The sequence below is a fragment of the Coffea eugenioides genome, chromosome 1, assembly GCF_003713205.1.
Source record: "Coffea eugenioides isolate CCC68of chromosome 1, Ceug_1.0, whole genome shotgun sequence".
NCBI lineage: Eukaryota > Viridiplantae > Streptophyta > Magnoliopsida > Gentianales > Rubiaceae > Coffea > Coffea eugenioides.
The window spans coordinates 6,597,442-6,741,620 of record NC_040035.1 but is presented as its reverse complement, the minus strand read 5'-3'; the positions used below and the strand labels follow the sequence as shown (position 1 = coordinate 6,741,620).

General features: G+C 34.9%; 6 protein-coding genes across 16 annotated transcripts; 5 read left to right on the top strand and 1 right to left on the bottom strand.

Annotated features, from left to right (window-relative positions):
* Positions 1–948: 948 nt before the first annotated feature.
* Positions 949–3,250, top strand: LOC113779917 (O-fucosyltransferase 23). The gene is made up of 2 exons (XM_027325742.1): positions 949–1,395; positions 1,554–3,250. Exon 2 carries the CDS (start codon positions 1,702–1,704, stop codon positions 3,037–3,039), a length of 1,338 nt encoding a protein of 445 aa, XP_027181543.1. The 5' UTR covers positions 949–1,395; positions 1,554–1,701; the 3' UTR covers positions 3,040–3,250.
* Positions 3,251–43,374: 40,124 nt separating this feature from the next.
* LOC113749157 (callose synthase 9) lies at positions 43,375–90,133 on the top strand. Of its 2 annotated transcripts, none has more exons than XM_027292837.1 (52): positions 43,375–43,572; positions 44,202–44,403; positions 47,565–47,662; positions 48,301–48,464; positions 49,373–49,496; positions 51,977–52,087; positions 52,167–52,292; positions 55,334–55,423; positions 56,667–56,764; positions 56,892–57,009; positions 57,242–57,367; positions 58,705–58,781; positions 58,855–58,933; positions 60,392–60,514; positions 62,086–62,188; positions 63,000–63,123; positions 63,240–63,429; positions 63,528–63,580; positions 65,821–65,881; positions 65,971–66,052; positions 66,370–66,419; positions 67,469–67,555; positions 67,672–67,757; positions 67,838–67,862; positions 69,928–70,022; positions 70,115–70,196; positions 70,304–70,476; positions 71,378–71,498; positions 72,960–73,057; positions 73,150–73,240; positions 73,315–73,475; positions 73,558–73,667; positions 76,274–76,408; positions 77,324–77,392; positions 77,471–77,648; positions 77,915–78,029; positions 78,938–79,057; positions 80,021–80,136; positions 80,220–80,303; positions 80,408–80,520; positions 81,984–82,036; positions 82,118–82,294; positions 83,619–83,666; positions 83,966–84,124; positions 84,696–84,809; positions 84,891–84,979; positions 85,089–85,247; positions 85,328–85,430; positions 86,532–86,651; positions 88,279–88,329; positions 88,410–88,592; positions 89,656–90,133. In XM_027292837.1, the coding sequence occupies exons 2-52, from the start codon at positions 44,202–44,204 to the stop codon at positions 89,890–89,892; spliced, it is 5,751 nt and encodes a 1,916-aa protein (XP_027148638.1). In that variant the 5' UTR covers positions 43,375–43,572; the 3' UTR covers positions 89,893–90,133. The 2 variants fall into 2 exon arrangements, with proteins under 2 accessions (XP_027148638.1, XP_027148631.1); XM_027292830.1 differs by having other exon boundaries at positions 44,199–44,403.
* Positions 90,134–92,755: 2,622 nt separating this feature from the next.
* LOC113762348 lies at positions 92,756–97,350 on the top strand. Of its 9 annotated transcripts, none has more exons than XM_027305805.1 (6): positions 92,756–93,225; positions 93,355–94,814; positions 95,420–95,484; positions 96,410–96,469; positions 96,541–96,639; positions 96,743–97,350. In XM_027305805.1, the coding sequence occupies exons 1-3, from the start codon at positions 93,112–93,114 to the stop codon at positions 95,457–95,459; spliced, it is 1,614 nt and encodes a 537-aa protein (XP_027161606.1). In that variant the 5' UTR covers positions 92,756–93,111; the 3' UTR covers positions 95,460–95,484; positions 96,410–96,469; positions 96,541–96,639; positions 96,743–97,350. The 9 variants fall into 9 exon arrangements, with proteins under 9 accessions (XP_027161606.1, XP_027161572.1, XP_027161623.1 ...); XM_027305771.1 differs by having other exon boundaries at positions 96,410–96,639; positions 96,743–96,847; positions 97,020–97,350; XM_027305822.1 differs by adding an exon at positions 95,295–95,339 and having other exon boundaries at positions 96,410–96,639.
* Positions 97,351–125,966: 28,616 nt separating this feature from the next.
* Positions 125,967–129,272, bottom strand: LOC113770886 (DEAD-box ATP-dependent RNA helicase 41). Of its 2 annotated transcripts, none has more exons than XM_027315541.1 (4): positions 129,072–129,272; positions 128,913–128,995; positions 126,708–128,325; positions 125,967–126,422 (listed from the first exon to the last, which is right to left on the bottom strand). In XM_027315541.1, the coding sequence occupies exons 2-3, from the start codon at positions 128,950–128,952 to the stop codon at positions 126,773–126,775; spliced, it is 1,593 nt and encodes a 530-aa protein (XP_027171342.1). In that variant the 5' UTR covers positions 128,953–128,995; positions 129,072–129,272; the 3' UTR covers positions 125,967–126,422; positions 126,708–126,772. The 2 variants fall into 2 exon arrangements, with proteins under 2 accessions (XP_027171342.1, XP_027171412.1); XM_027315611.1 differs by having other exon boundaries at positions 129,155–129,272.
* A 2,307-nt stretch (positions 129,273–131,579) lies between these two features.
* Positions 131,580–133,124, top strand: LOC113766635 (probable RNA-dependent RNA polymerase 5). The gene is made up of 4 exons (XM_027310808.1): positions 131,580–131,606; positions 131,970–132,067; positions 132,615–132,807; positions 132,888–133,124. The coding sequence occupies exons 1-4, from the start codon at positions 131,580–131,582 to the stop codon at positions 133,122–133,124; spliced, it is 555 nt and encodes a 184-aa protein (XP_027166609.1).
* A 9,478-nt stretch (positions 133,125–142,602) lies between these two features.
* Positions 142,603–143,238, top strand: LOC113766627. The gene has a single exon (XM_027310800.1). It carries the CDS (start codon positions 142,603–142,605, stop codon positions 143,236–143,238), a length of 636 nt encoding a protein of 211 aa, XP_027166601.1.
* The last annotated feature ends 941 nt before the right edge of the window (positions 143,239–144,179 follow it).

Sequence of the window (144,179 nt, the reverse complement as noted above, 5' to 3'; positions counted from 1 at the left end):
AAACATTTTTATCACTGTTTGTAATTCCACTTATTTTATAATTATTACAAAATGATACTTTAAGAAAAAAAAACCATCTCATACAAGCCCAATATATATATATTTTAAATTAAAGTTTTCTTTTAGTTAATAACTATCCCTATCGAATTTTATATATTTTAAATTGGAAGTTTCTTTTAGTCAATAACTATCCCTATCTAAATTTTTTTATTAAAAAAAGAGTTTACAAGATAGATTACATCATGTAAAAAAAAAAGAAAAAATAAAACATGAATTCATGGTACAGAGTTTGAACTTTGAAAACTCATAGTAGTTTACTACATAGGTTCTTAAAAGTAGTATGGTGCCTAGAATAAGAGGCAAATGTGCTCACCTTTTATATTTAAGAAATTACTACTATATTAAGCATTTTTTACAGAGTATTTTTAAGATATTTTGTACTTTCAAGAAATACTTTTAATTTCGAGTTTGTTTGGATAGGTTATTATTTGAAAAAAATATTAATTGAATCATAATACTTTTTTAATTAATTTTTTATCTTTATAATTATTTTTTATTACATACATCACATTACAAAAAAAAAGTAGCACGGTATTTATTTCAAAATATTATTCAAATAATCTCCTTTCCAAAAATACTTTTCTTCTCCTTTAAACATACTTATCAAGATAAAAGATTTTCTTTAGGGAAAAAATAAAAAATTTTATGAAAGTTCTTTTTTAAATGAAAAGTGGAAAATGTCATTCTTATTTTTAAAACTAAGAAAGGGAAAATTTGCATCCGGTATTTCTCTCTTTCTACTTTAGCTTATCAAAATTACTAATACCAGAATGGAATCTGCTAATTCTACGACTTTCTTGTTTTCTTAGCTGTCATGACCAAATGACCCCTGTGATTGTGTTGAATCGATGATGTAAAGCTTCACTTTCTCTGTTTCTGGATTCTTTCCCCTGCGCAGAAATCTGACAATATTTCCAAGATTCAGATAGATTACTTCCTTCACTCTTTTTATCAGCCAAAGCAGTTGTGGATTCATTCTAATTGTCGTGGGAATCTTCCTTCCTTCTGATAAACTTTCAGTATTTTAAAATCCCAGATCAAAAACTTTCACCCCTTTTCACTTTAACCCTCTGATGATTAAAATCCAGTAACCCTTCTCCTCTTTCCGTCTCTATTCTCTATTGGAATTGCTTGCATGAACTTCTGGAGATCTTTCTCTTTCCTTTTTTCTTTTGGGAAAATGTTTTTGAGGGATAAAGATATTGATGTTTGAGTTTGCTTATTGGGGTTGTGATGTTTGATTAAAGGAAGGATTTTTTTGGATTAGAAGATTGAAAATTGGATCTTTGGATTGGGGATTGCTAGTGAATCACAGCAATATCAGTAGAACAAGAGGTAAAGAACTTATTTTTAATATTCTTATCCTGCTTCTAGTATATTGGTAGTTTTCCTGTTCTGGATCCATTTTCGACTGAATTTCATGCCGAAAATACTTGGGTTGGATTCATTTTGATGTTTTTTTGAGTTTTTTGTTATTCTTTATCCAATCTCAGCATTGGTGATGTGTTGATTTGAACTGTGGTGGCTCTGGAATTATGGATGAATTCCTAGCGTTGGAGTGAAAAGGGATCAGTTCTGATCGGTTAGTTTTCTGTATTGATTCCGATGACGTGATAGTCGGGATTAAAGATTGAATCTCAAATGGACTTATGGCATTGTAAGCGTTTGAGATTTTTTGGACTGCATTTGAATTCTCTGGGATGCAAATGTGTGGCTTTGGTTGTCATTGTTTTGGTTCTTAGAGCTGTCCTAATCTCACCATTCGCTGGTTTTGGAGGGATAGAACAGAGCAAGCTGATATTTTTCCGTAACAATTCTTTGCCACAAAATCTGCAATTACATATTGGAAAGCAAAAGTTTTTGGAGGTTCCTCAAATTATATGGGGTTTAAACAATCAGAAAATTGCTTTTGCTAGAGCTTGTTTGACTGCTAGATTTCTGAATCGTACGCTTTTAATGCCTAGCTTGAGTGCTTCACTCTTCTATAAAGAAATTGATCTTTTGCAACCTATTTCTTTTGATAAGGTCTTTCAATTTGAAAGGTTTAACTGTCTCTGTAAAGGATTTGTCCAATTGAGTCACTTCACTAATGTTTCAAATAGAAGTGATGTTCTTGAACTCCAGAAGGGAAGTGGTAGGAAGTGGACGGTTGAGAAAGACTTGGATCAGTTAACACAGCATAGTAAGCCCCCATATGATGAGTATGAGACAATTCGGATAGTTGGAAAAAATCCATTCCTGTGGCATGATCACTGGCCAGTCAAAGACTATGCCAAGATCTTTGAATGCTTAGCATTAGTTGATGAACTACTTAAAGAAGCAGATAAAGTTGTTTCCAAGATTAGGGAAATAGGACGGCAAGCAAGACACAAATCTGAGCAGCCCCAAAATGGTTTAGAGTCAGAAAGCCGATTGTTGCAATATGTGCCATATGTTGCTGTTCACTTGAGAATTGAAAAGGACTGGATGATCCACTGCAAGAAGTTAGAGCAGCGGTTTAATATAAGTGAAATTTGTAGTAGTAAAGAGCAGATCATTGAGAGGGTGGGAAACATCAAAGGCCTAAATCATCCAACAGTTGTTTACCTTGCAGTTGCTGATAGTCTTCTTGAAGATAACTCTATCTTGGATGGTTGGAAAGAAGGTTTGCTTCCTTTTGAGAAGAAGAAGCTGGGTGTTCTTGAAATTTACCAGAAGCACCCATACCTATTTAAATCAGCTATAGACTATGAAGTTTGTTCAAGGTCTGATGTATTCGTAGGAAACAGTTTTTCCACTTTTTCAAGCCTTGTAGTTCTTGATAGAACCCAAAAAATGATCAACATGGGTGTTTCAAAACAGTGCGGCATGGATGTCAGGTGGCCCTCTTATGCCTACAATTTACCGGGGGGTTTGGATGGCCCTTGTCCATGGGCAACAAATATGTCTGACTCAAGCCTGCAAGCGATCAGTTATGGTTCTAATCACGTCTCTTGTTGAATGCTGTGTATCTACCTCTTTTTGCTGTTTCCTCGGGCAATGAGTGAAGATGACTGAATGTAGCTTCATTTTGAAACTTTGTCGATAACTAGAGAATCTTAGTTGGTACAGTTCCAAATACTTTTCTTACAATACCTGTAGATGAGGTAAGCTAAACAGAATTCCACATACCATGTTAGTGAAAGATCAGTTGCATTTGGTCTTAATTCAAGTTGAGGTTGGCTCTTTGATTTGATTGATGTTCTCTCTCCTTGCTTGCATACACAGAACCATGAGATCTTGATGTGAATACCTATAATCTTTTTTCATAGAATCTGAAATGACCATAAGAAACTCCTGTTTGCCTTTACCTGTGTGTTTTAAGGAAATTGAATTGAATGGAAGTTGCTTTGCTTTCTCTTGTATCCTCTGGACCAAATAACGCACAGAGAAAGGCCATTGTTTCTGTGAGTTTTTGAACATGACTTTCTTTGGCACTATGTGATATAACAGGCTTTAGTTAAAGCAATATCTGCCCTGAATTTGCTAACATGGATAGACTCTCTGTGTGAACTAAGATATCTCCTCGTACGTATACTTGTGTTCTGTCATAGTCTAATTTGTAAGCCATTTACACCTTTGCATGCTACAGCGCACGGAAACTTTCTTTGTTGGCATTTGGGCTAACGGTTCCTACCAATAGCCAAAAAAGAACTTCACTCGGAAAAAAAGATTAATGAGAATGCAGTTTCAATAATTTTTTTTTTTGGGTCGAACAACGAATCCAGTTCGAATATTATTTGACTTTGCTGAAAGCTGATAATTTTTAGTGCAGATAAAATTTTGTTTGGATATGGTATTATTTACAAAATAGAAGTAATTGTATCATGAATAGATTTTTTTAATTTTTATTATTTTTAACTACTTTTTTAATTCTACATATATTCCATCATAAAAATTAAAAAGTACTATTAATTCAATTTTTTTAAAAAATAATCTCTTGTCCAAACATGACTCAAGTGTAACTTTTCACCCTAGGAAAAAGATTGAAGATTCATGACAGTGTTTTGTAATTAGACTCTGTGAAAGTGTTAGTTGTTGTTCTTTTTCCTATTCTTTTTTTTTTTTGGTGTGTGTGCGCGTGCGCGAAGATGTTAGTAGCTACTTGCAAAGCGTGTACCATCTTGACAAGGAGGAATAAATGAACATTTGAACCATGATGGTGTGTTTCCTCGTTTGATTTTTAGGTTAGAACAAAAGATTACCTGTAATTCAATGCTAGAAATTGACCACAAAACAACTTATAACTACCTATTGAATAAATTCAAAAAAAACATTTCCATTTATTTTTATATAAAAAATGTAAACATATCAGGTATGCATAATTCTTTGGCATCTATACAATATATAATAATGTTTTAGCAATGGTGGTTGGTGTAAATATTTTTTGTCATCTTTTAAACTTCTAATTTTACTCATATAAAAAATAATTTTTACCTTAATAACCTAATCACATTTTGTCGATATAACTACTCATAACTACCCTAATTATTGTAACTACCAAATTACTACGATCATATAATAGAAAGTTCTTTCATGAAAATTTTTATATAAATTTTTTATATGTAGCAAACAAAATTCATACAAAATTGATTCATTTTAATTATTTCTAAATTACATACACATTGGATGTGCCCTTAACAATAGTGTTTATCATTAAGTTGATGCAGCGTTAAAAAAAAAGGGAAGAAGAAGTTCATGCGGTGTAGATAAAATAAGTGGGATGAATAAGTATAACAATAGTTTATATGAGTTTCTTCTCGTGTCTTTTGTGTTTTTTTATTTGTAGTACTGAGTTGGAATTGTAATTCAAATTATATGTGAATTGATTTGTTGATTATATCATTATCAAGGGGTTCTATATAACCTTATAAAAATATTAAAAATATAATTATAATGTAATTGATATTTTGGATGCTGAAATTACACTATAGTGTGATTGGATGTTCAGTTATCGAGTCTGTCTACATTTTTAAAAATCAGTTTCAAGAAATTCATTAAGTTTTGCTGTATTGTAACACAAAAAGGATGTAAAAGGGTAATATTTTAAGACGTCTTTAACTACTATTGATCTCCTTCATCAGCATTTATGAATACTATTACCAAATTAGTAGAGACAATTACGTATAAATAAATTGGTAAGGTTTATATATGGAACATCATTTAAACCTTTTACGTAGATTGTATGATATTTCAATGCATGAGGATGTCTCAAATGACTTTATTAACCTTTTAGCAAGTTTTCATAATTACATTATTAACCTTATAGTGACTTTATGGTCTTAAAATTTGTCTAAAGAAGCTGCCTTTATTACAAACTTAATCAATCATTACCTGCTCAAATTACGGAATCAATGGGAGTTAGTGGACTTTGCCTTTACCAGAGTAACCTCCGTCTACTCGAATTCTTGTCATTAATTTAAAATTTCTCAGGATCAAAATTATGCAGCTTATTAAATTAGCATTTTTGCTTGTTCAGCCACTCCTCTTCTCTATTTTGCAATAGTGGTTGTTTTCTTGAGGCAATCCATTTCTTTAGTTATCTGCAATAAATCATTTTATGTTTTCATTTCTTTCAAGCAATTTGTAACCTTAATAGTTGTAAATATTATCATGGTGGTTCAATGTTTGAATTAAGTTGTTCGTGTTAGATTTCTAAAATTGAAAATTAAAGAATTGGAATTGTCAAGTCATCCGTAACTTTTTATTTTATTTTTATGTTAATTTTAGTTGCATTGAGATGTCCATGTTAGATTTCTAAAATCAAAGAATTGATTCTATTTTAGTTTTAGTTGCAGGTTCGATACGGTAATAATCTTATTCATCAGTTGTAATTTTTTTTAAATCAAGATATACGTCAGCTTTATTATAGTCAATAATACCACTTTTTTATGTGGATATTGATTGGAATTGTATTTCTATCTCTTTAATTATGTGGTTTAAATGGAATAAATTAGTGTGCAAAATATGTTCATATGAAATAACTTCATGTATATCAATCTGTTCTTGATTTAAATTTAAATCTTGTTAGATATGTCGAGTTTCTTTATATGGATATTGTTTGGTTTGGCTACTATTATACTTATGGTTTTGTAACAATTTAGAGTTGTTTTTCTGTATAAATTAGAGTGACATAGAAAAGAAATTGTATTCCAATATGTTGCTGTAATGGCAGAACATTACAAATTTGGAATGCTTCTATTATGGAATTCTTTTAACTGCATTTTTTTTCCTTCTGCAAGTAGGTTTAAGTTTCAGTTCATGACATCTTTGCCTTGTAATATGCTACTTAAGGTGTGTAACAGGTCTCTTTATGAGTTTTTAAACAAGGTTGTATTGGAAATGCTCAGAAGCTTTTATTTTTTGTATTCTTTTGTTCTTGGAAAGAAGACAATTCGCTTACTGCTTTTGAAGATCAGAGAATTAATATATATCACTAAATTCTGTGCTATAATTCTCGTGCAACAAGGTATACAAAAGCAAAAACTATAGGTAAGCATCAGATTTGAAAGAAAACAAAAAAGGGATTTTTTTTGTAGGATTGCTATTTTAGGATTTTTTTGTAGGAAAATGTTCTGTAGCGATTTGATGTATATGAGATGAAAAGGTGATTGAAAAATGTGTTCGTGAAAAATGTAAAAATATTTTGGCAGAAAATCACAATCCAAACATTGTGTTGAGTCATGTTGGCTAGTTGAGCATCATTGCCACATGTTTGGTAGTTTTAGCATAGTTTGAAATTTTTCATATCAGTTGTGGTAAAAATGTTAAGATACAGAAGATTAGCTGGAAGAAAATTTGTATTAGCATTGAAGATTTCTCATTTTTCTATTTATAGAAATAAAATTTCTTATTTTTAGAAGTAGTTAGTAATGAAACTTGTTTGATATTTCAAAGTATTAATACCGAAATTTTAAGTTCATATTTTGTGACTTCATAGGACTCTCTACAAGTATACAACCTTTATTTGGTATCTTTTGTCGAAAGTTTTCTTTGAATTTGATTGAATTTTACCTTACTAAAATTGTTATACATGTTGACTTTATATATTTTTTTCCATGCAGATGATATATCATCAATATGAAATTAAAGTCTAAGGTTCTATATCGACAACAATTTTGAAAACATTTCCTTTATTTTGTAAGAGATAACTTTTTGTAAAAAAATCCAAAAAGCAAAATTATATTACAATTAATGTGTTTACATGTATCCACTCTCGTACATTGCACGGGCTTTAACCCTAGTATTATACATAGAAACTCCATTTTATTGTCTACTATTAGTCATCTTTCTTTTTTTCTAGTAGAGGACAAGTGGGATCTTTTACTTCTAATTTTTTTTTTCAGTGGAAGAATGGAAGAATTTAAGAAGTGAGGAAGAGATAGGGGAATTCGAACTCAAAACCTTTACGTTCTGGGGTCTCAACTTTAACCACTAGATCAAGACCTTCTCAATTACTGTTAATCACTTATAACTTGGTATATGTTGTCAAGTAAACCACATTCAACTTTCTTAAGTTTCATAATAATAGAAAGAGCTCATTTGATTTTGTAGATAATTTGAATTCCCTTAAAATAATGAAGTAGATTCACAAAGTAGTTCATATTGTATATTTGACATGGTCTCACTTTCTAGGAAGAACATGCAATTATTTGCATTTAAGCACTCTGGCTAGTGGTAGCCACTTTTCTATTTGCTATGGTCACAACCAATATTATTTTTAACTAATCTGCCTTTTTGTCTTGAAAGATCACATAATATCTCAATCTTTAATTAATCTTAGTGAAAAATTAGTCCATTTTTTCCCTATTTGTGATTAAATTAGAGTTACTAGTGACTCTAGACCTAATAGAATGGTCGCCTTAAATATTTCCAACATAGGTTCTTTCAATTATTTTCATAGTCATTTGCCAGAAGGATTGTCATTTTCATCACATAAGTTTGATGGCTTTAACCTACAACAATTCATGGGAGAAATTTTATCATGATTTGATTTTTTTGACAGACTTTAAAAGTTGTGCCTGAGAAACAATTCTTTTAGTGGTATTCTTCCTGTTTCTCTTTTTAATTTATCAAATGGTGGATTTAACTTGCAGATTCAGATCTAATGCACAATTACTTTGGTGAAAAGATTTTTAAGATTCGTAATCTTTCTAAATTTGAGGATTTGGATAAAAAATCTACAATCTTTAAAAATCCTTACATAGGAGTTTATTGATTTCACAAGGAGCTAATCTTGTAATCTTTGAGCTGACACATGCTACAATCTTCCAAATCTAAAAGAGTTTCATCTATTTTAGAATCAGTTGAATGACCAATTATTATCAAGTTCATCAGTAATCAGAATTTTCAAGCCTCGGAAGTATTATCGTTGGCTATATACCCAAAGAAGTTGGGGACTTCAACATGCTTCAGATGCTATATCTTGGCATTAATATTTTTAAAGGTTACTTTACTTATTCTTTATTCATTGTTATATGTGAATTTTATTGATTAGTACCAAAAAAACACATACACACGCACACATATGTGTGCGTGTGTGTGTGTGTGAAACAATTGAAAATATTACTTAGAAAAGTATTATAATACAACTATTTAAAGGTAAAAAATGACAAGTATTTCTTTCTATTTTTAAGATAATAGCTAGTATATTTTTTGAATTGACTCATTTGCCGTTCTAAATAATAGTTAGTGTGTTTGGGTAGAATATTATTTGAAATATTATTTGGAATAATTAATTTTTGAAGATGTAATGTATGTGAGATAAAAAAGGTGGTTAGGAATATAAAAAGATGAATTGAAAAATGTGCTTATGATGCAAACGAAATATTATTTGGACAGAGTACTAACATAAGTCAATATTAATCAGTCAAGCTTCTACTATGTTGCCGATGTGTGATATAGGCAAGGTGTAAATTAGGGGTGAGCAAATTCGGTTCTTACCGAATTCATAACCGATTTCAAATTCAATTCGGTAATTTGAAATCGGGAATTTGGTAATTTGGTACAAATTCGGTACGTACCAAATTCACCGAATTCTAATATGGTATGAAATAGGTAATGAGATTATGAATTAGGTAATAACCGATTTCGCATTCAAATTCGGTAATTGAAATCGGGTACCACATTACCGCATTCGAATTACCAAATTGGTATATAAAATTATATAATATATAGATAAATGCTATTTAGTATTAGTATATACTACTAATACTTTATTATATTATATAGGTAAATGCTATTAATAATAATTAGTACATGGTATTATCAATTTATCATCATATCATGTACTTATAATAATAATAATATATAATATATTATTGAATATTTGAATGCGTAATCTCTAACTTGCAAGTATTAGTGTACTCTACATATTTAACATAAAAATTCATATTATCTATTCACTAATCTTAATTCTTAGGACTTTAAGTATAGATAAGACAACTAAGTTGTTAGCAGTGTAAGTGAATGCATATAAATTGCAAATCAATGTACTAGTGTATTGACTTTCACAATAATATATGTAAGTAAATAAGTTTTATTTTGATTTGAAATAAATTATGAGTTTGTAAGTAATATAACTTATCATTACTCATTGTAATTTGTAAGTTTGTAACTAATATTACTTATTATTAATCATTGTAAATTATAAATTCATAAATTATGACTAATCATTATACAGTCTAAGGTTTATTCTAGTTTAAACTAATCACTTTTTATGTGTTCCTTAAATCATAGACTAATGATTTTAGGCATAAGTTATCAAATAAGTTAAAATTCATATTATCTATTTACTAATCTTAAGGCTTTAAGTATAGACAAAACAACTAAGCAGTATAAGACTGTAAGTGAATGTATGTGAAGCACCAAATCAATGTATTAGTGTATTTGTAATGTGTGTGTAATAATTTGGATGTTGATTTCCTTTGAATTGGTGTTGTAGGCTTGTAGCCTGTAAGTTTGCAATTAGAATTAGTTTGCAATTAGCCTCATAGCCTGTAAGTTGTACGGAAGCAGCGTTGCAAACTTAAGCTGATAACAGGGAATTTTTATTTTTTTTTTAAATAGATGAATTCGGTTTAACCGAATTCATTACCGTTTTCGAATTTGAATTCGGTTACGGAATGAATTCGGTTATGCCCAATTCGGAATTGAAAACGGTTTAAATTTTTACAGGTAGAATAACCGAATTCACCGAATTCAGTGCACCGAATTACCGAATTTGCACCGAATGCACACCCCTAGTGTAAATACTAAATCAAATAACATAAAAGGTAGAAGTTGTTATATTTGTTATGCAAATAGAACACAGAGGGGGTTCAAAAACTGTAGGCTAAATATAGCAAGATTTTTATAAAAAAGTTAGGTAGCTCCTATTAATGGAAAAACCTCAGAATAAAGGGTAAGATTTTGCTCAAAAGCTCCCACTAGATGTTTGAGAATAGGTAACAAATCCAATTTTGGACTAATAAAAAGTTGGTATACGTATAATTGGTGTAATGGTTTCAATTTCAAAAGAAGATTTGAGAAAGATATCAAGAATTATTAACCACTAATTGGTGATTCCATTATCATTTCTTTGTAAAAGACAACTCATGATAATTCCTTACTTTATAAAGATTATAAAGCCTACTCATTTCAGACTCTAAATCTAATTGATATTTTAAGTTAAACTTTGCATATGATCTAAAGTTAAAAGAAGAGGACATCAATTAAACAAATGTTGACAAAAACCTTAAAATTTAAGGGGCCAAGATGATGAAAATTTGTCATTTAGATCATCTATCATGTTAGAAAATTGGTTTAATTACTTTTAGTCAGATTTTTTATTTTGTATGGACGTAACTAATTTCCTAATTGAGTTTAGTTACTTGAAGTAGTAGTCGAGAAATTTTTTATTTGTATGAGTTTAGGAATTATGAATTATTTCCTATTTCGTATGAGATTAGAAATTAGCAGTTATTTCCTATTATTACTTGGATGTTAGCCAAGTAATGTAGCTTATGAATAGATGGAGTTGACATACTGCAAGATGGCACACAAGGGCGAAATATAGCCTTATACATAAGGTGAGAGAGGGTTCTTGGTAGATGAAAAATAGTATATAAGGGTTGTACTTGGGTTCAAGTTGTATTCTTGTATCGAGTTTTCTTCTCATAATAAAAAACGAATTTTCTCTCCGTAAACGTAGGCTCAATGATAGAGCCAAATCACGTTAAATTTTGTGTGTTATTTATTTTTTATGTTCATGGCTTGTTTGTTATTAAATTATTGTGTGTTTGATGTCTCAATAGTCATTTTTTCCATACTTGAATCCAAACACATCATACTTATTTATCATAAAGTAATAGCCTCAAATCCTGATATTGTTAGGATAACGGTGAAGATGTATGGAATGGGTCAATTAAAATCTCAAAGCAATTGGGATGACATACGACATAATAAATCTTGTTACACTTAAACAAACCTGTAATAAGAGATATTGTAATTACTTTTTAATATTTGAGAAATATCCAATTAACTGGAAATTTTAAAAGAGTGAATAGTTAACAAAGTATTTTTTTTTTCACTTAGGCACTTCTTTTACATAAAAAGATGGTATTGCAAATGAATATTAAACCGTCTTTAGCTAGTCAAATTATTTGGAAAATATTTTCAAAAAATTAAGTTAAATTTAAAATAGATGGATTGTAACTAATAAACCCAAGTTGAATTCAAGTAGGATGGCTCATTTAAGGATAATTAGGTTTTAAAAAATAAGAATATTATGTAAATATAGAAAGACCTGTAGCTTTTAGTTTGAATTACATATATTAATTTTTGGTATGTAACTTACACAAAAATAGGAATGTACAATATGAATTATGGAATCTAGGGCTTGTTTGGCAAATGAGTTTTTTGCCAAATTTTTCTCCAGTAAGTTTTTTAACAATATTAGTTATATTAACTTCAAAATACACATCTTGTCAACATCGGTACTAGCACCTTCATCACTGTCGTATGCCATCTCAAAATACACATCTCAAAATACCCAAAAAAAAAAATTTCCTCCTTTCCTCTCTTTTTCTTCCTTCCCCTACCTGAACTTACCTCCATCATTGCCGACATCGGTACTAGCACCTCCATCACTATCGACACCAACGACTGGCACCAACAGTTTCTTTCTTTTTTTTCTTTTTTCCCTCTCTCCCTCATCTCTCTCTCTCTTCTCTCTCCTCTCCCCTCCTTCTCTATCTTTTCTCTTCATTCTTTCTCCCTTTCCTCCTCCTCCTTCTCTTCCTCCTCTCTCTCTCTCTCTCTACTCCTCTCTTTTCCCATACCTTGCCACCATTCCCTCTCCTTCTTTCCTCTCCTCTCCCTAAACTTGCCACCCTTCTACTCCCCCTCCCTTCTGATCACACGACCAAGGAGAAGGGGAAGGGGAGGGAGGTGGAAGAAGAAAGATGGAGGAGGAGGAGAGGAAGGGAGAGAGAGAGGAAGGAGGAAAAGGAGAGGGAGGGAGGAGAGAGAGAGAAAAAAAAGAAAAGACTGTTAGCGTCAGTTGCCAACCGCTGGTAGTGGGGAGGAAGGGAATAGGCAGAGCAATAGTAGGGTGGGGGAGAACAAGGAAAGGAAAAAGAAAAAAAAAAGGAAAGTTTTGCACAACTCAAAAAAAAATTTCTACAAATTTTACAGTCACTTACAATCACTTACAAATTTTATAGAAATACCCAAAAAAGTCACTTACCAAATAGGGTCCTACTTTGCATGAATGCTTTCGCAGCCTAACAGAGGAACTTATATTCTCTTGAAAATAATAAAAGGCTAAAGAATATTCCCTTTTCTATTTGATTACAATAAACATTGAATTTGTTTTGAACATGTTGTTAGTAGTTCAATAAATTACCTGAATATGACGTAGTCAAATATCAATTGTACAACACTAATCATACTTTTCGTGATTCATTTTTCTTCTTGATTTGGAAAAAAGAGTCTTATAGAAAAAAGATAAGTTATCCGTTATTACATAGTTCCTGTTAAATTTATTTCAATTTCTCATTATTTCTATCCTTTTATGCTTCTATTTTAATAGAATTATTTAAACTTATATCTATATATCATAAAAGAGTATAAAAATGAGAAGTATATGTTATGACTAGTGATATTGGTCCCGAATGGACACTTTAGTAGGTAGAGTTGATAGTTTGAATTAGAATTTTATTGATATGAAAATAGGTGCAGTGGAATGGAATTGTGGAATGTTCGATATACGTGGAGAATTTGAACATATAAGTTTATGTTTTACTTTAGAATAGAATTGTGGAGCAAATAATCTGGATGGCCACTAAACTTTTACAATCGTCGAATTTTGGCCACAAAACTATTAAAAGTCTAGTTTGGCCACTGAAATATCAAAAGTTAAGACTCAAGGCCATTCTATTAGATTTAGTCATTAAATATGTAGATCTGACTGCCCGTGTGATTCTCAAGACAAAACAAACAATTTAGGAAGTTGAAAAGAGTGCATGTACAGCTTCTTCCTCTCTTATGCATCTGGTTCTTCATCTTCCTTTTATTTTTTCTTAAACCCAAACATCAAACCTTAAACATTTGAGAAAAGAAGAAAAATGAAACAACAAAGTGAATGGAAGGATTGAGAGTCAACAGAAGGGGTTGATGAACAAGATTTTCATTTCCTGGAATGAGGGATTGGGTGATTAGACCAAGAGGCTTTGATCCGTACAGAGAGTATGATAAAGTTTTAAAATCCCTGACTTTGAATAATATATGTAAGGCTATTAGTATTAATTAAAAGTTATAGGAAGATGATTATTTTTTAGTTATGGTGGTCCAGAGTAGATTGTCCCTTTCCTGTATGGTTCTACCTTTTACCGCTGTTTTGGCTTTTTGTAATAAAGTATACAACTAGATATAGCATATTGATGAAGGTATTGTCAATGCTAGCTTAAGGGGTTAAGTAATAATTCATTCATTCATTATGGATTTACTAGGGTTAACTGAAATTTTAATTTTTCTAACTAATCACATATCATGCAGTGCCAAATTCTTCTCTTTTCACCATACGGATGTATCATGGGGTAAATTCAATTGGGAAAATTATAGATACATTAATGGGCATATAGATTATGTTGATCTGGGTAATGTTGAAACAATGTTTGTGCATGAAATAAGCTACATGGTGGATAAATTAGGGTATTATGAATGTATGATGTATTACTATCTTGAGCCTGGAAAAGATTTCTGAAGTGAGTTGAAGGAATTATCTACTGATAAAGCCATTAATGTATTTTGCAACTAGGCTTATAAACATACTATCATGGAGATGTTCTGTGACCAAAAGACAAAGAATGAAATCAAGAGGATGGCAATGAAGTCCCTTCCTTCTAATTTGGAATTGCTTAAAGAACCCAGAGTGACCATTGAGGAACTTGATAAAAATGTTATTAGGGAAAGTAGCTTTGAACCTAGTGCCATTGACAAGATTATTTGACAAGAAAGATGCTAGGAACTGTTCGAGAAAGAATGCCTTCAATAATGGGGATGAAAATGATAGAGGAAATGTAGATGGGCAAGTGGAGACCAATACTGATTCGGATGGAGACTGTGATCACTTTAGTAATGACAGGGATTTTTGTAGAGATGAAGAAATGTTGGAAGAATTGATTGTTAAGGGTCTAAAATCTGGTGTAGATCATGAGGCATTCGATTCTTCTAATGCAGAGCAACCTAGATTTTCAAATATAGATAAAGAGCAGTATCCCATTTCTAATGATGATTCACAACAACTGGGATCAGTTGCAGATGAACAATGCTCACAATGGCAACCAACAGGGGTGGATCAATGGTCATAACAGTCAGGAATTTGAACAGCAGCAGCACCTTGAGACAGATGAAGAAGAACCTAAACATTTGGGAACTGGAAACTAGCGGCCTCGGAGGAAGAAGTAAGTTAGAGGGAGAAGAAACACCTCTACAGCACATACTAAAGAGGTAGACCCCCAACGAGCTAATGTCCATGCATTAGAGGAAGATACAGTAGTGACAGAGTTGCATAGTGATGCTAGCTCCTCGGATGAAGAGAACAATGATGATTGGAAGAATAGGTGTGTTGACTTCAATCCGAAAAGAGATGTGAAAGACCCTAATTTTGAGTTTCACATAGCAATGAAGTTTGAGCCAGCTGAGCAGCTAAGATTAGCTATAAGTAGGGGTGTGCAATGAATTCAAATTCAATAATTCGGAAGTTTGAATTCGAAATTTTTCGAAATTTTGGAATAGGAATTACCGACCGATTTCGATTTCGAATCCACCAATTCCAATTTCTATTTCGATTCCGAATTCAATTCGGAATTCGGTAAATTCCGAATTCACCGAATTCGGAAACCTTTTTTCCTTTCTTTTTTCTTTTTTGTTAGATGTATTGTTATATAATATAAATTTTATATTACATATATTATAAAAAATATTATTATATATATAAATATATATTATAAAACAAAATTGAAATAAAAAATAGTATTATATATATAAATGTATATGAATATATATATTATAAAACGAAATTGAAATCGGAAATTTCGATTTCGATTTCCGATTTCAAAAACTCCATTACCGAATTCGAACCAAATTCGCTTAATTCGAAATCGAAAATTCCGATTTCAATACCGAATTTCAAATTACCGATTTTGAAAATTCCGAATTCAATTCGAATTCGGTCGGTAAATCAGAATTTTTCGATTTTGCACACTCCTAGCTGTAAGAACCTATTCCATCATGAAAGGAAAACTAGTGAAGCCATAAACAAATGAAAAAAAAAGGTTTGGAGCAAAATGTAAGACTCCTAGCCAATGGTTTGTTTATGCATCAGTTGAGACTGCTCTTAGGATAGATGATTTGGTTGTTAAGACCATGAATAATGAGCACACAAACTATAACCATACAAGGAAGAACAAGAATAATTCTGCTAAGTCGCTTGCAAACAAGTACATAGAGAGGTTTAGATGCAACAATGTTGATAAGCCTCCAAATTTGTTGAGACAAACAGTTGATGATGACTTCAAAGCTGAAATTTCGAAATGGGTGACATACAATGCAAGGGCAATAGATAGAAAGGAGATTCAAGGGAATGTAGAGCAGCAATATAAGGACATATGGAGATATTGTGCAGAAATTAAGAAGACACACCCAAATACCACAATGGAAGTCATGTTTACCCTTTTAGATAGCCTGGTTGCAACCCAAAATTCATGAGACTGTAATGCTATTTGGGACCACTAAATTAAGGACGGTTATAGGTCCATTATTGGGGTTGATAGATATCACATAAAAGCCTAGTATCATGGTCAACTGTTGACTGCTATTGGAGTAGACCCCAAAAATGGATGGTAGCCTATTACTTGGGCAGTAGTTGAGAGAGAAGCACTTGAATAATGGAGATGGTTTTTTGAGCTGCTAAAGAATGATTTAGAGATTGAAAATGGATACAGCTACACCTTTATTTCTGACCAGTAGAATGTATTAACTCCATTCTTTTCTACATGTACTATATATAATCTAAATCGGTTTACTAAGGGACTTTGTTTTGGTAAATGTATAGGGGCTTGACTGAGCAGTGTCTGAGGTGTTACCTAATAGTGAGCACATGTACTGTGTGCAGCACCTGTATAATAGCTTTAAGAAGAAACATCCTAGATTTGCCTTAAAGACAAAACTATGGAACATTGCAGCAAGCACCACTGAGGAATTACACAAGAAAGCACTTGAGGATCTTGAAAATTTTGACAAGGAAGTATATGAATACGTGAAGAAAGCGCCACGCCACATCCCAGCCATTGGAGTAAAGCTTTTTTTTTTAGAACATATTCGATTTGATATGTTGGTTAACAATCTATGTGAGAGTTTTAATCGTTATATCCTTGGAGCTAGGCAGCAGTTAATTATCTTGTGGCTCTATTTGGATTCAAGAGTTTTTTAAATATTAGTTTTTCAAATATTATAAAAATTTTTTAAAAATATTCTAAAAAGTAGTCTAAATTTTTTTAATGTTTAAAAAAATTTCAAAATATATTCTAAAAACTCTTTTTTTTTTTTAACCCCAGTGGGTCTAACTTTTATTAGAAAAGAAGAAGGTTACAAGAGTAAGAACAGGCCAAAAAATAAAGTAAGTGGAAAAAACGGTAATCAAGCCCTAACGGGCACTATAAAAACTCTTCTATTCTTAAATATTCCAAAATATTTTCTAAAAATATCCCAAAATATACTATAAAAACTCTGTTATAGTAAAATTTTTTAAAAATACCCCCAAAAATAGCTAATCCAAATGGAGCCTGTGGATGATATTTTTGAGTCTATTAGGGTATTTCTGATAGAGAGAATACAGACAAGAAGAACTGCAATGCAGAAGTTTGAATTACCCATTGACCCATTAATTCGAAAGATAATTGATGGTAGAATGATAGAATCAAGGCAGTGAAGGACCATTTGGAATACTATTGATAGATACCAAGTTAGAGGACCAAGAGGGGCCAATTTGCTGTTTATTTAATATGCAAACCGTGAGACCTATCACGTATTCCTTGTTGCCTTGCTATTGTAGCAATTCACAGAAATAATGGTGACCCTGGTAAAGAAGTTTATGACCACTACAACAAAGATCTATTTTTTAAAATTTATAAAAATGTTTTGTATCCAATTAATGAACAAATCATGTGTCCTGAAATTAATGAGGTGGATCTTGACCCACCAGAAAAGATTGTGCAACCCGACAGACCTAAAAAGGCCAAGAGAAGAGATCCAATTGAAACTGAAAAGAGTAGAAATAGGTTGCGGAGAAGGATAGTCATCTATTACAGAAAATGTGGTATTGTAGGCCATAATGCAGTTAGTTGCAAGGTGCACCAGCAAAACAATCTGTAGTAGCAGCAACAAGGTAGCGGGGAGGTAGAAGCTGAGCATCAACAATACCAGCAGCAGACCCAGGAGCAAAATCAGCAGCAGTAGCACAATCACTAGCAACAGCATAAAAATCAGTAGCAGCAGCAGAATCAACAGCAGCAACGGCGGCACCAGTACCGGCACTAGTACCAGCACTAGCAATAGGAGGTTCAGTAGCAGAATGAAGAAATTTTACGAGAGCAACAACAAACAAGTCGAGGGGCTTGTCAACCCAAAAAATATGGGAAGAGAAAATTAACAAATATGAAAAAAGGTTGGATCAATGCAAATTATACATATTTAGGTAAAAAGCCCCCTTTCATAGTGAAAAATTGGAGAGGAAGATGGAGCAAAGAAACATCTACAAGAGGAGGAACTTCAGCTGCATGTGCTAGAGAACAACCAAGAGGCAAAAGAGGATCAAGATTTGGAAATGGAAGAGGAAGTACAGTTAGAGGTGGATTGGGACAAAATTGAACTATATTTTGCTTTCTCTGTCTTATTTGTTTTCGGTTTAAAGAACAATATAAGTAACCTTTCTTTTGATCTGTGGATCTATTAGAAATATGGTCCATATGTACAAACAATTTATTTTGTCTATTTTGTTGAAGATTAGTCTATGTTAATTGACTTGTTTGAGACTGCTCTTATATCCTTATCATTACAAAAATTAGCAGCGTTGGAATGTGTTGTTTGAAGTCTTTTTAACAACAAATTATACTTAATTCCATATGAACAAGTCAAGTTTTATATATCATATAAATAGTTGAAGGTACAAGAGTGGACTTATTAAGCCGTATGCCCTATCAATATGCTACCACTACATCCAATACATCTTCATTCTTCAATGATTTTCAATGACCCCAACAATTTGCAGCATGCCACCAGATTTATCTATTTTTCCAACAAACTTTGCTAAGACAACTATTAGCTAAGGCAACAATGCACATCGAATAAGTCTCTTATTGGCTGATCTATACTTGCAAATTTTAATTTCAAGTGGTTTCATTTTGGCCTCCAATGTTGTAGCTTTTGCTTCCCATTTTCTTGCAGCTTTTCAAATTCAACCATTTTTGTCTCTATTCTATTAATGTTTCTTAGCAGACCTAGTATAATCACGGTAGATTGAGCGCACATTTCATTATCTATCCAATCCTAATAACCATATTCATCCTTCAAAAATAAACAAATTCATTATATTTCTTACATAATAATAAATTAAACATCTAGAAAGATGTTACAAACCTCCCCCAATGCGCATTTGGCAAACCTTTTTCCCGGATTTTGTGTAGTCCATGATGTTATCATTACTGTCTTCATCTCACAAACACAAGTAGGCAGATGAGGCATGAATGTAGGTGGCATGGATCTTGCTAGCACGGCTCTTGGTGGCGTTGAGCTTGCTTTTACTTCGTCTAACCCAAGCTGGACTTATTCCATTTCCTTCTCAGTATCATTGCAGCAGTAGTAGGTTTTTGGTTTCATGGTCACTCTTTCTTTAGGTTTATATAATAAGAATAAGAAAATGCATGTCAGACTTCCTAAATTGCCCATTTATTTTGTCTCAGAAATTGCACAGGCAGTCAGATCTGCATACTTAACGACTAAATCTAATGGAATGGCCTCGAGTCTTAACTTTTGATATTTTAGTGGCCAAAATTAGACTTTTAATAGTTCAATGGTCAAAATTCGACAATTATAAAAGTTTAGTATGTGAGAACCCAAAATTCACATATTGTTTTCTTTAGTTTTCTTTTGAATTTCATACTTTTATTTGGTGAATGAGAAAGAATTGTTGTACTTCATTGTATTTTTTAAAAATTTATTGCATGTTGTTTTTCATGGGGTGATATACTACTTAGTCCAACTAGTAGGGCGTGCGGCATAAATTGAGTGACAAAGAGGATTTGTGTGCAAAAGGGATATTTTGTGACCATAAGAGATATTTTGTACTTAAAGATGTGATGTGGCCAAAGATATTTTGAAAAATATGACGCCCCCAGCTCTTCCTAGGGCGAACCCTAGAGTATCAATGAAACATCTGTCCAACTCTCGTCAGGACCCATGCATTTGTTCAACCTTAATACAGAGCCACAAAACAATCATCGACTTAAATAAAATGTACTTCGAATATACAAGTCATAACTTTAAGGGTTAATAATTATAATTACAATCCACCAACCAAGAGTAACAAAAGTTACACTTTAAGAGTCACCAATTCATACAAAAATATACTAATTTCCACCAAATAGCTAGTCTAGATCCTCCAATCCACCTCCAAAACCTGTTAAGGAAAACAAACTTAAAGGAATGAGCGAACCCTCAGTGAGGCCAAGAAAACAAACACGTAAGCAAGTAATCCAATAAATCAAATAACGTGCTTGAAAGCAACTTTTAAACATGACATTTCATTCAAGTGTACGAGTAGGAAATAAACACTCAAGGAGGATACAGGACCTCTCAAGAGCTATTTCCACATCTCGATCAAGTTGAGCCATCTGGGGTTGATCCTTCGTCAACCCAAGTAGTAACACGACTGTAGTGCTCCACTTACTTCCTCCATCCAACATAATACCCACTCGGATCTAGAACCAAACATGTATGAAGTGGCAATACTATTCGAGTATGTCAAGTAAGATCTTATAAAATCAAGTTATAAAATTTCTCATAGTTCATCAAATTTCTCGACCAAGCCCTTGCCAGGTCGAGTTACGAGATTAGCCAATGGGTTGGGGCGTCCCCACTGTTGCGTTTTAGAGATACTACGCAGCGGAAAAATAAAAATTTTTCCCTAAAACCATCCAGGAATCACCCTAGATTTTACGTATGATGTTCTAAAAGTAGGGTTTTAGGATTACCTTAATCCAAGCGGCGTCTCCCTGCAGCGTTGTTTGAGGATGGTCAGCCCTTGAGCAGTCCAATCGTCCTGCCTCTACTGATATCCACGCTAGAACAACCCTGGATCGTCTCACGAACTATGTATTGAAGAGGAAAAAAAGGTGCTAGCCTTTTTACTCTTTTCAAACGTATATTTTTCCTCTCTCTCGCATGTGACGCTAACACTCTGTATCTGTATATCAGCTAACCCCCAAACACCATTGGAGAAAGAGAGAGATATATGATTAGCTAGAATGATGGGTCTTCTTGTTTGATTCAAAGTCAAAACAATAAGACTTCTCATCACACCAGACTCTATCTATCATTATCTGATAGATAAGAGATAACCATTTACTCTTATCTGCTCAAAAAGGCCTGGGATTAATTTTTCTTTAAAATTAAACCCCGATTATTTACATAGTTTCAATCCAGGATTAAATCTCTATTGCGTGGGATCCAATAGGTCCCGAATGCATTGGTAATAATTACGGTTTAATAATTAGATAAAATAAACAACTTTATTTTATCATAACTTATAATAAATAATTAATCCATAATTATAAATCACGAGCGGTGTCTAGCAACACATCGCGATTACCCAATTATTCGGAATTAGTCAAGGAAATTTGACCTAACCTTTCCGTGAAAAATTACCGTGTAATTATTATCCTTTCACCAAAGATATCCAATTAGTCAGGAATAAGGAATAAGTGCCAATTCCCTGATGACTAATTAAATTTTCTAGTTCCCGAAATTTACCCTTAATTAGGTTAAATTGAAGACATTCTTCAATTTACCTAATAGTCGACTTTAGGGTTAATTTCTCACTAGTGGCCAACCGGATATCAACTCCTTCTATCAGAGTGGTAAATCCTATCTCAATCACCCATTTTCTTTACATGCTTCACACTACATCCAACTTCTACACTTTAAGGCACTCACGAAGAGTAACAAGTAATTAGAGTCAAAATGTAGCGATTCACATTCAAGATATTATGGTGATCTCAAGTCGTAGGATCACTTACACAATTTTTCACTAGAGATACACCATTGGCACTAGATAGATATCCTAACGGGATCTCTAAACGGATCAATCCAATGCATTTGTACTTTCCAAATCATCTACACATTAGCCTAGGTATCATCATACCACAGTTGATGAGAACAACCACTAATTACATTAATTAGAGGCTAACTGTGTACTAGTTTTACCGTACTAAAGATGTCCTATTTCATTAGTACTATAACTAGGGAATTTTAAGAATATTACTATAAAAGCGATTGATATCTCATAGTCATCAACTCTTGTGACTACCATCACATTAGTAAACATTCTAAGGATTTTATCAGTTATATCTAATATTTAACAGATAAATAAGAAGTTATTAAAATACAAAACATATAATTTAGGAATGTATAAAATAAAACCAAATACATTGTTTTAGGGCATACATTCCAACAATCTCCCACTTGCACTAAAACACATTATCCATGTTTTTCATCCCATAAGATAATACATGACTATCATGCTTCTTTTGAGGAAGAACTTTAGTAAAAGGATCAGCTATGTTATCCTCTGTGGAGACTCTCTCTATCTTTACATCATTCCTATCAACAATTTCTCTAATCAAGTGAAATCTCCGAAGCACATGTTTGGATCGCTGATGAGACCTAGGTTCTTTGGCTTGAGCTATGGCTCCATTGTTATCACAGTACAAAGTGACCGGATCAACAATGGTTGGAACCACACCAAGTTCAGTTACGAACTTCTTGATCCAAACTGCTTCCTTAGCTGCTTCCGCGGCCGCAATGTACTCAGCCTCTGTTGTAGAATCTGCTGTGGTGTCTTGTTTGGAACTCTTCCAACAGACAGCACCTCCATTAAGAGTAAAAACGAAGCCTGACTGTGATTTACAATCATCCTTATCTGATTGAAAACTCGCATCAGTATAGCTTTTGAGCTCTAACTCACCCTTTCCATATATTAAGAACAAATCTTTGGTCCTTCTTAAGTACTTAAGAATGTTCTTAACGGCTATCCAATGACCCTCACCTGGATTAGCTTGAAACTGCTTGTGACACTCAGAGCATAGGAGACATCAGGTCTTGTACATAACATAGCATACATAATTGATCCAATTGCTGAAGCATATGGAACATTGTGCATCTTATCAGTCTCAACTTGTGTCTTTGGACACATGTTTTTAGAAAGGCTTATACCATGAGTCATAGGTAAATTACCCCTCTTAGACTGATCCATGCTAAACCTTTTTAGCACTTTCTCTATGTATGTAGATTGTGAAAGACCCAGTAGCCTTTTAGATCTATCCCTATAGATCTTAATGCCTAATATATAGGCCGCTTCTCCTAAATCTTTCATGAAAAAATTCTTCGACAACTAACCCTTTACCGATTGTAACATCGGTATATTGTTTCCCATTATTAATATGTCATCTACATATAAAATAAGGAAAACAATCGAACTCCCACTAACTTTCTTATACACACAAGGTTCATCCGGATTCTTGAGAAATCCAAACTCTTTGATCGTCTCATCGAATCGGATGTTCCAACTCCTAGATGCTTGCTTAAGTCCATAAATAAACTTTTGTAACTTACATATTTGACTAGGATTTGTAGATGTAAAGCCTTCAGGTTGTGTCATATCCACATCCTCATGCAATGTCCCGTTAAGGAACGCGGTCTTTACATCCATCTGCCAAATCTCATGGTCATGATATGCTGCTATGGCAAGCAATATCCGAATGGATTTAAGTATAGCTACTGGTGAGAAAGTTTCATCGTAATCGATTCCCCCTTTCTGCTTGTAGCCTTTGACTACCAGTCTAGCTTTATAGGTAACCACATTACCATCCATGTCAGTCTTCTTCTTGAAGATCCATTTACACCCTACAGGTTTTATCCCTACAGGTGGATCAACTAAGGTCCACACCTTATTGTCATACATGAAATTTATTTCGGAATTCATGGCTTCTAACCATTTAGAGGAGTCTGGATTACTTATTGCCTCTTGGTAGGTAGTAGGTTCGTCATCTTAAATGACTAGAACATCATTGCTATGGCTCACAAGAAATTGGTATCTCTTGAGAGTTGAGCGTGTTCTTACTGACCTACGAAGCCCTTGTGTATTAACAGCTTCAGTATCTGCCCCATCATTATGTGGTTGAAGCTGTTCTTCATTAGATTGTTCAATATTTGTTGGATGATCCTGAATTTCTTCAAGATCTATTCTACTCCCACTGTTTCTTTCTAGAATGTATTCTTTCTCTAAAAAAATAGCATGTTTTGAGACAAACACTTTTTGCTCAATTGGATTGTAGAAATAGTATCCTATAGACTCTCTTGGATACCCTACAAACAAATATTTGTCAGATCTAGGTTCAAGCTTGTCTGACTCTGCCCTCTTCACATAAGTTGGGCAGCCCCAAACCTTCATATAAGACAGATTTGGTTTCTTTCCTTTCCATATCTCATATGGTGTGGAGTCGACAACTTTAGTGGGTATTCTATTAAGAGTATAAGAGGCTGCATCTAATGCAAATCCCCAAAACGATTTTGGGGCACTTGAGTGGCTCATCATAGAACGAACCATATCCAATAAGGTTCGGTTTCTCCTTTCAGATACACCATTTAACTGTGGTGTACCGGGAGGAGTCCATTGTGGAACTATTCCATTATCCTTTAAATAAACTCCAAACTCGTCATTTAAGTATTCTCCACCACGATCAGATCGTAGTATCTTAATACTTTTATTGGTTTGTTTTTCTACTTCATTCTTGAATTCCTTAAACTTTTCAAAGGATTCAGATTTGTATTTCATTAAATACACGTAACCATATCTCGAATGGTCATCTGTGAAGGTGATGAAGTATGAAAAACCTCCTCTAGCAGTGATCGACATTGGGCCGCACACATCAGTATGTACTTGCCCAAGTAAATCACTGACTCGTTCCCCTTTTCCCGTGAAGGGCAATTTGGTCATTTTGCCAAGTAAACAAGCTTCGCACGTATCATATGATTCATAATCAAATGAATCCAAGTATCCATGTTGATATAACTTGGAGATGCGTTTTTCATTTACATGACCAAGCCTACAGTGTTAGAGGTAGATTTTATTTAGTTTATCTGTTCTCATTCTTTTTTCACTCCCATTGAGAATTTGATGATCAAGATCTAGAATATATAAACCGTTATTCCAACTTCCAGAACCATAAAACACACCATTTTTAGAAAAAGAACAACATTTATTCTCCTGGGTTATCCGAAACCCATTTAAATCCAAACAGGAAATAGAAATGATGTTTGTAGTAAGTGCTGGAACACAGTAACAATTTAATAATTCTAAAATCAATCCACTGGGTAAAGTGATATAATAAGTCCCTACAGCTAAAGCAACAACTTTTGCTCCATTGCCCACACGTAGGGTGACTTCTCCTTTTCCCAGCTTTCTACTGTCCCTTAGACCCTGCATAGATGTACAAATGTGAGAACCACATCCAGTATCTAATACCCAAGAGTCTGATTTGGAAGTAGACACATTAATCTCAATCATATATGTACCTGATGATGAAGCTTCAGCAAGCTTCTTTTGCTTCAGGCTCTCCAAGTATGACTTGCAGTTCCTTTTCCAATGTCCAGTTTGATTACAATAGAAGCAGGTTGCTTTGGACTGGTCCGCCTTTGCCTTTTTGGGCTTTTGGGTGGGCTTGTTTTTGGATTTCTTAAATCCCTTTTCTTGTCTCTTCCTCTTCTTAGAGGAAGTAACGACAAGCACACCAGTAGAGCCTTTTCCCTTTTTGATTTCTTTCTCAGCAGTTTTCAGCATATTCAACAATTGAGGCAAAGTGTGCTGTAGATTATTCATCTGATAGTTCATAACAAACTGTGAGAAAGAATCTGGCAGAGATTGGAGTACTAAATCAACATTCAGCTCCTGATCCATCTTAAAGCTTAATTCGACCAGTTTTTCAATTAGCCCAATTATTTTTAAGACATGCGGAGCAACAGGTGTTCCCTCTGCCATCTTGCACCTGAACAATTCTTTAGAGGTATCATATCTAACCGTCCTTGATTGTTGTTCAAACAACTCTCTCAGGTGTTGTACAATATCATACGCCCCCATGTTCATGTGCTGCTGCTGAAGTTGAGGAGTCATGGAAGCTATCATGATACATGAAGCTTCCCTATTGTCATCCTTATGTTTCTTATAAGCATTTCTAGCAGCAGCAGGTGCAGTAGGTTCAGGCTCTTGAGGCATTGGACCATCAAGTACATACTCAATTTTCTCATGAGTGAGAACGATAAGGACATTACGATGCCAATCAAGAAAGTTCGTGTCGTTGAGTTTGCAATCAGTAAGAATAGTACGAAGGCTCAAATTGTTACTCATTCTACAACAAAATGAAAGATAGAATTTGTTATACAAATGTTTTGTTTAATAAAATCATAAAAACTTCAAAAATTATGATTTTATTTCCACTATTTTTTTTCCAAATCAATTACCCTCTAAAATTGAATCGGAAATTTCTAAAATTCCATAGTGGCTAAGATCCTATCTTAATTTATTTCGACCTTGAGTGTGTCCCAACAAATCGAAAATAATTATGAAAGGTAGGTACTTTTACCAATTACAACTTATTGTAATTCCTAGATCAATTGGGTATCAACTCTTGACTTTAAATCTCTATGGATCAACCCAACACTTGCCTCTAAAATTAATGATTTTGAGTGAATCCCAACAAAACATAATTTTAGCTAAATCAAACCCATCATTCTTGAGAACATTTCTCATAGCAAAAACACGCAGTAAGTAAGGCAGCCTTGGGTGAATCCCAACAAGCTAGCACTTAATAACTACTCTTGTTTTATACTATAATAATGGAAGGCATTTTATTGATTTAATATCATAGTTGAGGGATTTGTCTCTTTTTCCAAAAATATTTTATAATTAAAAATTTTTGAAAAAATTGCTCATTTGGTCTCATCAATAAACAAGCATATAACCATATCAAACTTATAAACATGAATTTAAATCGTGGATGGTTGTGGATATTCCTAAACTAATTTCCCCGGCCATTAGGAAAATTAGCATGAGACTAAAAACTTTAATACCGAGACGAACCCCTTCGTTGTAGTATGCCTCCTTTCTTCTTTTCAAAGTTTCAATTTCTATATAAATAATATAAATTCCTATCATCTATTCCTATCTATTGTACATTACAAATAGTATAGAAGAAACCCTGAGTTACATTCGGGGGGAATTTAGATGAGAAAATAAATTACAATTAGAAAATAAGAAAGGCAGGACACGTAGGCCCTATTTTAAAATTAATTACAACCATTCAAACCTAGAATGATTGTAACCTTCCAAAATACCACAATCATATAGCGTGCTATATCCACAACCATCCACCATGCATTTTCACAATTTAAACAACTTTAAATAAAAGAAAAGCATGTAAAATAAGCAATCTCAATTCATGGATTAATTGAATTTAATTCCTAAGGTCCCAAAAAAAATTTTGGGTCCATGCATATGCGAGAATAATTGATAAAATTAAATTTTATCAGGTCAACTTTATCCTCAACTAATTTGAGGAAAGAATGGGAAAATAATTCAAATTAATCAAATTAGTTCTAAATTAATTCCCAACCTAATAATATATGAAATCAATGATTCCATAATACATTTTAACAATTAAAATGGGATTTAATTCAGAAGATTGCCAAAAGTCCAAAACTTCAAGTTTTAGGAAAAAAAAAAATTTTTTCTAAACCATTCTTGCAATCGTTTTCTATCATCACCGGCAACTCCCACTGGACACCACCACTTCAGTCACCACCGCTGAGGTCTCCACTGACCATCAACGGCAGCAACTCCCGGCGGCAGCCACCAGGGAGTTCACTGGAAACAACCACTCGGCTGCAACATCAAGCTGCAAAGTTTTCCCGTGCCTGATTGCTGCTGCTCCTCGTTGTCGCGCCTGTTTGCTGGATAGCGGAGCTACCACCGCAACAGCCACCACCACTGGAGTCTCCACTGACCACCAGTGGCAGCGGCTCCTGGTAGCAGCCACCGCAGGTCATGGGCAGCAACCGTGAGGAGGCTGCTACGCCCTTGCTGATGCCTGCAGCATTTTTGCTGCGTTGTTGTCCCAGAGAGCTCATAGCTCTTTTACCCAGCAACCAGCACCAGGCGTACAACCTCCCACTGCCACCAAGGAAAACCACCATGGCCTCACATGGCAGCAGCAGCTGGCGGCAGCCCTTGCAGCTGCAACATTGCAGCAACCGCAGGTTTGCAAAAACAAACTTGCTATGTCGGTTTTTTTTTTTCTTTTTGGTCCAATGATCATCTTGCAACTTTTGCAGATGATCAACTATGACCATGGGTGACCCAAATCCACGAAAGAAGGGAAAAAGGAAAAAAAAAACAGGTGCTTGTGAAAAACTTGCGGCTGCGGCCGCGGCTTTCAAAAACTTTCAAAAACCAGGTTTTCAAAAGCTTTCATGAAAACCCTTTTTTTTTTCTTGAAAAACGAAAGTTAATTTTTCCATAATTTCGCATATTAATTAAATCCAATCAGTAGTATTAATCCATGAATCCAAAATTGCCTAAAATCATACGTAAAATTCTTAGAGATGGCTCTGATACCACTGTTGCGTTTTAGAGATACTACGCAGCGGAAAAATAAAAATTTTTCCCTAAAACCATCCAGGAATCACCCTAGATTTTACGTATGATGTTCTAAAAGTAGGGTTTTAGGATTACCTTAATCCAAGCGGCGTCTCCCTGCAGCGTTGTTTGAGGATGGTCAGCCCTTGAGCAGTCTAATCGTCCTGCCTCTACTGATATCCACGCTAGAACAACCCTGGATCGTCTCACGAACTATGTATTGAAGAGGAAAAAAAGGTGCTAGCCTTTTTACTCTTTTCAAACGTATATTTTTCCTCTCTCTCGTATGTGACGCTCACACTCTGTATCTGTATATCAGCTAACCCCCAAACACCATTGGAGAAAGAGAGAGATATATGATTAGCTAGAATGATGAGTCTTCTTATTTGATTCAAAGTCAAAACAATAAGACTTCTCATCACACCAAACTCTATCTATCATTATCTGATAGATAAGAGATAACCATTTACTTTTATCTGCTCAAAAAGGCCTGGGATTAATTTTTCTTCAAAATTAAATCCCGATTAATTACATAGTTTCAATCCAGGATTAAATCTCTATTGCGTGTGACCCAATAGGTCCCGAATGCATTGGTACTAATTATGGTTTAATAATTAGATAAAATAAACAACTTTATTTTATCATAACTTATAATAAATAATTAATCCATAATTATAAATCACGAGCGGTGTCTAGCAACACATCGCGATTACCCAATTATTCGGAATTAGTCAAGGAAATTTGACCTAACCTTTCCGTGAAAAATTACCGTGTAATTATTATCCTTTCACCAAAGATATCCAATTAGTTATGAATAAGGAATAAGTGCCAATTCCCTGATGACTAATTAAATTTTCTAGTTCTCGAAATTTACCCTTAATTAGGTTAAATTGAAGACATTCTTCAATTTACCTAATAGTCGACTTTAGGGTTAATTTCTCACTAGTGGCCAACCGGATATCAACTCCTTCTATCAGAGTGGTAAATTCTATCTCAATCACCCATTTTCTTTACATGCTTCACACTACATCCAACTTCTACACTTTAAGGCACTCACGAAGAGTAACAAGTAATTAGAGTCAAAATGTAGCGATTCACATTCAAGATATTATGGTGATCTCAAGTTGTAGGATCACTTACACAATTTTTCACTAGAGATATACCATTGGCACTAGATAGATATCCTAACGGGATCTCTAAATGGATCAATCCAATGCATTTGTACTTTCTAAATCATCTACACATTAGCCTAGGTATCATCATACCACAGTTGATGAGAACAACCACTAATTACATTAATTAGAGGCTAACTGTGTACTAGTTTTACCGTACTAAAGATGTCCTATTTCATTAGTACTATAACTAGGGAATTTTAAGAATATTACTATAAAAGCGATTGATATCTCATAGTCATCAACTCTTGTGACTACCATCACATTAGTAAACATTCTAAGGACTTTATCAGTTATATCTAATATTTAACAGATAAATAAGAAGTTATTAAAATACAAAACATATAATTTAGGAATGTATAAAATAAAACCAAATATATTGTTTTAGGGCATACATTCCAACACCCACAAGTATAAGTGGTCAATAAGACAACGCTCCAATCGACTTAGAATCAATCATAGTACTGAATCGGGATGAGCGGTATCTCCCACCCCAAATAGGGCGTGATACATCTAGCCGCTCAGTACTTACGAGTTAAAACATGTCAAATACAAGTGCAAGTCATATATTCATTTAACAAGCATCATTCAATTACAAGAAAGAGAGGACGAGAGCGATAAAGTACACTCTCGACTCGACAAGTTCACGTATCATATATCACTTGTACAAATATCAATTTAATCACATTAGCATTGAACATGCACTTGACACTCACCATAAGTCAAGAGCAAAATAAGAGCAAAACGAGAAGTCAGACGAGCTCTTCGGCGTCCTCGTGACCACTTGAGACATGCACAATCACAATTATCTAGGTGCTCGACCAAGGTTAATAAGAAAGACATTTCTCGCTACCCACTCTCAAGGTCACAAGTTCGAGTCAAATTAAATAAACTTTTCTCGCCAAATCATAGAAATAATGCTCAAAAAGAGCTCAAAGGTCATTTTTTGATTCAAGTCGTGGTAAATAATTTCAATTCCAAAAGAAATTTCACTTTCACTTTCAGCACGAAAATCGAGAAAAAAGAGTAGATGGTTCCCGTCTCTCAAATTTCAAATATCATGTCCAAACTTTGGAATATAAAGGGCATTTACGTTTTTCAAACTAATGGAGTGAAAACTCTTCCGAAACTCCACCCATTTTCAATGTAAATGTCAAGGTTAAGGGTTCCAAGATTCGAGTATAAAACTAGTAAAATTCTCCAAAAATTATTCTAGTTAAAACGCTCCCTTTTTAGAATTCAAACTCATGAAAATCGAGGGCATAAGGTTAGAGTTTGAAGTCCATTTCTCAAGTATGAAAAGGGATGCCATCAACTAAGAAAGTTAAACAACCAAGAAACGTATCAAGAGAGGTTTAACTCTTTGGAAATCAAGATTCAAAATGAAAATTTAAAATTCAAAAGTGACCTTGTGTCCAACCATGAAATTAAACTTATAATGGATTACAATCTCAAAGGGAGGTTGAAAGTATTTAAAAGAGTACTTTGGTTGAAACCAGAAAATTTTCAATTTGGTACGACACTATTTAGAAAAATTGTATCTTGAGTTCTGGAAGTAAAAAAAAATGGAAAATTTATACTGTTGGAAACTAGACTCAATGGACTAAAACTTTTTAGAAGACACTTTTCTCAGATTCCAATTCAAAATCATTCAAATTTTAGTTCAAAATCACTGTTCCAGACAGGACAAAGCAAAACAGGCTTGCAATTTTAGCAATGTTTGGAAATTCGGCTAAATTCGTAGAAATAGAATCAACCATTGAAATTTATACCACTAATAGAAATCCAAATCTAGTTTCAAATGTAATAAATGGAACTCAATTCGGACCTTGCTACACCAAGATACAATAGTTTTAAGAAAACTAAATTTTGGAACCTGTTGCACGAAATTTCCAGTTTTGAAGGCTTGACAGAGTTTCAAAATCTGGTCATCACAAAAGCTACACAACTCAAAATTTAGCGTGGTTTGTAGCGTTGAAAACTAGATTTAAAATGCTACAAATCACTAGAAGGAACTATCTTAAAATTCATTTTGCAAGATAGGCCAAATTGAGCTACAAACTGCAGTTAGGACTGTTTCTCGGATGAAAGTAGTGAGAAAATTCATTTATCTTTATTGGTTCACTACGGCTGATAGGAAATGAATTAGGAGGTGCATTTTATACCGACGGAAAGCCCTCAGAATCTAGTTTCGGATGCCATAAATAGCACTTGATTTCAATTCCCAGACAAAAAGTTATGACCTAAAACGTGAGCATTGGTCGGGTCTCCTAGTCAGAAAATTTGCTAGATTTCTTCCTCACTTAAACCCTACTTTAACTTAACAAATTGTAAAGCTTTTTGGGGAGATATTTAACACACATAAACACCATCATATAACAACCATTATAGCACCAAAACAACAACAAAATTCGAAATTAACATGAGAGTTTCATCCAGCCAAAATTCGGACAGCAAGCATCCTTCATCTTCTAGTTTTCTTTTCCAACTTTCCAACTAAAACTAAGTCATATTTTCTCAAAATAAGCATCAAACAAGCAAGTAAATATACAAAATCCTCAAGGCCACTACCTATAAAGTCACCTCAAATCCTCTATCTAATATCAAGGTTCTTGTGAACCCATCAACAACCCAACAACTAACTAACTATAACTAACTAACTACTAATAGTTGAGAGGAAAAAGATGAGAACTTGGAGGATTACCTTTACTTTCAAGAATGAAGAGCAACCACTAGTATATAAGTTCTTAAATCACCAAAGGTTTTTTTTTGTTCAAGTCACCTTCCAAGTTTGTATGAAGAACTAAGAAAAGAAGCAAATTTGGAGAGTCTTCTTGGAGGAAAATGGAAGACAAGAGAGCTGAAATTTTGTGGGGAAATGAGGGATAGGGAGTCGGCCAAGGGAGAGAGGAGGAAGAAAGGTATTGGGTAGTGGTTGGGTGATTTGATTGAGTGACAAGAAAAATGACATAAAGGTGTTTTTAGTGCCCAAACGTCAACAATCAATTAGTGAGGAATTAGTGCTCCTAATTGAGTTTAATTTAACTCACTCACCTCTAATCCCTCAGTTAACCTTTTTTAGTCTACTATTGATCATTCTTAATTCTCCAAGATTAATGTACTCTCGGATCGAATTTATCTCGAAAAACGTGCATTCGCTATTTCTCGATAAACGAGTCACAGAAAAATTAAATTCGCCAACGAAACATTTTAAAAATATAAATGAGACATTGTTGTAATCTTGGATCGAATTTATCTCGAAAAACGTGCATTCGCTATTTCTCACTAAACGAGCCGCAGAAAAATTAAATTCGCTAACGAAATGTTTTAAAAATATAAATGAGACATTGTTCCATGCAAATGGATTTAAAATTGATAAAATAAATTATTCGAAGTAAATGGATAAATAAATAATTTAAAAAAGGAAAAAAAATAAAATAAAAATAAGAAAAATAAAAATTCGGGTCCTCACAGAAAATTAGATATGTATCATTTGAATTTGTGCCATTTGTCACATGGGCAACCAAAGCTTTGACCAAAAGTCCAAATGAATTAGCCTTTCTTCTTCTCGGAAAATCGAATCAAATCCATTTTCCTTACTACTTATTCCAGCCGTGAGGGAGAGGAAAGAGTTGAGGAGCCTTCTTGACCTTTCCTATAACTCAACCGAGAGAGAGAGAGAAGAAATGAGTCAAAGCCTTCCCTTGTCTTGCCTCTACTCCAGCCAAGGGAAAATTCAAGAGAAAATCAAGAAATTTCTCTTGTCTTGCCTCCGCACCAGCTGAGAGGAACTAGAAAAAGAAAGTTAAAAGACAACTTGAGTCTTGCTTCTATTTCCAGCTTGCTTGACCTTAACTTCCAGCTTGTTTTAAAGGTAACATGACTTGAAAACTTCATTTCTTTTCATATACTTTGGAGGGGTTTTGATGTACGTTTGGTTGAGATTGGATTGAAGAAGAAACTGGTAGTAGAAACTTGTTTTATAGCTGAAAATTACTCAACTTGGACCAAACTAGAGATAACCTTTCTTTTCTAGATTTTGGCTCTTGTTTTGCTGCAAGTTTGTAGGGAATGAGTTATTCCTTTGATAGATAAAACTTGGCAGACATATGGCATGTATGCAAGGTTTTTGGCTGCTTAAATTTTCAGGAGGAAGGTGAGAGAGTTGAGCTTTCGAATATTTAGCTCTTAGTTGCAGCTTTTGTTGAGTTTTGCTCAAAATACTTGATTAATACCTCACTTTATATTATAAACATGTTATTGTGTGATTTATGAATGAAAGTAAGTAAGAAAGGTGCTGCATTTGGTGTTTTTAAACAAGTGAAAGATTGAAATTTCGGATGACAGTCACCGCTAGATAGGTTTAGTAAAATGATCATAACTTAGTGTATAAAAATCAAAATTGGGTGTCGTCAATTGCATTTGAAACTAGACTCAGAAATCTTTCTAATGGTATAAAATTTGGAATGTGGTTCATTTTATACATATACTAAAAAATCAGTAAAGTTGACTGAAACTTCTGCCTTGCACAAGTAAAAACTAGAATGTTGTAGTAGATTGTAGCTTAATTTAGACCAATTTATGAACTGAATCTCCTTGAGGAGTCTTCTAATGATTGTTAGTGCTTCAAGTCTAGTTTTGAATGGGGTAAGTCTTATAATTTTTTGACATTTGTAACTCAAGTTATGATTTTTTAAACAAGCGATGCTTGCTGAAAATTTTTCCCGCAGGAGACTTTGAGCAGTTTTGGAAAATCTGTTATATCTTAGTGTAGAAAAATTCGAATTGAGTCTTGTTTATTGCATTTGAAACTAGACTCATAGATCTTTTAATCGTGTAAAATTCATGATTTGGTTCACTTTCTATAAATACTAGCAAAAATTTCAAAGTGGGCTAAAAATTCAAGATTGTCCTATTTTTGCACTTAGTTGAGCAGTGAATTGAGGTTGAGATTTGACTCATTTATGGGTTGAATTTTATGAATGTGTCTTCTAGAGAGATGCAATCTTTTGAATCTATTTTCTAATGACATAAGATTTATAATTTTTGGACGTACGAAACTCAAATTATGACTTTTCCAAGAGCGTTACAAAAACTGAAATTTTTCTTATGAAATGACAAAAAAAGCTTGGAAGGGTCTTGGAAACATTTTCTGGTTTTTAACCTAACTTTCTCGATTACTTCCACTCCATTTCATACCTGGACCATGGATTTATTATATATATGAGTTTTCTCTTGACTTGAATAAGAAAACTTGACGTTTTGGATCAAGAACTAGAGGTTTAAATCTTGAAAGTTATTAGTCGTTCTAAATGTGTTTTTAGTGGTGAACTCTCATAGTTCACTCAAGCACTAAATTTGATCTCAAAATTTGGAAGTGATAATTTTGCATTTAAAAAATGAAATGAGGAGTTTTTCTTGAACCTTGTTTGCTGGAAATTTTGGAAGTTTTGGCCGAATCTTGGATTGGAATTTGTTTCGTTTTCTCTAACTTTAAAGTGAAATTTTACTCAACATATCTTGCCAATCAACTGCCCTCGAATGTGCTTTTAAAAAGAGTAACAAGTTTGAATTAAAAAGGGGTGAAAAGTGAAATATTATGCCAAGAGTTTTGTGAAAAAATTTCACTTGCTTGATGTTCAAAACTTGGAGAATTTGTTGGTGTCTTTGCTAAGAAATAAATGGTGATTTTGGTAAAATTTTGATTTCATAAGTTTTAGTAAACTTGACTACTCATTTATATATCAAAACTTGGGCAAAAGATTAGAAGTTAAGGAAGTGAAAGTGATTTTTCCTCCCACGTGTGTTTTGTTAAACTCTTGAGCGGTTTGACTAACTTTTGAATAAAAAATTCTTGCCACATTTTGACTTACAAATGGAGCACTTTTGAATCTTCCCTTGAGTGTTATCTTAGTGGTTATGTGAAGAGCATTTCTCTCTGAATTTGACAAGAAATTGAGCATGCTTGAGTGAAGGGTTAAGGGAAAATTGTTTGGCCTTGGTTAAACTATTATAGATAATTGTTGATTGTGCATGTCTCAAGTATTCAAGAGGAATTCGAGGGAAACCCTGAGGAGAACTTGTGAAATCTTTCTCTTGTCTTGCTTACTTGACTATTGGTGAGTGTCAAGTGCATGTTTCTTGATATCTTGATTTGAATGATACATGTTACGACATGTTATGTGTTTGAATATTAAACTTGATGAGGTGAAGGTGTACTTTATCACACTCATCCTCTTCTTCTTGAATGATCACGTACTTGCTTGAATTTGATTGACTTGTACTTGTACTTGACTTGTAAGTGTTGCACGGCAGCATGTACTACACTCCATCCGAGTGGGAGGTGCCTCTCATCCCGTCTCAATATCATTATCTTGATTAAGTTGATTGGAGAATTATCTCATCGACCCTAGTATTGAGCGGTAGCATGTACCACACTCAATCCAAGTGGAAGGTGCCTCTCATCCCGTCTCAGTACCTTTATCTTGATTAAGTCGATTGAAGAGTTATCTCATCGACCATACTTGTTCTTGCGTGGGTATACTCGAGTATTACCAAAACCCTTGTGGATGTTTGGGCCCAGTAGAGGGTGAAACGGTGGACAGAAATTTGTGTCAAGTGAATTCTACGGACTTGTTACTTGTATGGTTGGCGGAATGTCAACAAAAGAAAATGATACCCAAGATCGTAAATTGGCAAGTTTGTGGATTAACTCCTGAGAACTCTTGTATCCTCTTAATGAACGTAATTTAGTTCTTTTGTGGTTTTACGTGAAACTATTGTTGTTATTCTATATATGTGCTATTTGAGTTGATTTATGGTACTTGTTTTACTTACTTGCTTGCTTTCTTGGCCTCACTGAGTGTACGCTCATCCCTTTAAGTTTATTATTCCTTAACAGAAATTTAAAGTGAAGAATTGGAGGCGCTAGACTAGCTAATTTTTGTTTAGAGCTAGTGTAATTCCCTGAGTGACTTTTGGACATTTGGAAGTGTAGATTCCATTTGTAGTTGAAATATTATGGTTGTAATAGTTAACGCTATTGCCTAAGGATTGTGGATATTGTTATTCAAGTACTTTCTTGGTTTTAAAAAATTGTTTGATTTGAAAATCTTGATTGGGTTCGAGTGAGTACGTCAATTCTGGCGAGAGTTGGGCAGGCACCCCGCTAAATCCTCTGGTTAGCCTTAGGGGGCAGTAGGGAAGTCACATAGTAGCCATCCAGATAATTGGCTCTAGAATTATGGAGTGTTTGACGTATGTAGAGAATCGGCGTATATAGGTGTGCATTTTTTATTTTAGTCCCTTATATACTAGTTTTATCTTCTAACTTATAAATCACATATGCACTTTTTGTCTTCATGTAAGCAATGTGAATGTTAGTGCTTCTAGTGTTTGCTGCCTACTGTTCATTTGAGTATCGTATTTTTTATTACTACTAAAATTGGAACTATAAAAAGCACCATTGCATCCAACTCTCAAGTTTGTATCCTGGGTTATATATATGGAGTAAAAAGTCTTAGTAGCTTTCGAACTTTTATCCATGTAAAGTTTTAGTTCTCAAACAATTACTAAGAAACTTTTGATTCTCGATCTAAGTATAAACCATTGGTTCTTCTGTCAATTTCATCTATTATATGTGATAGGAACACCATGATGTGCGACACATGAGAAAAAAAACAAAGGCAATCTAGTCCTGGTCAAACAAATTTTTTTCTTCTTAATTTTATCACAAATATTTGTTTATTACATTTTTCCTATAAAACTAAGAGGAGCAAAACTTTAATGGGTTGAAGTGTAAAATTGAAATATATCATTTTCTTAACCACTCCTCTAATTTGTAACTGCTTCACAATTATAAAGAACAATACCATCATAGGTTCCGTTTGATAAAATTGAATCTGAATTCTGAAGTTTGAATTCTGAATTCTGAATACTGAAACAATTAATTTGCTGAATTTTAAGCATTGAAAAGAAATATATGAATGTTTAAATTTTAATGCTAAATCTATTTATACTATTTGATAAATATTTATAACTGAATGCTTAATAAGTTAAATTTGATAATTTTGCCCTTATATCTTTTCATCCAAAAAAGAAATAGAACCTATGATTTAATTAACTAAAAATGTTAGGTATGAAAATGAAAATATTTATTTTTAAATCAAATTAATATAAAAGATGAAATATATTATATGAGAAGTATGCAGAATATGTGAAAGTCATTCAAAAGGGAGAAAAGAGAAATAGAAAATCATTAGATAGAGAATATTAGGTTGTTTAATTAGATAAGAATTTTGAACATAATTAACAAACAAGGGTAGATTTGGTAGATAAGATAAGATAATTGAAGCAATTTTATTGATTCTTATTAGAATTAAGCATTCAGTTAGGATTTTTGTACTGAAAAAAATACACACAAGTTCAGCACTATTTAACAAGTTCAGCAAATGAATTTTATTTATCAAACATTCAAAACATCTGAATTTATGAAAAAGTTCAGATTCATCACTTTTTTATACTATCAAACAGACCCATAATCCAAAAAGTCAATAAATATAAGAGAGTGGTATTCTAAGAAAAATCAAAAAATCCAAACAACACTCCTGAATCTAGGTTTAACTTCAGGTAGGATTCAAACAATTCCCACTGATAAAGGAATCAAAATGGGTTTTTTAAAAAAAGCAACTTGATCCTTGATGTTGCCTACTGTTACCAAATACATATCTTCAACGTTGTTGAAAAGATTATTCTGCAAACTACAATCAGACTGTGAAAAAACAAAAAATTAAAAAAACTTAGAAAGGAAAAAGAAGAAAAAAGAAATTAGAAGACTGGAAAGAATTGATGCAAACCTTTCTAGAGATTATAATTGAGATGTCCTCCTTTATTGTGCTTTGCAACCTCATTAAAAACAAACTTTAGGATTAGTCATCACATCCAAAGATTAGGAGTCTCACATAAAATGGATAGCCCAGAAAGATTAGGTACTAAGGGTTTTTATTACCGTTTAGTCAGTAAGTATTTTTAGATGGACTAGATTGCCCTTGATTTTTTTCTCGTGCATTGCAAGTGATGATGTTTTCGTCACACATAATGGCTAAAATTAATAGAAGAACCAATAGTTTGCACTTTCGATAGATCAGGGGGCTAAAAGTATTCTAATAGTTGTTTGACGGTTAAAACTTTTCATGAAAAAAAGTTTGAGTTGTAACGTTTAAACTTAAAAAGGATTAATGTGTTGTTACTTTCTTTATTCTTGCTTTTATTCTCTTCCATTCTTTAATGTTCAATATGATTTTTATAGTCATTGATTTTACAATAATTAGCAATTATTCAATAGAAGCATGATGAGTTTTGAAGGTAAATTCTTGCTTAAATAAGAGATTTTGCTATTACTTGTGCATATTTTGTTTTAATTTCAAGTATTTACTTGAAATTTACGTCATTCAAGACGAAGCAGCTATAGCGTATGACTTGGCAGCCTTAGAGTACAAAGGTCCTAATGCAATAACCAACTTTGATATAAGTAGATATGCTAACAAGGTGAAGACACTTCAAGAAATGCAATCAGAAAATCCTAAATCCTCCACTAAAAAACAAGTGAATAAGCCATTAAGAACAAATACAAGAGGAAAAATTAGTGGTTGAGCTAAACGTTCCAAATATAGCCACTATTGAGTTTGAGTTACAGGATGACTTTGAGCAACATCTACAAGAGGAAAAACTAGTGATTGAATAAAAAGTTTCAATCATAGCTACTACTATGTCAAAACAAATTGTCGTGATGGACCCTACTAATGAGCATGAGAATCCTATTGAGTCAATAATGCATTTGAAATTGACATTGATTTGTTGTAACGGGGGATGAGAAAGAGCCAGAAGCAACCACTTCTCATTTTCAATCACCATCATCATCAATCGCATCTGCTGGTAGCACCATTTAACCCACTTCATTGGTTTAGCAGTTTAAAAATCTAGAGCCATTCTTAATCAATATCAGAGTTGTTATATCATTCTGAAAGTTTCGATTTTATCTTGGGAATAATTGCAGAAACCTCCCCTGAGGTTTTTGACACTTGCACTGACCTCCCCTGTAGTTTGAAAAGTTGCATTGACCTCCTCTGAACTTATCAATCCTTTGCAAATTCAGTTCAAACGATTAAAATATTATTTTAGGGAGTGAAATTAGAATTTTGTACCATATTTGTCCTTTATGCTACATGTCCAATGAATGACAAAGTACTACAAATTAATTAACAATTAATAAACTTTAAGGGGTATAGTTTATGTGCAAATACGCATTACCTATTTAAAGTACCAGCTCTTTATGGGTATTTTATTTTAAAACATTTAATTTATGATAAATATATCAATATTTGTAAGTAAAATTCAAAAAGTGTTACAGTAATATTCTTACAAAAAGAAAATCGATAGGTTATCTATTTAATATAAAGTAAATATTTTTTAAAAAAAGAAATGACTCATAAAGTATTAATTCTTTATGACTTTCATTCATTAGATGAGTAAAGTATTGGTTCTTTATGGGCATTTTATTCTAAATCATTTAATTTATGTTAAATACATAAATGTTTATAACTAAAATTGAAAAAATGTTACATTAATATTTTTACAGAAGGGAAACAGGTAGGTTTTGTATTTAACAAAAATTAAATATTTGAGATTTTGTCATTCATTGGACATGTCCTCCTTAGTTTATGCTTTTCAGATACATAGGCGACAGAATGACAGTTGTTGACTATGTTTTTAACTATGTTTTTAACTTTCTCTAACAATATACGAGGTGTATGGATTAGGTTTATTGGAGTTGTTTTTCAAAATTTTTATTGTAACATTGTGTATGAGAAAATTGTACTGTAATGTTTGTTGGGGTGTTTTTAAAATTTAAAATTTTATTAGTATTTTCTTAAAATAAAATAACCCACCACTGCCACCCCTTCTCCCTTCCTCCATTAACTACCACAATAGCTATATTTTGCAGCTGGAACCATCCAAAAATGAAAATTGAAGAATGAATGAAAGAACACTACATGGACAGAGCTGGCACCACCAATGATGTAGTAGCGGATGAGATTATCGTGGACCCAACTCTTAGTAGCCTTAAGAGATGAGTTCAAGCAACGAAACATAAAATTGGGAATGCTAATAGGTACGTAAATATTAGAGCCCCGCAAGAGCCTGAAGGACATATGGGTCAGTATCAAACAACTTCACCTTAGTGACATTATTGGCCTTCAACAGTTGCACTAGATGGGCAGATGGTAGACGGTGCGATGCCAAGGTGTCCCAAGTAACCTCTTTTTGGTTGCGACTTGCAAGTCGCGACTAGATCTTAGATTTGGTCGTGATTGGAAATAGGGGAGACGAAAGGGTTTTGGTGGGAGGAAGGGAAGGAAGGGAAGAAAGGAGAGGAAGAGAGAGGAGGAAGGGGTGACAGTGGTGTTTGAGGAGGAGAGGGCGATGATATGTAATGGTGTAGGGAAGGGGTTTGGTTGGAGGAAAGGAAGGAAGGGAAAAAAGGAGAGGAAGAGGGAGGAGGAAGGGATGGCAATGGCGTTGGAGGAGGAGGGAGGCAATGGTGTGTGATGGTCTATATTAGTGGTAAGTGGTGAGTAATAGAAGATAGAAGTTGTAGTTTATTTTATTTGTTAGTTGTATTTAAGATATTGTATGGATTAAATTTTTTGAAATTATTTTTGTTTATGTGATATTGTAATATTGCAGTTGAAAAACTTGTTTCTGAAAATAGTCAAATCCAAATAGAGCCATAGGTTCCAAAAAAAAAAAGAATTTGTTTGATTTTGTGCCTCCATAGATCAACTTCATGGTTTCAGCAGTAGAATAGTCGATGTATTCTTTTTGATCATAATAATTGTATTTGGATAGAAGATTATTTAGAAAAATTATTTGGAGCAATACCATTGTATTTTTTGTGATGTGATATATATAAAATAAAAATACAGTTGTAAATTGTGCTTATAATTCAAGCTAAATAATATTTGAAAATATTTTTTTTTGGCAAATCATTCTATATGCCTCTAAAACAAAAATATACCAAGTTAAAAGAGTGGTATCAAGAAAAAAATTGACACCGCACAAGAAACTTGCAAAGAAAAAATTGACATCACATAAAGAGAGAGCCATCAAGCAGTATTGACAACTAGACAAAGGACTAGTAGACTGAGTGAATCCTAGTAATGTAGCATTAGCAAATCACCAATCTTTCCACATATCAATACCATCTACCATGCAAATATAATACACACATCTAAAACTACATAATCTTTTTGCTTGAACATCTATCTTAAGTAGATGCTAACATATCATAGTTAATTGGAACTCCTTATGTCATATTCCCTTACTAATATTGAAGTACTAAAAATATATAGCTCCATTTAATATTTTTTGTAACTACATGGACAACATTATAGTCTATGTTACTAATGTTTGTCTATAAACACCTAGCACACTATTTACACTAATGTCAAATGCACACTCAATATGTGTGTGATGAGCAATCTAGAGTCTTGAGTTGAGAAAACATAGCAAATCAACTATTCAATTTGATGTAATATATAAGGAAGAAAAATGAAAAAAATGAATTAAAAAAAAGAAAGATGTACCTTATTGATAGTGATGGAAATCTACAATCAAACACAAGGTTATTGTATTCAGCAATAATAGCATGAAAATCTTATAGTAAGAGAAGTTTTTTATTGAAATGGAGGGGTTGAATGAGAAAATTCAGTAGTATGTAGTTGTGTAGGAGGAGGAGTTAAGGGAATAAACATGATATATTAGTTACTTATTGGGTAATATTGAGAGTGGAGTTTGTACGATGTACGTGATTGCGTGACATTAAGGGGGAAATTTGTATGATATACGTGATTATTGAACAATTAATTACTGGGGTAAACATGAAATAATATGAGAAGAGTAAACATGGGATGATATATAGTGACATTGAATTGTTTATCCCAAGTGCCGCTCCTTTAGCAATATACATTGTATAGATAATTTGGACTAGGTTATACAATTTCAACCTGCACTAATAAATAATTGGCAACCTCACATAATGTACAAGGTCCTAATCAACTTGTGATTTCTAAAATTATCACACATTGCAACAATGTCAAATAATTAGGAAGCGAATATTTACCTTAGCCTTATAATTGTCATCATTTAAGCCTGTTTTTTCTCATTTATCAAAAGTGAAAATCCTTTTGCCAAAATCTTGTACTATAATAAAAATATTTTGGGTAAAATTTGAAAAGTTCCACATGGTTACTTCATTCATCGTACTTTTCTTTTTTTCAAGCTTCAAAAGATAGCAAAATAAATACATAAGAAAAGAGAAAAAAAATTCAAAGACAGAAGACGTTTTCATTTCCAGCAAAACGAGCTTCCCTTACCGCGTCTACCCAAATCAAAGCTCAAAACACACATAAAAAAAAGGAAAAATTCCAACAGGAGCCAATCAACACTAGCCACGTCATCTTCGGTTGTACCCGGTAAAGCCGGTCAACCATCTTTCCTTCTTCCAATTAAGATATCATAAAATTGAATCCTAGATTCGTGTCCCCAGACCCCTTCACTTTCCCCATTTTCAAACCCCTCCTCCAAAATTTCCCCCAAATTTCCCATCCCAAATCTTCTCATTTCAACTTTATATCAATCTAGGGTTTATCTATACCCTTCCCTAGATTCCAGGTGCATATATATATACACAGCTCGCAATTTTACGTATAATTATCCACACAGCTCCTCTGATTTTCCTGCGAGATCTCCGATTCGGTGAGCTTGCACTTCTTCTGTGTAATTACGCATATTTCTTGTTTTAGAAAATTTTCAGTTTCTTTATTGTTCGAACTGGGTAATTTGTGCGTCGAAATATATGCTTGAAATTTGATAATTTTTTTTTAAAATTTATCTACTGGTTGTCAAGTGGTGTAATTTTGGTCTGGAAATTCAGGAAAAGTGGAACGTTATTTTGATTTTTTCCATTTAATTATTGGTTTTTGTTTTGGTTCTGCTAGAAGCAGAGCTTACCTCAAGTGTATTGTAAGCTTGTTCGAGTTCACTTGTTTTTTCATCTATGTTGTAGTGTTTATAGTTGGAATTACAAAATTCAAGTGAGAATTTCGGTGTTGCTGCTTAAAGAAATATTAAAAATGTACATTTAATATATTTGCCTCCTAAAGTATGATTGTAGTTATTTGGTCGTGTGTTCCTGTTTGTCTATTTCTGCTCGACTAATTTGAAATTCTGAGAATCTTCTTGAGCTTGAATGCTTGAAAAGACTAGTTAATTCTCTTTGATTTTTGAATGTGTTTTTTAGGCTTCTGCTAGTGGTTTCTTAGAATAGTCTAGAATGAATGAGTTATGTGATTTTTGAGTTGCTTATTTTCTGTTTAATTTAGGAGATGTCTCGAGCTGAGGAGTTGTGGGAGCGGTTGGTGCGTGCTGCACTACGGAGACAAAGGAGTGGTGCAGATGCATATGGTCGGGTGGATGGTGGCATTGCTGCAAATGTCCCATCATCTCTTGCAAATAACAGGGACATAGATGACATTTTAAGAGCTGCTGATGAGATTCAAGATCAAGATCCTAATGTTGCAAGAATCTGTGAGTGTTTTCCATCTGTGTGTATGCATGTCAATTTGCATTCCCTTTTAATTCTTAACAGTGAAATTTTGATGGTGATTGATAATTAGCAAACAAAGTGTTGCAGTGGCATTGTTACTGATAGACTGAAGTACAGGCTGATATATGTGTAATTTGATTTCTAAATTATTTTAGGACTCCAACTTTGTAGTTAAAAATTTGAGTGCTAAATGATAGTTCATGATAAATAGTGGATCACTGTTCCTTTTCAAGGATCATAAACCAGATTATTGCTAGCTGGATTACAAAAATGAGTCTAGAATCCAAAAGTTGATCAACTTAAATGAACTTTGACCTGAAAAGCAGAAGTAGAATTGACCTGCTACTGACTGAATGGAGCTAAGCATTGTTTGCTGCCTAAATGTCGAACTTAGGAAGTTGCCTCCCCCCGCCAACCTCTTCTTTTATGTCCTATTTAGTAGAGCAAACATTTACTATGTTCTACTCCATTATCGCATTTTTTTTTCGTTAATAGAAAAACCACCTTGAGATGGTGTAGGCCATCGGGTGGTTTCCCAATTGTTTTATGATATATACAATCAGACATATGAGGCATGTCGAGACATGTTTCTAAATGAAAAAAACCTAGAGTTGCTAAACTGAAATATGAGCAATTTTACTTATGTATTCAAAAATTTGCTGGGTGAACGATGTGGAATGATGATAATTATTAGGCCTCATTTTGTTGGCACAACCATCCATAGTAGGAAGAGCAATTAGCATGCACTGAATCTGAAGAAATGGTAACCTGGTAATCAGCTTGCAGGAAATCTAAAGAAATATTATTATCTCTTAATACTTTTAAGGAGATGTCTGCCTGTGTAAGTACCATGAATAGTAAAATAGAATCGCTTAGGTAAAAGAGTAAAGCTATTGCTAGCCCTTTTCAGATTAAAATAGAAGGCAAAGGCATAGATGCTAAGAAGTTTAATTCTCCATATGGGTTTCATTGACCTTGGCCTTTATGGATATAGTTGCCATTTGATTGAAGAATGAACAGTATTAAAATATTTTGTGTAAATGTTCAAAAAGTCATGATAAATAATAAAAATCTCTTATGCAAAGAGATATAAATGTTATGAAAGTGAAATCATCTAGAATAGTTTTCTTCCTTCCAAGTAACTCACGCAAGCACATCTGCTTTACAGTAAAAGAACTGCAGAACTTGTTACTTAATTGCCGCGTATAACCTTATTGTTCCAAATTCCTTCCGAGTCCAGACTACATATGTAGTTAAGAAATGGAGGATGCATCATGGGATTGACAAAACTTTCTCTGTCCAACCTTAGTTCTTGAGTGAGACAAAGCTCAAAAATACCAAGACTAACACTTGATATCATAGCTACTAACAAAGAAAAGAGGTTATCAATTGTGATCAGGGTATGTTGTAAGTTATGATGGCAGAAGTTTTGGAAAGAGTTACCTTTGGTACTGGGTTCATTTGTTTCAGGTGCAAAATTCTTTTAAGCAATGATTAGTCCAAGACAGCCAAAAGTGGTTTTCTTCCAGAAATTTTAGGGGGTGCTTGGTTCAAGCTTAGGAATCGGGATTGTAATTGGAATCATACAAAAAAAGTTATTATGTTTGGCCAAAGGTATGATTACAAAATTGGGTGCTTGGTAAATATTGGTGAGGAATGAGTATCAAATTTAATAATCAATTTTTTAGCTATAATTTCTTTTTTTTTTCTTTTCATATATTTCTTCTTCCTCATTCGGATCCTGATCCCACATACATATCCACCATAACGTCGTTGAACCAGCACCCAACCATGACAACACCCATTGAACCAGCACCTAACCACCACCAAATAGTATCTATATTCAATTTTTGGTAGAGACAAGGGAGCAGCAGAAGCAACAGTCCCAGTGATGCAGTGATAGCTGAAGCAGATCTGGATTTGATTTTGTCAAAGTTTATGACCAGAAATTGGAGTATACCTGCATAATTTCAATTTCCCAATCATCAACGCAAAGGGAGGCTCCCACAGCAGCTATATTTCAGCAAAAATGAAGGGGGCAAGTGGGTTGGTAGTCAAGAGGAAGAGCCTTGAGGACCTTGGTGCTGCCATAAGAGGATTAGAAAAGTGATTCACGAGAATAAGAGGGTGACAGCTATGGATGATGGGGAGAATAAGTGACAAGGGGAGGTAAAGAGATAGAGAGAGATTGGGGCCACAGAGAGCAAGAAGAGAGAGCTACGTGAGGAAGGGACCAGAAGCTATTTTTTTGTTTTTCTGATTTTGGAATCAAATGTGGGATTCATCAAAACCCCCCAATCTAGTTGAGGATTGCGAGTGGCTGCTTTTTTAGAATTCATTCCAAGATTTCAAAACCCATACCCATTAGCCAAGCAACAGTTATGGAACTCAATCCAATTCTTGATTCCTATACGCTCCAACCAAGCAGCCCCTTACTATTAAAATCCTGGCCTTTGAATAATCTGACTGTGAGATTCTTTTTTAGTACTCGGACTGCCTTTTCCATTTAGCGTCCTTGCCAACCTAAGCAAGGCTTATTTTCTTGAGTTCAAACTAGACCTCCAAGACTGTGTAAGTATATTAGCTATGCAGAAAATATTGGAGAAATTGAGCGCTTTCCTTAAATGGGCAAACTGACATCTTTCATGATACTGTCAATCCTCTATGGTGAAGCGGCAATACAAGTGATAACAAATTCAAATTCAACGGTTTTTAATAAGGCACTGTTTGGAACTTGTGCAAATGTAATAAGCATGTTTAGCAATTCAATTTCTTGCTTTCTAAGTGACATTTCGGTGAAAATTACGAGAACATATATGCTTGTTGAATCTTTCAAGGAAGCGTAGCATGCTGCCAGAGATAAGCCAAGGAAGTTTTAAGGAGAAGCTACGTTGAAAAGTGACATTTAAAGTAGAACTTATTTTACGTAATCTTTTAGTGCTGAAAATAAAGGTACACCAAAATGTGCTTTCTGAATCTCTCTCTCTCTCTCTCTGGTCTACACGTAAAGGAGACCATCTCAAGTCAAATTTTACATTTGATATAACTGGGATAGCTGTACTTATCTGAATGATGAGAGGCCTTTAAAGATCTTTATATAGTTGATTATGTTGGGAAAATCTGATTTGTTCTTTAAATGCAGTGTGTGAGCATGCATACTGGCTGGCACAAAATCTGGATCCAAACAGCGAGGGAAGAGGTGTATTACAATTTAAAACTGGCCTGATGTCTGTGATCAAGGTACCTTTTCCATGGCTAGATTGTTGGATAATATGTGCTATCACATTCATTTGGTAACATTTGGAAGTCGTGGTTTTTTATAAATTCTTGCAGTGTTGCTAAGTATTTTTTCTTTGTTTTGACCATTTGGTGACAGGTGGGATCCCATGTAGTTGGTTTTTTTCTTCTTAGCATCAACTATTACAAATTAACTTTCTCCATTTCCAGAGTACTATTAGCTATAGAACATTAATCTTTTAGTTTTTGTACTTGGAATTTATTTATAAGCAGTCTATTGGAGTTTCTGAAAATAGACAATAGCACTTTGCAGTCACTGATATCTGAAATTACTTGAGAAGGGTGGAACCTTGCTCCACCTAGGATCTCACTTTAGTTTCTTTCATACTACTAACCTCAGCTATGCCAAGTCAATAAAATACAGACTTTATTTTGTGTAATTATTTTATTGCTCTACTATGTCTGACCGTGTGGGACTGTGCTGCTGCTTTTGGTGATATGTTTTTTGAATGTAATTTTGTTTTAATATATAAGTGATGCTGACTGTTCATTACTTGTAGGAGAATTTTATTTAATTTCTACTTAGTTTGCGGTATTGGATATGTTAAATATGCATCCCTGTAATACTGCTGGTTGTGCAGCAAAAACTGGCAAAAAGGGAAGGTGGAACTATTGATAGAAGCCAGGATATTGCTCGCTTGCAAGAGTTCTATAAACAATACCGAGAGAAAAATAATGTGGACAAGCTGCGGGAAGATGAAATGCAGCTGAGGGATTCTGGTGTTTTCAGCGGTAAACTTGGAGAGTAAGTGCAGTTTGACTGGATGCTGCATCTAATAATCTGTGCTTTCATGCTAGATCTAAAACTCTATATGATTCATTTGTTCTTATTGTTGCTTTTTTTTTTAGAAGATGAGCTTCATATCTCTGCATACACGTCTATTGTGCTGTTGTTTCATTATATGAAGCCAACTGTTTATTAGATTCATTATTCCTGTAAATGATGAATGTTAAGATTTAGTTTTGGGAAAATAGAGAATTCTGGAGGTAAGTAATGGCTTCTAGGACATTGTTTTCTCTTAAAGCCCAAATTTATGATGTAGTTTTGCTGTTGAGTCATATTTATTTTTATGAATTGCCTATGCAGGTCAAGAATTCATAATCGAAATGGCAGCTTTTTAGATTTTCTTGCATGCTGGCTAGAAGTCTAATATGGTTCCCATGCCTGCAATTTTTTGGAGTCTCTGTTTTCTTGAGGACCTGTCTTCCCATATGTGTGTGTGCGTGTTTTCCCGGGGTCGGTGGTGTCATCGGCACATTCATGTCTTCTGATTTAGATGCTGATAACAAAGTATCACATGCCTTGTATAGTGGATACTTATGATTGTCTTTCGTGGTGATTGAGTGCAAGGGTATCGTTTTCCTAAAGATCAATTGAGCAATGCTTTTTGGAGGAATTGCAATAATGAGTGATACTTGTGGGCGCTATTTATGTTAGAATAATTCACTATGGATGTACTCAGAGGCTTGTTGTTCCTAAACACTGAATCTTGTCACCAAAATGGATGTACTTTCAGCCACACAATAATTATTTTTGGATGCTTGAATGTCAAGTACAGATTTTTTACGTGATTGACGCCATTTTACAATATTTTATTGATTTTAAATTTTATCCTCATCCAAATATGTCTTTTCTGCTTTATCGGTAATTAGGTTGGAGCGTAAAACTGTGAAAAGGAAAAGGGTTTTTGCAACTCTTAAAGTTATAGGGAATGTTTTAGTGCAGCTTACAAAGGAAGTCTCTCCTGAAGAAGCAGAAAGATTGATTCCAGAAGAGGTTTGAAATCTTTGTCTTATACATTATTTTGTTTTTGATTTTGGAGTTCAATTTTGGGAGCATTTGATGGCTTTTAATATGTCTGGCTTATCTTTGGTTCTTATGACTATAATCTGTTCTTTCGTGGATATTATAGTATTATTTCCTATGGAACCCGGAAGTTATGGTTAATATTGCTTTCTGGGTGTTGGTTGGATGGAGATTCATTGGATTACTATTCCAGAATCCTCCTTTGTAGCAGATAGAGCTTCTGATTATGGAGGTTGAACGGGGTGTCCTTGGTGAATCTAACATATATGTTTTTGCTTAGGGGCATCTATTGCTTTTTTGTTCTTTTCGCCTTAAGTCTGGTTATCAATCATGTTGATGAAACAGTTGAATGAGGACAGGTTTTGCAAATGCAACCAGTTAGATTTCACTATTGTGTGTGAAGATTTGCAATTTTTGCTCTGTATTTAGATTACGTAAACATGGTGGTGGTGGATTTTATATCCTTTTGGGCTCTTCTGGTCTTTTGATTTTCCTTCTTACCGTCTCCTCAAATTCAGATCCTTGAGCCCTTTTTTTGCCAACGCACCTTGAATTTTGATTAGGTCCTAGACTACTGATATTTCTTTGTCAATTCAAGATGATATTGATGGGAAAATATTCAGTGGAGTTTGAGACCCCAGTATAGTAGCTCTGAAAATTCTCTCAGGTTTATGCCATTTAACTTGAAATTTGTTTTGAATCATGGTTTTTAAACTCTATGTTTGACATTATTCAGGAATTAAGTTTATTATTTTTTCTGTCGATTTCAAATTTTTTGGTTAAAAGATTTGTTTGTTTGGTTCAGTAAATTCCAATTCTTAATCAGTTAATAACTCGTGGAGTAACTTATGGTCCTTGCTAGGACTTGATATGGGTTTTCTAGTCAATCTACTGTTGTTTCTGTCTAACTTGGAGTTGGCACCCTAGTTCGAGTATGGTTTCTGGAGACTTGCACCTCTAACTTATGCATACATGTTTATGGTCATACAGAATGGAAAATGCTTAACGTGAAGTTTATGAAATATGTCCAACTGAGCTGTCATAATTACAGTCAAATGTTTGACATTCTTTTGCCTTATTACACCCAAATAAGCTCCAATTAAACTTTCCAGCAAAGGCCTCTACCACTCATATGGATAGCTTTTTGTTTTTGAGTTTTCTGAATTTTGCAGCATCTATTATTCTATGAAATACCTTTGGATCCATTGTGCATAGGGCAAGCGAAGCAAAGTTTACTTCTAATATTTACTTGTTGGAAGTCGATGCCTTTTGCTGCTTACGTTGTTTTGGTATATGAAGTTGAATGCCTATTTAAGGTTTACTACAATATTTATTAACTGCAGTTCCAGATGTGAAGTTCGATCTGATTGAACTTAGGTCCTACTCTCAGTACTGTAAATCAGCTTGTCATATTTTTTAAATTTAAGCTATGGCCGTTTTGTGCTGTTGTCATTCGTTCTTGTCTTCTCCTTTTGTTTTACTTTTAATTAAAAAATTAATACTGAAAAGCAGCCTTGGCTTACTACTGAAAACCGTCTCTATCATTTTGAAATTTTAAAATAAGAGACAAGCTTTAGTTTTTTAATTATAACACTGCAATATCACTTTTTTCTACTATCAGCTTTAAAATTGTGAAGCAATTGACATTAAGCACTATGCCTTGTTAACTTTCCTTAGCTGCTGTGCCATATAGAAGCTAGTTGCTAGATCTGCTTATGCTTCATTTGCACATTTTAGGAATTGCTCCACTTATGAGGGAGGAACTGAGTTTTTTTACTAGCCGGTAATGTAAGAGATTTGAAGAGTTGGACTAATGGCTGTCTTTGATGATCAATTTGGATCAGCAATATTTGGGGTTGTTGTGAACAAAAATTTCAGGAAAGTTTTAAGAACTAACAAAAACTAAAATTATTTAGTGCACAATCTCCTTTGCTCAAACTTGCTTTACTTTCCGTTCATCAGCCTATCCAACACTTGATCAATTACAATATTAGGATTATAAGAATAGATAGTTTTTGTTGATTACAGGACTTTGTAACTCTATACTACCTTGAATAGAACTAAGTTTCTTCGGAGAACTCATGAATTGACTAGCTTATTAATTGCTACTTATTTATATATCAAAGGCTGAACATAAGATGCTAGGATTTATTTAATCACTTGAGGTATTGTATTTAGAAACTTCTTCTAAATTACAAAACTCCCTTAGCCTTAAAGTACTCAGGTTGCAATTCAGCATGAACAATTGCTCTTTAATTTTAAATTGAATTTATTTTCAGTACTTGCTTGGAAATGATGTGATATAGCTTGTTATGCACCTGCAAAAGTTTCTTAATGTTCTTTCATTGTCATTTTCATTTCTTCAGTCAAGCCTTCTTGTGGTGTTTTATTTCCTTGCCATTTTTCTTGTGGTCAATTATCTCAAATACAAACAATCGCTTTCTTTTCAGCTGAAACGTGTTATAGAATCAGATGCAGCTATGACAGAGGATCTTGTTGCATACAACATTATCCCCTTGGATGCTCCTGCTAGAACAAATGCTATTGGGTTTTTCCCTGAGGTTGTACTAATTTCTATGCTTACGTGAAGTTTTTGCCCTTGTTGGTATTGCTATTATTTATTGATTCTACTCAGTACAGGTCCGAGCTGCATCTTCTGCAATAAAGTACTTCAGGGGTCTACCAAAGTTGCCAGCAGATTTTTCTGTACCCCCCACAAGGAGTGCAGACATGTTTGATTTTCTGCATTACACATTTGGATTTCAGGTTGGTTTGTTTATAATAATTTTCATAGTGTGACATGTTTTCTAGTTGTGCATTGAAGTGTTCCGGTCTCTAAGTTTGTGAACACTCTTTATGATCTAGGTGTTGAGTCATTGCACTCTGATCTAATAGAAAGTAACATGTTACATGCTATTATGACCTCTTCAATATGTTGTGATATGTCTTCCTTCTTTTGGATGGTAATCCGCAAGGTGTTTTTCTGATTTTTTTGCTTTGGAAGTTGAAATATGGATTGCCTTGTACAGTGACAAACAAGAGGAACAATGAGTTCTAACCCTTTAGTAATTTCTAGCTCTAGCTGCTAAGGCGGAATTAATCGCTTTAGCTGTGTTAGCTACAGGAGATGCTTTTAATATTGAGATTGCTGCAGAATGGAATGGGAATGCTTGACTGAGTCAGTTGGAAGCTTTCCTGAAGCTTCCTTCCTGGCTTCTTGTCTCATGTTCATCTTTGTAGATCTAGAGAGATGAGCAAATTGATATTTGGATACCATATTTGTTTCTCTAAGATAACTGCCAATATTTTGTCAGTTTTGTTCTATAATAAGTTTGTAATTATTACTTAGTCAGCATAGGATTTTGAATGGGGAAACCTCGAGGATGATGAGTCCAAAAATGACTGATCTGAAGTTAATCTAAGGAGGAATGCTATCTCAAGGACATAATATGTGCTTTGGATGGTTTGTCCATCTTTATTTAGATGAATTTTAAATTCTTTCTTGAATTAGTTCTTTGACTTGGGATATCAATGTAATAACTGTAGGCCTGTGGAATGTGAATCTCAAGTCCAGATTTAGAATAATATTGTCGTTTCTAGCTTCAAGCTTTTACTTGTAATTTTTCCAGTATATTTACTCTTGCCCTTAGGTTCCTAGGCTCAAAAACCGTTTGTCAAGAGTTTTCCGATTCACAGGCTTGAGTTCATCTTTTGGTGAAAATTTATACAACATTTTGCCTTTGCTTTATGTTCCTTTCGCAGAAAGTCTTATGTTTCTCATGTATGTTATGATGTTGTGCTTGGCTTGTCATTCTAAGAGAGAGTGGCAAATATATTTTTGTTAAAAATCAAATTTAGATGCTGTCATATCGTGGATTTGATTCTCTTTGGTTCATATAAGCATGTGAATTGGTTGGGCATTACTTAGACCCAATCTTGATCCATCATTTTTTTTTCTTAGGTTTGGGTCCAAACTTTTAAATCCAATCCCCACCCAAATCCAAATCTTGAGAAATAATCATGGGTCTGGGTAGGTTCTGATTTTACATGATCCATGCCTGGAACCTACCCATACCCATATACATATATGGAAAAAAAGAAAATGGAGGACGTTTGAACACATGGAGCCTTTAAATTTTGAATATATAATAATTTTCATACAAGCAAAATTATTTGATAATATTTCATGCTATCAGTTCAATAAAAATTGTTATATTTAACAAGGCATGTCAATGGGTAGGGTCTGGATTAGATCCCTTTGATCCAGATCCAGACCCATTAAATTTAGTTAGAGCCAAACCCAGATCCAGACCCTTATGAGTCTGAAAAAAAGGTCCAAACCCAGACTGTCCTGGATCTGGGTATCCAACGGATATCCGTTATATTTTTGTAAACGCACTAAAATAAAAATATATAGATTTCAAAAATATATGTAAACACCATCCAATTTTTATTTTCAAATAATAAAATTAATAGTCAAGAAGTTGAATGCAATATTATGAACTCAAAAAAATAACTACTATCGACTGCTTCTATTTATTTTTAAAATTTCAACTGTATCTACATCAAATCTTTCATTTATTTGTCTTTACTTTTTCTTCTTTTTCTGAAAAAAATTGTACTATACAATGACAATTAGGATTAGGATGAAAAAAGAAAACAATCATAAAGTCTTACTATATTTGATTCAATAATGATAGAATATTAGAATATTTTATAAATTTACTAATATATATATATTATTTATTTTTTTTTTTGTCAAATCTATATTATTTAATTAGATATACATGGGTCTGAATAGGGATTGGTATGGGTTTGGATTTGGATACGAATTATAGAAAATCAGACCCTATCTAGACCCATAACTCTTTTACAAGGTCTGGGTTTGGGTAGGGTTTGGATTTGAGAAATTAAATCCAAACCTTGCCCAAGTACATGAGATGTAGGTTGGATTTGGGTAAGATCCGATCCATTGACATGCCTACATTTAACAATCTTGAACGTTGTTTGATTTTGTTAATTTGTTATTTGAAATGGTAGTTGGCTAATATTTTTGTTATCTTTGAATTACATGTTTATATTAGTTTTTATTTAATTTTTAATTGCACGGTAGGAAATACCCATAGATATCCATTGGATACCTGGCTTTTGATTTTCTTTTTTTAAACCAGATCTAGATATTAATAAAATTCATTGGGTCTGGGTCTGGATCTAGATCAAGTGGATACAGCCAAGACCCTATCCATTGAGATGCCTAGGTAGATAAACACTGAAAAAAGTTTCTTTAACATGAAACTTGAAACATTCATCATAAAAGAAGGTTCTGTAATTAAGTGTACTTTAAAGAGGATTCTATGGTACTTGAGGTTTATTAATAGATATTAGAGGCTTTTCATCTTAGGTTGATATTAGCTATAAGTTACTCTGATCTGTTGTTTTTTGTTTTATACCTTTGCTTTAGTTGATGTTGGGCTGAAAAAAGCCATATGTTAAAGTACCATTAGAATGGAGGTGCTTTTGTTTAACAATCTTTGCTTTTCAGGATATTTATAGCAAAATGGCATCAAGCCTTTTAAAGAATTATGTCGAGGAATCACTTTTTTCAGTACTATTTTAAAGGCTTAAGTAAAGAAGAAGCTATCAGCAGTGGAACAATATCTTTCTGACACTGGTCTAAACTTTTTCCTCTTGGAAATTCCACCAAAAGTTTGCTGGCTGTTTTGTTTTTCAACTGATGCCTTTTTCGTTTGTTTGTGGTTTAGGCCAACTAACGTGGTTTAAATTGTGAATATTGTATCTTTTGGCAGAAAGATAATGTTTCTAGTCAACGTGAACATGTTGTTCATCTCCTAGCTAATGAGCAAAGTCGGCTTCGAATTCTTGAAGAACCTGAGCCGGTTAGTTTGGCTTTTCCGCTCTCTTCATCTTCTTATTTATTTATTTATTTATTTTTTAATTTTAATTTTTTAGTGTTTTTAATATTTTCGCAGTTTCTTGTGCTTGTGAGCAATTTTGGACCTATATGGGGGCAAGTGGGGGCTGCTGCCTGCCAAGTTTTTGAATTTGGTTTTTTTCGTTGTTGAAAAATTAACTATTTTCGAATAGAATCTAAGAAGATTAGAATTTATCAGCACAATATATTCCCAAAACTGTCAACTGAACTGAGATTCTGGATAAAAGGTGGATTAGATGCTGGTTGCATTGTCAAAACTTTTGGCTGGCTAGGGACAAGGTCGAGCTCTAGTTTTTATTCCAGCAGGAAAGTAGTAGCTGCTTCCTTTTAAGGCTTAATCTTCCAGCTCTGTCATTATCCTGCTCTTAAAGTTTCATTCTTTCTTGTATTCTTAGGCTTTGCTAGTCCTTCATAAGTGCTTTTAGGCTGGAACATGAAGTCCTGAGTCTACTGCTCATTTATTTTACTGTTCTGCACCTGATGTTCTTAATGATTTAGGGAAAATTGGCAGTGGCTCAACTATGCTATGCAATACTTAAAATTTTTCTAATCTGTAGCTTTGCTGCAAGCTGCTCTTTCAATTGTCCATATGCACTCTAATATGCTTTCTTCTTGATGATTTTTGTTTGCTCTCTGTCTTTAATAATTCATCGTAGCTCCAGAATTGTTTAGTTGCTGTAGGACCTTGTAGATTTTAATGCCACTTTAGGACTTGAACCTTCCACCTATAAGCTTAGGATACATGGATCTTTGTTTTTTTTTTTAGGATACATGGATCTTTGTTGGTCACCTGAACCTTGTGAAATCTTGTTTGCCAGGATGTTTACCTAGCTGCTCCTGGTCTGTGTCATTAGGATCAGAATTGGCGTTTTTTGGGGAAACAACGAGTAAGAGCAGTAGAAAACTGTAACCACAACCATTGATCTGTACATAAGCATGCGGTGTAGTGACATAGTAATCATCTTATGTTAAAAGAATGTGATGGTTTTCTTTAAATCATCTGTATAAAGTTAAATATCTTTATTGACTCATTTTATTACTTTCAATCCTAGGTGTAGACAGTTACTTTGTCTGGGTTTTATTATTTCAATTCTAGAAACCAACTCCTGCTAGGTTTTGGTTTCTAGGTAAATGTTTTAGGGAATCTTATGTTTATCTTGAGGTTCTCTATTGTGCTTTTGCTTCAGATTTTGGATGAAGCTGCAGTTCAAAATGTGTTTATGAAGTCACTTGAGAACTACATTAACTGGAGCAGATATCTTGCCATCCTTCCTGTATGGAACAAGTATGTTGGAATCCATCTGAATGTTTTATGATTAGCAGAGAGTTTAATTTATTGGTGGGGAGGGGGCAGTATTGATGTTTCTTCAACCTGGACGCTGTACGTCTGAGAATATGCCTGTCTTTTGCAGTTCGGAAGATGTGAGCAAGGAGAAAAAGTTATTGTTCATTTCGTTATATTTTCTAATATGGGGTGAAGCCTCCAATGTTCGCTTTCTTCCGGAATGCCTATGCTACATCTTTCATCATGTAGGTTACCTTGCACCAACAAGTTACTTTTTTTTTGCCTCTTGTTTTATATTGTTGTTTTGGCAGAAAAAGGATTGGTGGGATTGAGATTGTGTTTTTGTGCCTTGCGTGTTGCTATGTAGTGTCTAATCTACTTAAGGACAAGTCTTTGTTCTTTCTGCATTTGTGATTATGGTGTTTGGTTTTGTTCAGAATTCTTACTGTGTATTACAACTGTGAACTGGATAAACAGATGGGACGGGAATTGGAAGAAATACTGCGCCAGCAGGTTTTACAGCGTGCAAATAGTTGTGTTTCGGAGAATGGCGCGTCATTTCTTGATCAAGTAATTTGTCCTCTGTATGATGTGGTTGCTGCGGTATGTTATAGATGTGTTTCTTGAAGTTTCTGTCTTCCCCTTCTTTCTGTTTGTAACAAACTATCAGAATTTAGCCGAACCACTATGCTGTTTCCATTAGTGATATATGATGATGATAAGATAATGATAATGATGGTCACTAAAGATTTTTTTTCCTTACTTTTTCTACCAATTATTTGAAACTTGGACTGGATGGTATCATGGTGATCTGTTTCAAAAAGGTAACAAAATTTGTCAAAAAAGGAAAATAAAAGTTGAAAACCCTGTCCATAGGGGATTACCTAGCTCAAGAGACAAGAATCTCAATGGAGAATGCTGGAATGGCATCCTAGTGTACGTTTGGGTCCACCTGCTAGTAAATAGTAATGTTATACATTTTGGTCTGGACTACTATGAAAATGGCATATTATCTTGCCCGGGTAGTTGCATTGTCAGTTTCAATGATGTTTTTGTTCATGTTATAAGTTGGACATGTTATATTGTATTTCCTTTTGAGTCCACCTACAAAATGCAACTGAAAAGCACGACAAACTAAGCGATAGACACGAACATGGGAATCCCCAAAATCAAGGAGGTGGGCAATCTTTTAGTTTGTTTGTCACTTGTTGTATGTCGCTTAGTATGGGATTGTCCTTTCCTTTTTAGTTGATATTGTGGAGTAGAAGTTTTGGTTTTGATTGTGCATTTGTGAAAAATTTATCTCAAGTGGCAATGAATTTCTTCAAAAATGTCTTGTTTTCAGAGTTGTAGAGGTGTTGAGATAGGTTAAAAGTGTGGGCCTTTTGTATGGAAATAAGATCTGTTAAAGTGCTATTTGGACACCAGAAGCATCTCTTGAGCAGCTATTCACTTAGTTAATGCAAAAATATCCTTCAGTTTTGGCTGACAAATTTCTAAGGCTGGGACAAGATCTGCTCTCCAATGTATCCAAGTTTTCTGGTTTCAAGCCGAAGAAACTATAACAATATTATAGCTCTCTCCCTTTTTTTGGGGACCAGGGGGGAAACACAAAGTTCTGCCCACTGATTGCCTTAAAAATTCTCTCATGAATAGGAAATAAAGGATATTTTAATAGATACAGGAGTCAGTGGAAAGGGGGGGGGGGTTGCGGGGCAGGGATTTCAGCTACTATTAATGAATAATTTCATTACTGTGCCGTGAATAATTTCGGCTACTATAACACACTATTATGCTTTTTGGTGTTTAATGTGGGAAAAAAAAAAACATGTTTTGAACACTTTCAAGACCTGATGACTGATAATGGATTACAAGAAACAAAGGGTTTTATGAAATGCATTACCTTTTTTTAAGATACATATCAACCATTTGTTTTACAGGAAGCTGCTAACAATGACAATGGGCGAGCAGCACATTCAGCCTGGAGAAACTATGATGATTTTAATGAATACTTTTGGTATGCTTGATATTGAGCCCTTTATTTATTTATTTATTTTTATAAATTCCTGCTAACTTTTATTCTTTTTTAGGTCTCTCCGTTGTTTTGAGCTTAGCTGGCCCTGGCGCAAGAGTGCTTCATTCTTGCTGATACCTACACCTAGGTCAATGGTCAGTAATGTTTATTTTTCTATTGCTAAAAAATGACTCTAAAGGTTTAGGCCTTGTTTGGTTTTCAGTGTTCTAAGGAAAAATTTTTACGTTTTCCATGAACACAATTCCTAATCACCTTTTTATCTCACATACATCAAATTGCTATGGTATATTTCTACAAAAACTTCAAAAAATAGCAATCCAAATGGGACCTTGTGTTTTTATGAGGTGTGACATGGAAAATAGTAATGCATGGCTTTTACTTCTGTGAGGCTTTCATATGACTTGATTCCTTGTGTGTGCAAGTGGTGCCACAAATTGTTTGAGCTTTTGTCAGCATATTTGTGAATAAGTAAAAATGTAATATGACTGCTTATTGAACAGTTTTGACTTCACTGTAGTTCAAAAAAATACCAAATTTAAGCTTGAGGGTGGAGCCTATTTAGTTTTCTTATTTTTTGAGGTCAAAATCAACAAGGACATAATTGGCTCACAGGCTTGCAAGCTGGACCCCACTTAGTCTCCGTATTTTGGATGAAGGCGTTTTATGATTTTGAAACAGTAAATAGGGTGCTGATAGATAAATTATTTCGAATGAGTAATACTGTGAAATGTCTAGTGTCTGCAAACATACAAAGTTGGCTCGCATTTTGATAAGTTGAATTTGGGAGGTTTTGAATAAATTTTTTTTGGAAAATAGTGCCTAACAAGCAACTTAGATCGTAGAAAATAGGCATGATTTTGACCTAACTCGATACTAACTGGTGCCAAGCAAATTTGTAGCAGAGCATGAAATAGAATTTTGTGTTCATTATCAAGTGAACTAGTATTTGAGCCTGACATAAATGATCTAATCAAGTTCGAATCCAACCATTTTGGGGTCACTTCAATGGTGATTAGATTTGTTTATAGCACTATGTGTAAGTAAGCATTTGCAGCATAATTTTAGTTGATTAATCTTTAGTTGTTGTTCTGCTTCTGTATGGGGATATTAAACTTTCGGAAGGTGCATGAGTTGAGAGTTTTTGGAGAACCCAACATATTGTAGCTATTTTCTAAGCTGCACCTTAAGTTGCGTGAAATGCTTGTATTTAAAGAGTGATAAGTTGGCTGGGGTTGCCATGGTTGAATTTTCCTGAAGAATGATATTATATCTTTACCAAACTGCAAAGGGTGTTCCCTTTGTTTTTCAGCGAGGAGTTACTGTTGGGCATAGTTAATTGTATTTTGAACAGATACATTATTTGTCACGTTGGCCAAGAATTCTAGCTTATTTATTTGCGAGTAAAAGTGCTTTTTTCTTTTCTTGTTTATTTTTTTGGAGCGTTTTAATAGATTGCTCTGTTTGTGCTCGTAATGAATAATGAATGTCATGCTTTCTGTATTTTTGCTTTATTTATTGAGTTGTACTTAAATTAGATTATGAAAAATTATTGGTGGTAACCTATGTTTTGTTTCCTATGTTGATTTTTTCAGAAAGTTTTAAAATCTGGAGGAAGTGAACGTCGAGGAAAAACTTCTTTTGTGGAGCACAGGACATTTCTTCATCTTTATCACAGTTTTCACCGCCTGTGGATATTTCTTATTATGATGTTTCAGGTTAATGATGCAATAGCCAAATTTGTGCTTCATTATATCTTCGAAAAATATGTTTTGCGCTTCAATTTGCATTTGTAGTCGCAGTTGTATTGGATGTTGGAGTTTCTGCCTATGTATTCCTTGAAAAAGTTGGGTCTTTTCATGTTATGTTGTTTGTTGTGTGTGCATGGTTCATTCTCTTTTTTTGTGGTGGGTTTGCATTGTTTGTGTTAATTACTTGTTGCAGCCTTTCTCATTTTTTCTCTTTCCCAGTTTTGAGGTCTGGGTGCTGCGTGTAGGGCTGCAAACGAGTCGAGCCGAGTCGAGTTTTGGCCTAATCGAGTCGAGCCTTGACTTAATTTTATTGAACTCGAACTCGAGCTCTAGCTCGACGAGTTGACAATTTAAAGCTTGAGTTCGAAAAAAATAAAAATAATTATTTTATTTTTTCTTAATAAATAATAAAATATTAAGGATATATATGTAATTTTACTATTAAAATAAAAAAATAAATATATATACTTAAAATAAAAAAAAAAATATATATATATATATACTTAAAAAAAATAAAAAAAAAAATATATATATACTCGAGCTCGCGAGCCGGCTCGATTTCAACTCGAGCCAGCTTGAGCTTGACGCGACCCGCTTGCGAGCGGCTCGGTTTGTTTGCAGCCCTAGCTGCATGCATTCTAGACTTGATTTCTCTTTTTGCTATCCATGTCATATGTATTCTATTTGAGTTCAAAATGGATCCCTTTGGCTTTGAGTCTGTTGCTTTTCTTCTTTTTTTGGGTTGAGTTGTTAAAATAAGTAATTCCTAGACAGGTGATTTTGAAAATTGATCGGCCATATTTGCCTGAAATGCTTCTGTAAGCGCAAATATACTGTGCCTGTTCTCAGTTGCTACAAAAGCTGATTATAGCTTTTTCTTAGCTAAAAGCTGTTTTTCAATGTGGTCCTTTGCCCTTTACTACTTCGTTTAGCTCATTTGAAAATGCAAAATGCTCATTCTTGGGAGCAGTCCTTTTGATGTTCTGAAATAGCTTTGGCTTTGTCAAATTTGCAATGACATGCTTCAATTTTTGCTTTTCTTTTTCTCAAGAGCTTTATTGATAATTACATTTCCATGATGAACTTTAGAATGTTGAGAGAAACAAGAATAAGGCCATTAAGATAGCATCCCTTAGAGTGTGTCTCAGAAGTGATTTCTTTTTGATCTAAAGATAATTTAATAGGTAAGAAGTGAAGGAGACCTTGTCAAAAGCCCAGTTTAGTTTTAAAAAGCTGGAATTAGCTTTGTTTAGCAAAGGAGCAGACCCTTGTTGTCCATTGCAATAATGAATTCTATTTCCCATGGTTTAAATAGGTAACTGGAATTAATAATCTGGTTCTCTCTCTCTCTCTCTCTCTCTCTCTTATACAGGGACTTGTCAAAAGCTCAATTTAGTTTTAAAAAGCTGGAATTAGCTTTGTTTGGCAAAGGAGCAGACCACCTTCTCTATTGCAATAATGTATTCTATTTCCCATGGTTTAAATGGGTAACTGGAATTAATAATCTGGTTCTTGCTCTCTCTCTCTCTCTCATACAGGGACTTGCTGTTATTGGCTTCAATGATGGGCAATTTGACTCCAAGACGATACGGGAACTTCTTAGTCTTGGACCAACATATGTTGTGATGAAGTTTATTCAGAGTTAGTTTTCTATTTTTGGAAGTTTCTACTTAATGCTGTTTAAGGGTCCATTTGGGTGGATGTAAAATGATTTCCAGGAATTAGGGTTTCACAGGAAATAGTTTTAATGAATCTTTTCTCATAATTTTCTCATGCATGGTTAACTTGAAGAAAATACTTTTTCACACAATCAGAGGTCACTATCAACCATCAGATGCACACATATCTCAACACTTAGTACCAAGCATAGCTTGTATTCTTTTACTGGTCAACACCAGCAAAGTCATGCCACCTGCACCACCATCTCTACATTTCCCAGCCATGCCACTACTCAATCTAACCCTATTTGACTGTCGCCGCTAAAAGCCTTCACCCTCCCAAGGAAAAAAAAAACAATTGTGGGATTATGGGGTTGCAAAGGGAAGGAAGGGCGTTTAATATGAAGGATCTGCAAAGGTTACTGGTGAAGTTGCTCTCAAAGACAGCGGAACAATTTTCAGTTAAGGTCTCCCTTGGCATTTTTTGTTGCACGATTTTCTTCTGAGGAAGACGTGTGATTTATCATAGACTCAACCATTAACTAGCATGCTTTGAATAAGAGAAAAAAAACTTCGGTAAATCTTTTATGGAAGTTGTTTGACATTGGATTGGGGAAAACAGCTTATAATGGTAAATTTTTTTACTGAATTCAGTGCACCCGTGCACCTGAAGTTCTGGAAATATTTTTAGAAAACATTCAGTCCAAACAAATGGACCCTAAGTGTAGCTTGGGCAGACCTTCATGTTTCGTTGGCTTCTTCTGTGGCTGCTGAAGTTGTTTTCACTGTTGCAGGTGTCTTGGACATTCTAATGATGTATGGTGCTTATTCTACATCAAGGCGTGTAGCTGTTAGCCGAATTTTTCTCCGTTTTATCTGCTTTAGTTTAGCTTCCGTGTTCATATGTTTTCTCTATGTGTATGTTCCTCCTTTTCTCATTTATTTTATTTTTTAAACTTCTGACCACTGTGCATTTCTCCATATTCTGGTAAAGTAAGTGCATTTACTTTTAGTTTTATGTGGTTTGATTGCAGGAAAGCTCTTCAGGAGGAGAATAAACCCAATTCTGAGTCAATTCTTTTCAAAATTTATGTTGTTGTCCTAGCTATTTATGCCGGACTTCATGTTTCTCTCAGTATTGTTATGAGAATACCTGCCTGTCATCATTTGGGCAGCTTATTTGACAATTGGCCTCTAGTACGTTTCATTAAATGGATGCATCAGGTTTGGCCAATGCACCAGATGTTTAGTTATCCTTCATTCTTTCCTTGCTTTGGTTAAAGGTGATTTTTAACTAATATACTTGTTGCATTTGTTTTAAGGAACATTACTATGTTGGTCGGGGCATGTATGAGAGGACATCAGACTTTCTCAAGTAAGCACTTCAATTTGATTATCCAGTTAAAAATCCTCTTCAAAGCTAGGATGTCTTTTATTCTAGGAGTTCAGCATGTTTAGGAATCTTATCTGATCTGACTCGTTTCTTTTTGGTGCCCAACATATTGAGATGAGGCAGTGAATCTACCTAGAGTTTCTTTAAGATTGAAGTGTAGATTAGTCATTTATCCTTCCCAGAGGCTGTATATTTGAATGCATATAATTTGCTTTCTCAGAAATAAACTGAAATTTTTTTTGAGGGGAGGGGGTTGGGTTTCTCTTTATTGAACCATTACTTTGAAGAAAGTGTGTGCTGGGAAGTGTTTGTACTTCATTGCCTCTCCCCTTACCCTTTGTGTGAATGCAAAGCCTGATTTCTTGTGCCTTTTTTGCAAAAATTCATGAAAGAAGAGGATTAAAGAACCAGTAGAACTTGGCTGTCTGGATAATCTTGCTTATGCTTTGTTCAATTTGTTGTGTTTGTGTGAGATTGGGACTTGAATAACTGCATGGAGATGTTGGTAATTATTGCTTTTGTATGGAAGTAGTTCCTGTTCAATCCACATTGCCACTTTGGTTAACTTTGTTAAATATATTGGACTTAGTTAAGCGTGTGGTTTACCTCGTAGACTTTGATTTATTTATAGTTATTTTGTGTTTGTTTAATTTCTCTTTTACATCTATCAATCTTTAACCTACTACTTTTTAATGTTGAGTTTTATTAGATTTTGGTGATTGCGTCCACAGCTGTCTCCATCATGTTTTTCTTCTTAGTTTCTTCTTTAAATGCCCCCATTAGTGGTTTGATGGATGTGTTTTCTTTTTCCTTAATTACTCTTTATTTTACTCTTAGCATCTTCCTGGACTTGGGGGTTTATATTTATATCTGTTGTTTTCTTGTTATCATTCCTGGAGGACACAGTTGTTATTTTCACTTTACATAATCTTTTTGTTTTTCCTAATTTTGTAAGTTACCATCTATTAATCACTGATAAATCAGAATCAATCGTTAATCTGAAACGAAATGATTGATGTCTATTTACTCAAATTACTTTGATTGATGTGTATTTAGGCCATTTCAGTTTCTGGTCAGTTGAAATGAAATGATTGATGCCTATGTATTCAAGTTGTTTATCTTCTTTGGTTTTTGATGTATGAATTCTAGTTTTTAATAAGTCTTTTTCTTGATTTTCTTCTTGGCTCTCTAATTCTTAGAATACACTATGCATGGCTATTTGCTATAGAATTATCTTCACAGAATATTATACAAGTGGCATGGTTTTGTCAGGGAAGTATTGTTGCTGAATGAGTTTAGGGAAATTCTCCTATGACTAGTTGAGAAAATTAGAGTTTTGGGCTGTCTGGGCAATCAGAGGTAATGGTTAGGTCGAAGGTGGGGAGAAGAAAAATTAGAGAAGTAAAAGAGGAAAAAAGGAGAAAGATTCAGTAAAGATTCTAATCGATATAATCTCTTAAAAAAAGAAGCTGATTATGTGGAAAATCAAGATTTTGAAAGTACCTTAAAGCTAATTATATTGTCTTTAGGCATAAGAGATCCATAATTTGTTGTCTAAAATCTTCCAAGACATCTAGGAACCCAAATGAATGTCTAATAGGTATCATAGTGTTCAGGACTCACTAGCTTTAAGTTTTTTAAGTTTCCTGCAATTATGAAATGGAGCTTATTCTCCTTGACTCCAAGGTTTTCGAACAAACAGCTTCTATGTTAACTAGCTGTACAATATCAACCTATGATCCCAAAGACTCGTTAAATTGCATGCCCTTAAAGGCAGTCCTATTGCTTTTTTATTAGGCTTCATAAGGTCAGTATCTTCTCCAACTAGCTTGTAGCCATTGCATTGACTGCATCATTTTTACCTTTTTTTTCCTGTATATCACTACTAAGAATATGCAATGAAAGCAGATTGAAGTTAATGATTTACTGTCAAGATTAATCAGTTATACTATTTTTTTTGGAATATGTGGAGCTTTTATTCTCATAATCATATTTCCTGTAGCTTAGGTGTCTGAATTTTTGGGATTTTCTGTTCGACTTGTATAACTGCTTTTCTAAATTTTTTGGCGTAAAATGATTTGACTCTATTATTCATGTCTTTAACTTTGTAGTTATGTGAAATTATAGTTGAGGTGAGAATAGTTTGTCAAATATTGAATTGGCTGATAATGTAGCTTCATTGTATGTTGCTTTTCTTTGCTTACTAACTTGTTGGATTACAGGTACATGATTTTCTGGCTGCTTGTCCTGGGGTGCAAATTTTCCTTTGCCTATTTCATACAGGTAATTTTTTATTGCTCCTTTCTAATTTGTGGTTAGTTACCTTAGCAGTGAGCTGTAGGTTTATTGAATACTTTTGTTATCATATGCAGATTAAGCCCTTGGTTAAGCCGACAAGGCAAGTAATAGATATGGAGATAACGAACTATTCATGGCATGACTTTGTATCCAAACGTAAGTTAGTTGACTATTTCCATTGCCTCATTGATTAGTGCATTCTGCGTTTGGTTAGGATCAAGCGTTTGTATTGGTTCACCAAGCAGTTAGATCGAATATTGCATATTATCCTTTCAGTAACCTTTATGTGATTATGTGATTGGGATACTCCCTGCCTTCTGTTTGTTCTTCTCTCTCTCTCCTCGCTTTTCTTTTCTTTTCTTTTTACAAAATCAGCTTGCATTTTCCTAAATTATGCATTGTGTTGGCTTTATCTCATTTACTGTTTGTTAAGCCCTCAATTTGCTTAATTAATGCCTAGGAACTTCTTGCAGATAATCATAATGCTCTGACAGTTGCAAGCTTGTGGGCACCAGTGTTTGCCGTAAGTCCTTTCCTAACGTATTCTTTCCTCTGGTTTTGCAAATGAAAACATGGTTACACATGAAAATAGTTTGGTAAACCTGAATACCAAAGTATATTTGGTCATATTGCAATACGGACTATCCGGAGTTCATTGAGCATTAAATATTAAGTTCGTTTTTCTGTTGTAAGTCTGTTTTAATCATTACTTGTGTTGTTCAATGTTCATAGGAACTACTTCTGTTGACATAATAAAACCCCTGTGCTTTATGTGCTTTTTTCCTTGCTTTTATGTTCATGGGGTACTCCAACTGTATCTGCCATCAAAGTAAACATTTTTAATAGACAGTAGGATTTGTTTTTTAATATTTTTTAGCTTAAAGATGCTGTAGAAAATTCCTGAGATTATGGTACTGGACTTAAAGCACTTGACCTGAGGTCAGTCATGTAGGCTTCTCGCCTGTTACATCTATTGGACGGTTATATGGAGAGAAATGAAGATCTCCTGTTTTCTTGGCTTCTATGGGAGATGTTAGAAATAGTTAAGGAATTAAGTACTTTATACAAGAAGATCTCTATTGTATTCTTGAAGATTTTTATTTTGTCCTTGGCACTTTATTTACTGGCTCATACAAAGTTGTTGCCAGGGCATAAGTTTGGTTGGCGGGGATGGCACTTTAACATACTTTTTTGATGATTTTGTAAGCATCTGACTGATAGAATAGACTTCTGACTTAAGTCTGTCCTTTTTACAAACTTCGACTCTATTTTTAATCCACTTTAGAAGGATTAAATTTGTTGTTCACGTTAAGCATATAATTCAGAAGTTTGCTGGGAAAATCAATAGCACAGTTTTTTTGAACTCTGTTGATTTCGTTTTAACCTGATGATAAAAGTTTTACTTTCTCTTTGAGTTTGATAATCTTGTGACGAAGCACATATGCTTGAGATGCGTGTGTTATCTTGGCACCAATATGTCATGCTATTTATTTGGGAACCAAACTTAATTGTTGGTTGGCTTTCACAAGTTATATAGCTTTTGAACTAACCACAGCTCCATGTTGTTTGCAGATGTACCTCTTGGATATCTACATATTTTACACAGTTATATCAGCTGTGTTGGGATTTTTACTTGGTGCAAGAGATCGTCTTGGAGAGGTAAATACTTGTTTATGTCGATTGTTTACTGTGGATTGTACCTTGAGAAGATACTTTACAGATAGCTTATTAGATAAATTGCTTCTTCAATCCAACTATTTCTTGATACTATTCAGATTAGATCTTTGGATGCTGTTCATAAACTTTTCGAGGGGTTCCCTGAGGCCTTTATGGATACTCTTCATGTACCTCTTCCTAACAGGTACTTTCCTTTTGATGTAGAAAGTTTGAATTCTGGATACCTTTCTTTGTGGTCTATTAAATGTTAGTTTTGCTTTGCAGGGCTTCTCTCCGGTCATCTGGTCAGGTGAACCTTTTTGTTCTTGTGTCCTTGGAAATATTTTCTTTGTTTCTACTTTAAAGCTTGATGAGTTGTATGCACCCAAGCAGTATCCATCTTTACAGCTTGATTTCAACTTGGGAATCTGGAGAAAGTTTTTGTTGACCTCACTTAAATTTTTGAAATGATGTTAGAGGCAGTATTCATAGTTTACAGTTCTTCTATCATTGGTTTCTAATTTTCTTTTTGGAATAATACCAACACACTTGGAAGGGTATTGGGTTCACAGCATGCTACCGCCTTGTATGAGGTGCAGTAGAGGCATATCTAAACCACAGAATCAGTACAGCTTGAAAACTGCAAAATGAATGCTGCAGATCTGCAGTTGCAGCAATGCAGATTTTTTTTTTTTTATTATTTTGACTGGGAGGAATATGCCTATATTGTTTAAAAAATGTGGACATGATGACCGAAGGCGAAAGCATTTCCTATCTTGTTATTATTTTTATTTTATTTTATTTTTTATATATCATCTATTCGATATAATAATAACTGGCTAAAGTTGACGATCCAAAATTACTAGTTTACCAAATTTACAAAAGTTTTCACGACTCAAGGAAGGCCCGTAGTGGCTTGCACTAGCAGCAATTGGTCTAAAATATGCCAAATTCAATTCACGACGTGAATTCCAGATTGACTTATGATCGTTACTAATGATTTGAAGCCCCTTTCCAAAATATGGTAATTCATCTAAATTTTGTTCTGAGAAAGGATAGTTTTTTTCAAGAAACATCCTCTCAGGTCCATTTTCTGTGTGAGATTGAATTGTGTTTTCTCTATGATTGTTTACTTTTACTGTGTCTCCTTGTTTATCTTTGGGACTAAGATTACGAGGGTGAATTAGTGCTTTGGGCTTCACTTTTCAACCTTTTTTGGGGTAAATTGCCTGATCTTCTGCTCTTGGCTAAGGATCATACGGAGATATGGTGAACAGACATGACATCTTTCCAAGTTTGATGCAAAATATTATGGATATGTAAAATTAGTATATTTGGAGTCTTTCTTTGAAGTTGAATTTTATTTGCAACAAGGTTTATGTGTACTGAATACCTTCTAGGTAGCATTTAACACTGTTGTATTAATACATTGTACTTTTATTTCGAGAAAGTACTGTAGGTTTAAGGAGGTTGTGTACCCAGTATTTCCTTAAGTGACATACTAGAATCAAGACATTCTTTTTCTTGGTAATGTTACTTTTTGTAACAAACACACTTTTTACGTGTTCATCATGAGCTACTTGCTGTTGTATGCTTTTTTATGGTATGCAATTGTCAATACATAATTAAATGGTTTTGTATCCCTTTTTTTGGTGGGGAATGCAAGTATTTGATAACTATTAGATGGATGGTTGAGAATTATCAGAGCAATGTATGGTAAGCTGTGACTCACAGTCAAAAGTTGTTGAGCCTTACTTACCTGACGTGATGAAGGGTGTTGGATGTGTCTGAGTATTGATGTTATGTAATTGTCTATATATAATAAAGTGTTGGATGTGTCTGCAAGTTGTTAAGCCTTGTGTTATGAAATTCTCAATAAATAATAGTTCCTTTTTTTTTATCCTTTTTTTTTCCGGAATGCAAGTATTTCATAACTATCTGGTTTTTGATTGATAGAAGTAATTATCAGGCAGGTTTTTGGTTGATCGGAGTAATTTTCAGGCATATATGATAAGCTGTGGCTCACTGTTAAAGTTGTTGGGCCTTATTTGCCTGACATGACGAAGGGTGTCAGATGTGTCTGAGAGTGTTGATGTCATGCAATTGTCAACAAATAACACACACACACACATATTTGCTTCTGGAATGCAAGTATTTCATAACTATCAGGTGTTTGGTTGATGATTATCAGTGGCATGTATTCTAAGCTGTGGTTCACTGTTAAATGTTGTTAAGCCTTATTTACCTGTAACAATGAAGGGCATTGGATGTGTCTGAGATTGTTGATGTTGGTCAAGGACTTTTAGAAATCTTGATAGTGTAGTGCTTCATTGCTTGGTTCTGTTTTAGAAATTAACTCCTGCTGTCATTTGAAGGCTCTGGAGAAAAATAAAGAAGATGCTGCTCATTTTGCTCCCTTTTGGAATGAAATTATAAAGAATCTGAGAGAGGAAGATTACATTACAAATTTGTGAGTACTGTATTGGATATTTTATTCCCTTTTTAAATCACATGAAGCTTCTATTGCTTGGATCTGTTGACTTGATGTTTCACTTTTTGTAGGGAGATGGAGTTGCTTCAAATGCCTCAAACATCTGGGAATATTCCATTGGTTCAATGGCCACTATTCCTCCTGGCCAGCAAGGTTGTGCTTATTATGTGAATTGATGCCATTGCCAGATGGATTATTGATATCCACCGATGCTTCTTTACTATTTTGCCTAATTTAATTCCTTCTCCTGTCTGTTATAGATATTTCTTGCCAAAGATCTTGCTATTGAAAGTCGGGATTCTCATGAGGAGTTGTGGGATAGGATCTCAAGGGATGATTACATGAAATATGCAGTTCAAGAGTGCTATTATACCATCGAGGTCATACTTACCGCAATATTGGATGATGAAGGAAATGATGAAGGAAGGAAATGGTAAATTTATGATAAGCCTTCAGAGTGCCTTTAGTGTTTTTGCTTTTAGATTGTTAATGCTTGCTCCATTTGTTTTTCTTGTTTGTCATTGGTGAGAGGTCAACCTGGGTAGCTGGGTTGGGGGAAGGGAATTCATGTTCATGGAATGTCAGTTTCGGAGAACATTGAACATGCTCATTGGGGTTGTCTAATCAATTAAGTTTGGTTTGAACAATGGTAACTTGATTGGCCCTTCTCTTTGTTGCATGCATTGCATCTTTTAACATTTTAAACAGATGAATTATATTTCATGTTCGACTGGATTTTTTTTTTTTAGTGTAAGCAGGAGGACTCGAACCCGAGACCTCTTGCTTACACTCCCTCCCCCCCAAAATCAAATGTATTGTCATCAACTAGTTTCAATATTTTCTTTGTTTTGTGTATTGCATCTTTTAATATTTTAGAGCAGACAAATCATGCTTGCATGATTGATTAATCTATCATATGGATTGTCATGAACTATGCTTTTTAAATAAACTTTCTTGGTTGGTTATATTGAGACTTCCTTTAATAGGTTGTTCCTATCTGCCAGTTAAAAATGTAAGATAACATATAGGGCAATGATTTTGGAGCTCCACAATAATTTCCAGGCAATCAATCACCCTTTTTATTTAATTAAAATGACTTAAATACCCATCCCATTTAATTTAAAAATCGAAACTATCCAGAGACATGGCAGACAAACTTTGTGAATAGTTGCCAAAGAAAACAAAAATCTAGAGTAAAAAGTTTCAAAACTTAGAAAAGAGCATCAAGTAGCTTGAAGTCAACATTTGATGAGAACGTATTAACTGCATAGAAGTTCCTTTCATGGTCCGTTATCATTGATGCAGTCCTCTGCTGTTTGTGTCTTCAATGTCAGGGTTGAAAGGATATATGAAGATATTCGAGGAAGCATTGCCAAAAAAAATATTCACAATGACTTCCAACTGGAAAAGTTGGCACTAGTCATTCAGAAAGTTACCGCTCTAATGGGAGTACTGGTATGTATTTATATGGTTTCAGCATTAATAGAGATGTGCATCACAAGCCAGCTCATAATTTGTTATATATATGTATATGTATATATATGTGTATATATATGCACATGAATATATATATATGTATATATATGTATGTATATGTATACGCATATACATATTTTATTGTTGGATGCAAGAGGAAGTTTTGGTGACTAGTTTCCATATTTGGGCACTTCCTGGAGCTCCTTATATCTCCTTTTTTCTTTTACAGTAGGAGTCATGCTTTTAACTTTTTCATCAAGCATATTGCTGTTGCACCCTGTGGTTAATCACTTAATCCTGCTTGATATTAAAGAGATGACTGCTGGAGCAGATTGGATTAACAGATACATATATCCCATCATACAATCAATTGGGTTTTTAGAACAAACCTTGTCTCAGTGAAGCAGTATTCAAGCTATGTAGGGATGCAAAATGTTGTACGTCCTTAGTCCTACTTTATGTTTTTTCCTTAAATTTTTAAGATTTGAAAAACATATTCTTCAGAAATGATAATTATTTTGTGTCAGTCAACTTTTTGAGATTACTGTCTCATGGCAGGTCTTATTTCCGGTTCTGTTGAGGATTAAACAACATATTAGGAATATTGGCCAAAAAATGAGTTATTTTGACTTAAAAAGTTGAGGAAACTGATATTGGATTCATTCTTAAGTGTGACTGTGGTACAGTAGTATTATTAACACCTTTGTCTTTTACAGCAACAATCTTGTGGACACATGGATAATTTTTTGACTGTGAATATAGTTGGAGCTATGAGTGTAGAAGTTTGATCTAAGAGGGGAACTAGTTTAGTTTTGGATTTTTTGGGGACTAATCTGTCACCTTCAACTTGCATTCAGTGTGTATGAATTGGCACAGTGTTACCATCTCAAATATTAAGTTCAGATTTCTCCACCATTGGACTGATTGTCCCTCTTGTTAAGGGGAAAGGAAGAATTGACAGTGACCTTGGACAAGACCAGTAAACTTCTGTAGTTTGGTTCCTAACTAGTTTTTCAATGCTTGGTGCTACTTTGATGCTTAAGGATATAGTACATTAATTGATGAAATAGCTGGTGAGTGGGTTTGTTGTTGAAAATTGTAATTGTGTGGAAAGAGTTTATCAGCATGCAATGTCAAACTGTAGCTTATGTTTCAGATCTTATCCAGACAGATGGTTGTTTCAATGCTGTTCTGACTTAGCTGTGCAATTAATGTTGTAATTACTGGCTGGAAACTAGAATGTGTTGTTCTCGTCCGTTCAAGACTCTTGGATATGCTTGGAAACTGGCCCATAACCCTTAAAATCTTTTGACTTCAGGACACTAATCTACTAGTGAATTCTGTTTCGTATGGTTGTCCCTCAATTTCACGTTGCAATCTTTTGGACTTTTTTTGCTTCCTAAAGCTGTGATCATACTATCTTGAATTCTTTTCATGCAGAGAGAGGATCATACGCCAGAATTGGAAAGTGGAGCTATCAAAGCTGTCCAAGATCTTTATGATGTTATGCATTATGATGTCCTTAACATTAACATGAGGTTTGCTACCCAGTTAGATTTTTTTTCCTTGACTTTTGGCCCTTTTTCAGTATGCTATAGTTGTTCTATGATTTCCTTATTTTCATTCTCAGAGACAACTATGAGACGTGGAATCTTTTGTCAAGAGCAAGGAATCAGGGTCGCCTCTTTCAAAAATTGAAGTGGCCTCGCGATGTTAAGTTGGTAAGTAGTCAGTACATATAGTTCTGGACTGAGTTTTATGTCTTCACAAACCTCTTAATTCTTGATATCCACAGAGATTGCAAATCCGAAGATTATATTCCCTTCTCACTATCAAAGATTCAGCTGCAAATATTCCAGAAAACCTCGAGGCTAGACGCCGGTTGCAGTTCTTTACAAATTCGCTTTTCATGGAGATGCCAGTAGCCAAGCCTGTCCGTGAAATGTTATCCTTCAGGTATTATAAGGAGCCTTTTGTTAGTGTCCTGGGTTCAAAAGTTGCATCCACTGACTAAACCCCTCATTTCATTTATGAGCAGTGTGTTCACACCTTATTACTCGGAGATTGTGCTTTACAGCATGTCTGACCTCCTTAAGAAGAATGAAGATGGGATTTCCACTTTGTTTTACCTTCAGAAGATATATCCAGGTAATGTTCCATTTGTAGTGTGCTCTATTGTAAAATTCCCCTACCATCTCAGATTCAAGACCTTTATTAGGGAAATTTTTAAATATGGTGAATCTCAGTGTATTCATGGCCTCTTTTACAAAGTGTATTGGTATGTTGGATGAGAGGATAGTAGTTGGTGTCATGATGCTGGACAGAAAAGTTACTTGAGCACTTTTAATAATTCTAACTGGAAATTTATAACTTTTAGAATGAATGCGTGCCAGCACTAGAGCATCTTGGTCCTAGTCCATCTCTGCTTTGGCTTCTAAGGTGGGAAGCATTATTTAGACCCTAGTTATTATGTTAGAGCATGTATGAAATTTCTGAGGTGGAATGGCTCTTGTATCTGCAGCAAGTAGGTTTATGTTCATCAGCAGAAAGAGTCTGAGTAATTTGCTTAATGCATTGTTGGATTTTTATTTTGCCTTGGTTGGAAAGACGAAAATCTAGGATGTAATTATGCAATAACTGCCACTAGTATACTGACCTTTACTAATGCTTACCAATACTAAATTGTCCCAAAAAAAATGCTTGGTCTTAGTTTGTGGATAGTTCTTTGAGCTCATTATGGTCCAAAAGCCCCACATAAGCCAACATATACTAGCGATTTTTTACCAGATGCGAGACATCTCATACCATACCAATTGCATACCTTGCCAGTCTTGATGCTTTGTGATCAAATCAAGAATCCATTCGATAAAGGTCCCTACCAGCCTCCAGAAAGGGCTTTATTTATTTATTTATTTATTTTTAAAAGGCCTTGAGAATATGACTTATGAACACTGAATATACACAACTATCCTTTGTACTGGACAGTAATTTGATTTGTGTCTTGATATATGCAATTTGCTGAATGTGGAGTCATTTCCATATTTCATTTCCTGGAAGTGAGGCTGGCTTTAGTTTGGGTTGCCAGTTAATTAACACACAACACAAGTTTGTTTATATTGCTCTTTGTTTTTACAGCACCTATTGATACTTGGCAGTTGCAAGGTGTCTTTTTGTTGTGGTTTGTTCTGCTGATGCTATTAGAAAGAAAGGTTGCATGTCTAGAGGATGACACTTTACAATTGCTAAAATATTTTTTGCAATTTGATATGATAATGTACCTTTCTGTGAATCATGCTGACAGGAATTTTGATTATGTGATATCTTTTTCTAATGTGGGTGAGAATGCCCTTTTCTTTTTTCATGTGAAAGTCATTTCAAATTTTCAAGTTTTAGCTTGCCAAATAATTGAGGCAGAAAATGCCTTTGAAAAATATGATTCATCATTCTTTTGTGGCTTTTTCTGTGGATGTGTTTGCGAGTTTTAAATCTTTTATGTAAACATTATTGAGCTGATGGCTGTTGTTTGTTTTGATAAGCCTACTTGGAAGATGCTGCTGGATATCTTTCCTGCATGTCTTTTTAATCTGGCAATTATCAGAAGCTTTACTGATAAAAATAAGAATCTTAGAAGCAGGTTTTAATGTCAACTAATGAGGTCTTTCTATGGTTGCCTCGTCTAAAATGTTTATTATCTTGTAGTTCCTCAACGGACATCAACTTGACCCAATTTAGGTGTTGGTCCAAATGTTTCTTTTCTTTCTTGTCCATCTTTTCCTCTATGCTATCCACTTTGCATTTATGTGGAGGTGGGACTAGAAGCTGTTCAGTGTGGTTTTTCACTGCCTTGCCACTGTAAGGATGCTGGAAAGGAAATTTTGGAAAACAGGTTGAATGTTTTGAAAAGTGGTTTGAGAACCAGTAGGTGCGTGCGTGAGAGTAGTGACATTGGGAACAATGATTGCTGCCATCATTAGAGAAGATGGGGAACAGATGCGGCAGAGTGAAAGACTTGAACTTTTAATCATATGAAGAAGAAAGGAAAATCTAGAACTTCAATAATTAACCCCTGAGCTTTTCAGTTCTTCAGTTTTTTCCTCAATTATTTGTATATCTCTTCACTCTGATGGTAATTTAAAATGTAATTTTAGTGATGTTATATCCGTTGATTCAAAAGTCTTCCTTAAACGTATATATCCATAAATCCAACAGACCCCAATAGTATTGCATGAGTATTTGAAGTTATGTCTGTATACCTGTCCATTGGTCGAAAGTTTCCACTCGTCATTTTCTCATATAGTCCGTCAATAAGTAGTTCGCTGCATTTTCCCATCCTATAGTGGTTTGCTCCTCCTGCACTAGGTTTTCGGAATGCCTGTCATTAATTTAACCAATTTGTGCCAACAAACAAAATAAATTGGATTATGAGTGAATCATTAGATAACTTCGTAATTATTCTTGTTGCAAAAGTATTTGTGGGTATCAGGACTTTTCAAGTTTAAAAACTTTTAGGTTCTGAAGACTTCTATGCCCATTTTTTATGATGAAACTTGTTTTGCAAATTCTGTTTTTGATTGTAGCTTCCTTAAGAGTCCTTGCTATACTTGTTATTCAGAAATCCTTAAAACATACTCTGGTTTTTTTTCTTTATTGATCTTTAAATGCCATATGGTTTAAATTTGTGTCCAGTTGCTTTGCTTTTTGTGGGTCTTCTAGCCTACTCTACTTTTTACAAATTTCTAAATTATTGAATGCAGATGAATGGAAAAACTTTCTTGCTCGGATTGGCCGTGATGAAAATGCTTCTGAGTCAGAACTTAATGATAATCCAAATGACATCCTTGAACTTCGTTTTTGGGCTTCTTACCGAGGACAAACATTGGCTAGAACTGGTACTTTCTCCCTTCAAATCTAGAATTTTTTATTCTTTCTTATTGGTCTACGACTTTCCTCATGGCTTGTGAACATTTTGGCTAGTTGGTTTGCGATGGAGCATTTTTCTTTCAAAGCACCCATGACCAGTAATTGGGCTGGGAAGAAGATAAAATGGTTGGAGAGATTATAGGATTGAACTTCATGTATGTGAAACAGAAATCAAGTGAATAGAAATGAAGCAGAGATTTTATTACCAATTCTAATATCAATATCTCCAATAAGCAGTTATTGTGTTGTAGAGAAAGAAGCAAGTAAATTGAAAAGAGTAAAATTAAAATTCAAAAGGTGAAAGCGAGCTCATTTTGAGCTTAACGTTTTTATGAAGGAGAAAATTTGAAAGAAAGAGGCACTACAGAAAGATGGGGGGCTTGGTGTCCCCAATGCTTTATTATTATTTTTTTTTTGGGGGGGGGGGGGTGCAAAGAAACTGGAAATACTTAATCCAGTATACTACTGAAGGATTTTAAGAGTAAGAGGGAGGACTGAGAAAGGTTCAGACTGGGTGTTTTAGGAGCTCAGGAATAAAATGATCTCTAATTGAAGAGATTTTAGAAGGAAAACAGAGGCATTATGGAATTAGATTGATAAGATTAACATCCAGTGTATAGCCTCATGGAGAACGAAGAAGCTATCCAATTCACTGTTGTTTTGAACATCCTTATTGTTACTTGCACATATATGTTTCAGATGTTCTTGCTTTCTGCATGAAATATCTATAAATGTATGTGGACAGTTGCTTTTATTTGAAGGTCATAATTGTCTTCCAGAACATGGTCCTGGGTATGCTCTCATAACTTCTTGGATAAGGAATGCTTATTTCTCTTCTATTTGTTGACGTCCTTGTTTGATGTTTGCTCATTGTCCAATTGCAGTACGGGGGATGATGTACTACAGAAAGGCTCTCATGCTTCAAGCCTATTTGGAAAGAATGATGGCTGGAGGTTGGCCAATCTAAGAACACTAGATTTGTTGTTTTTGGCTGCTTGGATAGATCTTTATTGTCTGTTAGTTGTGCTCAGATATGGAATCTGCAATCTCCAAATATGAAGTTATGGATATTCAAGGCTTTGAGTTGTCTCCCGAAGCAAGAGCTCAGGCAGATTTGAAGTTCACATATGTAGTTACATGTCAAATATACGGAAAGCAGAAAGAAGAGCGAAAGCCTGAGGCTGCTGATATTGCATTATTAATGCAAAGGTAGAGTATTGTGTGTATAGCATGTGATGCATCTACTACTGATTGCATGCTGTAACTTTTTCTCTATGATTTGGTACATCATTGTCTTGGCCTTTTGGTCCTCAAAAGAGCCACTTGGATATTCTTGCAACTTCCTCCTTTGGCTCTTTCCTTCCACCCAAAAACATGAATAATATCTGTATCTACATAATGCATTATATTGCGTATGCTAGTTCTTAGTTTGTTCGCTTATCAGTTTGTTCTTCTTTTGCATACCTTTGATATAGAAACGAAGCTCTTCGAGTTGCCTTCATTGATGTGGTCGAGACCCTGAAGGATGGTAAAGTACATACCGAATATTACTCAAAACTTGTAAAGGCTGATATCAACGGGAAGGATCAGGTTTTCAACTGTTTCTCTTTTCTTTTTTTTTTTTTTTGAATTTCTGGGCATTACAAGTGAAAAATTGTTCTCTTCCTTTTTTTCTTTGTATTTTATTGATTTTTAGCTTATTTTTCTGTTTGAACTAAAAAGGTTTAGATGAAATTATTTGGTTGGAAACTGAATAGTGGAGAAAAGCACTGGGTTATTTTGATTGCTGATAAGAAATTCCAAAAACTGTTATGAGTGTTAGAATTTATTTTCATTGGAGAACTGTTAACAGTATCGTTGTTGGTTCTTTTTGTCAGCAACTTGGATATGGTGGCTTTGGATGCTTCTCCATATGGTTTATTCTTGTACTTTAAAAAGTTAGAAACATGATTTGAATGTACGTTTAATTTCATTAATCAATGTGTCATCATATTAAGACATCTACTCCATGGGTGAATATTTTACCATCCAATCTGTATGTAATATTTGGATGATGCAGGGTGGTGAAAATTGTGGAGATTAAAGTGCTGAATCAGATTGAGTAATGGTGGTGTTAACAATTTTAAGTTTTACAGTTGCAACCATGAAGTGAATTATATTTTTTTGGTCAAATGTCAAATTTCTGATATTAATTGGTAACTGCAAGAGCCTTCATTTACCACTAGATGTTGAGGATCCTGATACAGGAGGTGATGACTATGGTATATTAATTATGTCAATGCGTATGTATTGTTATTACTCTAAGTTGCTGTGTGTTCTTAGTCAGCTTCTCATTTACATGACTTGTTTCTGCAGTCTCTCCTGGAAACCAGTGATTCTTATCTTGTGGCTCTTTAGCTGCACTATGATAGTATGATCAGCTAAAATGCTTTATAACAAAATTCTGTAATGTAAATTTTTAAATTCTAAGGTGGGGTTTCCTTCTAATGAAAATGCAGGAAATCTATTCTGTAAAATTGCCAGGGAATCCAAAACTTGGTGAAGGGAAGCCTGAAAATCAAAATCATGCAGTTATATTTACACGTGGAAATGCAATGCAGACGATTGACATGAATCAGGTAAGAGGTATCTGTTTCAACAGCTGCTGATAATATCTTCACCAGGCCCTTCAAATTAACCTCTGTTTCAGAAGCATAAGTTGTAGATATAACTGCAGATGATTTTGCTACGTGATGTTAGTATGTCTGGATATCCTTGGAAAATCTTAACAATGCAGAGTCATGCATAAATTTGTAGTGCAAAATGAAAATATGCACAGACTCTTATTTGGGTTTGAGGATTAATTGTTCCTACCTCTGGTCCATGTGGTTGTGTAACAGAGCAATATTGTTTTGAAATCAGGAGAAGAAATTAAATGAGCTCCAGTTTGACTTTGGATGATACTCCTCTCCTGCATGCATTTCTCTCTGCTGACTTCGCCCCTTTCTTCCTTGTGCTCAATCTCCTCATTCTCCCGCTCCACCTTCTTCCTCTTGGGATCCCTCTGAGCATACAGCTAAACCATTTCTCCTCCCTCTTGACCTAGCTCTGTCCTTCCTTCTGCCCTCTCTTCTACTCACCCTCATATCCACCCTTCTCAAAATATTAATTACCGGGGTGTTCATCAATATTGGTTTTGACCATGAGCACATGCACTGTTGGATGGAGGTGAATTAGGATCAGTACAAGCTGGCTGTATGTTTGTTCCATGCCTGAAGAAGTGGGCACTAAGTTTTTTGCGTGTCTCTGTACCTTTGTTGTGTCAACAGATTATGAGATATATGCCTGATTAGGGAGGTAAGCATAATGAGCGAAACTGTAGGAGAGGAGCCTGTAAATTTGACAAAACTTAGGTGCCCAAATTGCCCTTAATTTAGGGTAATTCGTGGTTCAGGGCAATTCATAATGTGGATGGAAAGCAGCAGCCAACATGCTTATTGCTTTGTTTTCTCCCATTCATGTCATTGCTTTTTATCTTCTTTTTCTTGGTCGTTTCTTAATGTTGCCTTGTTTTTCGAGAGCTCATTTATTTTTTTTAATAGGATAATTATTTCGAGGAAGCTTTGAAAATGAGAAATCTTTTAGAAGAATTCCATCGTGATCATGGGATTCATGCTCCTACTATTCTTGGTGTTAGGGAGCATGTATTTACGGGAAGGTATTTCTCAATTCAATATTTATATGGTGGTGTTCTCTTTTGTTGCTAACAATCAGTTACTAATTCTTCAGCAAATGATGCAGTGTCTCTTCTTTGGCGTTATTCATGTCCAACCAAGAAACTAGCTTTGTGACACTTGGTCAGCGTGTTCTGGCCAAGCCCTTGAAGTAAGATCCTGTTTGTTATAAAATTTGCTATTGTTCGTGTGTATGATTTCCTGCTTTTTCTTATATCTGATCCTCCTTTATTGAAATTTCAATTTGTCTTATAGGGTTCGAATGCACTATGGCCATCCAGATGTCTTTGATAGAGTTTTCCATATAACTCGAGGTGGTATCAGCAAGGCGTCTCGTGTAATTAACATCAGTGAAGACATATATGCGGGTACAACTAACTATGCTAGGCAAATTGCCATTATAGAGTTTTTTTTTTTTTTTTTTAATGTTTCCCTATACTGCAGATGACTACTTTTGAATAGGAATTACAATGTCAAACTTGCATTCCCACTCTTTTATCTTCCATCCAATTCTATTACAAACATTTGCTATATTTTGTGTAGGAGTATGATTTAGCTTTAGAATGTTCAACCGCCGTATCAGCTGTCAATTCAGGAAAGATTTGACGATGCAAGATGCCTAGCATCTTTTTCTAAGTGCTAGCTTCCATGGCTTAAGGAGTTGGAGACTTAAGAATTATTAGATTAGCTAGTTAATGGAAACTTTCAGGATGATGTTTATATTTAATTTTCGACCTATGAGTGTTTTAGTAATTCCAAATTCTGCATAATTGAGCATGTAACAACAAAATATTCTTTTATGATTTCTATCCATATTTGTATTATACCTGTGAATTTCAGCGGGATCCTTCGAGCATATCAAAATTTTGCATTCCATTTACTGATTTTTTTCCTTTTTGCATATGCGTTGAAGTTTAGTATTGTATAAAAGATGGTTGATTTATTGCTTCTTGGTGTCTGAACAGTCTTGGTTATTTCTTTCACGCTTTTGGAGAGATATCTGTTATACATGCATTTCAAATGCATTTGTTCTTTCAACTGTGTCAAGCATCTTGCTTTGCTTACACTGATACCAGATTGCATTTGTCTCCCTTTGGACATGGCTTAGAAGGCATCACTGAATTCTTCTTGACAAACTAGTTGCATGTTTTTTCTTCATGTTGCTTATTGAATGTGAAGATCTCAAGCACTTCGATTACAGCCAATCTTACACCGATACCAGGTTGCATTTGTCTCCCTTTGGACATGGCTCAGAAGGCACCGCTGAATTCTTCTTGACAAAATGGTTGCTTGTTTTTTCTTCATGTTGCTTATTGCATGTTGAAGAACTCGAGCACTTCGATTACAGACAATTTCTGCAGTTGTTTTTGTCTATTTATGTTTAGGTTATGGACTTGATTCTGAATTTTCTGCTCCAAGCTGACAGGAGCTATTCATTATTTCCTTTGGTTACCCCCATAAGTGGGATGGGATATGTTGATTCACTCAGTTTGCAGTATTTAAATATACTGGTCTGATATCAACAAACTACTTTACCAATTTGCTGAGTGAGGGTCTAGATATATGTAATCATTGTGAGTACTTCATATTTCAGCATTACAAAAATATGGTGTTAACGTTTTTCTGTGTCAGTATATGCCACATTGCCTGATTGCATTAACTCATCATGTTTCTGTGTTGTCTGTCTTTTGCTTTATGATTTGTAAGCCTATTTAAGATTTGACTATCTAGTTGTATGTTAGGGCATAAGAATGTCTTCTATAACACATGAGCAGAACAAGACAAAAAATTCCCTTTTTGTCCTTTTTTTTTAATTTGTTGTAATATGCAGGATTCAATTCAACCTTGCGTCAAGGAAATATTACCCACCATGAGTACATTCAGGTGATATTGTGTCTTTTTTAAATTTTTTTAAAGATGAAAAGTAGTAGAGTGATGAATAAATCTAAACTGAGATTTATATAGGTTGGCAAAGGAAGAGATGTTGGGCTCAATCAGATTGCTTTATTTGAAGGCAAGGTAGCTGGTGGTAATGGTGAACAAGTTCTTAGCAGGGATGTCTACAGACTTGGGCAGCTCTTTGATTTCTTCAGAATGATATCGTTCTTTTTCACCACTGTGGGCTATTACTTTTGTACCATGGTAAGCCCATTGCGTTGTTGCACCTCAGCCTAGTTTTTGAGCTCATTGGTTCAAAGTTTAATTGGTACCTGAGCCAATCACCAAAGTGGTGCTTAATCTTTAGGCCAATTTGGGGTTTGGGAGGGGACAAGAATGGTGCTTTTAACCTTTAACTTTGCAAGTCACTTTTAATGGAGTTTGGAATCCAGATATGAAGTGTATCAAATATATAAATATACGGTTTTGTTTCCTATCTGCTTAACTGGAACATCAATGACGAAAAGCAGCAAAATGGGTCTCTTTGTCCATTATGACTTTTAATTCAGCAGTGCGCTTTTTTGTGTAGCGGCTACACAACAATACCCTCTAAGCCTGCTAAAGTATAAGCAAAATTACAGCTGTATAGTACACTTTTAATTGGGGTTGTAACACTTGTCAGTCATGTATCTTGTTAGTTCTTGCTTGCATGCTTCATCTTTATTTTGTTGAATAGTTGCCCATAGGATACTCAGAAGTACTGGTTACAGAAAAAATTACTCATTGTGCAAAATAATTTTATTAGTGCTGTAAATCCTATTATGGAGTACCAATTTGTTATATTAATCCCTTTTTATGGGCCAGGCAATTGGTTACATAATGACCTTCACATCTTTGTAGCAATATGGGTTATATTGTCTACCACTTTTAGGTTTGTCGTGCAAAAGATGTCAAACTTATGACATTTAAAACCTTGTAGCTATCCAAAGTGAATGCTAAAATTTGGTTGTCTTGAAAATTGGCGATTATGTCCTTGTTTATAGTAGAGGCTTCTAGGAAGTATGCTAATGACTTGGGCTTGTGCTTAAGAATGATATTTGGCACTGCATGAGTATATGTGATTTGGGCTTCCTTTAGTGGACTGCTTCCGTTTGTTTGCTTATTTAAAACATGGCAATGGAGGGGTGACAGCAATTGATTGTATTTTTGTCCCGAACTTGCACGTCTGAGAATCTGATGTCTAAAACCGAAAGTAAAATTTGAATTGTTAAATAGATGTGAAAAAGGTTTCTGTGCCTTTTACTTTTCCAAATGGCTCATTTGAAGCAACAAGATATTTCCAGCTTCTGCTTGACTCAATTCATTTACCCGTCATGTTGATCCTTTCCAAGCTTCGGAACATCTATTCACTCCTCTCTGGTCCATCTTCACTTTGATCTACATCTGTTCCCAACTAAAACGCACCTAAGAGCAATGAAATTTGTTTTCTTTTTAGGATTCTGCTCTAAGCACGAATGTAATGTTTACATTATTAGCCAAATTATGATTCACACTACATCTTATCTAACTGATCCGTAATTCTGTGCAGCTGACAGTGTTGACTGTGTACATTTTTCTGTATGGGAGAGCATACTTGGTAAGCCCTATGAGATGATGAATTAAGTTTGCATATTGCTTAATGGATATCAAGCAATGAACTGTGGACAGTCCTTTTTTATGTATATTTGGTATGCTGGAATTTTACTGTATGTATATATGCATGTTGTTACATAGAAAATAATTTGCATGGATGTTTTAGCTTCAGGGAGTCCTTGATCAGGGAAGTTGACGTTGCTTTTCACAAATTTTCAGGAGAAGTTCTTAAAAGTTTCCTCTTTCCTATCAACTTAATTGTTTTTATGGTCTTTATGGTACTGTTTGAATTTTTTCTTTCAGGCTTTTTCCGGCGTTGGTGAAACCATTCAAATTAGAGCCAGGATATTAAACAACACAGCTTTGAGTGCTGCCCTCAATGCTCAGTTTTTGTTTCAGATTGGTGTTTTTACTGCTGTGCCAATGGTTTTGGGCTTCATCTTGGAACAGGGTTTCTTAAGGGTATGCTATTGAAGTTTGTCAATCACACCTAATACCCAAAACTCTTCCTCCAAAAATGTGATTCTTTGCAGGATGGTGAATGCACTCTGGTAACCTGATAGGCACTTTTAGAAATATGAAATACAAAATTAGGTCTTCTATTGGATCTCCTGTGGAGACAGGAAGAGAAGTACATTAAAGTTTTTATTTGATGTCGTGGTGCAGATGGCATCAGCACTCTTCTACGAATAGTCTTACTCGTGCATTAGCCCTGCTCTATCTTTTCAGTACTCCTTTTTTTTTTCCATGGGCTGTGCTTGGTTTCTGTTCATATCAAATGGGTGGAGAGTTGGAAGATGGTTCCCTTTTTCCTTTCTTATGCTCTTCCCTCACTTGGATGGTATATCATTTTCCTTAGTTCTTGTGATGCTTGAATGACTAGCCTTGCTCTGCCTTGGTGCTGGCATGCTTCATTTATCTGTTTATATAGATCGTTTGTTGCTTGTATACCTCAATTTTATCCCAGCTATGTTTCTGGTATTGTATTTACAACCTCGAATATTACAATTTTCTTTTGTTCTTCTCATCACAGGCCCTTGTGAGTTTTGTCACTATGCAATTTCAGCTTTGTACAGTCTTTTTCACATTTTCATTGGGCACAAGAACCCACTACTTTGGCCGTACTATTCTCCATGGTGGTGCTAGAGTATGTTCTACTAAGTATATTCTCTGCTTGTTTGTTGTCTCTGGTTATATTTCCTTTGAAGTCATCTATACTTCTGAACAGTATCAAGCAACTGGGAGAGGATTCGTCGTTCGGCACATCAAATTCTCAGAAAATTACAGGCTATACTCCCGTAGTCATTTTGTCAAAGGGTCTCTCTCTCTTTCTCCCCCTCTTCCATACATAAATTGATGTCTGCTTGTGTTTATGCGTTCATTTAGTAACCTAAGTGGTGGTTTTTGTATTTTTTTTCCTTCTCAGAATGGAGGTGGTGCTTTTGTTGGTGGTATATCTTGCATATGGATATAATGAAGGAGGTGCAATAGGATATATTCTTCTTACTGTTAGCAGCTGGTTTTTGGCTATTTCTTGGCTTTTTGCTCCATATTTATTCAATCCATCAGGATTCGAGTGGCAGAAGTAAGTGTTTGCTCACTTTGCTTCACAAATGGATTTAATTCCTCTTATACTAAGCCACTGCTTTTTTATATGGTTTGCAGAACAGTAGAAGACTTTCGAGATTGGACAAACTGGCTTCTTTACAGAGGTGGAATTGGGGTTAAAGGGGAGGAGAGTTGGGAGGCTTGGTGGGATGAGGAGCTGGTAAGATATCTGACTTGGGACCCTTGTGGTGAATATTCTTTATATGTTGGTCATTTATGGACTCAATATGGTTGGTCATTGAAGACAATATATATTGGGAGTTATGCTATGTCAAACATTAACTTTTTTATCTTGTCTGGTATTGTTCCTTGTGGTACCTTACCAATTGTAATATATTCCTTTTGAGGAAGGAAATGAAGTCAGGCTAATTCTCATATTTCACGCATCTCTGGAAAGCATTTTTTGTGCTTATCAAACTTGCTTTTTCTCAAAAATGGATGTTAGATGTTTTTTGCATATTGTTCAATGCATTATTATTGTTACCTTGTTAGCTAGTAAACTTACTGCAAGCACTAATAAATTAGGTTTTTGGTCTGTTGACAAACTAAACCATTCGATATTTTTAAACCTATATAAAGCTGCTGTGTGCTACAGATTTAGCAGTAGAATTGTAAAAAGCACATGAAAATCACATTTGTGATGCAAATTTAGTATATAGTCAAATCTTATTCAGAATCTGGAGTACTCCTTGCGAAAGAGTAAACTAGAATGATAGGGTAATTAATTAAGTTACATCTGGTAACATGATCAGATTACTTTCTTTTTCCAGTTCTTAGCATCTGATTTCTACCATTTCATTATAGTTACACTTCTACTTTCTTTTGAAGACCCTAGAAAGTGAAATAAGAAGAAATAAATAAAATTTCCTGAACACATGTTTCCAAAACAAATGCTTGGTGCCTGTGAGCATAATGTACAAGGAGGAGAACTCCAATGTGATGGTAAAGGATAGAAGTTTTCGTCATGTTAGGAAAACTTCCCCACGTGTTGGGAGGTGAAAAAAAATGGAAAGTAGATATTTGAATGCTTTTACCTTGTCTGTTCTCTTTCAATGCTCTTGTTCTGGTGGATGTAGACTTGAGAGCTTTGGTAGATACAACTTTCTTCCTCTTCTGTGTCGTTCAATTCTCTGGATGATCTCTTTTCTGCACATTTACATTTTCTAACTTGATGTAACAAAATCTTTTGTTTCATCATAAATTTTGCCTGTGTTCTCATTCTCCTCTGACTTTGGGTCTAACACTTATTTTGTCCTTGCAGGCTCATATCCGAACCTTAAGGGGGAGGCTACTGGAGTCAATTCTTAGTTTGCGCTTCTTCATGTTCCAATTTGGCATTGTTTACAAGTTGCACATACAAGGATCAAATACATCATTGACGGTAACATTCTTCAATTGGTATTGGATTGCGTCAAGATATTCACTTGTTGATTCTCTTTTTCAACTAAGGTTTTCACTCTTTAACAAATTGGATCTTGATGTGCTCAGAAATAGTTTACACAAATAAAAGATTGGCAGGGTGCATATCTTTGTAGGGGACACACATTGGATATATATATATATATATATATATATATATTACTTAAGGAAACAATGTCAGATATGTGTTTTGGCATATGAGTGGTGTAGGCCCTGTTTGGGGTTTGTAGTGTTTTTGCTAAAAAGGTACTTTTGGAAGATGAAAGCACTTTGTTTGGTGGGCATCATTCCTAGAATTTAGGAATAGAGCTTTTGGCCATTAAAGCACTTTTGGCATTAGCTCAAAGTTGGTGCTTTTACAGTAACTTTTATGTTTCAAAAAATTAAAAAAATTTTGACTTTAAAAATTTTATTATAAACTTTGAACTCAATAAAGAGATAAATATGCTTTAGAATTTCAAAATTATGTATTATCAAATAGAAAAATTACTTATGCAAGTAAGCATCCAAATATGATTAAGCACTTATTAAGTACTTTGGCCAAAAGCTTTATCAATAGAAGTGCTTCTTGTAAGCCACCACGGGCCCTTAAGCGGTGGCTAGCAGATACTGGGTTGTGTAAATTAAGTCATGTAGAACTGTGGATGGTGGTTGTATCTCGTGCATTGGAGGGAAAAGTCCACTAAAATTTTGGTTGAGCTTTTCTTCATCTGTATTGGATTATAGTACATCATAAAGTATTAAAACCTGTATGGAATTTACTTTTGTTGTAACTCTTGGTACATGACAGTTTATTTATTTATTTAGAGGGCTGCTGCCGTTGTTGGGAACTGACGAGAGAAGATTTTTTTTTTTGTTTTCTTTTTTGTATCTTAGCTTTAAATCTAAGCAGTAATAAAGTGGAAAAAGAGATCTATTTGTGATTTTTCCCTAATTAACTTTTTGTAAACCATATTTCTAGGTGTTTTGATACATTTTGTCAAAATTGAGGGGTGCATTTGTTGTTTGGGAAAAGCATGGTGGGCAATATAGCTAATCCCCCTATTTGCGAAACATTTATCAACTTTTTTAAGAAAAATGTTAAACATGGAAACAGGGGCTAATGGAACTGTAAAGGTTTTAGTGCAACAGATTCTGACCTTAAGAATTACCAGCCAAATGGCGCTAAATAAAGAGTGTGTGTGTTTACTGCCCCTACAGTTTGGTGAGTGTAGTTCAGAACCAACTAGTCGATGCAAAAGATCTTCGGACATTTTTATGCGGAAAATACACACGCGAATTATTTGCAAAAAAAAAAAAAAAAAAAATTGCTCACTGGTTGGTTTAGGGGAAGAATTGTTGATGTTTTTATGATGTTCATGAATTCTAACAATTGTGGTCCAGGCAAGATGCATGGTGGTTGTGTTTTTACTGTTTGGGAAACTAATACTTTAGTAAAGGCAATTTGGACTTCTAAGAGAATAAGTTCCATTTACATAGCTTTTGTGACTTACTTCTTGGTGTTGTTTTTGATAGAAAATAGTCCTTTGCACTCTACCTTATATTAATTCACTTCCAGTTTCACCTCATGAATTTGTAACTTTTTGTAGGTATATGGGTTTTCGTGGGCTGTGTTTGCATTGCTGATAATTCTTTTCAAGGTCTGCTACTGAACCTGAATGGCCAATTGTTGAACCACTTAAATATATTCTTAGTTTCTGCTGTTCACGGGGTTGTGCAGGTATTCACCTTCAGTCAGAAGATATCAGTTAATTTCCAGCTGGTGCTGCGCTTTATCCAGGGTGTCTCCTTTTTACTTGCATTGGCTGGTTTAGCTGCTGCAGTTGTGTTTACCAAACTGTCTGTTTCGGATATATTTGCTTGCATTTTAGCTTTTCTGCCCACTGGCTGGGGAATTCTTTGTGTAAGTCCTATATTACATATGGGTCCTTCATATTTCATTTCTTACTCAATTATCTAGCTCAATTCTTTTCTGCCTATTGCTGCATTCCATTAAAAACATCATTGGATGGTAAAAGCATCCTCATCATTGGCAGTTTAAGTTGAATAGTGGATAGAGACAAACCTCTATTAAGTTGATTCCCAGAAATACAAGATGAATAGAAGAAACTTAGCCTACTTATCGGAAGGAGCAACGTGATATGTGGTAGTAGAAAAATTTTATTGGAGGGTATAAATTTCCTTCTCTGATACTCTTTCTTAATTTAAGATGTTGGGAATTTCATGCCTCGGTTTCTACAGCCTTCAACTGTTCACCTTGGCAGACATTATTTATGATCCCCTTAGCATTTCAGTCTTGTTAGCACATCTATACACCATTCACAATAAACAAACTAGATGTTACCTTTATGAGTTACTGTACACGGAATGTGATTTTGAATTCCCAAGTTATTAGCTTGATGCAAATCTCAAATTCTGAGTATTAACAGTTAAAGAGTCATTTCCGCTAGAGGGGATTTGTTATGGTCTCATGTAGAGTAGAAGTGGGAAAAAATAATAGTGCCTCTTTGTCTCTATTCCCTTGAATTTGGATGGCACTTTTAGGGTTCTATTCGATTATATATCATATATCTCTTTGGGGGCTATCTGATTGTCTATTTGGATGGTAAAACCATCCTTGTCATCAGTAATGTGAAGATGGTCCAGACAGCAATTGAATAGAAGCTAGACATCAGTACTTACAGATCGGCGATATCATCTTTGGAAATCGATAAATTGTGTTGTCTACATCTATTCAGTATAAGTCTATCAGCTGACTCCAATTGGATATGCGATAGAAAATGAACCTTAGTATTGGTGAAAGTGGAGATTTCTGTTTATGTTGGTTGTTTTTGAGGTTGTGCTGGAACTTTTGGGAACTTTTTTTCCTCCAAGAACTTCAGCAACGGGAACCTCATCTAAAATTCTTCTCTGTGTTAATCAGAATTATGTCTTTGATGTTCTAACTTATTCTGCTGCTTTACCAGATTGCTGTAGCATGGAAGCCTGTGGTGAAGAAGATGGGACTGTGGAAGTCTGTTCGTTCAATTGGCCGATTATATGATGCTGGGATGGGGATGCTGATTTTCATTCCTATCGCCCTATTTTCATGGTTCCCGTTCATTTCAACATTTCAAACCCGACTTATGTTCAACCAAGCCTTCAGTCGAGGGTTGGAAATCTCTCTTATCCTTGCTGGAAACAATCCAAACTCAGGCCTGTGATGGTGTTCTCGTGCTGTCTGACATTGAGCTTAGTCATGTACATAGAAGACGACTGCTGTGGGCATTTTCTATTCCCCAAAATTCTGTAGGTACTTTTTGTTTTTTTCTGGCTTTTAGCACGAGCTTTCCTATTTAGTGAAATCCATTGTAAATTTATGCAGTAAACTTTTGCCAAACGAGATACAATTCTGCTGCATTTTCTGTATTGTAGCCGTCTTAATCATTACGTTTCTTTTCTTCAGCTGCCCCAGGCATCTAATTGCTCCCATTACCATATAACTGAATGCGCAGGTCTACGAACTCTTCAAATCTAACCATTGCAACTTCACTTCTCGATTTCTTTCTGCAAACGAGCCTTGTAGATTTAAAACTATCACAGGCTCTCTGAACCGTTGCTAGCATACAAACAGAACTAAAAGCTCAAACATGCGATTTTATTGTAAGCCGGAAAAGGTTCGTTGCATTTTCTATTCACTCTTGATCGCGATCATTCAACTGTGGTGGCATTAGAAAACAAACGGTCGAATGCCAAAGTACTCCTCTGTACATGGCAGGGTGGCCCTAAGTTTAACCGTCGAGAAAATTGAGCAAGTAGTTGTTCTGCGTTACCCATTAATAGTTGAAGAAATATGAAATTTGAATTCATTAAGTTATTAAATGGTTAAATATCAATATAATGCATTTGAGTGTATATCGCGTTAAATAATAAGTGAATAATTTATTTCTTATTTTTTCGAGTAAGTTTTGTTTAAAAAATTCAGTGCTACTTATTTAATTGTATATCAGTAGATGTTCTATTTTCTCTTATTAAATACAAATGATAAGTGAATAACTTATTATTTATTTTTAATATGTTAAGATCTGAATCAATTAATTTTACGTATTGAATTAGATTATCAAATATATTTTTCAATATGTTAAGATCTGACTCAATTAATTTTAAGTATTAAATTAAATTATTAAATACAGTGTAAAATTTGCCTCACCTTGACATGGGTACATAGTTTACCAATGCTGTACCTTATACGGTACTATAATGCCTTCTTTCTTTTTTTCTTACAAGAAGTCAACAACTCGCGATAATGCCTTCTTTCTTTTTTGTCAATTACGACAGTTTGACTTTTGTAAATCCTAAACTTAAACCCACAGGAAACCACCAAAAGCCGGTAACTTTCGCGATAATGCCTTCTTTCCGTTTTGCGAAATTGTAAGTATTGATGTGCCCTGTGCGTGTGGCTATGCACATTTCTGAACTTCTTGGGTGTCTTTAATTGGTAAAACTCATTCCTTTTTACTCCAAAAGATTATTCCTTTTGTATAGTTTAATAGAATAAAGCTGTTGCTTGTTTCTGCGAACTTTTCTGAATATGAATTGGACTAAATCAACGTGATAGCTTCATAAATAGTTGGAAGTGAGAGCTTAGAGGAAACTTTAGAAACTTGAATCTCGCTTTAACTGATTTGAATGATTGGTTGGACAAGATTATTATTTATTTAACCAATGAATTTTATATCTAGCCACACAAACATAGGATGATGGAAGTGCACTACATAGTTTCTTCTTACTTTATAAGATCTCTCCACCAATTTCGCAATTGATAAATAACGGTGTATTTCATCGTCCTCTCTTCATTTTATAGATCAATAGCTTAATAGAGAAATTAAAGAGATGAAATTAGGAATTTCAATTAACATGTATATCAAATAAAATTGAAACCATGGACCATAATGCTAAAAAAAAAATATTCCTCTCATCCACACAAATTTTAAATCCAACTCTTTTTAAACAACTTACGGCTTTGTGTGGGAATTTGATATCCAAAATTAACAAAAATCCTTTATCAAAGGCACCATTGATTTGTCTTTGATATATGAAGTTTTTGAAATGAACTTCTCAAAACACGTACTACTAAATATTTGCATACATACATTTTGCAAGTGTTGATGACCTAAAAGACTTAACAATTATCACGCAATTTAAAAGAGTGAAAATCTACTTCTACTAGTATCATCCATCTTTCACTTTTTCTTAGTTGTTTCGTTTTCTTTCTTTCTTTCTTTTCCAGAAGTGTAAGAGTATTTACTTCTTTATTATTTACCTTTGGAAAGTGTTAAGAATAGGGTTAATTACGAAAGCTCCTCCTAAGGTTTAATCAGCTTTGCACTTTACCCCTTAATGAATTTTTTTTCTCATATTACCCTTTAAACCGTTAGTCAATTTTAACATTGCATAACAGAAATATCAAATAAACATTGATACACCTAAGGGTTAATTAGAATAAATCCCATTAAGGTATAACCATTTTTGCATTTTATCCTCTAATATCATTTTTCTTTTAATTTGTTTATTTGTCCCAAAAACCATTAGTAACAAACAAATAAATTGATAAAAAAGATATTGGGGGATAAAATGCCAAAAACCTATACTTATAAGGGAATTTACTATAGTTAACTCTTAGGGTATAAATGTTTTTTTGACACCACTATTACACAATATTAGAGTTGACTAACAGTTTAGAGGATAAAGTGAAAAAGAAATAACGTCAGGGGCTGAAGTGTAAAAGTGGCAATTCCTTAGGGGAGTTTTTGTGATTAACCCTTAAGAATACATCCAAAAAAAAGAACCAAAAGAATGGCCCTTACGTAAATACTACGGAATTCGGAGGGCGGTTCCAATTCCCGAACCTAATCCGATACCTTTTCCAAATGCCACCCGGAAACTTTGCTTGGATACCACGCGTCCTTTCAATCTCAACCGTTCATTCCGAATCCTTACATCTTAACCGTCCAATGATCCTTTTCACCGCCTATAAATAACTCCTCTTCCCCAGCAAATCGCCACCACAAAAGCGCCTATCGAAGAAGAAATCGAAACTTTTAGAGATAGAAACTAAGCAAATCTAAAAACCCAGCGAAAATTCCAGAGAGAGAAACAAGAAAATTTCAAAATTTTAAGGAAAATAGTTTGGGAAAAGTTCCTTTGATTTGCACGAGCAGAGAAGGATATTACGATTTTAATCTGTCAATTTAAGTTGTTCGTTGGTTTGTGCCGGAGTTTCGTTTTTGCCCCAAGTTTCTGTTTTTTTTTTTAAAAAAAAAAATCTTCCAAATTAATTTCGAATTTCGCAATTCAAACGGTTAATTTTCGATCTTTAGTTCGTTTTCGGTTGTGCTTTTGTTTGGATATTTTTGTTATAGAAAATTTTTGGTTTAAAAAAAATGAATGAGCAAGGATCGATAATGAATCAGCAGCAGATGGTGAATCCACCGCCACCGATGATGAGTGCACCGCCGCCGCAATTGATGAATCCGCAGCAATCACAAGCGCCGCAGGTAATGTTTTCATCAGCATTGAGATTTAATTCCCGTAGATTACCACGAAAGTCCCATGATCGATTTGTAAGGAGGAATTGTGCTAGTGGTTTTAGTAGAAGGTCTCAAAATTTTCGGTCACATTCACAGATGCTCATGAATCCACCTCAACAGCAGCAGCTGCCGATGATGAATCGGAGCTATGGAATGTGGGGCCCGCATACGCAGCCCATGGATCTTCAGCTGAAATTCCAAAACCCTAACCCTAATTCTATGAAAACTCAAGGTGTTGGGTTTGTTTCTGGGAATAAGGGTCAGTCTAAGCATCCGTTTGGGCCGCGGAATAATTGGAAGGGGAAAAAGGTGAATAAACCTGACAAGAGAAAGGATTCGGGTAGGAGAATGGATAACCCTCTGTCAATGGTTGGTGGTAGTAGTAGTGGTGTTGGGGGTATTCTTGGTAGTGTTCCTGGAAATGTCGGTGGTGGATATCAGCCTCCTAATTTGAAGGATTTGCAGCATCAGAATAGGGTGAAGGCCCGGAAGTTTTTTCCCAAGAAGTATTATAACTACAATAACAACAAGAATAGTTACAATAGGGGTAAATTTGCTCCAAGGAACACAACATCCTACATAATTCGTGCAAAAAAGAGTGGAGGAATTGCAGAATTGGTTTCACCATGCCCTGTAACTCCAGCTGTTCTGCCTACTCCAATATTTTCACCTTCAAGGGAGGTCTTGGTTGACATGGCCAAGGAGGAATGGGGTGTTGATGGCTATGGATCCATGAAGGGTCTGATTAGGCTTAGGTCTCCAGGGCACGAGGGTGAGGGACATGAGGAGGAGGAGGAGGAGGAGGGAGGATCCAGTGAGAGTGATGTGGAGGAGCATGTGGAGGTAGAAAGGAGGTTGGATCATGATTTGAGCCGGTTTGAGATGATTTATCCAAATTATGGGACTGCTGGTGGGGTGGAATATAATAATGTTTTGGAGAACCGGGTGGATGATCAGGATACCCACATAGCACAACTTGAAGAAGAGAATTTAATTTTGAAGGAGAGGCTGTTTCTGATGGAGAGCGAGCTGGGGGATCTGAGGAGGAGGTTGCAATGTTTGGAGAGACAGAGTCGTAGTGAAGATATTAATGAGGAGGTGGTAGAGAATTCGTCTGAGAATGAGAGTGAGAGCCGTGGTGGAGCACATTCACTTGAGGACAATAATGAGGAAATGGTAGAAGTAAATGTGGAAGGAGGCATGGATGCAAAAGTCAAGGAACATTTTATTCTGGATGGGAAGGATGAAGTCTGTAAGAATGAGGATAGCATTACAGAAATTAGAGTTCAAGAAGAGAAAAAAGGCGAAATCAAAGTTAAGTGTGTGCCAGAGGATGAACAGAGTAGTGATGAGCTTCAGGTTGATGTATTGAAGGACTATCATGTTTGTGCTGAAGCACCAGAAAATATCCCTGCCGGAGATGTTTGTATGGTTGAGGTTGCACACACTGGGAAAGGATTTGTTGAAGAGAAGCAGTCTAAGCAAGAAGCAGGTGAAAGTGAAGGCTTGGAGAAGAGCATTGACGAAGGGGACTTGACTGATTGTCCCTCGTTAATGTAAGTCTCTTCCCTGTAGCGTTCTTTCGTCTGCTTGCTCTGGACATATGAGCTTCTGGAAAAATGGTTGTAAATAATCCTTGACTGTTTTTGTTCAAAGGACTGACGTGTAATGATAGGAATAACTGCTTTGATCTGTGTTTTGTAGCAGCTTCAAAACTCTTTCTTAGTGCCCAGGTCTAGTGCTTCCCATGTGTTCGTTCTCTTCCCCCTTTACTAGCTTTTAGGTTCTCTTATCTGCTTCCTTTTGTTTGAAGGTAGATGGTAGTATGAGGTTCACAAGTAAATTTGTAATATCTACTGTTGGACATATTCATGTTCTGTACCTTCACTAATTTTATTTTTCTAAGGTATTTGTATTAACTGATATTGTTTAATTTGTCATTCAACAATTTAACTCACACGTGTTATATATGTTACCATAATATTTTGATTTTTGTTTTGCCTATACCTGATTGTTTTTGGTTATTTTATTTGTAGCAAAGACAGGATAATTCTTTCAGATGGCAGTTGAATGTGATTTGGGTATGTTATGCGACGCTTATTTGTGTCAATTGGGTTTCTCCACACAAAGCTTCGATAACTTGTATTTGACTTGATTGTAGAATTGAACTGGAGGAAGGTTCAAATTGCCAGCAATACTGATGCTTGGCCAGGCAGAGAATGCCAGGTAAAGAGCTTGGTCAGCATTTGCTGTCTAACAGAGCCTTTGCTTTACACGCAGTGGCCTTTGCTTACGGAGAGCATGAATGAATGCTTTTAGTTACAGCTTACCTGGATGAGAAATTGTGGTGTTAATGATAGTGCAATTTATCAGCCAATCGAAATAGGAAATTTCCTTGTGTCAAAATGTTGTCGAAAATTATTAGTAAATGCTATTGTTAGACTTGATTTACTGGTGAATTTATACTTTTCTATGGATAAGAGCTGTTCTTTTTAAAACTCTTTTTATGGATAAAAAGCTCTTCCACCCCCCCCCCCGGAACCCGCCTCCACCCCCCGGCCCCGGCGGGGTGTTTGTTTGGTAGTTTTATGGAAGTCCTTTCGTCTAATGTAATATATGTTGGCCGTTTTAGTTGATTCTTTCATGTTTTGAAGAGTTCATGCTGTGAAAGAGTTTCTACTTATCAAATGAAGGGGATGGTATTGTAATCAGTGAGATACATGTTGCAAATGTGTTACTGTGTATGTTTTTTAGCGTCTCCTGAAACTCAGGAAACCACCATGTTTCTACATGACATGTTCTATTTAAAAGGAAAAAAGGTTTGAGTATGATTAATAAACATCAGCAAACTACTTGTTTAACAGTTGTCTGATGTGAAAATTGATCTGTCTAATGTAGCAATTAAGCTACTAGTCAATTTCCAAGTATAGAAATCGATAAAAGAGCGCATTTGAAAAGCACTTGGGGACTTTTTGAATTATTTATAAAGCATGTGCCTCTATATGCAAAGCATATATTTGCTGTTTAAAAAAAAAGGTTCATAAAAGCATCCAAATATTGGAGTTCATTTTGCGGTATATTGCAAACCGACTAGCCTAGTAGACAGGATCACATCCTAATACCTCTGTTGTTGGTTCTGTTGCTATAGCAGATCTCGTCTGATGAGTTACCCTGGAGGGCTGGATATCGTCGTACCTCCTTTCTTTTACCGGTATACTTTCAATTCCTGTAGATGTCAGTTCTTAACTTGTTTTAACACGCGTCCTTGTTTGGTACTGATAGCCAGTTGGAACAAGATTGGATTTATGCAAAACTAGTCGACGGGAAGAGAGGTCGAAGGTAAACATCAGAACGATGCTATTGCAGAAGGTGTGGCATAAAGTAAAGCACTGGCTACTATTACAACTAAGTAATTAACCAAGTCCTCTTTGTATATAGATGTTTGTGCAGTTTACTGATGGTTGTAGTATGCCCTCTTTTTCAGGTAATTTCTTTTTCAAGTTGGGTGCAAGTCTAGCCCTCTTGTACATTGGTACCCAGATTTATTGGAAACACAATGTAGAGTTAAAGCCTCTCGAAAGGAAAAAAGGTAGTGTTGAGTTTGTGGTGGAATTGATAGGAAATGTCTCCTTGTACATGGATGGAACTGATAGGGAGCGTCTCCTTGAACATTGGAAGTGGCATTTCGCCCGCAATCTCCTCTTGTTTTTGTTGTGGTGGAAAATTAACTAGGTAGGTTGTAACGTGGATTATTATTTCAGGTTTTCAGCGTTGGATGAATTTGGCCTTTTGCCTGAAAGAGCAGAACTCGGATATCATCATAATACACAGCTGAAGATTAGAAACTGTTGGCGAGATTACTAAGTTTGATTGTACCATTTATAGCTCTAGGATATAAGAGGTGTGCTAGATTTAGGATATTTGTTAATGGTAGGTTGGCTGCCAGCCTCCTGTTTGATTTTTTTCATCCTTAGAGGGCCTCTCTCTTTCATTAGCAAGGTTTGCTGGCCTTTGGTATCGTGTGAAATTTTTAGTGCAGATTTTTAGGTGTTTCACAGAAGTAAACAGTTGCACCCTGTCCTCTTTTTTTTCTTTTTGGTTTCACTATGTCCTAAATTTCTCCTTTGAATTAACAGAAAAGATGATACACTGACATATTCGCCTGTTGAAAGTCACGAAGGTGAGGGCCATTTAAGGGCAGATGACGTCGTTGGAAGTCAAAATCTTCAATATCAGTAGTATTCTCCGTTGCGACCTAAACCTACTGTATCGTATGCTCACTGCGGACTGGCTTCATATTGTGCAGGAGTGATTCTTCAGGTTGGAAGGGTGCTTTTTTGGCAAGAAAAAAAAGGCTTTAGTGCGGAGGCTACGCAACTTGTTTCAAGTTTGCTACTTTTTGCAACACAAAGAACTTTGTTTATCAGTATGAAAACAATCAAATCCATAGGAGGCCACGTTTGTTTTTTTCAAGGGTTTAAAGAATCATTTATTATTATTATTATTATGATGGGTCACTTACAATAAAATACGCTGGGTAAGAACGAAGGACAAAAGGGGATCACATTGTGAAGCCACAAATTCTGGATGAAAATGATGAAGAGAACATGCTAATTAATTCTTTACAACAATAAAGCCTCGTGCAATGCAAGGATCGTAATGCTACTACAAAAAATGATTTTCGTTTCTAGTCAAGATCGAAAGAACTTGTCATTCAAGAAGTGTTCGACAATTAAGGGGCGTATACGAGTCGAGTCGAGTTTTGCTTTAATTGAATTGAGTTTTAACATAATTTTACGAAATTCGAAACTTGAGATCAACGAAGTCAAAATGTCAAGCTCAAACTCGAGGTCAAAAAAATAAAAAAAATATTTATTTTATTTCTAAAAAATGAATTAAATAATAATTTTTCTTAACAAATAATAAAATATTAAAAAAATATATATAATTTTATTATTAAAATAAAATAAATAAATATATATAATTGATCTCGAATCGGTTCGCGAGTTAACGAATTTAGTATTTTGATCTCGAGTTCTACTTGTTCAATTCGATCTCGATGTTGATTGGACTCGAATCAAACTCGGACGCAAGTTTTTCGATTTGTTTGCTACCCTAACGACAATACAAGCAAGCAATTTGAGATTCTCACATCAACCATTTGCAATTTCTAAGCTTCCACCTCCTTGTTGATCCACCATTGTCTATGCACCAAATATAGGCTAGGTTCACCTGTCACGATACTCACTACCGTCCAACTAATTTTCTTGTTGTTAACAATACTCATCGGTTTGGTCTTTGCTTTTTCCCATTTTGCATGCTTCCCTCTTGCCGTGTGGGACTTTTTTGTCTTGGATGTCGTGTACATTCATCTGGAAGTCCAGAAAATCAAGGCCACCTGAACAGCTCTTGTGCCCTTAATTGTTATGTGGAAACAAGCAGATAATAATTCTTTAGTAAAAAAAGAAAAAAAATTCTTCAGCAGTAATTCCTTACTCAAAAAGGGAAAAAAAAAAAATCTTCAGCCAGGTTTTAGAGAGTTTTCTGCTCTTGATGCAAATTAATATTGGATTAAGACAAGCTTCAGCATACTTTATTTTTAATTATGCAAATGAATATTCTTAAGAATAAACAAAGGTTTAAGATCCCACACTAGTAGTATACATTACCCAGAGAGGATGAAATATCTCTAATAAAATATGGGCAACATCCACATCACATAAAATTTATTTGACAAAAAAAAAAAAAAATCATAAGACCCATCAGCAGCCACTGGAGGGTAAGGTAGGAGTTATTGAAGGATGTTCTCGTCATCTTGTCTCGTAATGTGTTCTGCATATTATTCTAGGACAGAATCTGTAAGAAAATGGCAACAAGTTTACATGCACTGTGATGCTTAACTAGGATGGCAGTGGGTAGGATAAAACTCATATGTGCGAGTACTCGATCCGATGGTTAATTCGATTAGATGACAGATGGGTAATATTGATATTAAAGAGGGATTACCGATGGATAACCTTGTAGGGTTTGATAAGAAAATCCTAAAAATCCAATAATTACAACTTTTTGTTGAAAAACGTAAAATAGTTCTCTTTGTTAAAAAATGTAAGATAGTTGTTTGAATCTTTTTTTTTTATGGCCATTAAATTTACCCTTCATAAACTATTGAATTTCTCTACTGTTAAGTTTAAAATTCAATATAGTTTGTTAACTTAACAAGATGTGTATTGATTTTAGTTTGATAAAAGCTAATTCTCTATTTTTGAATTATTCAGATTAGCGGATAGAGAGTATCTGATGGATAATTCAAATCTGAAATAAGAGGATTAGGTAATGAAAGTTAAAACCCACACGAATATTAATCCATAGGATTAAATAAAAGATTTGGACATGCAGGTTAAGATTTGATAAGAGAGATTTTATAAAACACCAGTCCCGCTGCTATTGCTATGTTTATTAGTTCACCAACATCAAGAGTTGAATCCTTTAAACCTATATAGAGGTGGCAACCAGCATGTGAAGAATGGTTAGGTTAGGGTACTAGAGAATGAAATTCCTGGATGAAATGCTTGTAGTCGGGGTATGGTTAGAAGCAAGTGCCATGGTAGGCTTACCAGTAATGCTACCAGAAACCACTCTGGTGCATATGAGATGGCTGCCTAATGATTGGCCACCAACAACGGCTGGTCTGTCTGTCAAAATTGAATATAGTGATGACAGTTGAGGTAGATTGAGTCATGATAATTATGCAGTAAAACTTAATTGCATTACTACCATCATTGTTTTCGACATGAGATCTAAATTTGCAGAAAAATACTTTACAATGATCAACAAGCATTTCATCTAAAAAAAAAAAAAAGCATTTCGTCTAAAACAAGCAGCAACTTCTACATATTTTTTAGTAGAACTAGAAGGCATAAACCGAGCGAAGTGTGGTGGAAAGATAGCATGCCCTGCCCAGTTTGCAATCATACAAAGTATACGATAAAGATTTGAAATAAATATGCAGAATGTAAGTTTAGTTGCTGACAAAAACCTAGAAGAATAAATTTTGGATCATGCAGTCTTGGGTAGGAGTTTATTTGATAACTACTATCTGGTGCAGAAACCAATTGCGAACCGAACTTAGATTAAAAAAAAAAAAGAGGCCATCAAGGCGAAGAAAGAAACACTGGAAACATTCATTATCTAAGTTGTATGTTACAGCCTCCAAATTTGTAGTGCCATGGAGACATTCTTTCAACCGCATCATGTCCGAAAATTACAACAGCAGAAGAAATAGAAGATTGTGGAATGAAAAGAAGCACTTCTCCTTCTTGAAGACCATGTTCAACTACAAAGTTGTTCCAGTTTTGATGGAATTTTTTGTTAGCCAAATCCAACATGATAAGTTTTAGTTCCACTTATAAGAAGAACTGATGGAGTTCAACTCTCTTCTAGTTTGAAATTTCCTGAAAACAAACATTTTGTAAGATTTGATCAGTAAAACAATAACTTGATCATTGAGGAAATTTTTTTTCTAGTTAAAGGTACTTGAAAGACAAACATTCCTCACAAAAGGTACTTGAAAAACAGTGATTAAAATTGCATAAAGAACTTCATAAAAGAAAAGGACTGAAAAGTTCAGTAACAGAGAACTTGCTGCTGATTGAGAGTGTTATAATACACAAAAGATCGTAATCTTTCCAGTGAAGACAAGTAGAACCTGTACTTAGAAATACCAATGGGCGATATGCTTATATAATCGAAAGCCTTATGAAGGATTTTTCTTCTAGTTCAATGATATTGGTATCATGTTAATGGTGGCAGCTGGTTAGAGGTGGCAAGTAATAAAATTTCTCAGGAAGAGCAAATTTTCATTGCTGTCTGCTTTAAGGTGGCATACCTATACCTGCATTGTTTCTGATAATGCCACCCCTTTATTGCAACCAAAAATCAATTGGTAGGACCACTTATGATGTAGTCAGAGATCAGAAAATTACTATTGATGCTAATCATGTTAAATTTTACAGCTAGCAAGATAACATGCTAATCATGCTATTAGGAAGATATATAAATGTAGTGAGAAATTGTAAAGATTTGTTTGAACTGTGCACAACTGCGAGAAAGATCATCAACAATCAATGAATGATAAAACAGCATGGCTTCATATTAACAGGTTTTGAGAATGGTTGGCACATACAAGAGGATATCGTTACCCTCAGAAGGCATTCTCGCAGTAAAAAAGGAATAAAAAACCTGCTTTCTGAATTTACGTAAATTTCCCCGAAAGACAGAAGAAAAAACTTCCACCATTAACTTACAAATGCTTTTTCTATATAGGTAGGAAGAGAATAGGTTAAGTTCTGGAATATGACAACTTTACTGCAGGATATTTAAAAAAGTCATGACATTCAAAAAAGAAAAAACAAAACATGGAGAGATACAGAAGACAGCTCCCCATACATAGACATACAATACAGAATATCGACCACATCATTTAATCAAGGGTAAAATACCACAAAACTCCCGGTGGTTTGACAAATATTCAATTTAATTCTCTTTGGTTTGAAAACCTACACTATAACTTCCTGTGATTTTGACTAAATTGAAAATTGGACAGAAAACATCAAATCTAACGGCTATGTGTGAAATGTTTATATTGCTCCTACTATACGTGAAATGCTTTTCATTCAATTTTTAATTTAGTCGAAATTACAGGGAGTTGGTGTGTAATTTTTCAAATCAGAGAGAGTTAAATTGAACATTCAACAAATCATAGGGAGTTCATTTATATAAGGGCAATATTGACATTTCACGTATAACTGTTAGATTAGATGATTTCCGTCTAATTTCAATTTAGTTGAAACCACATGAAGTTATAGTATAGGTTTTCAAATTAGAGGAAATTAAATTGAACATTCAACAAACTACAAGGAGTTTTTTGATATTTTATCCTTTAATCAATCATTCCCTTCACACACCAACACCACCCTACCGCCGATGGGCCCGAAAATGAAGGGAGAACTAAGATATATTAATCATAAGTCACATAAAATTACCCAACCACATATAAGGGGAAGAAGCAAGAGGAAATGGAGAGTGGGTAGAGAAACAAATACCTCGATTTTCTTTGCGAAAGAATGGTAGTTTTTCATGAAGATGACAATCTTATAACCAGTTTTAAGATCACCAGAGGCAAGCTTGCTAGCCACCATTTCCTGACAACTCACATCCACACTGCCCAGTGTAAGATAGTTCCTGCACAGGGAGAGGAAGAGGGGGGGGGGGGGGGGGATTGTAACATCAGCGTATGAATCAAGATTGCATAACAGAAAAGTATGAAGCACCAGATATACTCTTCTTTTTGAGGTAATTGTGCAAGCTTAGAAAGAGCTTCAACTACTTGAGTTGCAACGACAGGATTATTCTTCGCCAGACCCTAAACACATAATTAGAAAAATTCTCAACATTCATGGAAATACCCATAGAAGTCAGCCACTCTCTGATAAGACTATATAACAACATACTGTTGTCTTTTCTTCTGTCAATCCACAGCGAAGAACCAGACTTGGAACATATGCTAATTGAACCAAGAATTTCTGGATAGGATAACCAAAAAATAAAAATAATAACCTCAGCCTTCACTGTTTAAGAGCAACTAAAAGTTTCAAATATTTCTCATCACATAAAGAGGTAGTTAAGGTATAAACACACCTCTTGATCAACAGGTGGGAGTGGCCTCTTCTTAGCTTCCTCAGGATCAAGCTTAGCTCTGTCAATCAAATCGCTGACATACTGTTCAATGTCAGGTGAATGTGCAAGATCAAGTAGAATGTCGAGTGCAATCACAGGAATAGTCTCCATCAGCTCCTGATAAGAGAATATAAGAATACTCAAGGCCCAAGGCAACAGCAAATAAAACTCATCAATAGGCCAATAAAATGACGTACATTTTTCTCTTCTTCCGTCAGTCCACAGTGATTGACAAACTTCGGCGCAATTGCCAATAGGCACAAGATTAGCTGAATAACACATATATAAGGACTTCAGTAATCACCTTAAAAAGCAGCTAACATGTTTTACATTTTAAACACCACGCAACAAGGAAATAAAAAGTGATAAAAGTAATAGAAACCTGTTGTTGAGCAGGCACAAGTCGCCTTTTGACAGCTTTCTGAACCACATCCCTAACAAACTCTTTAATTGGTGCAGAATTTTCAAGCATAGTTAGAACTCCATCTGCAACGACAGGGTTCTCCTCCACCAGTGCCTGAAAACAGAACTCATTGATAGACCACATAGAGCAACATAATTTCAGACTAGGCCTCAGCCTATTGTGACACACAAGTTTCAGGTCATTTGCCTACTAAGATAGGACTTTCAAACAACTGCATGGATAAAAAGTTAGCAATCACTTTTTGACAGCAAACATCAGTTTCAAACCATAAACACCACATAATAAGAGAGATCCGTATATAAACCTCTAGTTCAGAAAGTGTTAGTGGCCCCTTTAAAGCTTCCAGAATCAAACCCTAGCTGCTTCTCCTCTTCTAGTAAGAATACATATCCCATCATCACACAGGAGCTCATTGTTATCTTCAGAATTTAACCACATTGGCTGTAACAAATATATAGGTTTTAGAGAAACCAGGTTAATCTTAATCACTCTGTGCTGGTGAAGAACTTAAGGCTTGCACCTTACCTTTTCCTTCAGCTCCGGATGCCACAGTGGAAGTGGTGTGATCAGTTGAGGAATGACTTCAGGTTGCAGGTCAAACCTGAAATTTGACAATGTGCTATTCATACATACCAAAAAATTGAGGAAAGCAAAGAAACCATACTGGATATCATAACAGTAATTACAGCACAAAGAAAAAGGCCTAATTCAATTGTAATCCGAAAGAATCATACTCTGAAGAATTGATGTCAAAGCCAGCCAGAATTGGTAGGATAATTTGTTCCTGTTGTTTACTGACGGGTATTTTACATACGTGCAAGCTAAAAAATACCGAATTACACCCGTTCACTGCAAGTATACAGATCAACTAGTAGTTTAGGGTATATATCGGGTCGATCCCACAGGGAAGAGTGAACAATTACCGGTATTACTAAAGTTTCTCTATTATTTAGACTATCAATGAATTATAACAAATTTAACCTACTGAAATTATACAAAATAACAAATGAAAGCTCCTTAGGTTGTGGTATCCCTAACTACTCATGCAAGTGCTATATTTGGATCATTAATTACTACATCTAGGCGAGTTATGGTGTAATTTCCTTATGCATTTGAATCCTACTTTCGTAGTGAATCAATTATACTTATAACTAATCCATACCTATTCTCATGGTTATGAAATTAGCTACAAGTTTATTTCTTCAGTGAAATTACATGAAATGAATCACTAAAAACCACATAGGTGCACCTCTACTTTCGTGAGTGTACTCCCTATGTTTAGCACTTCTTGAACTAGTGTTAAATCTCAATTTCCATTGCAGAAACAACACCTTAGATAATCAGAATTAATGGTACCAGATTAATCATGATTTAAAGAGCCAAAGTGCTAAATAACTTGCTCAAAACATAGCAGTTAAATAGCCAAATGATTAACACTAACAATCATAGAAAGTTCAACCAAACCCAAGGTATAAACTTTAAAGACACATATTAAACACAAAATCCAGAACTTGTATATTAGCTAAACTTGGAATCAAATACAAAAGATAAAGAGTTGGAAAGGAAAAATAACCCTTGTCACATGAGCTCTTTCCTTGCCTTCTTCATCTCCTTCTTCATCTTTGCCTAGCTAATAAACAAGAAGGATGAACTACTACTCTATACTAAACTAATCTAACAATAAGAGAATGGAAAAGCTACATTTTTGCAGACTCCAAGCTTCTCCCGTATGCTCTGCATGTCCTGGTTGCTCCCTATATAAACTGCTCCAAAAGCTCCTTTTCCATTGGTCCAAACTTGCTGCATTTGATTTCCAAATCTGAAATTGTTAAGATAGTCAATAGCCATTGTTTTTGACTTGAAAATATGCCAACTTTCTTGCCCTTTTGTCTTCTAAAGCATGTGCACCGAATTCTCTTGCAGATTATAGCTGGAAAGTAGTCAGAACACAAGAGAATTGACTGAGCAAAATTGCAGAATTGCGGCCGGAAAACGCGCCTACACAAAACGCGGTTACAAGTCACGTTTTGTGTACTCGCGTATTCACTTTGTCCTTACTTCAGCTGCGATTTTCTCTATCATAAAGGCTGAACTGGATTTTTTGTAAAACACCAAAGTTGTAGCCCTTTGAGTTAGCTTTCCAATGCTTCAAGAATCATCCAAATCTGAGCTTTGTAGCCTGAGATATGATTGAAATACTAAACACTGGTCAGAGCTCTGTTTTCCACTTTGGACAGCTGAGTTGAATTTCGGTATTTCAACTTTTGGACTATGAAAACGGCTGAACTGGACTTTGATGTCTTCATACCAAATGTAGATATATCTCTTAGCTTCAAAATGGTACCAAGATCACCTTGATCCGATCTGTGTAGCTCCAGATATAGTCAAAATACCAAAACGTGTCAGAGTTGTCAAAACCTGACTTTTCTTGATTCAAATTGCATTTTTCCTTTTTACACTTCATATTTTATTTTCACCACTTTAATCCATTTTCAATCATCCAAATATCTTCTCAATGCACTTCATTTGATGATTGAATCATTAAACCTACAAAATATGAAGTTTTTACCATAAAAATCCATAAAATGCAATGTTTAGCCATTTTAACATAAAATGTAGTTTTTTTTACCAAAACCTTAGTTATTTTAGTTATTAAACTAAATAATCAAACCAAAATTAACTAATAAAACACACAAAAAATACGTAAAATAAACTCTTATCAAATACCCCCACACTTGAACCATTGCTTGTCCTCAAGCAATAAGAAATACAAACCAACAATGATTTGAAAATAAACATATGTAGCATTTCAACTTCATTTCCTCAAAACAAAGTAAATAACCATTATGCAATTATTCAATTAAGTTCAAGTACTCATAATATCAAGTAAAGGAGAGCCAATTATACCGTCATTATAACAAATTTAAATCAATTTTTCATCCTTACCCAATCTTACAAGTAAGTAACTCATATGGTCAATAAAATGCTTCCTAAACTCATGATAATCTTTTTATTCTACTTAAACAGATATTTATTCATATAATGTAGCTAAATATTACTTAAGTTGTGAAAGTGTCTTTTGACGCGAGAATCGACATTTTTAGATGAAGATCACCGGTTACTCAACACTTCACATACTCAAGTTGCTTTGCATACTCTTAATTCAAGTACCGTTTTACGCGAAAGTCGACATTTGTAGATGAAGACTCCCGGTTACTAAGTACGAGAATCATTGGAGTAGAATAAATCTTTTTTTCTTTTTTTTTTCTTTCCACTTTTTTTTTCTTTTTACAGCATAGATAATAATAAATTCCTCAAAAGAATAATCATGAGAAAAGTATTGCACTTATTGACCATATTTATCACTTAACTTATAAAATCCAATAAAGAAAAGAAATTTCATCAAATATGCAAAAAAATATAGGTATAATTTTCTCCACTTTACACGATATACTTTCCTACAAATGCAAAAATTATAATCACATAATAGTCATTTCCAAGTTAAATGAGAAAAGAAGTTTCCAAATCACATATATTTATCTCAAATGTAGGAGAAATTTGAACTACTAATGGTATGGAACTTGTTACCCCTTGGATAAAATCGAAAAAATATGAAACTTTTTGGGGCAAGTTTGCAATTTTGGACAAGATTTTAGAAAAATTTTGAATTTTAACACAAGCCCAATATTTGCAACTAATAATTCAATCACATACAATGTATATAATCTCAATTCTCCCCCCACACTTAACATACACATTGTCCTCAATGTGTAAAAAGGAAAATGAAGATAAAGAAAAATAATACTCCCCTATTGTTGTGATTGCATATGAAGCTTCAAAATCCATTGTCCGTGTAACTCCAACGCTTCATAAGTTCCATTGAATAACCATTAGTAATAATAATCGAAACATAGAAAATAAGAAACAAAAGTGATAACAAAGGCTTAATAAAACAAAACGGCGATCCGTAATTTCAAACCTTTGTTTTGGTGATGTACCTATATAAAATACACAATAAGCAACTCAAGGTACAAGAAAATTTATGAGGAAAAGAAGAAAAAAGAGAATCAAGGAAGCTGCATTTTTTTTTTAAAAAAAAAAGGTGCTCAAAAAACGCGGCTCAAGAAAACGCGCCTCAAGGTGCGTTTTGTGAAGTCGCGTTTCTTCACAAAACTTGCAGCATTGAAAACGCGACTACGTGAGAAAACGCGACTTTAAGTCGCGTATTTGAAGGCGCGTTTTTGGTTTCTGAACAGGCTGGAAAACGCGACTTTGTAGAAAACGCGACTTCCTGTCGCGTTTTGAAGGCACGTTTTCTTCATTATAGGCACAGAATTGAAAACGCGATTCAGTGGCGCGTTTCATTGAAAAACCCGTTTTCTGCTGCGAAATTTAGCAGAAATTTAACTTTTGAATAATTACAAATGATACCCCAATTTCCCAAAATGCATCATAGATCATTTGTTTGCTAATATACTCAATGCATGCACATGTAAAATGATCAAAACATGCATTTTAACCCCTTGTAACGAATCAAAAACAACAATTACTCAAATCGAGGGGTTGAGTTCCTTGATCAAACTTCGCCTTTTTTACCTCATTTGGTCACTTTTGCTTCCATTTCCAATACCTTATTTTTCAAGGAGGTTTAGTTAACGAATAATCCACCATTTTAGGCCGTGGTGGATCATTAAAAGGTGGCTTTATCGCAAAAGTCACATGATCTAATGATGTGAGAAATGGAATTGACTTACCTATCCCAAGTGTTTCATAAATATTACCTTGAATATGCACCACTTGAGAATTCACCAAAGAAAATGTCATGAGAGTATCTTGGACAGCAATACCTTTAAAACATATACTTTCACTGCACTCCTCAAGAGGGGTGAAAAATGAGTCATTAAAACTCACCTCTTGAGACTCAAAGTTAGTTTCAAAGGTATTATCATGTGAAATGGATATTTGCTCATTGAAATATAATTGAGATTCATCATTTTCATCCAAATGCAATCCATTTTCACATACAACATTTCCACCATTCATGCTAGGATCATTTTGCAAATTATTAGAAGAAATAACTTCACACAATACACTCAATTGCTCATTTATTCTGCCAAAGTGAGAAGTTAATTCATCTATTCTTTTCTCAATCCTATCAAAACGGTCGGAAGTCACATTAGCTAATTTTTCTATAGCTAACTCCCAAGATGGTTTTGATTCATATTGGACACTTTCAGGTTGATAATCATAAAAATTTGGAGAGTCACTATATACACATTGATTTTCCCAACTATAAACAGGAGAATTGCTCCAATTAGCACTATATTGATCAAAACAAGGATTGTAATGCTCTAATTCATCATAATAATCCACATTTTGTGCTTGCATACATGTATTAGTAGCATGATAACCTCCACACAAGTCACAAATCACATGATAAGAATTAAAAGCATTAACATTCCTTCTCTGCTGAATTTCATGCATCATGGTGTCCATTTGAACTTGTAACTTAATTACATCAAATTTTGCCTTTAAGCACCTTAAACCATTTTCAAAAGACATACCTTCAGTAATTTCTTGGTTACCTCTGTTGAAGGAGTTTTACACTTGGTAACCATCCATTGCCAATCTTCCACTTCTCAAGCATTGTCCTCCAAATTCACCTACCCTCCTCATTATCTAAAATTACTTTTAAACAATCTCAAAAGTAAGATTAGTTAAGAAGGATAGATTCCAAGACACAAACAAAAACAGAAAAAAATAAAATAAAATAAAAGTTGATTAAAAAAAAAATGACATAAAACACATAAGATACAGCAAAAACAACAAAAATAAGAAAAATTGTCTAAATTAATAAAGTTGCTCTTCACACCGATATTGCCAAATCTTCCCCGGCAACGGCGCCAAAAACTTGACGGGTATTTTACATACGTGCAAGCTAAAAAATACCGAATTACACCCGTTCACTGCAAGTATACAGATCAACTAGTAGTTTAGGGTATATATCGGGTCGATCCCACAGGGAAGAGTGAACAATTACCGGTATTACTAAAGTTTCTCTATTATTTAGACTATCAATGAATTATAACAAATTTAACCTACTGAAATTATACAAAATAACAAATGAAAGCTCCTTAGGTTGTGGTATCCCTAACTACTCATGCAAGTGCTATATTTGGATCATTAATTACTACATCTAGGCGAGTTATGGTGTAATTTCCTTATGCATTTGAATCCTACTTTCGTAGTGAATCAATTATACTTATAACTAATCCATACCTATTCTCATGGTTATGAAATTAGCTACAAGTTTATTTCTTCAGTGAAATTACATGAAATGAATCACTAAAAACCACATAGGTGCACCTCTACTTTCGTGAGTGTACTCCCTATGTTTAGCACTTCTTGAGCTAGTGTTAAATCTCAATTTCCATTGCAGAAACAACACCTTAGATAATCAGAATTAATGGTACCAGATTAATCATGATTTAAAGAGCCAAAGTGCTAAATAACTTGCTCAAAACATAGCAGTTAAATAGCCAAATGATTAACACTAACAATCATAGAAAGTTCAACCAAACCCAAGGTATAAACTTTAAAGACACATATTAAACACAAAATCCAGAACTTGTATATTAGCTAAACTTGGAATCAAATACAAAAGATAAAGAGTTGGAAAGGAAAAATAACCCTTGTCACATGAGCTCTTTCCTTGCCTTCTTCATCTCCTTCTTCATCTTTGCCTAGCTAATAAACAAGAAGGATGAACTACTACTCTATACTAAACTAATCTAACAATAAGAGAATGGAAAAGCTACATTTTTGCAGACTCCAAGCTTCTCCCGTATGCTCTGCATGTCCTGGTTGCTCCCTATATAAACTGCTCCAAAAGCTCCTTTTCCATTGGTCCAAACTTGCTGCATTTGATTTCCAAATCTGAAATTGTTAAGATAGTCAATAGCCATTGTTTTTGACTTGAAAATATGCCAACTTTCTTGCCCTTTTGTCTTCTAAAGCATGTGCACCGAATTCTCTTGCAGATTGTAGCTGGAAAGTAGTCAGAACACAAGAGAATTGACTGAGCAAAATTGCAGAATTGCGGCCGGAAAACGCGCCTACACAAAACGCGGTTACAAGTCACGTTTTGTGTACTCGCGTATTCACTTTGTCCTTACTTCAGCTGCGATTTTCTCTATCATAAAGGCTGAACTGGATTTTTTGTAAAACACAAAAGTTGTAGCCCTTTGAGTTAGCTTTTCAATGCTTCAAGAATCATCCAAATCTGAGCTTTGTAGCCTGAGATATGATCGAAATACTAAACACTGGTCAGAGCTCTGTTTTCCACTTTGGACAGCTGAGTTGAATTTCGGTATTTCAACTTTTGGACTATGAAAACGGCTGAACTGGACTTTGATGTCTTCATACCAAATGTAGATATATCTCTTAGCTTCAAAATGGTACCAAGATCACCTTGATCCGATCTGTGTAGCTCCAGATATAGTCAAAATACCAAAACGTGTCAGAGTTGTCAAAACCTGACTTTTCTTGATTCAAATTGCATTTTTCCTTTTTACACTTCATATTTTATTTTCACCACTTTAATCCATCTTCAATCATCCAAATATCTTCTCAATGCACTTCATTTGATGATTGAATCATTAAACCTACAAAATATGAAGTTTTTACCATAAAAATCCATAAAATGCAATGTTTAGCCATTTTAACATAAAATGTAGTTTTTTTTACCAAAACCTTAGTTATTTTAGTTATTAAACTAAATAATCAAACCAAAATTAACTAATAAAACACACAAAAAATACGTAAAATAAACTCTTATCATTTACCTTGTTGAGGCTGTTCACCTTGCTTAAGCTGTCTTGGCAGTGGAAATGTCTGATGGATTCAAATTTACACGTTATTCAAGGACCATGATAAAGTTCGATGTGCATGACAAATTATATGACTCACATGCAATGAAGGATCAAAGTTTTCTATGTAATTTGCAGCAGACTGTTAAAGCAGCTGCAATAGAAAAGCCAATGGAAAGGACTAGTTATGCCACAGATTAAAGAAAACATTGAATGCAAGTCTGACAAAGATGAGACCGTTCAATCATCGTACTAACATTAAATGGGTGGAAGCATGCCGATTCTCACTTGCTTGTCTGATTAAAAATGTAAAATTAGGCTAAGGAGCCTCATATTGCGAATTGCCAAAGTTTGGAGTAAAGTACAATTAGAGATCTGAAATTTCATTTTTCCTCTCACAATTTTTTCCTCTGCCATGAGTCTTATCTTTCTTTATGGTTCTCTGTGCTTGTATCATTGTGAAAATCTATTTCAGGACTTCATTTTTAAATCACTCTGAGAGCAAAAAAAATCAAAAGAAGGGAAAATCTGAAAACCAAGGTCATATCCGTCCTGCTTGGTCCAGTTTTGACCAATTTTAATCTGTCCCAATGGGGTTGAATTGAGGTTTCAGAAACTAATTACAATAGGCAAGCATCCAGTTGCGGGTAAAAGTAGCTTATCTGGTCCAGGTTTCGCAAGACGCACAGGAAAAATAGAAAATAAATGCCATAAAAGACAAACAAAGGGATAAATAGATGTATTCCTTGCCAATTCTTGTTTATTTATACCGGTGGGTGGCGCACACACTATGTGTATGCATATTTTTAAAAAAAGGTAAATAATAAAAAAGATATAGAACAAAAAATTATTTAGAGAGGTTTTTGGAGGCCAATGCAATGTTTATTACTGGATTAGTTAATCGCAACAGAGTGTAGTGATAGTTATGTACGAGTGGGAAGCTTTTTAGATAAGATATAAATAGATAATGGTAAATTAGCATTCAAAGCACACACTAATGTGTGTGCAACTCATAGGAAAATATTATTAAATTTTTTAGAAAATTTATATAAGAATTTGTTTTATAATTTTGAGAATAGATAATAAAAAATTCACCAAAATAAAGTATATAAATAAATAGTTATTTAGAAATAATTCATAACCATAATGGGCAGTTGATTATAGTAAGGATAGTTTAGAAAAAGACATTAAGCGAATTTGTTTACACCAAAAGCTTCCTCCCCTTTTATATATAGTATAGACAGAAGATAGAGAAACCAAAAAATTTGACTCTGTTTTCATTTTTTTAATTGTTATTCTATTTTTGAATACTAATTTTTATTCGTCACGTGATTTTTGACCATGTCTTAAATTGTTTAAGTTTTTACTTTAGAATCCGTAGTAATCTATTATGAACAAACATTTTTTTTCTTATTAATAAAGGCCTTCTTCGCCAAAATCTCTGTCTCCCACCGACAATTCACCGACCCCTTTTCCCCTAGATTTCTCCTTCTTTTTGCCTCTGCTTCAACCTAATTCAATTTTGCATCTCTCAGTCACACTCCATTTTTTAAAATAAAAGAGAAAGTGTGTTTAAAATGAGTTTTTTATTTTAAAAAAAGGAAAAAAAGAGTCTAAAATGGGACTTGAAATAATGCGACGATTTGGGCCCAAAATATTAATATAAAAAGGGTTTTTAGAAAGAGAGTCGCAACTTGATATCGAATTTAGGTGTACGAAATCGCCTAAAATATATTTTAAATAAAAAAATTTTTAGACGAATCCAGATTTTTGAAAACAAGAGAAAAGAGTTTGGAAGTCACGGTTGAAAAAAGGGAAGACAAAGATTTGATCTAGAGCACCCTTTCAATCTAACTAAGACTAATTGCAAGATTTAGTCAAAAAAATTTCCTAATCTAACCTATAAAACTTATCACATTTGGATGCTTCTATATGGATGCAAATCTAAACCTAAGGAGTATCGAGAGGGACAAAATGTCTCTTTGAAATTTAATTGGTGCATATCATATTAATTGTGAAACCCAAAAAATGATCCATTGAAAACGTCACGAATATGCAAAAAAGAGATTCAAAAAAGAAAATTATAATATAAAAATAAAATATTCATGACCTAGAAGAGGGAAATGCAACATAACGGATATGAGAGACTAAGATTCATGACTCAATTTTCCTTCTTATAGAGGGTAATAGCATGCTAAAACTAAAAAGTCATACTCGCCAATTTCCCTTATTCTAAGGATGACTCTTCTGATCTGATCTAGGCAAGCAAATGGGCTAGGCTATCTAAATGAAATACAAGTCTAAATGATATGATTTATACATATAGGGGGATCGAGAAGGGGAATAAGAGGACATATTACGCAAATAAAAAGAACCTAAAATGTAAAAAAAAAATACATGAAATGCAATAAATGTCACAAAAAGTATAAATCTAGCACGTGAATAGTCTAACGGTCTAAAATTGGATTAGCCAATTTCTAAAAGTTCTCACTAATGTTGGACTAGTGAGAAATCGGGGAATAAAAGTCACAACTAGTGTTTGACTAGTGTGGGGACGTCATACACTCATCATAAATAAATAAAGCATATAAAGTATAATTAAAACAAATAAACACATAGATCACACATCACATAGACATGATATCTAGATGCAAAACCCTAGAAAAAGCAAATAAACATGCAAGTATATAAACACACAAACATGCAAGTAAATAAAACCTAATTATTATATTGGGGTCCCTAACTACAATCTAAAAGGGGAATTTTGAAAATAGTAAACCTATTTATTACATTGCCTATCTAATCACATATTTTCTCAAAAAATAAAAATCTACCTATTACATCATCTATCTAAATACATTTCTCGGACAAGAGGATACAAGCTATCTATTACAATTTGATACTTAAATGACTTCCAAACCAAACATCAAAATTAAACAAAATAAATGAAAATTTAAAATTAATAAAAATGAATAAATAAAAATAAAAAAGAAAAGCACATAAAACATGTAATCACACATAAAAAATAAAAAAATAAATAAAAAATACATAGAAGCATATAAGAAGATCTTAAAGAATAATAGGGGATACCTCTCTTGAAGTAGTGGCTAAACGAGAAGGATAGAAAATAATAGTCACTTTTTCAAAAAATCGACAAACGGGGTCAAGATACCAATTTAATTAACAATTAAAGAATAAGAACCAAAACTTCATCTAATAATACAGCATTCCAAACAAAGCACAAGGAATCAAGAAATCAAGAGAAATTTCAGAAAAAAAATAGAAAAAATTTTGGGGACTAAAATGCAAAAATTAAAAGCTTTTAGGTCAATAGTGCAAATTTATTTAAAATTAGGGGCCAAAATGCATTTTCCACAAAAATGATTTTCACTAGTCTATTTTAATGACACAATCAGATTTACACTAATTAACTATCCCAAAACAACTTTAAACCATTTAAACAAAAACATTCACATTAATTTCTAAATTTGCAAAAATTGAATATCTAAACTAATTCATGTTATTTAATCCCCAACTTTACTTGAAAAATCAGAATTAATTTACCAACAATATGCATGAAACATAGGAAGGAGGCCAAGATTTAAAAGGGAGTGATGTGTTCATTTACACAATTTTTAGGGCCATATTATAATTATGCAAAAATTGGGGGCTAAATCATAAATATATTTTTACATGGGCCCAAATCAGCAAGCAACATTCCATTGAGTTCAACCGATTTCCAGAAAAAGAAAGAAAAAAATGCATAAAATGTCCAAAATTACCAAGGAAATAATAAACAAAAGAGAAAGAAAAAGAAAAAAAAGGAAAACAAACTTTTGATCTATATTACAAAGCCCATCCCTTATTAACTAGGCTAGTTCTGGGCTTTTAGTGCCTACGCCCAAACCAAAATTGATGAATAATTTGATATAAAAGCATGAGGTTTCAAACCAAAAGTCCAAACACGAATCCAATAGTTTTAACTATAAGTCCAATAATAAAATAATTCTTTTGGCCCAATCTTTAGCCCACAAATACAAAAAAAATATAACGCAAATAGTTTTGAAAGATCAAATCACAACAAACAAAACACAAGAAAAATGAAAAAAAAAAAAAAAAGAAGAAAGAGAATGAAGATTCCGACGGATCAACCTGCCTGAATTCAGAAAAATTTTGGCCAATATGGTCGGAATCTTGCCGAAATCCACTTTTAAGTGCATTTAAGGTCGGATTTGACATAGACATGTTCCCTACAGCCTCATGAGTTCATTTAAACATCAAACAAACCCATTAAACATTATAAATCATGAGAAGAACGAGATCTAAGATGCAAACCTATGAAAACTCATGTAATGGCTTAAAATCACATGTAAAATGCTAAATCAACCAAGGAAGGAAGCTATAGTTACCTATGGAAGCTGGTGAACTCGAGTAGATGTGGAAAAGTGCACCCAAATTCCAAAACAAAGTAAAGAAGTTCGTGTTGCAGAAGTTCAAGTGCTGATGATCTAGCAATTTCAAGCCTTAATTACAGGGACATAGGGATGTTTTGTTGGGAAATTTTCGAAACAAAAATTTCTCTCCTATAGTCATAGATTGTGTAGAAACAAAGATCTCACAAAACGGACTTCATATGAAGTCAGAAAATGCAGACGAATAGGGTTGGTTTGTCAGCCTTGTTTTTGTTTCTGCAGAAAAGTTTTTCATGAGGGCATGATTGGGTTTCGATTTGAGGAGTTTCTAATGGTTATCAGAGAAACTTTTTAACATGAAAGTTATTACCCTATGTCTCACGAAAACTTCAGAAGAAGAATCACCTAAAAATGACCTATATCGGAAGATCAAATTGCCTCTGAACTAGGCTGGTTCATCAACCTTGTTTCCAAAAAAAATTTCCTCTCCCTATTTCTCTTTTTTCTGGGTTTTATTGCTTTTGCCGCTTTCCTCCTTCTCTCCCCTCACGCTGAGGACTCATTTTCGATCTTTTTAAATGAAACAAACAAGCCAAAACCCTAAGAATAATGGCTGAGATGAAATCAGGGTTTTGTGGCAATCTTTGGTCCTATTGATTGATTTTGCTAGCTATTCTAGCTAGATTTTGGATGGAATTTCGAGTGATGAGTTGTCCCTGTAAGAACTAAATTTTTTGGGGGGAGGGAAGAAAAAAGAAGTGAATAAGAATTTGAATTGCCTCAAAAAACCAGCTGTTCTTGTACGATCATTGATGGCAATTTTGAGGAAGAAGAAATGCGCGCGTGCATCACATGCCTGTGTGAAGCTGAATTTTTTTTTCGAAAATGGGCTTATGGGCCTAATTCTTCCGAGCTTTTGTTTTAGGTTTTGCCTTGGGCTTTTGGGAGTTTTGGTTTGGATTTTGTTTGGGTTTTTGTGTAGCTCTGGCTTGGGTTTTTTGTTTGGATTTTTGGGTAGATTTTTGCATAGATTTTGTTTGGATTTTGAAATCACAAGAAAAAATCTCTACCAAAAATTTTCTAATTTTGAGCCTCCATTTTTCTTTAAATTTTCTTTCTTTTTGCACAAACCTGCAAAACAAAATTGGAATAATTATCCAAGCAATTTAAGTGAAAAATAGCACACTTGAAATTAAGAAAAATTTGGTGTCTACTTAAATGAATATTTTTTTTCCTACATTTCTGCCTCTATTAGTATAAAAAATTCAGAATGGAGTTGACGGCGGAAATCCTCGAGCAGAAATCAGAGAGGGCAGCCAATGCGCTTTATGAATTATTAGGATTTAGCAGCAATTCTGATGATCCTAAGCCTGACAGCGATTATAATGATCCTAAGACTAGCAGCGATTCTGATGATCCTGAGCCTATTTTGCCTGATCTTGATTTTACGCCTGCTGATGAACACATCGTCATGTTTAACTCTATTGATTTTAAGCCTATTGGTGAGTGCATCCATGAGACGGCTACCTCAAGTTTAAAGTAACTTGTTTGGAGTAAGTATCCATCCCTTTCCATCCCTGAAGCATCCAACAACCATCCTCATCAACCATGAAATCTTTGTGGTAGCCTTCCATCCATGAATGCATTCATTAACTTGTTTGGAGTAAGTATCCATGACTTTTCATCTTATTATCACCGATCGCACGCACCTGCTCAGGCCGGCCAGACATGGAGGCTTCTCCAACATCATTAGAAGTATGTAGAGTCTTAAAGGCTTCCGAAATGTTGGCCTTTCAAGAGTCTTGAAGAATAACCTAGAACTTGTACGTAAGAATCTTCTCTTGTATAAAAGATTTTAGGGACTAAGTGTAAGAAGACTTAGTATAGAATTCTCTAAAAACTTGTAAGGTTTCTTGGCTTGCATATAAATAAGCCTAAGCCCCCTCATTTGTATATCACCTTGTAATCTGGCAGAAGTGTTTTCAAGTTAATACAAGTTTTCCTTTAACCTGCAACATTTCTCTTCTTTGCTCATTAATTTTAGCTTCCGTACAATTCCGCGCACTTAAAGGCTAGACTAAACTAGAAAGGCGTTCATAGTTCAAATCTTGAACAATTGTAGACACCAAAATTTTACATTTTATTTTCTTCATTTTATTCCTATTTTTGTTCATTTTAGTTAAATTTTTATTTACTTTTGTTTTTGTTTTATTTCTATTTCTTGAGAAAAATCATTTTTTTGGAAAAATTAGAGAGAAAAGAAAAAGGGAAAAACAGAAAAGAAATGAAAATCAGTTTTTTGTGTAAAAAAAAATTGGAAGGGCCACACGCGCGCTGTAAAAAAATTGGAAGGGCCATGAACGATGCCATTTGTACCAGAAATTGCAGCAGCATTTCTTGGCCTTTTTCCATTCTTTTTTCTTTGTTTTTTCGCTCCATTGGATCACTCCAGTACCAATCCACCTGGCTCTAATCCAAACATCAGGAAAATTCCAGAATTAAGAGCCATCTAATTGCTCAAAGTTTGCCAAAAAAATGCAGCAAAACCTCCACCTTTGATCCTAGGTTTTGGTGGATTTTGTCTCTATAAAAAGCTTCAAACGCAGCCCTAAAGAGAGAACAAGTGAGAGGGGCAGTGGAGATCAGCAAAGGAAAGAAAGAGGGAAGCAAAAGAGAGAAAAAAGGAGAGGAAAAGAAGAAAGATTTTTGCAGAAATTTTGCAGAAAATGGCTGATTTTCAGTCATATTGCAACTCGATTATCTCCTTCTTCGAATGCTTTTTCAATTAAATCTTGATTTCTGCTCAATATAAGAAGTGGGTAGAGCGATTTTTGTTGCCAAACTTGGTGGAAAAAAAGGCTGAAAATCCCATGAATTTGGCTCCAAAATCATTGCTTCAACATACCTGGCTCCATCTGCAACTTTGATTAGAGTTCGTCAACTCCGTTTCCACCTGTGTTTTGCTAATCTCAATCCAGTCCAAAAGGATTCTCAGGTATCCCTTCAGCTTTTTATCGTTCGATTCGACATTCATGTAAAGATTTGGATGTATTCATGGAAGTTTTTATGTTCATAAACTTTGAAACTTATTTTTGCATGATTTACGGTGTTTGTGGACCAAGTTAGATGGAGTATTTTGTTGTTAAATTTTGTTAAGAAAATGGGTTGAAGCCTTTGTGTTGTTTTGGTTAACAAGTTGATGGCTTTCTGTTTGAGTTTGGTGCATGGAATTTGTTGCAAAGTTGCAGAAGAAAGGATGAGAAAGAAAGTTGCAGGCTCTTCGAAAAAGATGCATGAATAATCTGGAAAAATTCAATTGACCCCCTCAACTTTGGCCTAATTTCACTATGACCCAAAAATTTGGAAAATCAATCAATTTTACCCTTTTAATATCCAATCATTTTTCTTATGTTTTGAGCATGTTTTTGGGTAGATTAGTTCTGGATTTTAGGACATAATTATGGTTAAGTAATTTTTAGTTGATTTTTTATTACGTTGGGTTTTTAATAAAATAGGTTAGTTTGGGTTAAAGGTTTTGTTTGGGTTTTTGGAAGTGGGTTTTAGTTATTTTGGTTTGGTCTTTGAAATGGGCTTGAAGGGTTAAAACCCACTGTTTTAGGTTGGGCTTGATTAGTCAAAGAAGTAAGCTTGGCCCGCTCTTTTTCTTATGGACTTTGTTTGGGCTAAGGTGATTTCAGCCCACAAAAGAAATAAAGATGGCCCAATGGACTGGTTTGTTAAGAAACTCTGATGCATAAATTGTAGAATGGTCCCTGTACTTTTCATTAATTATATTACAGCCCTAAAAACTTTAGTTTTATTTTAATTAGGTCCTTAATTTAATTGCAATTTGGTCTCTAAACTTTATTTTTCTTTGATTTTGACCCTTTATCTTTACCATAATAATTTGACCCCTAAAAATTTCTCAATTTTTGCAATTAAATCCCTGATAGTTTTGATTTCTTAAATATAAGTTACTTTTCTTCTTTAATTGTTAATTATATTTCATTTAAGTGCTTTAATTGGTAGATTTCATGATTATTTCTATTTCTTTATAATTAAATTAGTGCCTTGATCATTTGTTCATTTTGGAGCATAAATAGGACAAATTTCACCTCATTTAATCACCACTTCAAGGGAGGTAATCTCTTTTATTATTTTAAATTCTTTTACATGCTCCAATGTGTTTTTTATGTGTTATTGCATGTTTTGAGTGCTTTTATTTTAATTATTCATTTTAAGTTTCATTTATTTTATTTAATTTTGATGATTATTTAAGAGGCATTAAAATGCCAAATTGTAATAGAAAGGTGCTCAAGACATGTATTTAGCTAGCTTATGTAATAGATAGGTTTTAATTTTTGCTAAAAGTATATTAGTTAGATAAATGTAATAATTAGGTTATTATTCCCCCCTAGATTGTAGTTAAGGCTCCAAATGTAATAGTTAGCCTTTTATTTGCATTTATTTGCTTGTGTGCTTGCATGCTTGTGTGTTTACGTGTTTATTCGCTTTCATTAAGATTTTGCATCTAGATATCATGCCTATGTGTTATGTGATCTATGTGTTTTACGTGTTTACTTGCTTTAATTATGTTTTATGTGATTTATTTAGTTCTAATAAATGCATGCTGTCACCACACTAGTCCAACGTTAGTTGTGACATTTCTCCTCGATTTCTTGCTAGTCCAACGCTAGTGAAGACTTATAAAAATGAGCTAGTCTAATGCTAGACCCCTTAAGCCGTTTTTGCGCTACAATTTCATACTGTGCTTGACATTTATTACACTTCATGCATACTTTTCACTTTTAAGATCTTTTCTCACCCTGCATGATATTCCCTTTATATATTACCCCTCCCTTTATCCCTATGTGCGCGAAACATGACATTTAGACTTGCATCCCATTTAGGAAAATAGAAATAGGTTAGCCCATTTGCTTGATTAGGTTAGGAGAGTCGTCCTTCAAATATAAAAAATGGACGAATATGGCTTCTTAACTTTAGCACACTCGTATCTCCTCTATAAGAAGGAAAATTGAGTCACGAATCTTAGTCCCCCATACCTGTTATGTTGCATTCCTCTTTTTTAGGTCACGTATATTTATATATTATAATTTTTCTTTGAATCTTATCTTTGCATATTCGTGATCACTTCTAAGAATCATTATTGGGCATCACAATTAATGTGATTTATACCAATTAAGCTCTAAAGTGATATTTCGACCCTCCCGATATCCATTAGGTCTAGATTTGCATCCATATAGTAACATCCAAATGTGATAAGTTTTGTAGGTTAAATTAAGAAAATTTTCAACTAAGTCATCCAACTAGTCTTGACTAGATTGAAAGGGTACCTTAGATCAAATCTTTGTCTTCCCTTTCTTCAACCGAGACTCCCAAACTCTTTTCTCTTATTTTTAAAGACCTGTAGTCATCTAAAAAAGGTTTTATTTATTTATTTATTTTATCCAAAATACATTTTTAGGTGACTTGGTACACCTTAAATTCAATACCAAGTAGCGACTCCTATTTTTCCTAAAAACACTTTTTAGACTATTGTTTTGGGCCAAAATCGTCGCATTTTTTAAGTCCCATTTTTGGCCATTTTTCTTTTGTTTATTTTCTAAAACTCATTTTCCAAATCAAAAATTCATTTTTCCAACATCTAAATACCATAGATTTTATTATTTTTTCAAAAAAATGGGGCGCGACAACAATTGCTAGTGCCACACGGCGTGTGTGCTTATAGGGCATTAAGCAGCCCATGACAAGTAGTATTAGAGCACATCGGCTGTGTGTGACGGAAGGATAATAAGGTGAAAAGTCATGGATACTTACCCCAAACAAGTTAATGAATGCGTCAGGAATCTGATGGGAAGCATATGCCTCATGCAGATATGCAAGTAAAGCCAAGCGTTGTGGTAGTCTAAGCTCAATCTACAATACCGAAATGCATAACTATTTTATGATTGAAAATTCTCTACTTAAGAGATTAATAAAGGCTACAAAAATAAAACAAAGAAAAAATCCCTAGGATTCTTCTTTACATTTGTGAATAAGCAAATAAGGCGAAAATTGGCAATGTGGTTTGAGAAGCATGTATTTGGGAGGCGCATGTGCGGATGCACTCCCCAATAGGCTTAAAATCAATAGACTTAAACTTGACGACGTGTTCATCAGCAGGCGCAAAATCAAGATCAGGTAAAACAAGTTTAGGATCATCAGAATCGCTGCCAGGCTTAGGATCATCAGAATCACTACCGAATCCTATTAATTCATAAAGCGCATTGGCTACCCTCTCCTACTTCCTCCCGAGGATTTCCACCGACTTCTTCCGGTAGTGGCACACCGTCGACTCGATTCTGAATTCATTCTACTGATAGAGGCTGAAATGTAGGGAAAAAATTCATTTAAGTAGAGAGAGGGGAAAAATTGAATTATGTTGAAGCAGAGGCAAAGAGAGGGAGAAAGGGCCGGTGGATTGGTGGGAGAGTGAGAGATTTTCGCGGAGAAGGCTTCATTAATAAGAGAGGAAAGGTTTGTTCATAAGAGATTACTACGGATTCCAAAGTAAAAAATTAAACAATTTAAGACGCGATCAAAAATTATGTGAAGAATGAAAATTAGCATTCGAAAATAGAATAACAATAAAAAATTAAAATAGAGACAAATTTATCAGCTTCTCTATCTTGTGTCTATATTATACTATATATAAAAAGGAAGGAAGCTTTTGGTATAAATAAATTTGCTTTATGTTTTTTCTAAACTATCCTTAATAACTATCTAATATGATCAACTACCATTTACGGTTATGAATTGTTTCTAAATAACTATTTAATTGTATAATTTATTTTGATGAATTTTTTATTATCTATTCTAAAAAATATAAAACTAATTCCTATGAAAACGATACAAATTTCCTCAAAAATTTAATAATATTTTCCTATTAGTTGCACGCACATTAGTGTGCGCCCTGAACACTACTTTACCATTATTTATTCATATATTACCCAAAAAACTTCTCACTCATACATAACTATTTCTACACTTTGCCTCCCAAAAGTTTGGCAAGGAACACATCTATTTAAAATTTGACATGTCAATTACTAGTAAAGAAATAGGACAATAAGTATTTCTTAACAATCAGTGTTTGGATTGCCAATTATTCCACTTTATTTACACCTTATTTACACACACTGATTTGTTTGCATCATCAACACATTTTTCAATTATCTTTTTATCTCACATGCATCATACCAAAAAAATGCTACAGTACTTTTTTACAAAATTATCTCAAATAATTTACAATCCAAACACTATTTGCTTACCATTTACCCATACTAGGGAATTTTATATTTTAGTCAGCACAACAAGCACTAGAGGCAGGCAAACAATTAAGTGAATCAAACCCATGAAGTAACTAATCGTTATCAATGAATAACTACTATGCATGTTTCGAGACAACTCAGTTGAAATGGTTGTGAAAGTTTGCCATTGAAGACCTAGCTAGATCATTATGCATCTTTAAGTTATCCATCACAAAACCATTTAAACAATAAAAAAAACCTCCATACAGAATAATGAAAATTTTCAGCTTCTCTTGGCTCCATACAAGAGCTCTTAAGGCAATTTTGTCTGGCAATGTAAGCTGACTATAGTTAGTTAAAATCAGACACCATATGCTTGCAAACAATAGAAGAGGAAAAAACATAGATACTAGGTTGCAAAGACTATAATTTGAGCTTGCTATTCAAATCTTACATATATAAAGCGTCCAACGCCTTGTGAACAGTGCAGGATGAGCCGGTTATGCCGTTATTTGTCTGGCTTTGAGGGGCCTTTTGGTCCTTTGATGATGGGTGGCAGTGGTTTCGTTGTACATTCTCACTTATGTCCAGGTGGCTCTCTTTTAATTTACACGCGTGGCTGGTCGTTGCTGTCCGAAGCGGTTTGTGGGTCCGCATGGCTCTTATTCTCTTTTGCTCGTTCTCGGTCACCAATTTGCTCTCATTGTTTTCTTGCTTGTGTTCTCAGCTGTTCAGCAAATATAACTTGAGAAAGTTTCTTTTGGTTTTGAAGTGCTTTACTATTCAGCAAACTTATTCAGCAAAAAGATCCCACTTTTGGTTTTGAAGTGCTCTCATTGTGTTCTCATTGTTTTCTTTTGGTCGTGAGCTCAATCTGTTTTTGGCTCTAATTTTTCTTCTTAGTTTTCTTTCGCAGCTTCGGAAATAACTTGAACAACTTATGCGGTCAGTGGGATCTTTTTTTTTTTAGCTTTCACTCTTCTTTTTGGTTTTTTTTGGTAGCTTCGGAAATAATTTGATAAAGTTTCTTTTGGTTTTAAAGTACTTCACTGTTTGATTGGCTTCGCTGAAAATTCATTTTTGTTGCTGTGGTTCTTTTGTATGGTTCATTTTAGACGTTTAAAATCGTAATTAAAATTCTCATTAAATCTATTCATCGATATGTCCATTCCCCATGCACATACAAAAACACTATATCTAACAAATCCTATTGTAGTAAATTAATTACTCCTCTCACACTTCAATTTTCCAGACTAATACCCATTATAGTAAATTAAGAAATCCTAGCTACCTGACGCACAGCGTCAGGGCAAAAAACTAGTTATATCTAAATGTTAGATACTACAGAACAAAGCAAAAGGCTGCAAGGTGGCATTCTAATTAATGGTACAACTACCAATGCGGAAAAAAAATCTTAAGCAACTTTCAATAGCCATACTAAAAGATTCAAGCATGAGTACTTGCCTAGACTCTCCAAATTGAGAAGAGAAAATCCAGGTCTGTGTGAAAAAAACAAAAAAGAATCAAGTATATTGTTCAGTTCGAGCAGACAACATTCCTAAACAACTTGCAAAGGTCTCAACTTAAAAATAAACCCTAAAATTTAAGTTCGCTAAACAAGAAACCCCAACATTCAGTATTCGTATTGCACAGAGAAGCCAATTACAACTATATACATCTAACAACAAATTTCTCGGCAGAAAGGCGAAATCAAATCCCAAGGACACCGGCGGAAAGATAATTTATAGCAAAACTGCTGAAATTTCTTAAACCATCAATCAATTGATACAAAAACAACCATGCAAACCCAAACCCTTGCCTTTATAAGAACCGTCAGAAAAGAGGAACAATGGATTTTGCCAAAAAACCAAAAAAAAAAAAAAAAAATTTAGAACAAGACCCTAAATCCTCCATGAAATTAGTGCCGCAATTCTCAAGAATTATAGCAACAAAATAAAAAATTGATAGAATCCTGACGGGAGCAACCAATTTTATCAGATTTTTTTTGGGAAAAAATTGTACAAGGTATTCAGGATAAAGCCCTAAATTAGAATCTCACCCAAGGCACCGTTATAGATGATTACATGGTTGGTAATCTTGCAGTCTCTCCATTGCTCACTCTCTATGTCTTTAACCGCGTAGTCTTCATGAGCTCTATTTTGAAGTGTAAAGCGTTTTGACGAATGAAAGAAAATAACTTCGGTAAGTCGAAGGGGTAAGTTATTTTCCATAAAATGAAGTAAAATATTTTCCCCGCATAAATCTTTTCCCAAGATAAATGATTACCAAACGCTGAAAAATTTGGAAAACATTTTACGTCGACACAAACACAGCCTTAGTTAATAGGATAATCCATTGCAGGAGTCATGCATCCCCAAGACATGCTCATCTTTTCCTATAATGTACAATAAAACCTTTAAATCAAGAAATTCAGAAACAAGAAACATCAGCTTTTATTATTATTATTTTTTAATCACAGCATTTGCTACCTTATCCATCACCAGCTTTATAGTCTAAATAAACTATGGTATGTTTGATTTTTATTCAAATGTATCTGCATGTGGTGGTGATAATGGTAGTAAAATGAAGCAATAGAGATATTTATGGTAACATACACTAATATTCTGAAGATAGATGTGAAAAAGAACTAGCAGCATGGAGAGGCTATCAGGGCTGCACCAGTATAAATCATGGCAATGGTCACAACTTTGGCTTTGATGCCCCTTGGAGCAATAAGAATAATACTTCTTCAGGAAGTTCAATGGTTTCAAAATTTACATATAGAGTGGAATAACCAAATCAGCAAACATTAGCAATGCCCTATGCCTACCAATAAACAACTTCTTTCACTCGCTCCATGTCCAACTCAAGATAGCCACCAAACATCAAGCACCTAGCACATTCTGACCACAACTTGTCCACATAAGAAATTACAATCTCTAAATAAAGAAAGTTTCCAGCATAGTAGCCACACCTTTGCACTAGAAAAATAGACAGAACAAAGAAAGCTTTGACATTGTCATAGCACTAACTAATTTTCCAGTTTTTTTTCCTCAAAAGATGCAGGTTGACATGGTTTGAATGGTAAAAAAATTGGTTGGAAATGACAACTAGAAATATGAACCTTTGTATGCTGCATTACTTGTGCTAGTGTATTGTACAAAGAAAGCCAAAAAAAAAAAAAAGTTCCTTTGGGTAGAGTTCGGCATTTACAACTTTTCTACTGAGGATCTAGTACTTTTGACTTTGTCACAGCTTGAATATGTAAACTCTCCAGAGCCCAAAATTGTGCATGTTTACCATTAAAGAATCAAAGAGTGATAATATTGTAAAGGGCTACTCTCCCAAGGAATATCGCCAAGAAAGTGCCATTCCATAATCAAATCAGGCTGGCAACTCAGTTCTCTGATCTTCTACCCTGTCATTTGTATATATGAACCAAGATTAGCTTCTAGAAATTTTTTTAAAAGAAAAAAGCCAGGAAAGGAAGAGATTGTAGTCACATGAATGCAATGATTTAAGCATGAGAATGTTTAGATAGAACACTTTGCAAGAAATGCAATGAAAGAAAAACTATGAATATTAATTCCTGGGCAAATCTGCCCTTCTTCAAAAAAAATGGCAGCAGACCAGCATATAATCCACTATAGAATACTTGAACAAGGATCCAAGTGAGAGAGAGAGAGAGAGAGAGAGAGAGAACCTTCAGCAGAAACAATAAGAACCAGTAGTCCTTTGATCAATCTATACATATGCTCTACAGCAGCTTCAAAAACCATACTTCCTTTTCTTCTCGCCTTTATTGGTAGAAGAACCAAAAGTATAACGTGAATTCGCAAGCTCTCGTGGAACAGCTGCGCCAGATGATTTCAGGATTTGAACCAAATCTCTAAATAAGTTTTTGTTCTCCTCATTTACAAATACCATGGCAGAACCCTCCTCTCCCAATCTAGATGCCCTTCCAATCTGGTGGACGTACTCCTTAATGGAATTTGGCATGTCAAAAACTATAACTTGCTTCACGTGCAAGAGATCAATCCCTCGGCCCAATACCCCTGTGGCCACAATCACAAGGACTTCTCCAACCAAGAATGATTTCAAAATCTCTCTTCGTTCCTTCATTGATTTTTCTCCATGAATTGATACAGCTTTTATTCCAGTGGTGATTCCTATTGCTTCAGAGAGGAGATCCGCACCAATTCGTGAACTTACAAACACCACAACTGGTGGCTTAAAGTGTTGCTTGCTTGTCAGTATATCAAAAAGTTTTTGCTTCTTCTGCTTTGAATCCACCCATATCACCACCTGCTTCACAGCTCCAGTTGGTTTATTTGGCTTTCCAACTGCAATTATGGTCAAATCTTTCACCATTGAGTTTGCCATCTTCTGCACATCTTTCGGAATTGTTGCAGAATACATCAATACTTGGGGTTGAGATAGAGCCCTAAAAATCTGCATTACCTGCTCGTGAAATCCCCTTTCTAGCATGCTATCTACTTCATCAAGAACAAGAATTGAGACACTGTCTAATTCGATATCATGCTTAGCTAGAAGATCAATTAGTCTTCCTGGAGTTCCAACAATCAATGAAATACCCTGCTGGATGCGATAGAGTTGCCCTGCCATGGCATCACCACCAACCACCAATGCAGTTTTAAAAGGCAAACCTTTCCCAAGCAACTTAGCTTGTTCCTCAACCTGTATGCAGAGCTCTCTAGTTGGTGTAAGAACCATTGCCAACGGTTTTCTCTCACCATGAGGCTTGTCAGCATTAAATTTTGCACAATAAGAAACTATCGGAACCAGGAAAGAACCACTTTTGCCAGAACCAGTCTCAGCTGAAACTAGTAAGTTTTGGCCAATCAATGCAGATGGAATTGCTTGCATTTGGACAGGAGTTGGCATTTCAAATCCTGCAACTTCCAAGTTTTGAAGGAGCTTCTCAGGAAGATTACACGAAGGAAAAGACAGGATTGGTGCAGGAACAAGGTCTCCCCTGATGGAAATTTCAAGTTTTCTCCTTAGCAGTTCAACTTGGTCACTAGATAGAGAACCAGCTTCAGATTTATCATTACCTTCTCGAACATAATAACATTCATCAGTTGCTGGCAGTTTAACTGGAGATGGGCGGGGAACAAGTGGTTGCGATTTTGCAATCCGATCAAGAAGAATCCTCTTACATTCAACGCTGCAAATATCATCATTAGTCTCATCACATATGTATTCACCATATCTACCACAGATTACACATCGCGGTTCCCCTGGTAGAGCTTCTCTTTGGTCCCAACACCGCTGCTTCGCATCATTTCCAGCAGCAGAGGCTAAACGGCAAATGAATGAACTGTCAGGCCTTATTATTCCATCAAGAACTTTACTTGAACCAAGAAAAAAAATGCAGCAGCAAAAGTTTTACAAATATTCACAAGAAGTACTTTGTATTCCACAAGAATATTCACAGCCTAGCCAGAAAACTAGCACGAATCCAAAAACCCCACAAAATTGTAGTTACTATTACAAAAAAAGCTGCAACCAAACTAGAATCATACAAGCAAAAATACAAAACAACTGCAAGATATTCTTACCAAAAGGAATTCTAATCCTGCCCAATATAGTTTCTTTCTTAGGCAAAAATTTCGATCAATAATTTCTCTGATAAATTATATGTCCTGTACCAAACTTGCCAAAAAGCATTTCACATACTCAAAATACAACAAATTACCAACAAACCTTTTCTCCTTTCTTTATTAAGACAGCTATTTGGTCACTAATTTCTCAAATAAAGTTTTGATCTCGGCAAAAATATTAAATACGGAGAAAACTAAATAATATTCAGAAATTTAAAAAAAAGACAGTAAAAACAATTTGAGCATAAACAAGTTCAATTGAATAAGGGATTATGTTCATATACCTGAAGGTTCACTGCAATTCGCTGATTCTCTATTTTCCATCCCCGAATCTTCTTTTCCTTTTTTGGTTTATACTAAAGAAGCCCTGCAAAAGTAGCCGCTAATTAGGGATTTTGAACTCGACCCAATTGAGTTGTAGCTGAGAACTACAGAACCCGCACCGGGAAAGATAAAAAGGAAAATTTGGCTGATTCAAACAAGGGGTTACTCTTCCAAACATCCTGTGAAAGAGGGATCATATTACCACAGGGATACTACCATAGGATCATTCAGAGAAAGCGTGATATTGCTCACTTAAGATTTAAGCACCACAAGCTGTCTTGGAATCTCCAGAAAGATGCCAGATTTATGAGGATGCTCAAAAATTCATTTCTCACCATTTACAAATGGTTAGACAGTAGGAATGTGTTGGTAATATTTTAAAAAAAATTACTGTTGCTGAATATAAAGGCTTGCTCTAAACTCTTTCCAGTCCAGCGGTTTACGATGGGACTTCTAGAACTAATATGTTTGCACAGGAGTTGATTTGAAATATTATTTAAAATAATTACTGTATCATTTTTTATGACATGAAGTATGTGGGATAAAAAAAAAGTCATTAGAAAAATAAAAAGTGTGTTGAAAAATATATTTGTAATGCAAACAAATAATTTTTGTGCAAAAAACTTTATTTGAGATAATTATATGTTTGGATAGTAGATTATTTGAGATAATTTTATGCAAAACACACGGTAACACTTTTTTGATATGATGTATATGAGATAAAATAGTGATTGAAAAATATGTTGATGATACAAGCAAATCAGTGTGTGTAAATAAGGTGGAAATAATAATGGTGGTGTTTGGATAGTGTGTTATTTGAAATATTATTTGAAATATTCAAATTTGACTTTTGTGAATAATGAAACTTCCAAATAATCGTTTGGACAGCGAAATATGACATGAAATAATTGTTTGGACAGTGAAATATGACATGAAATAATTGTTTGGATAACTACAACTTTTATTTATCCTTTTTTAAACAAAGGTAATACAAGAGTCCACCATTATGACATAGATGTTAGACATTGAAGTTCCTCTGACACGATTCTCAGTACACCAAGTCTGGTGATAGACCTTTATTCCATCTACAATGGCAGCAGTTGATAAAAGATGTATGTGATACTTTGACTACTATTGAAGCTCGTCATCTATCGCCTGCGGCGTCCTTGGGCTGCATACATTTGGTCCGCCATTGCATCGCGTGTTGCTTTCCATGCTTCTATCTCTGCCCGAGAAGCGTTTGGAGTCTGCATATGCACCCTTTCGCCGAAGTCGGGTTGCACCTCTAATTGAATATTTTCATCCTCAAACCTTTGGAAATGGGCATCTCCGGGTTGGAACATTCTCAAAAAATTATGTAGCCCACAGCATGCAATTACCACACTAATCTGTGTGGTCATATAAAAATTGGGTACTGGGCCCTTGAGGAATTTGAATCTCGTTTTCAATACTCCAAACGTACGCTCTATAACATTTCTAAGACTCGAATGTCGAGTGTTAAACAACCGCTTGGCTGGATCTCGTTGCTGAACATTCTTGTAGGGTGGTAAGAAACCCGGAGTGTTTCTGTATGCTGCATCTACCAAGTAGTACTTCCCTATAGTTCTCAAAACATGCAAGGGAGCAAGGATGCAGAATTAGTAGCATGACTTTGTGTAGCAGGTACGTGTGTGAAATGCCAAGTAGTAAGTAATTTTGTACCTGCCGGCGGAATTGGAAAATCTGATGGCGGCATCAACGCAGATTCTAACACCCGTGCATCGTGGGCACTGCCTTCCCATCCAGCGTATACGTAGTTGAATCGCATGTCAAAATCGCAGACTGCCAGGACATTTTGTGAGTGTATCCCATGTCGATTGGTATATGCCATCTGCTCTCCATTTGGCGGGCAAGCCGGAATATGTGTGCCATCTAGAGCTCCAACAACACCCTGTCAAGAATGAATAATCGTCTAGAAATGGTTAAGTCCTCTAGGAGAGCAAATTCGTGAGGCTGTATGATTGTAGACTAAATTATAGGATATTACCTGGAACCATGGATAAAAGTGTCTTGAGTTTGCAATTCTTGGATGAACATTATCGTGGTCATACGGTCTTATTATTGTGGCGGCAAATTTGCATAGGCCCTTGAGCACTTTGTGTACGTTTCGATTAATTGTCTCCGTTGACCGGTTGAATCGTTCCGCTAGCACGCGCTGAGTATGCTTATGACTTACCATGACTAGAGTCATCGCTAAGGCTTCCTCTATCTCAACCCTTTGTTGATAGGATCGTGATACATAACCGTTATTCTGGAGTATTTCACATAAACGAAGAAAATTGTCAACTGTGATACGCATGTTTTCCATACTTCGTCGGTAATGCCCATTGATCACCTCTTCAACCCACTGCCGTCCGGTTAGAGAGCCGTCGTGGTGAGGTATTTTATCCCTAACTCGGTCACGATGCAGCATCATTAATTCTGCTGCCAAAACCAACATTGTCTCATCCCTTTCATCTTCTTCAGCTATTTGTTCTCTCCGTCCTCTGGCCGTCCTCCTATTGTTGGCCGCCATAGTACAAATGCCTCTAAAGATAAAGAGAGTAACTATAAACTGCTAAATAAGAATCAATTATTTTTGACAGACAATGAGCAAGGGAAACGATTACCTTCAAGTACTCGGTGGGTGAAAGGTATCTTTATGCTTATGAAAAACACGTTCGTCTGGGACGCCAATAGAAAGAAGCTAGAGTTTTGTGACAACTGCACGACTCCACCCATAAGGAGAACTACATATAAGGAAAATCAAAATTCGAGCAAAGCTATGCACCGGCAAATTCACATGCAAAAATGAACTCATTTTCAAAAAGGCTACTATCTTTTTCGAAAGGCTACCATCTTTTTGAAAAGCCTGATAATCTATTATCGGCTCCTGTACAATGTGTAGACAAATAATTCGGTGGACACAATTATCGGGTCCGCAGATAAGAATTATCCCAGAGTAATAGCCCGTGAACCCTTTCTATTGCATGGAGTAGAGCAAGCTGTACGATCCTCCGGAGACATACAGCACTGCGCTTAAGGCTTTGCCTCTCACTTCGCACTGTGGTTCAGCAGGTTCCTCCCTGAAGGCTATGTAGACTGCTAGGACAACTTGTCTTGATGCTGTCCAATCTTACTTTTTTTATCTAATGCTCATTCTGTTTAATTCACCTTACCTCACCTGACTTTTTCAGATTACCACACCCCCTTTTGAGTTCTCTTTTTCAACAAATTTCTTCATTCCAGTGATGCCCGGCTGTACAACTTGAGACTTTCCCTGAAGGCTGCATGAGTGGTAGCAGGTACAAAGTACTTAAGCACATTTGTTAAAAGAGAACAAAGTAAATGATTGATTACGGTGTGGATTAGTTTTATTGTAATGTACATTTTACTGCCTTGCGAATAAATTTTAAGTTGCCTCCACAAAAAAAGAAAAAGAGATCAAAATCAAAGATCCTAAGTTGAAATGTGCCATTTGCGAAGTTCTTCTTACTTTATGCTATGGTTGTTCAGCCCACCATTTGTGAGTTAGTTTTTATGCTATGGTTGTTCAAGGACTTGACCTCGGACCTCTGTCAATTCTTGCACGTTTCTTATGAGCATAGTCCAGCCTTGCTGAACGGTGTTCTGCACTTTTGCAGGTTTCTTGTGAGCATAGTTCAGTCTTGCTCAATTGAAAAACTACCGTGTTTCGATGTCGAAGTTCCCCAAAACTACTTCAGCTCTTGGAGAGGAAGGTACAACGAGTATCGAAAGGAGATGAATGTGGCACTGCAAAAGGATGATGAATCTAGGAATGATGCTGCTGATGACGTAATCAAGAAATACAAGCGGGTCAGTTTTCATCTTTGTAGTTTACTTACATTTGTGGTAAAGAGAAAAATTACTTGGTTGAAAGAATTATGCGATTGCAGTTACTGTACGAAGCAGCAGAGCTTGAAGAAAGTAAGAAGGATGTGCAGGAGATCCATAAGGAGGCACTTGCATTATATCAAGTAACCTATGACTATGCCATAAGCACAAAAGACGCAGGAAAATGTGGGTTTGCCTGGAAAGCAGCAGGTTCTGCTCTCTTGAACTATTTTGCTACTAGCAGAAGCGAAAGACTCGTACCAGTTTCACCGTCTGCTCTGCGAGAACTGTTTTCTTAGCCTCTCTTGGTCTTTTAAACACTGACTCAACTAGGAGTGTAGTAAAATGTTAAAGAGACCTACTGGTATCATGCCCCGAGTACATCTCTAAACAGCTCATCCCTGAGCAAAGTATTGCAATGAGCCTTCAGAAGTTCGTATGTATTTTTGTTGTGGCCTCATTTTCCCTAAGCAACTAGTTGTTTGTTGTTGTGTGAGTGTAAATTTCTGAGCTCGTATAGCCTTGTTGGTAAATATTTGTGGGGAATGATTGAAACAAAATGTGGTCACCGTCCTTTTAACTAAGGCCTGGCCATCTACCTATGTAAGGCCTGTGTTCCAACTCAACTAAGGCCTGTGTTCCAACTCAACAAGTCAGTTCGGCTTGACACCTTTTTGTGCTTTTACAAGAATCTAAAAACCAAGAGGACAAAGGCTCCATAAAGTAGTGTACAACTAATTTTTAGTTTCTCATTTGTGTATTTCACCCAACAATAAGTATCCTTATAAACCTGCTGGAGTAAATCATCCAAGGCAAAATTGCTGGAAAAGCCATATACGAAGGCTGCAACTTCCTGTCCGCAACAAATAACTTAAGTGAGCTATGAAAGTTAAACCAACAATGAGAGCTATGAAAGTAACAACAGATTTGGCCAACAATATGAGAGCTAAAAAAATGAGAGCCCTGAAAGTAACAACAAAAAAAGATGACAGCTAAAAAATTCTGCAAAACTGAGCTATGAAAGCTACAGCCAGCAAACAAATGCCTACAATTATTCCTGTCCGCAACTCCAAGAATGCATATACGATCGCTATGACAATTCAGGCCAACAATCAATTTTTCATATGTTCACCAACCTCATATGGTAAATAGCCATTATGCAATATAAGTAACAATTAAGAACTAGCAACAAAATCTCACACACCAAAAATGAAAAAAACTAATTTCGAGCAAACTCATTTTACACATACAGTACAACAATAGATTTGTAAACAGGAAAACAACTCAAGCTTATAGTTCTTAGCGGGTACAGGCAAGTCCCGAAGGCTGGAAAAAAAAATGGACTCCACCAAACTGGAAAAAAGGGAGCAACTCCACACGCATCACTCCAAACTCTTATTCAAACCACAACCAACTAAGACCTGGGATATATTTATCCCCCTATAACACAACCTTTGCCGGTGTGAGATAGCAGAAACGGATTTGAGACGGCAACTCTTCTGTTGTGGTGGAATAGGCTACTTCAAATTATGCTTCACCTTTCTTCCTCATATGCCTTGCGACATATGCATATCTTCCAGCAGCGTCATAGCGCATGAAGATAATCCGTTGGCCTAAATTTTCATCTTCGGCGAGATACGAGTCTATTTCTACCTTCCAATCAACGGGGATATCCATGGCTGAGACGATGTCTTGACAATTTTCGACTTTGTACGTCTCATCTCTGTCCATACGATCCTTTCGATCAGTTCTCGCCACGTCTGTGAAGTTGCCGATCTTGCTTAAGGCGTCTTCAAGTCTGTCCGCAGATGATCGGGTAGATTTTGTGCCTTTGGAACCCTCTCGCTCGCCAGAGTTACCCAAACTGCTTGCTGGTCGCTTCCCACTAGTGCCTCCCGGAATAGGGGACACGTAGTACACGTCCTCCCCTTCCCAAGGGGAGGTGGCCGAAGGCGGTTGCGACGACACTGAGGCTTTGGCCTTGCCTTTCCGACTCCTTCTAGAGGTGGTTTGCTCGTTTCCGAGTTGCTCAAGGGAAATTTCTGGCTGGCTAGCAGACTGTGCTCGTGTCCCTGTAGCCGTTTCCCCAATCATGATAGGAGTGAATCGCTCGTATAAGCCGCAACTAAAGTGCTTAGAAAAATCCTCATACTCGCTGTTGGACTGTTGGTTAAAATACACAAGGGATAAGTGATTTGTCACGTTTCTAGCTTTTATATATGCATAAGCAAACTGGTCAGATTCGACTCACAATAAATGAAAAAACTAACCGAAATGAGATCGGCCCAATGGTCCTTGTCAGCAGTGAAATGCTGGGTGTCCTCTTCCCATCCGATGCCAGTTGCAGCCTTGTTGCTGAGCCCCCGAAGCTGGCAAAAAAGTTGCCATTTCTTCTTGAACCGGTAGAATCTAGATTGGCATTGCGCAGCACTGACTTCATCTCCATGGTTTTCACGCAAATGCTCGGCTATCTGACCATAATTCCATTCAAGTGATTTACGCTTGTCCCATTTTTTTGACAGCTTGAAGGCGATGTACGCATCAATGAAGTGCTCATCCATTTCAGGAGTCCACTCGAACTTACCTCCCATCGCCTATTGTAAAATTGCAAGTGCAAGTTAGTAGGCATGCAAATATACATGATAGTAAATATTTTGACGTGAGGCAAATGTATACCATACGGCTTGCTTCAAAGTTACTGATGCACTCTTCAATATCGTTGGAGGCAGTGGATGATTGGACTGTGCAATTGGAGGTGCAGCTGATGGGAGGAGCTAAAGACAGAAAACATGCAGAAAACTGACGTGAGTCACATAATCACATAATGCAGTAGTGTTTTCAGGGCCAGGAAAAACTTAAGTATGCCTTACACTGACTATTACATTGCTGCTGTGAGTTGAGGGGCATCTCTATCAGTCTCCGTCATGGCCTTAGTTAAAACGTAGGAAAAAATTTTGGAAGCCAACTGTCAAATGAAACGTTTAAACTTGTTCTGGGTTAATACACGCTGATTTGTTAACTCTACAAGTACAACAAATAACCAGAATATAAGAACTGCCATGTGGAGCATAACTGCCAGCATAACAACGCAGATTTTTTTCCCCAACTCATACAAGTCTCTGGACAAGTACTAAAGTGGAAACATATTCGGCTACAAACGAATTTGTACATACAAACAAATTTCATGAGACAGGAATAGTTGAAGTATCTCCATAATTCGAAAATGTGTCGAATAAGCACAGATATTTAGCGCATATATAGCCCCAAATTTTTCAAGTTGGCCAAAACAAGCTGCACAACAAGGCCACATTCAAACAAGAGAGCAAATCCCTAAAAATTGGTCCTACGGAAATTCATGGCAACTAGGAAGATGTTTCTCAAATTAATTGTGACAACGGTGGCCATTTTCGTATTTTCCCTAAAATCGAAGGTCGGCCACACAGAAACCTCTCTCCAATTTCGAGTCAAAATTGGTGGTTTTAAGCACAAACAGGTATAAACGGAAATCAGGTGTAGCTTTAGGATTTCAAGAGAATAACGAGAAAGAAAGAACTAAGCCATATAGACATATGGTTGTCGACTTCAAGCAGTCAAAAAGCTGGGTTTAATTTGTTCACATAAATTGCAACCCTTTTGATGGTACCTGACACAAGCTCCCGGATCGGATCGGGTTTGCACTTCCAAGATGGGGGTGGAACTGCGCCGCTACTAATTGTCGGAAGAGCCTTAGCTGCTATGTGGCGGGTTAAAGGATAAAAGGAAATCAGGTGGTTAAGGAGCTGCTGCAGTTGTGCTTGAGGAAGTGGGAATAATTTGAGATGAGATCGGCTTCAGATCGCACAGTGCTCTTTGAGTAAATGTTCAGCAGCGGAACAAGAGACCGACAGTAAATGGCGTAGATGGGTAAAGTAATGGAGGACCCCAACGGCTAAAAAATCTGATTCTGAAACATGGGTGCCACGCGTCGTAGTGCATGGTGACCCTGCACATGAAAGGACCCAGCCCTTGCTGACAAGGCTAACTACAAAATAAAATGTGGAATGCTGAATTGTGGAAAATATTCCGTCAGTCCAAACACTAACTCCACAAAATATTTCATGTCCACACAGATAATTCAGTCCAAACATGATTAATGTATAATCCAAACGAATCGAATGACAATCCAAACACACATACTTTTTTTTTTGTCAATCGAGAGACCGGTGGGGACAGAATCACCACTGGACCAAACGAATGTACTACACACCCGCTTGAATTTTTTAAAGAATTACATAATATGACAATTGATGAGAGATAAGATTCGAACCCTTCATTCCCATCCCACCAAAATCTTAATGGCTTGGTGGTGGCTAGCAGCCTTTAGATTGGTGGTTAACACACATACTGTGTTTTGATTTGTTACTTTTAATGAATTAGTTACTTTCTGACCATCTCTTTCTAGCGATGATAGGAATAGGGAGTTTCCAAATTTAGTTAAAAGATACTAGGTGGAGAACACCACGCATAAAATATCTAGATATGCCTTACCCAATGTACATAATCCATTTTTTATGTTCCAACAACGACGTGTATACATTTATCATAAGTAGCATAAAAAGGGGAATTGGCTGATATGAATGGAATAGTGATGGTCCCGTATAGGCAACATGAGTAGGTGGTTAATTATGGAATTTCACTTTTATGTGTTGGTGTTGTACAGATTGACTTGCTTAACATATATGGTAGTTTTGTTAGCTTATGTGGAAGCAATTGGGAGCTCGTGAAGTTTCATGTCTTGCATGTCTCTCTTCAAAATGGTGCAAATGTGCTTTAGACATTCCTTAATTCATATATAAAGTACAAAATCGCTCTGTTTTGCAGTCTTCTTGCTTAGTTCTTTTGTCGCAACTTTGAAAACTACCGGTGAGTTCCTTCTTATTCCTTTTTGTCACGATTCCATCTCTTTTATTGCATGCATGAAGCTATTTTCATGTTAAATGTCTCTCTTATGCATTATATTGTAGCAGCTGTGGTGTATGAGTTCATGATGTTTTCTGGATTAGGTTGTAGCTGTGGTATATGAGTTCAGTTCGAGGTTAGATGATTATGGATAAGTAGTTTGTAGCTTTAACTTACAGAATTGTTATGCACTCTGCACTGCATGTGTGGATTCTATACATGTATGGGTCAAAATTAAAGTGTAGAAACAGAGAACCATTCAAAGTCTACAAATAAGTTCAAGTGTATACGTATTGTACTCTATAAGTTTGATTCCTATGTGCTTTACAAGTTTGATTCCTATAAAATGAGCTCTTCATCTCTCATTTCTGTGTTTTTTTATCTATGTATCGAATTGCAGGTGGCTGTTTAAGTCTGGTTCTTGTGCAAATTGTTGAGGGATCATCATCAATGGCTGATCGGTTAGTTTCATTTTCTTATATGAGTTCTTGTATTTGATATGGATTAAAATTGCTATTTTTATTAATAAGAATATAAAGGTGCTTATATTAAAGCTTTTGACTAATGTCTTTGGTTATGATCAATTTTGATTATTCCTACCTGTATGCTTATTTCTATTAATTTTACATTTTCTTAGACTGGAGCTATCTAAGTTTCCTGCATAATTGTAGTTCTAATAATTGCTTAACAAATAAACAATGTCACCAAAAAGAAAATATGCTACTCTTGAAGAATGATACCAAGAAAGAAATAGACGACGGTGAGAGCATCGTACTGTTATTAGATCAAAAGAGGTTGGTGATTCTAGCAAAGGCATTTGTACTGTAGCATTAACGGCAGTGCAAATGTCTCTTGAGTATACTCAATCAGCATCTGGTGTTTCAGAACAAGCAGGAAAATGTAATCAGCAGAAAAGAAGAAAAGGTGATTTTTCAAGTTAAAAAACTGCTATGATTAACTTGGATCAGAATTCTGATAATATCTTTACCTCTACAAAGTTAGAATCAATACATGTTGAATACATTGAATTAGCATATGGTATTCTAGAACAAGCAAGAAAATGTAACCAGAAAAAAGGAAGAAAATATGATCTTTCAAATTCAAAGCCTGCTATAATTAGTCTGGATCAAAATTCTGATAATATCTTCACCTCTGGCAAGTTAGAATCATTCCTAGATACACAGAGTTCTCAAACAGCAAATGTTATTCACACTTCTGCTGTCAATATTCCTTCAACCAATACAGCGATAAACAATGATTGTCACCAAATTGCTTCAAGCAGTAGAGCAACAAACATTGGCACTCTTGGATCTTAAAAACCTGTTCGACGATCTCAACAACGTCGTCAAAGACAAGAAAGAGATATTCTGCAAGACATTAATATAGAAGCAATGATATTACTAGAAGCTCCTTCTTGTAAACACTGTGGAGCAAAAAAATTTCACTTAGAGCCTCCTGGTTTTTGTTGTTCATCAGGCGAAATTCGATTGCTTGAAACTAAGATGCCTCAAGAATTGATGTTACTATATCTCAGTGACAATGATGAGACTGCAGATTTTCGTAATTGTGTACGCAACTATAATAATATGTTTCCTTTTACTTCAATAGGAATGTACTATGATAAGGAACTAGGAAAAAAATACAATGGTATCTATACCTTTCGAGTGCAAGGTCAGATGTATCATTTTATAAATCCATTAGTTCCTGCTGATGGTCAAAAGCCAGTGAATTTGCAGTTGTATTTCTATGATACTGAGCATGAAGTAGAAAATCGTCTTTCCATATCAAGCAAGTTCAGAGAAATTTTGATAGCAATGTTGGCTTATCTATTAAAAGTAAATTCATACTCATCATTTTTTCATGGATTGCAAGACTTGCCTAATCTAGATGAATACAGAATTATGTTGCAATCAAATCCAACAGTTGATCAGCACATTTACAACAAGCCAACAGTCTCACAGGTTGGTGCTCTCTGGACAGAATCACAGACCTCTGATCAAAGCAATAGCAAATACATTCAAGCGTATTCAAAAAGTGGGAATGCTTAGATTGTGAAGCACTATTATGGCTGCTATGATCCAATGCAATATCCACTTATATTCCCAAATGAAAAACCAGGATGGCATCCAAGAATAGAAAAACTTTCAAGTACACAAAATAATACTACTTCAGGTACAATCTGTCCAGGAGAAAGAACACTTTCAGTAGATATGTTCATGACTGCATAAGATGTTATACATGCTGAAAACCAAGGTATTATTAATCACATATATTAACAATTTCTATTCAAAATCAATTCACATTAGCTATACTCATTCCATATTATGCCTAATTACTTACTTTTCTATAAACAGTTGCAGCAAAACATGGCAAAAAGTGAAAATATGTATCTTGTAGATAATATTATTGCTACAAGTTACAGATTAGACCTGAAGACAAATCAATGCTCTTGCATATTGGAAGGCTACTCCAACAGTATGTGGTTGACATGTACATTAAGATTGAAACGTCACGACTTGATTTTTTCAGGAATTATCAGAACCAGAATCGTCTTCGGATAGAGTTATATCAAGGTTTTCTTGATAGCATCTCAAGTGGAGAAATCAATGGCTCAAATGTTGGCAAAAGATTCATATTGCCTCGTAGCTTTATTGGTGGTCCACGAGACATGAAGCGTCGTTATTTAGATGCAATGACTTTGGTTCAGCCATATGGCAAACCAGACATTTTTTTAACAATGACCTGTAACAAAAGTTGGCCAGAAATCAAGAAGCTTTTGTTGCCAACAGAGAAGACAGATAATAGGCCTGATCTGGTATCTCAAGTTTTCCAAGCTAAGTTGCAAATATTAAAGAATGAACTTTTCAAGAAACATATTTTTGGCAAAGTTGCAGCTTACACATATGTTATTGAGTTTAAAAAACGTGGCCTTTCTCATGCACATTTTCTTATCATTTTAAAGCATTGCTCTAAGTTATTGACTCCTGAAGCATATGATCGCATTGTTTCTGTTGAGCTACCTGATATTCATATACATAAGCATATACACTCTTTAGTAGCACAACATATGATACACGGACCCTGTGGACAAATGAATCCAAACTGTGCTTGTGTGCAGAAAACTAGAATTTGCAAGGACAACTATCCAAAACATTTTGCTGAATCAACAAGACATAGCCAAAACTCTTATCCAATCTATCGACGAACTGATAACAAAAGGACTGTCAAGGTTCGAGGACATCATTTGGATAATCGATGGGTAGTTCCTTACAATGCATATCTTTTATCTAAATTTGACTGCCGGATGAACGTTGAAATATGTTCTATTATACAAGCAGTTAAGTACATTTATAAATACATCTATAAGGATCATGACAAGATATTATATCAGCTTAGCAATACAGAAGCAAATCAAATGCTTGATGAAATCAAGAACTTTTAATCAGCTAGATGGATTTCAGCACCAGAAGCTATGCGGAGAATATATAGTTTTGATCTTAATGAAATGCATCCCTCTGTAATGCCTCTACCAGTATATCTGGAAAATCAACAACCAGTCACTTTTCCAGATCAACAATCTGTTGATGATATTGCGAAAGATGCACATTTGAAAAAAAACTATGCTCACAGAATTCTTTCAGATGGATAAGTATAACAATTCTGCCAAAAATTTGAATTGTCTATATACAGATTTTCCTCAATACTTTGTATGGGATGCCAAGTCAAGATACTGGTCATTACGGTAGCAAAGAGATGTAATTGGAAGAACTGCTAGAGTTCATTCTTTTGAAGGTGAAAGGTACTATTTAAGACTTTTATTAAAACATGTTAAAATGCCAACATCATTTCATGATCTAAAAGTGATTAATGGCAGAATTGCTACATCCTTCAGACAAGCAGCAGATTTATTAGATCTATTACAAACTGATAATAGTGCAGAGATTTGTTTAGCAGAGGCTGTCGCATATCAAATGCCATCTTTATTTCGTCATCTGTTTGCTACGATCTTAGTCTACTGCAATCCTCCAAACTGCAAAGAGTTATGGCTAAAGTTTAAGGCTTTTCTTTCTGAGGACATTCAACAGAATAAAACATTATCTGCAGAAGTTGTCAATGCTAGAGTATTGTAGATTATAGATATGCATTTGAGAGTAATGGGAAAACAGATCACAGACTATGGTTTTCAACTATTGCCAAATACACTACTACAAAATGACATGGACACAAAAGAACTTCAAGCAGAAAAAAATATCATCACTCCTGAAGAAGATTTGCTCTCAGTATATCAATTAAACGAAGAGCAGAAAATTGCTTTTGATAAAGTACTACATTGTGCCAATAATAACATATCAAAAGCATTTTTCATTGATGGACCAGGAGGAACTGGAAAAACTTACCTCTATAAAGCTCTGCTTGCAACTATAAGATCACAAGGCTACATATCACTTGCTACTGCAACATCAGGTGTAGCAGCATCCATTCTTCCTGGAGGTCGAACTGCACACTCAAGATTCAAAATTTCCATTAATGATAACGAAAATAAGTGCTGCAACATCAGCAAGCAAAGTGTTTTAGCTCAGCTAATCAGAGATGCTAAGCTCATTATATGGGATGAAGCTACAATGGCTAAAAGGAAATCAATTGAAAACTCTTGACAAGATGTTACAAGACATAACAAATAAGAGCTATTTATTTGGTGGAAAAGTAATTGTCTTTGATGGCAATTTTCGTCAAATCTTACCAGTAATCACACAAGGTACCAAAGAAGATATCATAGATACCAGTCTTGTCATGTCACCATTATGGAACAAATTAGAAAAAATCAAATTAACAGTCAATATGAAAGCAAGACTTGATCCAGATTTCTCAACATTCTTAATGAGAATTGGAGATGGAATAGAGCAAACTATTGATCAAGATGAAGTTCAGATACCAGAATCAATCAACATTCCTTTTCAAGATGATGAAACTTCGATGAATGCTCTGATATATACTGTGCTCCCAAATATGGACTATATTACTTCAATATCATCATCTATCATCAATCGAGCAATATTAATGACAAGAAATGATTTTGTCCATCAAATTAACCATAAATTGATAATGAAATTTCCAGGAGCAGAAAGAACCTACTTCAGCAATGATGAACCCTTGGACTCTTCAGTGCAATTGCAAGATCAAGATCTATTGCATTCTCTTACACCTAACGGCCTTCCTTTGCATGAGCTAATACTAAAAAAGAACTGTCCAGTGATGCTTCTCAGGAACATCAATCCAAGTGAGGGTCTATCAAATGGTACACGCCTAATTTGTAAGGAATTTTCAAATAATATAATTCAAGCACAGATAGCATTTGGCTCTTTTGTAGGAAAAATTGTTTTCATTCCAAGGATACCATTACAAGTTTCTGATGATGAATTGTCTTCAGTGCCGTTCAAGAGAACTCAATTCCACTATGCTTGTGTTTCGCAATGACCATTAATATACCCCAAGGACAAACCCTTGATTATGTTGGACTTTGCCTCGGAGAGCCAGTTTTTTCCCATGGACAACTTTATGTTGCTCTATCAAGAGCACGGACAGCTACTAACATTAAAGTTCCGATACAACCATCACACGAACAAAGACAAAGCACCAATTTTACATGAAATGTTGTTTAGCAAGAAGTGTTTTCAGCAGTAACTAATAGCTAACTCTTACTTTCTCACATTTTCTCTATTATTTTGCTCATGCTTTTGAACATTGCTTAGCATTTTGGATATTCTCATAAATCGGTACATAGATTTTTGCCTTGATTAGATAGTTTATAGACAAATGCTTTCAATACTAGCTAATAGCTGATTTTCACCTCTTTATATTCTGCCTATTGTTTTGCTTATCCTTCTAAACTTTGCTTAGTACTTTTCATCTTCTTATGAATTTGTACATAACTTTTTGCTTTAGCTACATACTGATACTTTGACCAGCTCTTTTTCCAGCACTATACTAATAACACTGTATATACTTATATCTATGCACAAATGCTGGCTAATATTGCAATGAAATAGAAGACCTATGCATTCCAATTACTGAAATAGCACAAGGAAAAGAAGATTGGGTTGCAAAAGTTATTCTAATTGAGAAAACAGCTCCTTGTATGAGTAAAGATGGAAGCACTACATTCTAGAAATATCTGTTCATTAATAAAGAGGTAAATTTATTCCTATAAGAAGTACATAACAAAAATGTTCTAGAAAATAGAGGTAAAAACTCATTCATTATCTTTTATTCTCTGTTACTGCAAAATACAGAAAAGTACAATCCAAGCAGTCTCATACACAAGAGATATACAGGCTTTAGATGAAGCACTTCTCTTGCACTCTACATATTACATTGGCAATGCAAAGGTGGAGCCCATAACAATAGAGAATTTCAGA

Bases quoted from the DNA above. Each gene is read 5' to 3' on its own strand.
- LOC113749157 (XM_027292837.1), top strand. From the start codon at position 44,202: ATGTCTCGAGCTGAGGAGTTGTGGGAGCGGTTGGTGCGTGCTGCACTA. The intron at 73,476-73,557 runs GTATTATAAGGA...ATTTATGAGCAG, and splicing joins CGTGAAATGTTATCCTTCAG to TGTGTTCACACCTTATTACT. The intron at 84,125-84,695 runs GTATGCTATTGA...TTCTCATCACAG, and splicing joins TGGAACAGGGTTTCTTAAGG to GCCCTTGTGAGTTTTGTCAC.
- LOC113770886 (XM_027315541.1), bottom strand. From the start codon at position 128,952: ATGGAAAATAGAGAATCAGCGAATTGCAGTGAACCTTCAG. The intron at 128,326-128,912 runs GTATATGAACAT...TTTGCCGTTTAG, and splicing joins GAATTGCAGTGAACCTTCAG to CCTCTGCTGCTGGAAATGAT.
- LOC113766635 (XM_027310808.1), top strand. From the start codon at position 131,580: ATGAGCAAGGGAAACGATTACCTTCAA. The intron at 131,607-131,969 runs GTACTCGGTGGG...TGCATGGAGTAG, and splicing joins AGGGAAACGATTACCTTCAA to AGCAAGCTGTACGATCCTCC. The intron at 132,068-132,614 runs GTAGACTGCTAG...GCACTTTTGCAG, and splicing joins GGTTCCTCCCTGAAGGCTAT to GTTTCTTGTGAGCATAGTTC.
- LOC113779917 (XM_027325742.1), top strand. From the start codon at position 1,702: ATGGACTTATGGCATTGTAAGCGTTTGAGATTTTTTGGACTGCATTTG.
- LOC113762348 (XM_027305814.1), top strand. From the start codon at position 93,112: ATGAATGAGCAAGGATCGATAATGAATCAGCAGCAGATGGTGAATCCA. The intron at 93,226-93,354 runs GTAATGTTTTCA...TCACATTCACAG, and splicing joins AGCAATCACAAGCGCCGCAG to ATGCTCATGAATCCACCTCA. The intron at 94,815-95,419 runs GTAAGTCTCTTC...ACTTGATTGTAG, and splicing joins ACTGATTGTCCCTCGTTAAT to AATTGAACTGGAGGAAGGTT.
- LOC113766627 (XM_027310800.1), top strand. From the start codon at position 142,603: ATGAAAGCAAGACTTGATCCAGATTTCTCAACATTCTTAATGAGAATT.